The sequence below is a fragment of the Tachypleus tridentatus genome, chromosome 7 (genome assembly GCF_004210375.1).
Source record: "Tachypleus tridentatus isolate NWPU-2018 chromosome 7, ASM421037v1, whole genome shotgun sequence".
NCBI classification, from domain to species: Eukaryota; Metazoa; Arthropoda; class Merostomata; order Xiphosura; family Limulidae; genus Tachypleus; species Tachypleus tridentatus.
In genome coordinates this window covers 68,674,194-68,787,079 of record NC_134831.1, presented here as the reverse complement: position 1 = coordinate 68,787,079, position 112,886 = coordinate 68,674,194, and the positions used below count along the sequence as shown (strand labels likewise).

Sequence of the window (112,886 nt, the reverse complement as noted above, 5' to 3'; positions counted from 1 at the left end):
AAGCGCCCGAAAGTATTATAATAATGGGGTTGAATTGCAAAGAACACTATGATTATAGGGACAGTTTTTCCAGTATCATACTAATTAATACAGGTAGAATTGGCAACACTATTCTAACACAGATAGATTTAATAGTACTTGATTAGTGCGGAGAGATTTGACACTATTGAATTAATGCACACAGAATTAACATCACTATACTAATATAGTTAGATTCCATACTAAGACAAATATTTGACAACACTAGATTAACACTATAACATTAATGTAGGCAAATCTAACTGCGCTATACTAACGGAGATAAATATGACCGCATTAGACTAAAACAGACATAGAATATTGACGACGACAGAAGTAACAACACCGGACAATTATAGATAGATTTGATTAATACAGACAGAACTAATAACTATATTAATACAGATATATTTGAGTTTGATAAATATATACACGCAGACAAATATGACTGATATAAATAGATAGATAGGTTTGATACTATTACAGTAATGAAGGTGGAATTGACAGAAAGATACCAATACCATTAGAATAAAACGTGGTTCCCAACATTTTTTATGCCCCGCACCCCTAAACAATTTTAATATGTTCTCGCACCCCTCACAGTAATTATTTATTTAAGAATAGAGATGAAGGTGGCCAAAACAAATTTTTATAATTAGTTTTTAATGATATATAACCAAAAACGAAACATTTGGAAAGGAAAAATATTACAACAAACTAAAAGTTGCATAAACCCTACATGACCTACAAAAAAAAAAAATTTGTGTCGAGTACTTAGGTCACGATTACGTTTCGTGTTTTGTTTGTTTACAGTTGTACATTAAGATTTCGGTCTGCGCCAGTGTCGGTAGAAACGATAGTTTATCGTAACAAGGTAAAAAGCTACGTCTGTAACAAGAAAAATAAGAAATAAAAATCGAACGTAATTTTTGAATATATAGGACAGTACCGTTAATATAAACAAAAAAAAAAACAAAACTGAAATGTTATCTCGCACTCCCTGGAACGCTGTCTCGCACCCCTGGTTGGGAACCACTGGACTACATGTTATTATATTAATACAGACTAGCATAGATAGTTATCACGCTATTGCAGTAACTCACAGAGTTTACAGCACTATATTAATACAAATAGATTACAGGTTATTATATTAACGCAGACGGGTGTGTAGAAAAAAGACTAATATAAATATATTTGACACAGCTACACTAACGTAGACAGATTTGACAGCACTATGCTAACACATATTAAGTTAACGTATTGATTAATACAGGTAGGTCTGACAGAACTATATTAACATAGGTTTATTTAACACTATTATACTAATGCTGAGAGATTTTACAGTACTATATTAATAGACGTAGATTTCATGTTACTATATACGAATTCAGACGGATTTGTCAGAACTATATTAACATAGTTTGATCTGACACTATTATACTAATGCTGAGATTTTACAGTACTATATTAATACAAGTAGATTTCATGTTATTATATATGAACTCAGAATAGGACTTGTCAGACCTATTCTAACATAGATTGATCTGACACTATTTTACTAATGCAGAGAGATTAGACAGCCCTAGACTAATATATCACAACGATCAACCTGGCGGTTATTAAATAACTTGATTCAATTAGTTTGAGTCTCGTAGCTCGAGCATCAAATGGAGAGACCAAGTACGCTGGAATCTCTTGTCACCCAAATTTATTGCTCTGTTACACAGAGGTTGTAGCTCCGGCTACATTATATCTATGGTTATGTGTCTCAAAACATTTCCAGGATCTTGTCTTCTGTTAGTTCAGAGGTTGTGATAATGTTGCTGTTCTCACTATCAGTTTGTAGGTAGAATAACAGTCACTCTGGTATATTACGAGAGATTTGAAGGGTGTGTAGTTGATTTGTGTAATAATGCTACACGTAAGAGTAGCGTACCTCATGGTTCAATTCTTGATTACATGACAGGAAGGGCTGTGTGCTACGGCACGCAAAAGATGTTTACAACGCCGAGATCTAAGCAAAGTAATTATATAGACAGTGATGGACAGAAGGATGGCCAGTTGTTTAGTGATAATGAATGTAATAAAGCCTTGCGTGTGTGTTGTAATCAGAAATTTTTGTTGCGAGTTGGATTAGTTTAAGCAAAATGACGGTAGCACTAAAACACGACCTAATTCAAACGCTTGTTGTGCAACGCCACATTTATATAAAGTTGAACTGGCTGTCTGTCTGTTTCGAATCACAAAATATTGTGAGAAACTGGCTGTTACAATTTGAATGTAATCTGAGAGAAAACTCCGGATGAATGTTCTGAAGATCAAGTTTAAATGAACGATTCGACTTTGCAGCCAATAAATTTGACATGCTTAATACTGCATCGGTAGCGAAATATGTGAAACCGACGCGAAACGAAAAGGTCGTTTAATGTGGTGCGTAGCGCGGTTACCTTTGCATCAGAAGAACAGTTCATGTTATAGCTCGAAATTGTGAAAGGGGTTGGAGGGCATATACTTCATTTATACATTCATTTTCAAGCCCGGCATTGCCGATTTCTCTTATGGCATATACACTTAGACTTACTGGTACTTTGCATGTAAATAACAAAGATGTTGATTTAGATTTCTTTCTCTATTAACAGTAAGAGTTAGAGAAAACAAAACATACTTCTCAAGTTTCACGATGAAAAAAGAACAGTACAATAAAGTTCTCGTTTCTTCATCTGTACTTGTGTACTATAGTTAAGAAAGATGCAATAAAACTCAATCGCATCGAGATAAACGTTGTACTGCCACTACACAATGTTGTGGTAATATGTGGGCCGTTGTTCCACTTAATTAATTCCATCCGTATCTGAGAGAAATTGTCGGATTCATCTAAAGACACAAGTCTAATATTACAAGCTGTTATTGTTTGTTTATTTTTATTTTTAATTCAAAAGTTGTAGAGGCGAATACAGACACATTAATGTTTTAGACTTTGAAAGTTCATAAATATTAACGCTGTAAAGCTGCATCGCAAGGGGCGTGGTTATATCATTTATTTCCAGTCAGATTGTTTACGTTGACTTGCATGTATTTTGTTTTCCTTAACTAACGTTGGATATCTCTGAGATGTAGTTTAAGTCAAAGCACATTCAAACTATATAACATGTAATGTAGGTCAGTAAGAAGTATTATCTCAGGGCCGTAAAGTTTCTTTTATGGCGTTTTACAGCTAGCTCATCACAACTTTGGTGATAGCTCCGCCCTTTTTCTACGTCAGCTGTACTGATGGAACGTGGTCACTTTCAACAGAAACTGACAACTAAACATTTTGTGGTGTAGAACTGTCTTCTAGCGAGGAAGCTTGACGCAGTACTTATAAAAGTTTTTGTGAACAAGGTTTGAGCTTTGTGTTTAGCCCGTATCTCATAGTGTGTGTCCTGCAGTTTTTCAAAATGTCTGCCAACAGATTTTCACGAAAGGCATATGCAACTATATAGCCTACACATATGTATATTTTTCGTGCATATTTCAACTACACGTAACGTTGCAGGAGACTACTAAGTGAATCTCTGTCACAAAAAAATATTGCCTATGATCTACCGCAGATGTCACTTCTATGTGCACATCACAATATAACACAAATACAGACGCAACTACCACAGCTGTTTTTACAATAAGTACTCGTGTGACTCTACTGTTGTACTATAGATGTATAATTATTATCTAGCGATGTATTTTGGTAATAAATACACGTCACTTTACTGTTGTCAAACATTCCTCTACCACAGGGAGAGGTACCATTATTACGTCGTGATAATTTTTTACAATAAGATATGTGTTTCCATTCTTGTCAAACATATTTTTACCATAAAGGGAAGTATCACTATATGTAGCGACACATTTTTACAGTAAACACACTCGTAACTCAAGTAATGTCAAACTTACCTCTTCCGCATACTAAGTATGATCAAGAAATAAATATGAATTAGACTAGTTTCATATCTTTTTATTTCAACTAAACATGGTTTGTTTGTTTTGTTTTGAATTTCGCGCATAGCTACACGAGGGCTACCTGCGCTAGCCGTCCCTAATTTAGCAGTGCAAGACTAAAGGGAAGGCAGCTAGTCATCATCATCCACCGCCAACTCTTTTACCAACGAATAGTGGGATTGGCCGTCACATATAACGCCCCCACGGCTGAAAGGGCGAACATGTTTGGTGCCACTTGGGCTCGAACCGCGACCCTCAGATTGCGAGTTGAGTGCCTTAACAACTAAACATGGTATATGAGTTTTGTTTATGAATATATGCATTAATGTTTTTTATAATTAAAATGAACTGAATGATAATGGGACTAGGCATATTTTGTTGTAATTTGTAAAGTATGCAGGCTTTCAAATATTAATATTTTTTTAATGGCAAAGAATAGCTTATTAACTTTTAGAGGGTTTTAACGCAATGTAAGAAGATTCCATTTTGGTCTTCATTTTCCAGCTTGATCAGTGCATATATTTTCGATATCTTAAAGGTATCATATGGCTAGTACTTCTTCCCCTAGAATATACCGCACGAGCAAATGTAAATAGGCCTAACATTAGTTAATTTTCTAACACGATTTGTTGTTCCGATGGTTTTTGTTTGTTTGTTTTTCGCCAACTAGGAAACATTTCTTATCGTAAAACATTTGCAGAAACAAGAGCTAATCAGTTTTATTATTCTGCAATTGCAATGAGCACATCAGAATGAACAGTTTTCAGTGGTACACAAACCTTAACGGAAAGTATATACTGTAGCATGAAACATTAAAATAATTGTGTTATGGTATCCTAAATAGGCTACAAAAACGAATATTTTTCATTAATTTCAGCCTTTAGCGATAACATTGGCAACGAGTTAAAAGTAACGTAATTTTACGTATTGTTGTCTCCATCTATGTAGTATCTAAAACAGTTTCTTTTCAGGCACATTGTACTGCTATATTGAAGGGAAAAAAGCACAAAAACTGACGCTTTTTGACACAATGAAAGGTAAAACATTAATTATTTTTATATCCTTCTATTTTCTGCAACATAGTTCCCATCATTAGGGTTAATATCAGATATTAACCCTGGTGATGGTAACTATGTATCAAATACTATGCGATTATAATATTATGATAACAGATTTTTAGAAGTAATGAAAAGGGCTGGCATGACTGTGTTGTTAGGGCATTCGATTTGCAGTATACTGATCGCGAGTTCCAAATCTATCATCGAACATGCTCGTACTTTCAGTAGCGAGAGAGTTATACAGTGACGGTTAATTCCACTCTTCAAATACGGTAGCCCAAACGTTGGCGCTGATTGATGTTGACTAGCTGCTTTTTAAATTAAGTATGGCGAGTGCAGAAAGCTCTCGAGTAGCTTTGCGTAAAATTAAAAAGACAAAAAAAAAAACAGCATCGTCATTTAATTGGACCCGGCATGACCAGGTGGTTAAGGTACTTGACTCGTAATCCGAGGGTGCGGGTTTGAATCTCCGTCACACCAAACATGCTCACACTTTCAGTCATGGGGGCGTTATAATCTGACGGTCAATCTCACTATTCGTTGGAAAAAGAGTAGCCCGAGAGTTGGCGGTGACTGATGATGACAAGCTAGCTGTCTTCTCTCTATTTTACACTGCTAAATTAGGGACGGCTAGCGTAGATAGCCCTCGTGTAGCTTTGCGCGAAATTCAAAACAAACCAAAACAATCAATGAATTATACTAAGAACCATTTATAACAGTATTGTAATTTTCTCTTTTAAAGAAGTACTCTAAAATATCTTTATTATAAACAACGTAAAATTTAAATAACTAGTTGAATCTACTGCTGTATAATTTATCTACTGAACACAGTTTACTTAACGTTTATTTGTGTAGAACATTAGTTAAACAAATGTTCAATGAGTAGTTCTAAGGGTAGTAAAAAAACAGCTCTTACGCAGGCTGTTTGCCCCATTATAGCATGACGATGGCGTTTTCTTAGCTTCCGAGTAAAGGATGTGAAACTTTACTCAAGAAAACAGTGTCATAAGCACTAAACGATTACCACAGCAGGAGGTGGTGCCGCTTGGTTTGACCTATGACTTTTAAAATCGTTGATCTTAACGTTCTGCAAATTTTCTTTATCTTTATACCATAAAGACATTGCATGAAAGGAATAATTTGACCAAACAGTGCTTTAATGTTCGTCGGAGTGTCGTATTGGGTTTTAATGACTTATTTCGAGATGTCGCAAGAATCTGGTACCGCGAATATTTTTGGTTAAGTAAAACACAGTTTCGCGTCACTTGAAAAACTAAGAGATTAATTAACCATAAGAAACAGTGACATTTAGAACACACACATATATATATATCGAAGCAATAAGATATAATCCGTAATACTGAGGAATTGAATTAGTAACGATTAGCAATAATCATATGAAAGGTTACCGAGTCGGGAAAGGACTATACGTGTTTATCGTAGAAATCATTAATTAATCAACGTCTCTAACGACCTTAAAAACCTCATAGAAAAGAAATAAAAGAAAAGTATAGTGAATGATAACGTACCAGGAACTTGGTGGCTACAGAAAACAAAAAGTACAATTAAACACAAGTTAATGGTAATTATGAAAAGGAACAATTTTAAATATGAGGAACAGCAATAGGAAGGGAGAAAGTCTACACAGCATATGTTTTGTTTTTGTGTGGTGTTGAATGAACTCTCTATGTATTTCATAATATTTGGTACAAAAGTAAACTACAATTATTGTATGCTTCGTAAAATGAACACCCACTTAAATTTATATGTATTTTCTGATGTAGGTTGTTATTTGAAGTTTAACGCAAAGCTACACAAAGGGCTATCTGTGCTCTGCCCACCACCAGTATGGAAACCCGGTCTTTAGCGTTATAAGTCCACCGACATACCGCTGTGCCACTGAAAAGCTTTCCAAGGAACCACTGTTTCCGATATTTTACTGTTTTATATTTTAGCACAAAGCTACCCAGTGAACTATTAGCGATATGTCCACCGCGGGAGATAGAGTTTCTGATTTTAGCCTTGTAAGTGCTCAAACTTACCGCTGACCCACCGAAAAACACATAGTAAAAATAGTTTAAAACTTTCATAATACATTTAAGGTGTTACATATAAGAATGTTTCTTATGGCAGATGTCAATAAGTGCCTTCTTGGCTGAATATGCTCAGTACAGTGAATAAGTGTTTCTGTATAAGGTTCTTCTTTCTGATGCTACTTAAAGTATCGGATCTTTTGAGTGTCCAAACGGTTTTCTGAACGAAACAAACACAAAAGGAATACAAAGTTGGAGAAATAATCAAGTACAACAAAAACCAATAGCGTAAAAGTTAAGCACGTGTTTTTAAGGCTACGAAGTTCTAACTTCTAACAACAATTTTAACGTCGTTAAACACTGATTTTTCCTAGCAGTTCCTATCGTTATTCTAGCGACAAAGTTCTGTGTTTCGAATGTTTCTTAACAGAATTTCTGAAGAAACGATATTTTTGTGATTTACTTTACAGTTATTTTGCTATTAAACTTACTTAATTTTGAATGAAGGCGATAATTTCTCTAATTAAGCAAACTTGATTATAAAAGATGTATATTTTCTTGTTTTCACTCAGCAAGTTTAAGATTAAAATAAAGTTAGTTCTTTGGCTTTGCCTTTATTACAGTTCTACATGGCATTTCCAATGAATTATTTCTTTTAACCCTAGTTATAAATGTTTTGTAAGTCTTGTTGGATCTTAAAAACTCTGTGTGTGGCTGCTTAGTATAACAACGTAACATCCGTAGTTTTATTGAGAAAGTTATTTTACATATCAAGAACAACGTGGTAAGGTGAAGAGTTAAAGTGCTCAAACTCCAGGTTCGATCCCTACGAGGACACTTCTGTCCTAAAAATCAAAGAAACAAACAATGAAGAAAAGCTGTTATTAGTATTACTACTCATTTAAAATATGCTATAAAAATGTTTTGTAACATTGTCAAACATTCTATAGGCCAGTTATAAATGTGGGTAATACGTTTTAAATTTATTTACAACTAAACTGTCCACGAATTGTTTTTGCCATGCTTTTACACAAAAATTACGTAGGAAGACTTTTACCAAATATGACGAAATAATTATTGTGGACAAAATATTATGTTAATTTGTTGCACTATCTCTTTAGCATTAAATAAAAACATATGCTGGTTAGAAAATATAATTTTAATAATTACATTCGATGGTTTTAGAACTCGAATATGATTTTCCTTGTAGTTGTTAATCAAATCTTTTTCCTTAACGTCGAGGGCCCTGTATGATCAGGTGGTTAGGGCGCGCGACTCGTAATATGAGAGTTATGGGTTCGAATTCTCGTCACACGAAACATGTGGCCGTTTTGCTGTGGGGTCGTTATAATGTTACGGTCAATCTCACTATTCGTTGGTAACAGAATAGCCGAAGAGTTGATGGTGGGTGGTGATGACTAGCTGCCTTCTCTTTAGTCTTACACTGCTAAATTATGGACAGCTAGTGCAGATAGCCCTAGTGTAGATTTGCGCGAAATTCAAAAACAAACAAACAAACTCTACATTCAGTCAACAATGATCAGATGTGATGAGGCTTGGTGGACATATGTCGAATATTATTCCTCTTTGCCGTACTGTAAATGTTCCGTGTGCGTTGACAGACGTACGGACATGTACGAGGTCTGTTCAAAAAATACGCGGACTGTTTGAATTGCGCGGCTCCAGTTGGTTCCAGGGAAATCCGCTTGGTGTCGCTAAGTTTGCACAGATCAGCTGATTACGACGCCATTTCCCGATTGCAGATATCTTCATTTGCGTATGAGCTACGCGGTTTTAAGTGAAGTGCGATTTTTTCGTTTGGCGGATTTCAGAATGAATGACCTAAAGGAGCAACGACTTGCTGTGAAATTTTGTGTTAAACTTGGAAAATCTGCGACTGAAACTTTTGCTATGCTTCACACGGCTTATGATGATGTTGCTATGAAGCGTACGGCATGTTTCAAGTGGCATGAACGCTTTAAGGATGGTCGACAGTCCATTGAAGATTATGAGCGTCCTGAACGTCCTTCCACGTCAACTGACGACCCACACGTCGACAAAATCAACATTCTGGTGCGGGCAAATCGACGTCTGACTGTCAGGGAGCTTGCTGAAGAGTGTGGGATATCAGTTGGATCTTGTTACGAGGTTTTGACCGAAAAATTGCAGATGCACCGCGTTGCTGCGAAATTCAGCCCTCAGAACTCGTGAGTTTTTGGCCAAACACTCGATCACTGTTCTTCCCCTACTCACCTAACCTTGCTCCTTGCGATTTTTTCTTGTTTCCCAAACTCAAAAGACCCTTGAAAGAAAGATGATTTGAGACGATTCCCGAGATTAAGGCAAATGCGAAGAAGGAGCTGGAGGACATTACAAAAGAAGCGTACCAGGACTGTTTCAACAAGTGGAAACACCGTTGGGATAAGTGTGTATGTTGGGGAGGAGAGTACTTTGAAGGGATCCAAGACCTGTAACTTCTAAATAAAGTACATTTTGTTTTATGACGTTAGTCCGCGTATTTTTTGAACAGCCCTCGTATTCTTCAGGAGTCAAATATAATGAACGACGCGCGGCTGTGGAATACACTCGAGATTTTGTGTGTTTTACCATACATGTATGTACACTCTACCTCATGATAAGATAATGCATATGTTATTAGATAATGTGAATTACTAAACTGTTTGGTTTATCTCAATTATACATTCGATAAAGTGCTTTATTTATTTATTTTTATTCAAAAATGCCAATTTTGTAGCCTTAACTCTATTGTTCATTAATTGGATATAACAAGAAACATAACTTGGTGTTAAAATATCCACTAAGTTACCTAAACTAACCAATTCACTTATTTTTGTTCAACATAAATTACAGTGTGACAATTTTAACTTTCCAATGACCTTGAAGTTAGACGTGTTCGCCACTGTACGAAGTAAAATTCCCCTGTCTTAACTCGATTCGGTATTACTGTTATTATAAATAGTGTGTCTGCGTAGTTACATACATACAGACATAAATAATAAAACACTACCCCCTCGTAAGTCTCCCGGCAATAAAACAAGATATATAAACTGTAGATTGCTTTGACATTTATTCTTAATAATTCTGAAGTAACTTATGCGTAGAGAAGATTAGCATTGACCGCCAGGTGTCTTTAGAAAGTAATATAGTAGATAGTTTAATTACTAAAACTTCGGTACTGAAAATGACACGAAGTCGGATATTAGATTACAGGAAACTTTCAGAAGATAAATTACTGAATTTAATAAGCTGCTTAGCGTTCTCGTCTGGAGAGATAATCAACAGTTATGTAATGAAACATATTATCTTTAATATGTCCGGATTTAAATCTTTGGTAAATCACTACCGTATTCTACGCTATGCATTTTACGATGAAGTTAACAAAGCTATAGCAAGCTTGAAAAGAGTAGAGATACGTCGAAATATTATGTGTTACTTTTGTGCAATAGGTTTAAACTGATTTGCTAAAGTTAAGGGAGTGCGGTAGTTTGGCTAGCATTTGATATAATAAAGACAGTTCCACAGTTTTATAGTTTTGTTTGTGATAACGTTTCGTAAAAGTTGAAGTAATTTGTTTGGTTTCTTTCGAATTTCGCCCAAAGCTCCACAAGGGCTATCTGTGCTAACCGTCCCTAACTGAACAGTGTAAGACTACAGGGAAGGCAGCTAGTTATCATTATCTACCACCAACTGTTAGGCCACTCTTTTACCAACAAATATTGGGATTGACGGTTACATTATAACCATGGCTGAAATAGCGAGCTTGTTTGATGCGATGGGGATTAGAACCCACGACCGTCAGATTACGAGTCGAGTGCCTTAACCCACCTGGCCTTGCCGGACCGTTGAGATAATAGTGTAGTGTCATGTAGGACGTTTTAGGTATTGTTTAGAATATCAATTTTAAGTTTTAATTTTTTGTATCTCGCTCAAAACTACTCGAGGGCTATTTGCACTAACCGTCTCTAACGTTGAAGTGATAGACTAGAGTCAACACAACTCACCGTCAACTCTTATCCAATAAATAGTGGCATTAGCCGTCACATCATAACTTCCTCACAGCTAAAAGAGCGAGCATATTCGGGGCGGAATTCGAAATCGCGACACTCAGATTTGAAGTCGAGTGATCTAACCACCAGGCCATATTTGTTTTGTTAGGGTAAAGTTAGTACTGTAAATTCAGCTAAGTATTATTAGGGTTAAGAAAGCTTTATAGTTGAAGTTAGTTTAGTAGAGTTAATATGGATTTTTGTGTATACGTTTTAATTTTTTATATCTAGTAGCTGATTATGTTATTAGGCATATAATAAGATATACTATATTAATTCCAACTATGCTTGTTTCTATTTTCAACTTGATTTGTAAATATTTATATATAATTGCTATTGACTTTACTCGGGTCTAAAACACATATTTGTAAAAAAAATCTATTTATTTTTACATGCAAGATAAATAGACTGGCCAGTTTGATGTTTTAAGTAATTCTTTTAGTCCTATAAAAGCCACTATGATTGCCTGTAAACAGGAAATGTAAAACCTACTTATATCATATACAAACAGGAACGTTTCAAGTTAGTGGTGGTTAGAGTATAAACAGTAGATTATAAATAATTAATTTTCTTAACTGGTGGTACAGTAAACATATGGCATGAGACCTCTGAACTTGCTTGTTCTATTTCAAAATGAAACTGTTAGAGGTGGTGTAAAGGTGTGGTGACGTGTTCGTGGCAAAGTTTGGACCATTTACTTCCTTTAGGTGAATATATGGCATGCAATGTATGTCTGAACGTTGTTTATGAACTTACATACACCATGATGTTGCACTTCCATGTTGCAGATGGACAACGGCTCTTGCGTTATCAGAAATGAGCCTTTAGAACTGGAAGCTCTCTTACTTGTCCAGCACATTCACGGATCTCAGTTTGAGTAAGTATCCTTAGGAATAACTTGAACGTCACATTCGTCCATTATTCGTCTTCCCACATCTGTGAGTTATTACTGGAGGTGATTTCTACTGACAACGAGGGGAGTATATACCACGTAGAGTCCAGCCTCCATGATGTGTAACCCTCTGTACTTAAAAAACTAGATAATATTTGGAAATATTTGCTTTCAGATATAAGTAAACTACACACAATAACTTAAAATCATTTTATTTTTATCTTTCTGCTTGCATCTGCATTGATTGACTATTTATATAGAGAATTTGTTAATAATTTTTGAGATTTTGATAGAGTAAAAATATATTTTTAGATAGGTTATTTCAGAGTTAATGAAACGCTTCAGCCTGTGTTTATTAGGGTTAGAGTAGTGCCACAGAAATTAATTGGGTTTTATTGGGTTGAGGGAATATCATAGATTTTATTAAGGACAGGGATGTATTACAAGGTTAAAGTAGTATTATATAGACTTAACTCAATTTTGTGAAAGTTTAATAAACTACCATGCTGTCAAATAAAATTTGATAGGATTATGGGAATAATAAAAATATTTGGTAGGATTTATTACGGTTTAAGAAACACTGTATTTAATTCCAAGTTATTTTAGGGTTAAAAACTGTTTTAGCCTGATTATGTTGGGGTCTATCATATAGCTGTTTAACTAAGTATTTTTGACAGGATATTATTTACGCGAAATTTTACTAAACTTATGATTATTAATAAGAATATTTGAGTGAAATAAAAGAAGAATGCAAAATAATACAGTTAACCATATCATATCTATTATGCCCTCTGCTAGTACAGCGGTAAGTCTACAGATTTACAACGCTAAAATCAGGGGCTCGATTCCCCTCGGTAGGCTCACCAGATAGCCCGATGAGGCTTTCCTATAAGAAAAACACACACACTATATCTATTATATCCAGTGCTGGTGAGGGCTTTAACTGGGAACGACAAAGTAGTGATTATAACGTCGAAAAACAAACAAACAAGAGTGACTAATGCAATATTTCCGAGGGTTAAGTTGTGAACAAATGCAAATAACATAGTAATTCATCTTTCTTTTTGGGTACAGAAGTAAAAGTGTTTTGTACTTATCCTGTTAGTTTAAAGTTATTTTTTATACGTTGTTGAGCTGATGATTATGTGAAGTTTGTTTGTTTTGAATTTCACGCAAAGCTACTCAAGAACTGTCCGCGTTAGCCGTCCCTAATTTAGCAGTGTAAGACTAGAGGGAAGGCAGTGAGTCATCACCACTCAACGCCAACTCTTGGGCTACTATTTTACCAACGAATAATGGGATTGACTGTGACATTATAACGCCCCTACGGCTGAAAGGGCAAGCATGTTTGGTGCGTCGGGGATTCGAACCCGCGACTCTCGGATCGGATTACGACTCGAGTGCCTTAACTCACCTGGCCATACCGGGCCGGCTACTCTTTTACCAACAAATATTGAAATTGGTCGTTACATTACAACGCCTCCTACGGCTGAAAGTCCGAGCATCTTTGTTGGGGTGGTGATTCGAACTTGCGACCCTCAGATTGCAAATCAAGCGCCTTGACCACTGGCGAAGGCTTTTACCTATGATAGAGACTTGAATGATATATACAAGGTTTCGGATCTTTTAACAGATTTAAGCATGTATCCCAGAACGGCTGGTATGGGTTATTGATAAGCAGAGAACAACGTTTCTACCTTCAGGTTAACCTGTTCTCTGCTTTATTAGTAAAAGTGTTAATACCCATACCAGCCGTTCTGAGACACATTTTATTTCAAGTTGGTGATGTCGAGAAAACCCACTTGTAGAGAAAAATATATATGTAAAAACGGCTCGTTTGAGTTGAGAAAATTTTTTACGTAGAGTTTATTTCAAGTTGGTTTCTCCTCAGTAAGATTCAAACACGAACAATTTTGTGTTTAAGGAAAGAACACTGTTTAATGTATAGGTCTAAAAATGATAAAAAAAAACATCATAAGTTCGTTCATGATTAACTTAGTGCGTTTTTGATTTTTAACCTAATACTATAAAATAAAATAGTTGTTTGTAACATTGGCTCCAGTTATACATTATACAAACCTTAACGGAAAAATATGATTTGTTATAGTACAGAGGACTGTGTAACATTCTATAGTGGAAACATGGGGAGTATTATTAAAACATACGAGAAATGTTCCAATTAAGTCTTTTGAGAGTCCACTGTCTAGTCTTAGTATCACACAGACTGTGTTATATATTTTTTCCTTAATCTAGGTGATCAGCTCCCCGATCAAATGGTCTTCTCCGTGGAGTCATAGACACGTTGTCATGTTTGGGTAATATTCATTCGCTAATTCTCGGACGGGTTTCATTGCAGTCCAACATATATACATGTTTCAAGGACGACGGGTATGTTTTACTCGTTTTGCACGATGCTTTACTCGTTTTGCACGATATACAACATTGTATTTAGGCGTCACCGTCTGCTCGTGTTTCTGCAAATTAAAACCAGACAAGCATACCACCCGACGAGAAATAACCAAATGTACTGTCATATATCATATAAGCATATTCATATCAATAGCTGAGTGTGGGAAGATATGAATCACACATACACTGCTGGCCAAAATCTTAAGGCCCATAAACATAAAGAAAAAATATGCATTTTGCGTTGTTAGACACAACCACTTATTTTAGTATAGCTTCGAAAGATGAAAATAAGACAGGAGAAACGAAAAATAAAAAAAACTTTTCTAGCATTTAATAGGGAAAATGTGAACACTATGAAATTAGCCGAAATACTAGCTGGTCAAAAGTTTAAGACCATACTGAAACGAAGCGTTAATCGGTAAACACGTAACGAAATTTAGTCATTTGTGTTCAAGCATTAGCGTTGTCAACATCTCCCACTGACATCTCCTGTGTTACATTGGGTAAAAACATGGTAAAGGCTCAAAAGTTGACAGAGTTTGAACGTGGCAGGAATTGTGGAACTGCAAAAGCAAGGTCTCTCTCAACGTGCCATTGCTGGTGAGATTGGGCGAAGTAAAATTTCAAGTGGTTGGCCCAAGAAAATTTTGCCGGCGTTGAGCAGGAGGATTCGACAGGTTGTTCGGCAAGATACCAGCCGATCGCCGAACCAGGTTAAGGCCCTTACGGACGCAGAATGAAACTCAAGAACGTTAAGACGGCATCTACGAGAGAAAGGTTTTAAAAACCGTTAACGTCTTCAAAGGCCACACCTTCTTCCACACCACAAAACAACTCGATTAAACTTTGCTGAGAAGCACCAAACATGGGACGTAGAAAAGTGGACGAAGATTTTGTTTTCTGATGAGAAAAAATTAACCTGTATGGTCCAGTTGGCTTTCAACGTTACTGACACGTTAAGGATATCCCACCGGAGACATTTTCTACACGACACAGTGGAGAAGGTTCCATCATGATCTGGGGTGCTTTCTCCTTCTATGGAACAATGGAACTTCAGTTATACAGGGGCGTCAAACAGCAGCTGGCTACATTGGTATGTTGGAGAGAGGATCCTTAATGAAGGCCCTTGCTTGTGTGTAAATGACCAGATTTTTCAGCAGGACAACGCTGCAATTCACTATGCCCGCAGGACAAAGGACTTTTTCATGGCGAATAACGCGATTCTTTTGGACCAACTAGCGTGTTCGCCCGAATTGAACCCAATTGAAACTGTTTGGGGGTGGATGGCAAGGAAAGTCTATAGAAATTGACGTCAGTTTCAAACAGTGCATGATCTCCATAAAGCCATCTTTACCACTGGGAATAACATTCCAGCCAGTCTTCTGCAAACGCTTATATCAACCATGCTAAAGCGAATGTTTGAAGTTATTCTCAATGACGGCCATGCAACTCACTACTGAGAACTCTTGTTGGGCATTTCCTACCCTGTTTAGGACTTTTTTTTTGTATGGTCTTAAACTTTTGACCAGCTAGTATTTAGGCTAATTTCATAGTGTTCACATTTTCCCTATTAAGTGCTAAAACGTTTTTTTATTTTTATTTCCCCTTTTCTTATTTTCATCTTTCGAAGCTCTACTCAAATAAGTAGTTGAGTCTAACAACGCAAAATGCATATTTTTCTTTATGTTCATAGGTCTTAAGATTTTGGTCAGCAGTGTACATGCACGTGCACGTATATTACTCACTTCTTTTATCAGTTGATTTGTACGTTTTATATTAATTTCTAAGAAGGTATGCTGTGAACGGTTTGACAATAAAATAATAGCCAAAAGAAAATATGTGTTTAGTAAGTTTGATATCTATCAGGTTGAAGTCGTAACTGTTTTTCAAATATGCATAATACATTCGAGTGTTATGTAGTAACAAAAGTGTATATGTTATATATTCTCGTTACAAAGATAATTATTAAACACTATGGATTTGGTCTTGCTTGTTTATATGCTAAGGTGCAAAATGAACAATTTGGGCTGTGACCATCGAATGCTCGAGTTCCAAACTCTTGCACTGTAGCCCTTCAGATTATTTCATGGATTACAAAGAGTGAAATTAGTTCACACAGATTGTTTGTTTGATAGATATTGTTGAAATCCGCTAAGAAACAAAGACTGAGTCACTAAGAGTGACATAAGACAGTTCACAGATTGGTTTGTCGATAGATGTTGAAATACCGATAAGAAACAAAGGGGAATTACTAAGAATGATACAAGTTAGTTCATAGATTGGTTTGTTATTAGATATTGTTGAATCTGCAAATAAACAAAGGTGAATCACTAAGAATGACATAAATTAGTTCATAGATTGGTTTGTCATTAGATGTTGTTGAATGTGCATATAAACAAAGGCTGAGTCACTAAAAGTAACATAAATTAGTTCACAGATTGGTTTGTCGATAGATACTGATTCTGATATCAAGATTATTCTCATTACAACTCAACAATAACCTACAATATTCTGATATTAACAGTACCCTGGTTACCATATAACTATAACCTACAGTGTGTTTTGGTATCAACAGTAATACGGTTCCCATATTATTATAATCTACAGAATTTCTTGTATCAACAGTATTCTCGTTACTATATTACTATAATATACAGATATTTTGATATTAACAATACTCCAGTTACCATATTACTATAACCTACAGAGTTTCTGGTATCAACAATATTCTGGTTACCACACTGCTATAACCTATAAAGTTTTTGATGTCAATATTTTGCTTACCATGTAACTATAACCTACAATGTTTCTGGTGTCAACAGTATTCTCGTTACCATATTCCTATAATCGACAGAGATTTTGGTATTAACAATATTCTGGTTACAATATTACCAAAACCTACAAAGTTTCTGGTGTCAGTATCCTAGTTACCATGTAACTATGACCTACAGTGTTTTTGGTATTAACAGTATTGTGGTAACCATATTACTATAATCTACAGTGTTTCTGGTGTCAGTATCCTGGTTACCCTGTAACTATAACCTACAGAGTTTCTGGTATCAACAGTGTTCTGGTCACCATATTACTATAACCTACAAAGTTTCTGGTGTCAGCATTCTGGTTACAATGTAACTATAACTTACAGTGTTTCAATTCTATCACCCTTCCTACACAACTAAGATCTGTATTGTTACTGGTGTGTTATAATAAGTTCCAGTAAACCAACTTGCACATGAAATCTTCTTGAAAGCGCGCAAGAGCGCGTGCCGAATGAATCTTCCTGAGCCAATAAGATAACACCATGTCGTTCTTATCATTTCCACTCGAAAGGTACAGTATTCTTAGTCTTTTGACATGTTGCCATGGTAACGGCTGGAAGGCTTCTGAGGCAACGCGCCCCTTAGGACGGATCAAGTAATCTTATTACTTTTGTTTTGCTTGGAAAATTGGAAGAACCGAATATATTTATACAGAATAAAGGGCTTCAAAATTGCTTTTTGTGATGACATATGTGGAAGAAGGGAACAGAAATCGCACGAAAATGATACCCATCAGAGAAAAACATCACCGGGAAACATGATAGCACTGTGTTAAAGACCCCGCCTGCAGAGACGGAGACTTCCAGAGGTTATTTTCTTCGTTAATTAATCAAAGGCACTGAGATATATAACAAAAGCTTGCAAAGTGGTTGATAAAGATATAGTAAGAATTCCTTTTCACTTAAAACGTGAATTAGTTATGAACATGAAAACTTGCGAGTTATATCAAAAGTGGTATGACTTTTCCTTAAAATGGATATCGCATAATGGCTACTCCCACGTGTAGTAAACTTTATCTAAACTGGATTGCCATCTATAGGCAATTTTATTTCCAGAATATCTAACCTTTGGAACACGTTTAATACATTTGTATTTTAAATGCAATTAAACAACTCGTGCATATTCTAACCGTCTTTATTTGTTTTCACATATTGCATATATATTGTTAATGTAGTGCTTGTCAGTTAATTAGAAATTATGAAGAAATATAAGCAAAAACTCTTTAAACTTACTTCATAACGTCATATATTAGAGTTCGATACCTTTGTTTGGTACAGCTGAGATTGCATGCAACCTTGTATTTATTTAAAATATCACTGAGTAGTTTAATTAAGTGATATTTTCATTAGAATAGTTTGTTTTCATTCGTCGTTGTTTCTTAGGTATGAAAAGTTTACATTCAATTGAAATAAGCAGCTAAATAGTTGAAGTTTAATCACTCGAGGTCTGATTTGATAAGCTACTAAAGTTACGACGTAGGATGCAGTCTGTTAGAACTTTTCACGACAGATCGTGAGCGAGAAAAAAACACCTAGGTATATACAGGAAATGAAGTGTGTTTATTGTAGAAGGTTAAAGTGTCACGCAAAAATAAAAATTAAATTTTCCTTTGTGCGTGTTCATAGCAGATTTTGCCGATCTTTGACTTCTTTTAAAGTTGAACAAACTTTTCTGTTCTTTGTTTGTCGAAACGAAACCAAAACCTAAACCACGACCAGTTGAAGCTTGCAGCTTCGAGCAATTTCGTACTGATACTAAACGAAACTTTCTGTGATTTTAGTTTTGAAAAAAATATACACAAAACGTTTCATGTTGTTTTGTTTCAATCAAATAAACAACAAAAAAGGAGATATACAATTTTCCGGTATAAAGTTAACAACTAAGTTTTTCACACCTCGATAAGAAGAACTATGGAAGGAAATAGTTTCACACTTATATTAGGCAGTTATATCAAAGCCAAGAACAAAGGAAAGCACGAGTTTAAAATAGTGTTATATTTTATTCACTTACCAGAGCTGATAACACTGACTGTCTGTAATGGAGCTTCATGCAGTTTATATGATTGGGGTGGTTTTGAATTACAATTAACAAATAAAGATATTTTAAAGGTAAATATTAAATTGCCTTCCTTTTTTTTGTAAATAAAAATAATCTCAATGCAATAGCATAATTTTCCTTTTTGCCCTATTTGTTATAATTCCTATTTTTATAAAGTTTCATTTACACCTCTCGCTAGGAGTATCATGTATAAATTACTGAAGCAGCCGATTCCCTATTTTCTTTGTCTATTTGGTGATATCATTCATACGGTTACCATGGTAAAATTTTCGGTTGACTGTTAAAAATCGTGTGCAAAACTTCTGTTTATCATATCATCTGCCGAAGGGTGATTTTTGTATTAAGGCAAACTCTCAGTGATTTTTTTAGGGTTTATGGCTACTGGAATAATAATTATATTTAGGGAAATAGAAAACATGTTAATAAACATTTTGGTAAAAGTAAACTACTTTTCTTTATTTATTACATCATTATTAGTTGTTTGTTAACTTTTTTTTTTATAACGCAAAACTACACGTTTGAAGGTGCTGTTTTTTCCACGAGAAGGGAACTCAAGTTTTCAGAGCTGAGTCGCCAGGGTAGCTTTATTATTAACACACAAATATTGTTTGTTTGTTTTGAATTTCGCGCAAAGCTACTCGAGGGCTATCTGTGCTAGCCGTCCCTAATTTAACAGTGTAAGACTAGAAGGAAGACAGATAATCATCAGCACACACCATCAACTCTTGGGTTACTATTTTACCAACGAATAGTGGGATTGACCGTCACATTATACGCCCCCACGGCTGGGAGGGCGAGCATGTTTGGTGCGACCGGGATTCGAACCAGCGACCCTCGGATTACCAGTCGAACGCCTTAACACACTTGGCCTTGCCGGGCCTAACACACAAATGTGGTTCGGTCTTTGAATTTCGCGCAAAACTGCACGAGGGCTATCTACGCTAGCCGTCCCTAATGTAACAGCGAAGGACTAGAGGAATGGCAGGTAGTTCTCACCACACGCCGCCAGCGAATAGTGGGACTGACCGTAATGTTCTAACACTCCCACGGCTGAAAGTACAAACATGTTTGGTGGGACAGGGATTCAAACCCGCACCCCTCAGATTGCGAGTTACGTGCCTTAAACACTTGACCAATAATGCATAAAGATGTTAGCAAACCAACCAAAACCTCGCATAAAATTTATCCATTATTTATTTATTTGTTCTTAAGCATCAAGTTACACAATGAACGTATCTTTGCTTTATCCATAGCCCGACTTTTAGCGTTATCAGCCCTCAGACTTGGGGCTGAGTCACCACCAGGAAGCGGGTAATTTCACTCTATATTTTTGTTTAAAATATTTTGTCGAGATTTTTCCTTCTATACTTCATTATAATAATTAATCAAAGGATTTCAACTTCGAACTGCTTGCGTCGCGCTAAACATGCTCGCCCTCCCAGCCGTGGGGGTGTATAATGTGACGGTCAATCCCACTATTCGTTGGTAAAAGAGTAGCCCAAGAGTTGGCGGTGGGTGGTGATGACTAGCTGCCTTCCCTCTAGTCTTACACTGCTAAATTAGGGACGGCTAGCACAGATAGCCCTCGAGTAGCTTTGTGCGAAATTCCAAAACAAATGCTTTCGTATTGAGATAATTCTGTGTGAAAGTTTTCTGAGCAAATGTTTTTCTCATAAATAATTTATCAGAGGAAAACTAACACCTGCAGTAGCGTTAACGACGAGTTTCTTTAAGGTTTATTGTTTGTAAATTTTAAAACAAAAATTGGGAACCAGGATTTACATTTCATACAGATCTAAATTTGCATGAGATAGACTACCGAAGCGTACAATTTACCGATATAAAAAATATAGGATTTTAACATGGTCGACCGTTTGGGGTTTTTCTTCTGTCAGTTAATGAGACTGGACATAGGTCAAAGCACTAGGAAAGCCCAGCTCCTACTGTTTTAGGCGTTCAACTACTTTTATTTATAGATTACAGATATTTTATATTACCAGAACAGATTAGTTGGGGCAAAATCCTAGTGGGGAAAAAAGAAACCTAGACTTTGAAGCATAATCATTACTAAAAGGGAAATAAAACAACTCCCGTAAGATTACCAATAACGTATGATTTTTCTTCTAAACACTTATAAAGTGTTCCAATACTATAGTCTAAGCGTGGTTTAGTAAGCTGCGGATCTAAAGATCTACCCTTCGAGTCGTGATATGCCATTGAACATCTCTATACTTTCAACTATTGTAAATTATATGTAAGACACTGAATTATACTATTTTATTAAGGAAGTCACAAAATAGGTGACAAATATTACTGACTGGTTATTGTTCCTTTGGTCAAAAGTTCCATCACGGATGACCGTGCCTGAACCTTGACGGTAAAAGTCTGATCTGATTGTTTGGTCCACGTGCCTCACAAAATGCAGTTTAAGGTGGAAGGCACCAATACCATAGTTTGACAGTTAATAACAGGATATATTTAATTTGTTTTAAAACTTAGGTAACAGCCGCTAAAACGTTTTTTTTTAATAAAATCGCAAATCCATTTTAACTAGTCAAACTGATGAAAGCTTTCAGAAATGATGTGTATAATAAACGTAAACAATACATACAAAATAGTATTAGTTCAGCTAGACTTGTGACAGATAATATTGATATTACTTGTGATATCCGAAAAGTACGTTTTCATATTATCTTGATATTGCTGGCCAGGTGGTTATTACGTCTCGTAATCCGAGGGTCGCGGGTTCGCGCCCGCGTCGCGCTAAACATGCTCGCCCTCCCAGCCGTGGGGGCGTTATAATGTGACGGTCAATCCCACTATTCGTTGGTAAAAGAGTAGCCCAAGAGTTGGCGGTGGGTGGTGATGACTAGATGCCTTCCCTCTGGTCTTACACTGCTAAATTAGGGACGGCTAGCACAGATAGCCCTCGAGTAGCTTTGTGCGAAATTCCAAAAAACAAACAAACACACAAACAAAAAAGTTATTACGTTCTGAGGATCGCGGGTTCGAATTCCAGTCGCACCAAACACGTTGGCCCTTTCAGCCGTGGGGCGTTATAATGTGACGGTTAATCCCGCTATTCGTTCGTAAAAGAATAGCCCAAGAGTTGGCGGTGGGTGATGATTACTAGCTGCCTTCCCTCTAGTATTACACTGCCAAATTAGGGACGGCTAACGCAGATTGTCCTCGTGTAGCTTTGCGTGCATGGCCTAGCGCGTTAAGGCGTGCGCTTCGTAATCTGAGGGTCGCGGGTTCGCGCCCGAGTCGCGCCAAACATGCTCGCCCTCCCAGCCGTGGGGGCGTTATAATGTGACGGTCAATCCCACTATTCGTTGGTAAAAGAGTAGCCCAAGAGTTGGCGGTGGGTGGTGATGACTAGCTGCCTTCCCTCTAGTCTTACACTGCTAAATTAGGGACGGCTAGCACAGATAGCCCTCGAGTAGCTTTGTGCAAAAAACAAACAAAACAGCTTTGCGTGCATTAAAAAAACACAAAAAATAAAACTGTCTTTAAAAAACAAAAAAGCTGAACTATGGGATTGGAAAATTTTAGAAATTAATAGAGTTTCTTTCTTTTTCTGTATTACGGAAGCGCTTAGAGAAGATACGTATCGAAAGATGTATTATTTGCGTAATGCACTGCTGGCCAATATCTTAAGGCCAATGATCATAAAAAAGATTGCATTTTGCGTTTTTAGACTCAACCACTTATTTGAGTAGAGCTTCGAAAGATGAAAATAAGAAAAGGGAAAATAAAAATAAAACCTTCTTTAGCATTTAGTAGGGAAAATGTGAACACTATGAAATTAGCCATACTGAAACGAAGCGTTAATCGGTAAACACGTAACGAAATTTAGTTACTTGTGTTCAAGCATTAGCGTTGTCAACATCTCCCACTGACATCTCCTGTGTTACATTGGGTAAAAACGTGGCAAAGGCTCAAAAGTTGACAGAGTTTGAACGTGGCAGAATTGTCGAACTGCAAAAGCAAGGTCTCTCTCAACGTGCCATTGCTGATGAGATTGGGCGAAGTAAAATTTCACGTGGTTGGCCCAAGAAAATTTCGCCGGCGTTGAGCAGGAGGATTCGAAGGTTGTCCGGCAAGACACCAACTCATCGTCGAACCAAGTTAAGGCACTTACGGACGCAGAATGAAACTCAAGGACAATAAGACGGCATCTACGCAAGAAAGGCTTTAAAACCGTTAACGTCTTCAAAGGCCACACCTTCTACCGCACCACGAAACAGCTCGGTTAAACTTTGCTGAGAAGCACCGAACATGGGACGTAGAAAAGTGGACGAAGATTTTGTTTTCTGATGAGAAACAATTTAACCTGGATGGTCCAGTTGGCTTCCAACGTTACTGGCACGATAAGGATATCCCATCGGAGACATTTTCTACACGACACAGTGGAGGAGGTACCATCATGATCTGGGGTGCTTCTTCTTCTATGGAACAATGGAGCTTCAGTTATACAGGGGCGTCAAACAGCAGCTGGCTACATTGGTATGTAGAGAGAATCTTTAATGACTGAAGGCCCTTGCTTGTGTGTAAATGACTAGATCTTTCAGCAGGACAACGCTGCAATCCACAATGCCCGCAGGACAAAGGATTTTTTTCATGGCGAATAACGTGATTTTTTTGGAAATTTGCCAAATTATTTATTAATATTCGTCTTTTTCATATCGAAGCCACGTCCTGCTAGCTGCTGTGTCCACCAAAAGGAATCAAACCTCAAATCTTAGCGGTGTAAATCAGTAGACTTACAGGTGTCCCAGCAGAGGACTCATTAACAAGGTCAGTAACGAGTCTCATTTCTAGTGAGGGGTTTTAAATTTTATTTAGATATTTGGACAGTTCAGGGTGTTTAATATAAAAGAGAAACAATGTATGAGGACTGCAATATTTACGAACACTTAATTGTTCATGTTGTTTGCTTTTGGTATGTGTTTCTAGTCTGTAGGAACTGATGACATAGAGCTTAGTGTTAAAGTGTGGTTATCGATTGTTTTTACGCAAAACAAAAGATATTTGGGTTCGCTCTCTCTCTTACTCTTAGTGTTTGGGTATATAAATTTGTATACCCAAGAGGGTCAGGTACACTAGATCTCTTCTTTCTTTCTTTTCATTGTTAGAGTGGACTTATTAATATATTTAAAGCAAATACATGATGACAAGAGTGATTATCATAATTCAGACCCTTTTCTGGGCAATGTCCATGTATATTATACTATCAGATTTTTTAAGTCTAGAACATAGGTAGCCTGTTTTATTTTAGCACTAGTATTTTTTGTTTATATTTATTTTTATATTGCTTTTTTATTATAATTATTATTTTTTAATACTTAATTTTAGCTTAATGACCTAATGTATAAGTTATAATGTATAAGGGAGAGGTGTTTAGGACTTTCTTCATTATATATGCAATATCCGTCTAGTTCGCATAACAGCTCATGTTTTCTCCAATTTTTATCGGAATATTTTATTGTACTATATAGAAGTCAATGTGGTATTGTTTGTGTATTTGTGCACGAACTTTGAGGAAGTGGTTTTTGGTACTCTGTATGCTGTTGTAATTAATGTATTCTGTAACGATTGTAGTTTGGTTTGCAGTTGTTTTTTACTTACATTAGTCCATGCAGGAGCTGCATAGTCTACTACTGGTCTTATATATGTTTTGTATATTTTAAGGATGTTTTCAGGTGTTGTTCCATAATTGTTACCAGTTAGACTCCTAGCATAGTTTTAGCTTTTATGCTATTTACATGTTTTGTCCAGGTAAGTTTAGAATTATATGCTAATCCTAAAAATTTTGTAGATATAGCACTCTGGAGAAGCTCTCCATTCATGTAAATCTGTGGTTGTATTTTTTGATGTTTCGTTGATTTTGAGATATGTGGGTGTTTAATTTCTTAGAAGTATTTGAATTTCGCGTAAAACTACACGAGGGCTACATGTGCTAGCCGTCCCTAATTTAGCAGTATAAAACTAGAGGAAGGGCAGCTAGTCATCACTACCCACCGTCAACCTTTGAGCTACTCTTGGCCAACGAAAAGTGGGATTGATCGTAAAATTATAATGTCCACACGGTTGAAAGGGTTAGCATATTTGGTGTGACAAGGAGTCGAACCCACGACCCTCAGATTACGAGTAGAGCGCTCTAACCACCTGGCCATGCCAGGCCCGACTCTAAATATATTTAGTTCTTTACTAATCTTACTATAATGGACGCAGTGTGTATATCACTATCTATGTAGGTAACTAAAACTCCTACACCATTTATTAAATGGCACCAGAAAAAAAAATTCTTAAAAATTTCACACTTTGGATATTTAAGATTCAGACAATTAGAAAAATAACTGTGGCACGTGCAACAACCATTTCTTTAAATCAAAAAGAGTGTGATTTCATTAGAATTATATGGGAGGGTTTGATTAGATCTTTATTGTTGTAATTGTTAAATGTAGTAATGAGAAAATGGGGTTCTTAAAAAACTTTTTTTTCAATAAAAGCACCGCTTTCAATTTATAAAACTTTGCAATTTATATTATCAAAAGTTATGAATATTTTGAGGTCTGTACATTGAATGTTTTCGATACATAAATTGCATATGACCAAAGAGCATAATCTGAGCATTTTCCCATGCATTCCTTTCCACAAAAAATTATTTCTTTGAAAATGTTCGTTTTTTCTCATTTTGTTTTTCATGTAATGCTACGATTGGTAATAACAGTACAACAGACGTTTCTGCTAGTCTCTGATAATGTTTAAAATAAGCAAACTATTGTTTCATGAGATCTTTAGTAGGTAAAGTATAATTTTAAAAGCGATTATTTCAACGTATAGTACTTCAGTGTCTCGCTGGTGTTTGTCTTCGTAAATACGCTAGTTTATTAGGTTTTGATCTTCCGTTAATAAATATTCCAAATGTGTATTAAGCCTGAAATTTTCGAGATGCTTTCGTAATACTTTAAGCCTGAAGGAACATATTAAATAAATTCAAAGGAATTTGACGTGAATGAGGTAAAAATATTGCGCTCGCACACTTTACATGGAACTTGTAAACGTTTTGAGTTATATTTCATTGGTGCATAAACATCTTCATAATATTTTACCTCATTTGATGTAATAAAGCTAATAATTCACACACATTACCAATAAAATGTGCCTTCATGTTTCTTGAACATACTGGTAAATGATATGCTTCATATTTTGTTTGTTCTTAGTTAAGCACAGAGGTTTATCTGTGCTCTGCCCATCACAGGTATCGAAATCCGGCTTCTATCGTTTAAGTCCGCTGACATACCACTCTGCCACTAGTGGGGCATACTCTTCTTATTTTAGGACTATAGATGCCTTGCTTATCTAGATAGTTAAGCATAGTTGTTCGCAGAGAGAGACGGGGTACATACCCCCTGGAAAATGAGAAACATAATTGTTTTTTCGTTCAACAGATGTACAAGACTTTCTTTTTATTATTCAATTCACAATTTTTCACTACTTTGCCCGTACCCGGAAAAATTTCTGCGGACGACAATTGGGTTAAGAACAATTTTTCTTCTAAGCGACTTTCGAAGTATTTGAGATAATAAAGACAATACCGGACACACCACTGTCACAAAGCACCCACAAAGAAATCTATTGGTTATAATCAAAACAAAAGGTGCTTCATTTTTGGATAAAAATTTTATTCCGTAATTATTAAAATATATTACTTTTTTATTTATTTATAATCCAAACATTAAAATAATTGTTTAAAGTGAATTTAGACTTGTGTCTTTATTTGTATTTATTATTATTTTTAGTATTTTCCTTGAATTTACAAGGGTGAAATAAAATTTACTGGAATGTTGAAACATAGTAACATTTCTTTGGGAATTGTTGTAGGGCAGCTGTTACTACTGTGTCAGTTATAATATTCATAGTTTCGTAAAGATTCTTCAAAATACGATGAAAATAAAGTTGATTATATAGAATTGAGGAGGAAAAAATATATACAGGAATTACACAAGCAGTTAGCGAACTTGGATTCATAGACAGCTCCATGGGTATTAATGTACCGTTTACTTGTGCAGTTTTTGATTAATATTCTTTAAGGACCATGCGTGGGATAGTGTTTAGCCTGACAGGGTTGCAAATAGGAAGGGTCTAAGCTTGTAGCCCATTGTATGTTGTTGAATGCTTTCATGCTTATAACCGCAGGAGGGCTATCCAGTCACATCCAATCCCGTCTTAAGAGTTGCCATAAGGCGGTGGGTATTATTTGCTGGTTTTCCTTCATCTGCTCGAGAGTTGAAAACTAAGAACGGCTATGCCTGAGACTTAGGGTCTTTGACCTGGCAGTATAGTCCACGAGTTGCATATGGTACTTTCAGGTTGTAAACACCAAATAACTTAAAAACGAACATACAGAATGCATTTATTTTATATAGAGGTATTTACGCTTCTTGAATTGTTCTAATATGGTTATATTATCACTATTATGTTGTCTAGAAGAGACACTTTGGAACTTCATACAGTTCAGAAATACAATAATAAAACGATCAGTTTATTTTTCTATTTTAATTTTCAACACATACATATAACGTACAGTGACAAGAGCTTTGTTTGGTGTAAATAAAGTTAGACTAATGTCGACATGTTGCGAGATTCATCTTCTAATGTTTGGGTACAATATGACACTTAGAGTAACTTCTGCTCGATTTCATACAAGGTAACAGAAGACACTCGAAATGTCCTTCTATACCACAGACGAGACATCTGAAACCACAAAAACTGTTGTATACTGTTTCATTGATGTAATCGCTGAATCTATAATTTCAGATTTGTAACATATATAACAAAATTTCACTATTGACTAAAAGCACGTTATAACCATATGTTTGTTAAGATCTTAAAATTACCCCTGACGCAAAGTGTCATAATTAATAGCTCATATTGAATAAATTAAATACTAACAACTGATGATTAAGTACTATTTGTAATTAGAAAGTACGTTATTTGCCAAAATTGATGAACCTATAAATAATAAAAAAAGATTATGAAACGCCAGAACCGTAAACAAAAAGGCCAATGTTGTATTTTTTTATGTTAAAAAATAATCTTTATTATAAACTTAATCATATACGTAAGAAGTTTGAAAAGAACGAAAAAATAAACGTTTCTTTTAAAGGAACACCATTAACTGAAATATAAACTTTGATAAAGTAGCATACAATAAACAAATGTAACTAGTTTTAGATTTGCCGGGAATGAAATATTAACGTGTGACTTAACGTTGATTTTATAAAGCTCCATCTAATCAACTAAAGATTTTTTCTTTGAAACGATTTACCATTTATCAAGAAGGTCTAGCTAGTAACAGAGGTTACAGCAAATCAAGGGGAAACTCCAGCGTATGTGACAAACAACTGAAACAATCCGATACCAAATTGTCCTTGATGTTTTAATTTGGTCTTAAAACAGGCATCAAATAAAGGTATGTACTTATAATAAATTTGTATTACAAATTGTACATTTTTAGGCATCTTAAAAAAACTACGATAAATATATATACACACACACACTCATAAACAGATGGCAGGCATACAGAGTTAAAAATAAAATAATGATAAAACTTTATCAGAACATCCAGTAAAATAAACAGTTTAAACTGATACCTAAAATTCACTTAATCGATTATTATTCAGATTTTGCTTAAAATAAAATGTTGATTTTTATTATTTAAAAAATACATCATTACGTAAAGTAATTTTTTCTTCTGCCTTCTTTTGTACAACAATTATATTCTTCAAAGAAGGCTTAACTACTATGCTATTTCTAAAAAATGAAAAATAAGGAATGTATCACATTTACAAAAATATAAATACTTCATCTATAATCTCTAAACATAGAATATATAGGGCTTTGTTTAAAGTTTCAGTATGTTAGAACAATAGGTTTCATTTGTCACTAAATAAATAACCACTGCCTGGAACAAAAACATGTGCTGTTCGGTTTAAACTCCATTCGCACGCATGCCTTCTTTAGGCCTCCAGAATATTAAACCAATAAATATCAGATTTTCCTAATTAGGATTTTTGTTAGCTATTTGTTAACATCTGCCTATTATATCACAAGGATGTAACAAGACGATAGATAGAAAATCGAATTTCAATGCTAGAATTATGCAAAAACAGTCTAAAGTGACTTTAAAACATAAATTATAGAGTCTTCAAAAACACACTTTACGAATTATTGAAGAAAAGGTTGTATATTTCTACAACATTGACTACAAACTACACATTTACATTTACAAATGGAAGACTAGATTTCACCTTAATGCTTCTCTCTCTGGCGTCTACACTTTAATATTTTTCTACGTTTCGTAATTTTAGTTTGATCGAATTCATTTTCTTCACAACACGTGTGATAATTCATTTTATTTGCAGTTCAAATATAATGGTTTCGGGCAAACGAGAATAATATTAAAACGCCATTACATTCAAAAGAAATTAAATACTTAAAAAGTAAATATATTGTAATCTTATAATTTATTTCAAAGTTAAAAATAAATACAGGTAATTTCAAAAAAGAATGCGATATTGTTGTTTTTTTTAATAAGAATCAATTGGTTTGAAATACTGCCGTTTTAAAGACCAACAAGAATTATCGTGAAGATTTTTTTTACTTTGTTTAAAATAAAATATTCTCCGAACCAGTTTATGAAAAACAAAACAAACAATAACATATATTTCAGATCAGTAGAGTTTGACATTATTTAAATCATTCATAAATGCAAGAATGAAAAGAAATAAACCTGGGTTTCAATGAACGTCACTTTGATACAGCTTTAGTAATTGTTTTCAATTTCATTTTTCTTGTTTATTTCCGCATGTGAATATTCGGAACTATCAGAGGTTCGAGGAGGATGTTTAGCTTTCTTCTTCAGTTGGTGACGCTTAAGCTCTTCTTGGAACGCTAAGAGACCTAGCTGAGCGTGAGATGCCTCATTAAGAGCACGAGATCGTAAACATGCCCTGTACTGTTCCACTGCAAGATTTGGATCACAAGATTTTTCGTGCCAGATGTGAAAAATTCCCGGATCAGTTGCGCGGATCACAGTCAAAGAACTTCTGACATACTTCCGGTAGAGCATGACGTCTTCACCACCCCAACCAATTATCTCTTCGTCGAAGCCTTTAATATTTATGAAATCACTTCGATATTGACACGTCATTCCAAAGCCAAAGTCTCGCCAAAATCCCGTATCACGTGAGATTACTAACTGGTCATTTTCCGGAGGAATATCTTTGCCTTGCAAGGAATAGACAATATTAGGATTATACAAGCTAAAGACAATTGGATAATAAACCTTTTTACCTGGAGATGTGTTAAGTCTACAACGTTCTAGAAACTTATCCGAAAAAACAACATCTACATCACACATGAATAGAATGACGTCATCTCGGTTCCAGTAATGTGCCCCTACTTGAAGCCCTTTGCCTCTAGAAAATGTTTCATTTAAAGTTAGTAATTTGATATTTCGAAAGTGATTCTCCCGTGATACTTTGGTGAGAATTATCCTCACGTCTTGAAGACCAGCGTCTCCGAAGTAAACAACAGTTAAAAAAACTCGCTTGTCTAACTGTATTCCTACCTTCACAAACTTCTCCATAAAACTACGAAACGTATCGATTCTTCCCGACAATGGTAATATCAAGTTGACCATCTCTTTGGAGGTGTGGATCAATTCTTTTGAAATCATCTGCACTGGACCAAATGGACGCATCAACGTGACTTTGCGATAGGAACGGGTGCTATTTTTCTCCTTGAAATACAGCTCGTACTGCGAACCAGTGGTAGGTTCATTCATGAACATACCCTCTACAAAATCATCCACCGTGGAGCGATCTTTCCCACGTCGTTCCTTGTTTATATTCTCTAAAGAACGGACAAATATTTCCAACAGATCTTTCCTCCTGGACCCTATCGGCTTCTCCACAACGCGCTTACCTAGCCCCAATTCCACTGGATAAACTCGGCTAAAAGTAAAATGATTAAATGGAACAACTTCGTATTCGTTATTCAATGGAATGCCATACTTAAGTTCAGCATTGTTCAGCTGCTTTTGAATGTAATCGACGCATCGTTTTTCTTGAATATTAGGATCTTTGGTTGACTTGCTAATCACAATAACTGGGTTTACACCGCCTTCAAATTCAGCCAATTTCCTTTGGAGATCTTGGATTTTTTTCTGCAGTTCTCCTATCTCTCGTTCATGATCTTCCTTCTGTTGGCGTAACAAATCTAGGTACTGACCCGAGAAACCCATTCCAGATTCTTGAGAAGGTATCAAACCTATATTTTCTGCTGCATCAAACTCCTCTTCCAGTTTCAATCCACATCGACTGATAAACACCAAGGATGCTAAGGACAAACCAAACAGAAGCAGCAGAATCCTTTTCAACATTCTCATCATGAATGATGTTGATACGTTTCACGATATAAAAGTAAAGTGAATGATTCGACATGATTTAGAACGTTTTTCTTCTCTCTTTCTAAAATATTTAACGCCATCACTTCAATTTTTGTTCACGTCTTTAGTAGAAAAGTTGTTCAAGATGAAGGAATACCATTGAATCTGAAAATAAAGCACATAGTTTTATTGTAATATTCAGCACCAACTTAAGCATCAGTTGTTAGAATACTTTTATAAAATTTAAAATGCTAATGAAAGGTATAAATCATTGTAAGAATTCCTACACAAATGTTTTTCCTGAAAATATTTAATTATATACATCTTACGATTAATTTAAATGCACTAGGAAAAAAACAAAAATAAATAAAACAATGGAATATTTAGAAAAATAAGGACAAAAGCGCAGTATTTCCTATCGTTGCATTTTTACATTATAAAGTTTGCTTACTGAGATCTCACGAGAAAACTCCATTAAGTGATTAAAATAGTTTTACACTCTTTTCGCGCGATCGTGGTTATACGCAGCGGGTGTTTGAGAGTAGAGTTGTTTGGTATTCGCGCTTCGCATTTTCTTAGCTTCTACTTTCCAAATATCGATCCGGCTGATGCCTTGAGGTTCAAAAGCACGTGTTTAATGAAAGTGCATGCTTGAGTGGCAGGCAAAAATGATAAAACTCGCACATCCACCTTACATTTCTAGGATACAAACACTTTGCTGCAGATCCTTTTAGCGCCTCAAGAAGTATATTGGGACCAAAATTTAGGAATGACGTTATTTAATCAGAATAAGAAATTTAAACTTTAATGAATAAATCATAACGGTTGTTATTGTAGCTAAGCAACGAGTCGTTCACAAAACGTGTAAACCTTAAACAAATATTTTGTTCTTTTCGCCATTTTTTTAAATTGCGTAAGCTATATTTAAAAATACATATATTTAAATATCTTGAATATTTCTTTATGTAATAATAGGAATTCTGGCGCTTCCAAACACTGCGTAAAATTCTATAAAACAAACTTCTATTTCTTGGAAAATACATAAAAGTGCAAATTTTCATAACTTTTATATGATTTAGTGGAAACAGTTTGAAAAGGAAAATGTAACCATATTTACTTAACAAATCTTTAAATCGCAAAAACTAACTTATTTTTGATCAAAAGATTCTAAATAATTATTTCAAAATTTCATCGATCCAAACGAAAACCTTGGGAAGGGAATAACTAAGCCCTGTCTAGATTAATAATATAGGGAAGGGAATAACTAAACCCTGTCTAGATTAATAATATATGGAAGGGAATAACTAAGCCCTGTCTAGATTAATAATATAGGGAAGGGAATAACTAAGCCCTGTCTAGATTAATAATATAGGGAAGGGAATAACTAAGCCCTGTCTAGATTAATAATATAGGGAAGGGAATAACTAAACCCTGTCTAGATTAATAATATATGGAAGGGAATAACTAAGCCCTGTCTCGATTAATAATATAGCCTCAATCACTTAATTGGAAAAATTTAAGATAAAAGTAGAAAACTCAGTTGGAGAAAAAAAATAGAATAGTAATGTGCTTTCTGCAATGTGTTCTGTTGGAATTGAATCTCGAGTTTTAAAGTTATAAGCCGTAAATCTTTCCTCTAAACCACCGGGAACAAGTAATAAAGAATTCTTTGATAGATTGTTTAGGCAGAGTATTCATGACACCGTTCATTCTACAAAGTTTCATCAAGTAATCAAGAAATTTGCTTAGAGCATTCTCTACCGTTAAAACAGCCATATTACTTAATTTGTTTCTTCATGAAAATGAAACCATTAGTAGTTTTAGTTGTGTTTTGTAAATAGTGATTTCATAATTACCGTGCTTTACAGCTAGTCCGCGATTTATAAATGTTCTTTCTGTGGTATATAAATATTTTATTGTCTTTAAAACAGTTATGATCATAGATACTTCTTTTGGTGATACCGATAAAAAATCTAATAAATACTTTTAGTGGTTCTTAACCCATCTAAGTAGATGCTTAGTCATGGTGTCAGAAAAACTCGTAGGTTTAAGAAGTCTTGACATACAATGATAAAAACCTTATAACCCCAGCGATTTCGAAAGGTAGACCTTTCTTCTTCAGGGGCAAACTGGAAATGTAGATGCTTATGATATTTTTAGTGGCCCTGAACCCGTATTAGTAGATGTTTATAATAATTTTAGTGGTCCTAAACTCGTATTAGTAGATGTTTATAATAATTTTAGTGGTCCTGAACTCGTATTAGTAGATGTTTATAATAATTTTAGTGGTCCTGAACTCGTATTAGTAGATGTTTATAATAATTTTAGTGGTCCTGAACTCGTATTAGTAGATCTCCTTTTTAGTTTTCCTGTATATAAAATGTGATAATTTTTAGAACCTCATACTTTGATCAGGATTCGATAACACAAACCCCCGCTAGTAACTACTGGAAAAAGCCATTGATGAACCAACAATAAGTGTTGTTTGGGAGACTGATTAAAATTGAGCATGACCAAAATATTGTATCTGCTTGCACGTGTAAGTTTAATTTTAAAAGGCTATTAAGCTCAACTGTAGCGATGAGTTCGTGGTAGTATGGTTTTTACAATGTTGTACTATTTAAACCCTAATAAGGAGGATTTGAACAGCTTAGTTGACAAACACACATACTTCTATAATGCAGGATTTACTTTAATATGCAAAGAAAAGAAGGTTGTGAAAAGTATTTATCTTATTACAATTATTTCTCCATTATTTGTTAAGAAGGAACAGGGAAGACACTGGACCTTGTATGTTTTTTAGGCTAAACTACTCAGTTAGGAAATAATTTCACACCCACATTTGTATGAATTATTAAAACTTAGATTTACTAGTAAGAAGCTTATAATTAGTAGAAAAATATCCTGTAATTCAGCCACCAGTAGTTTGCGGTTAACATTTCGATGGACATGTATAAATCCGGTACTTAAAGTAGGTTTTATAGTTTTTAAGATATAGTATAGAGTTCGTTATTCTGACATTTTGTATAAAATATGACATTCTCAGAAAAGGGCCAATACTGGGAGTATTAGGAGTATTTCATAATAGAATATTTAAGGTGGTTATTATTTTACTTCATGAATTTTTAGAACTTTAAGATGGTAGATAACATTCAGTAGAAATATTTTAATGGTGGCTTTATTTTTCTTTACTTTAATGTTTCTCTTGAACGGTAATTGCCTTCCCACAATTGGCTGCAGACAGTGAAAGGTAGTAAGAGTTGATAAATTGTGGGTAAAAGCCTCAACTCTGCATCCATCCTTAATTAATTTTCCACGACTGATAATTGGTTTCTCATCTGGTTTTTGGATGTTGTCTGATAGATAGGATATCCCCAAATTTTGTTTTTTTACCACAGACAAATTCAGTCATAACCTTTGAGTTGCGACTGGAACATGCCATGAATTTTTATAGAAAGTTTGAATATTTCTTTCACACAATATTTCAAGCTTTGAAAGCAATATACGTAGTATTATTCCGCAGTGAATATATATTTATATACAAAATTCTTTTTAATACATCTGTTTTTCAGCTAAACTAAACCTGTAGATTAAAGAAAGAAGGGAAATCACAGAATAATCCGGTAATCTTAACTTACTGAAACTAGTAAGTCTTTCTTATGAACCTAGAACAATATTTACCATAAACTACCCTTGCTTCTAGCTTATAAAGATGGTATGGATGACCTCTTTGAGATCTGTTATTAAGTTCCTAACCAGAAGTAAAATTTTTATTCATGTTAAAAAGATAACTTTAATAGGATTTTGAAATGACTGTTCGTAACCATGGTGGTTTATGTACTTGGTAATTTAAAATTCCACGTTTTACTTTAAGTAATTCACGTTTTACGTAAGTGTAAGTTATATGTAGTTATTAATATTATATATTTTACTATCTATGTTCGTTTTACTTTAATGTATATTTAGAAATGCACGTGTGTATTGAGAAAGCCACCCGTTCTCTAAATTTGTGGAATATTCTCGAGAGTAAGAATCAACAATGTACAAATGTATGAATGTAAAATACTAGTGATTGTCAGTACTGTTGTCAAGTTAACTTTCGAGAACGTCGCCTTAAAATGTAGAAATCAACACGCGGGAAAACAGTTTCATGTTGTGGGGTCGCTACAGTCAGTATACTATAAGCCTTGAAAGCAATAATTATGACAAACGCTTATTAATCATAAAATTATATATTTGACTAGAAACGTTTATAGATTTCTAACATTATAAACTTCAATGAATTAGCTTGAGGCGTTAGTATTTCTACATTATAAATTAGAAATTAGGCATCAGACATTTTCGTCGGGAAAAACTCAGCTAACTTTCCTATCAAGTAAAATGTATATGTTTTTGAACATAAAAATAATTTGCGCCTCGTGAACCGTCTACCAAAGTATTCAGTTTCAGACCAGATAGAAGACTCAGTACTGTTTGTAAGTTTTCAAAATGTTTGTATTTTAATCAGTGTTTGTAATAACGTTATAAAATGTATATTGAAAAATACTGGTGTTAAGAAATAAAATTTTGTGTATCAATCTTATTGACAAATATTATAAATTTGATACATTTCAACATTCAATTAATTTCTAAATTCATATTAAAATTTCCAGCTATTTAAAATCGTCATATGTAACGTAAGTAATATAATAAATCGGAGACTCGTCCGAGATAAATACATAACTTTTGATTGTCTATAGATGTATGTAACGCGTCAACTCAACCTCACAAATTACATTATTTTTCGAAGTAAGGCAGTAAACGCTATCGTTTTCTGGAAAATAAAATCAATCTCACCAGCCTACATGCTTTCAACGGATTTTTTTAAAAATTCTGAACATTCTTCACGTAACATCGAAAGTTTTATTACTTAGCGGAAACTCGATTTACAACACAACAAACACCCTTTAATTTAGTTTCTATATAGATTTATAACCTATCATTTTAAGATGTTGTACTATTTCTAAACAAACATTAGTTTAATAAAGGTTTGAAGATTTTTACATCAAAATAATACCTCGTATTGTTTGTGTATTAAATGAGGCTTTCTGTATATGGCTAGGATATAGTTTCGAAATTCTTCCAGGAAACCTTTATTTTTTAATCATATTAAAAACCCATCCTTATTCTCCTGTTAGGCAATATTTCTCTTCGTAACATTAAAAATGTGTTTATATTCTATTAATAAAGATATATTAGCTTATATTATGGGAAATCTTGCACCTTGATCCACTGAAAACTACATTTTCTAGCAGTTTTAACTGAAGTTAAAATAGCCTAAAGTATCTTTTGGAAAGATATAATATGCACTTGTTCGTTTAACAACCAAATAATACTTTTTCCTTAACATCAAATCATAGTTTTATAGGGAGCAGTCAGTATACAAATAAAGCATACGTATGATACCCTTAAAACTTGTTTTCATATTCACTGTCCTATGTCATACTGTTTGCAAGATATTACTTGCTTAGATGCAACACTTTATGTGTAAGCGTTTTATAAACAGAATCAGCAGCAACAAACTGGAAGATCCGATATGACTTTCAATCATTATTATTCGAAAAGTGTATAACGGTATTATACTTGCGGTTATATTTATTTGTTTGTTTTTGAATTTCGCGCAAAGCTACTTGAGGGTTATCTGCGCTAGCCATCCCTAATTTAGCAGTGAAAGACTAGAGGAAAGGCAGCTACTCATCACCACCCACCGCCAACTCTTGGGCTACTCTTTTATCAACGAATAGTGGGATTGACCGTCACATTATAACGCCCCTACGGCTAAAAGGGCGAGCATGTTTGGTGTGACGGGGATTCGAACCCGCGACCCTCGAGCTAAGAGTCAAACGCCTTAACACGCTTGGCCATGCCGGGCTGATTGCGATTATGAGGCTTAGTTGTTAAGAATGAATGACAGCGGCGTACTACCAGAGCTGTTTCTTATAAGAAATAAAGTAGTCATATATATATTGGATTTACCATGGTTCATCAAGAAAAAATAAGGATATATTGTGTGGGCTAAAAATTAGCTGACTTTAACCGAACGTGCAAGAATATAAACATACGAGTGAAAAAACATGCTTTGCTCAAAATAATGTAATAATATCGGATAATAAAGCATCTTACAATATTATGGGAGGTAAAACGGTAATACTAGCAGATAATGCACTGAATTATCATGCTTTAAAATAATATAACGAAAGACTGGAAAATATAAATTATCCCACAATCAATAAATGGAAATTACCAGTTTATATTTAATATGCAACATCTATCTGAAACATTATTATATTGAATGAATTTATTATATTATAATTAAAATTAATATTTTCTGAGATAGATACATCACAAAAACCTGTGTAATTCCAAATGACACCAATCAACGCTTATTCAATAATGCTGAATTTCTCCAGTGTACAATGGTATACGGAAGACATTAATACTAGATATAAAACACTTAATATCACCAAAATTTTGCTATTTTAGACACCGAACATTTCGCTTTACTAAAAACAAATCGAAACTCGCAGTACAAAGATGTATTTCAGTCTTTTCCTGGTCATTCAGGAAAATAAAAAAATAACTGAAAACATTCACATAAAAATTAGGTTGTATGAAAGACAGACTTGCTTTGGTAAGTTATATTAAGACGTGTGTAACATTTACCGTTCTTTTTGGTCAAAAAGTTATTCCTCAGTACAGAGCTTCCAACGAACCACAAAACTTCATGTGTGCCAAGCATTGCTTAAGATTCACAATTTTCTTTTCACACTTTGCAGAATAATGGTCATTTTCTGCGGGTTTACAACATAAGCAATTAAGAAATAACATATTCTATCCATGATCAAAATTTGTGTTATGTAGTGTAATTTAATTCTGAAAAAAAGTTTATTAGTTATGAAATAACCCTACAATGTACCTGAAACGAAAGTATCAAGTTGTTAATCACATTATAACATTTTTCAAGATGCTGTACAAATTAAGTTTTATTTGTAGTCAAAGCAGCGAACACTTGTTTATTTCGTTCTTACTGCAATCTCACCTAAGTTCTCTACCGTATCGCAAACGCGATTAAGTTATGATGAAAGGTATAAAATTGCAAATTTATCCTCGTCTCTCATACGTGCCCGGAACATATGTTATCTACATACAACATTTACTAACACAGACGTTTGGCAGGAATCACTTGCGAACCTTAAAATACTATTTAAAATGCTGGTCGGATTCTCTAAAACCCACGCATAGTAATAATAAAAAAAATAGTTATAGAATTCTGTTTGTGATTTCTGTGCTGAAGAGAATCAGGTGGAAAAATTCAGCGAAACGAGGAGAATGAAAGTTCTGGTGTTATGTATCATTCGATAATTCCCTTTGTGATGGTCTAGGATAAAGTATCTTCGAAAAGTTATTCTGGTTCGTGAAAGCCAGACGAGCAGGTTTTGTTGGCCATCTATAAAAGCACTAAATTGTGAACCTGATTTTGAAGACAAAATAGCAGATTGACTAATGGTACTACAGCAAATTCAATCATTTTTCTATGCGATTATTGAAAACAAAATACGGGCAAAACCTTTTTCTCGAAATGTAAGATATTACAACCACGTGTTAAGTTCATTTAAGCTCAGTGGAGTCCTCTATTTTAACTTTTACTTAGCAGCAAATCTGGAGATGCTACTTCGATTCTGTCATTCCTAGGGCTCGTTACAAAGAATGGACGATTAGAAGCAAACTCTTCCTATAATGTGACGACATTTAAAATATGAGATTTTATGTCGTAGTTCTCATAAAATGAGAAAGATTTAAATTAGATAATTTGCTGCGTAAATAAACTTCTCTTTGTGTAATTAGCGCATACACTTATCTCATAAATCAGAGAGGCTTATACAAATAAATACCTTATGTGTTCAGCTTTTGTCCTAACTGATTACATACAAAACATATTTAAGTCCCTACATCACAAATAACAGATTATGACAATCTCTAAGTGCTTTGTTATCGTGTAAATGTTCCTTTCATTCTGTCTTGAAACGCTGTAAACAGCGTGACTAATATACAGATATACACGACATCATAAAATTACTACACAATCTTTTCATTTCATAAAGTAAGTCACTTTCTTCCAAGCTTAAACTATTTATCTTCTTGATCTCATGATAAAAGGAAGAAAAGGTGGAATAAAATCGGATTAATTCTTTCGTCGTTGATAAATTTAGGATTCTGAGCAGCTAACTATTCTTTTGTTTTGCAAGTATGTGTGCGTTTTCTTATAGCAAAGCCACATCGGGCTATCTGCGGAGTCCACCGAGGGGAATCGAACCCATGATTTTAGCGTTGTAAATCCGTAGACTTATCGCTGTACCAGCGGGAGACCTTGTAATTATGAAAAAAACGTATTAACTTATATTAAATGACAAACTTATACTATGTTCGACTGAGAACCAAAATTTCAAGCAATTTTAGTTCAACTGGATCAGAACAGCCTAAAAATGTGTTTCGGAATGAAAACATGTATTCAATATAATTGTTTTGGAATCAAACCCCTGATTTTAGCGTTGTAAATCCGTAGACTTACCGCTGTACTAGCGGGGAGCACTGTTATCATTCATTTTACACATGTACTGATTCAGTTATATTACTACTATAACAAAGCAAACATAGGTAAAATTGGATCATACACTTATGGGTGTACTTTTCTCAGAGTTAGTTTTAATATGTTCAGTGACCGTTTTTTATAAACATGGATATTATGTTATAAAATCATCCGCTCCTGCGTTTGTATCTCCATTTAACCATTTTTTTTCCAATAACTTTATCGTTATGGGTCCTTTACTATTATTACCAAAACGGACAATTTTTTATGAGAAATACTACAATTTATAACTTTGGCACTGAATTGTATGACTTATGGTCCAGAAGAATCATTAATAGGAGAATTAATTGTTCCTCATACCTCATATTTTATTTTATTATAAGACATTTAACCAAACCACAAAAAAACTCCAGCTAGTTTAAACAAACTTGCTAGATGAATCATTCAAGACATCAGTAACAGACTGTTTATATCCCGAGTTCCTAATGGCGCATCTGTAACTATGTTGTTTTTTTTTAACCAAGTGAAAGAAGATACTTAACAGCTTGTTTTGAGAGAGCTGACAATCTCGTAACTTCATTCAGCCTTGCCTGTTTCGGCTGTGATCTACATCCGGTCTTTTAAAATTGATAAATTGGGTTAGCACAAAATTAGTGTGGATCTAAACGGTGGGAGAAACTCACAATCTACACTTTTGTCAATTTGTGCAGGCGCGAAAAAAATATAGGCGGAACACGTTGATTAAATAAGTGACCACAAGTGGCGCTGCAAGGGGATTTTGATTCTTGCTTACCACGTAACACCATTAAGAAATGTAGGGAAAGTGCGAGTTTAACGTTTCATCCCATTTATTCACTGATCCATTAATGGAACTGTTACAATCACTCAATGTTAACAAATAGGCAAAAAAAAAAAAGCATACTCAAATGTATATGGTCATGTTGCTTCTGATAGAATCCTGTTGTTGAAATAGATGAAGAGCATTTAAATAGTTAAACTGACTTGCACTGATGATGTATAATATTTAAAATAAAAAATTAGTGTTTCAAGGTCAATTTGAAAAGCACACATGATCTTTCTTTTACAAATGTGCTCATCATATGTTTTTATATACCTTTACCAACATTGCATTGTTTTTCTTACTGCTCATACGTTCTTACATAAACGTATTTTGCGTCGATCCTGGATATATGTATATGTTATGACGGGTATTTTTCTCAATGTGGATTCAAAAATATCTGATTAATATACATATCTTAACTCACCAAGAGATCAAGACTGAAGGGAAACGCAGTTATTTAAAATTACAGAACTGATTAAAAAAAACACAAACAACGCAAATGGTCAAAGCTGTCCGATTTATTGTTACTAAAGAGTGTACAGATCTCAGGCCCGACATGGCTAGGTGGTTAAGGCGCTCGTCTCGTAATATAAGGGTTGCGGGTTCGAATCCTCGTCACATGAAACATGCTCGTCTTTTTTAGCCGTGGGGGCGTTATAATGTGACGGTCAATCCCATTATTCGTTGGTTAAAGAGTAGCCCAAGAGTTTGCGGTGGGTGATGATGACTAGCTGCCTTCCCTCAAGCCTGACACTGTTAAATTAGGGACGGCTGGCGCAGATAGCCCTCGTGTAGCTTTGCGCGAAATTCAAAACAAACGAAACCAAACTCAACTACTAGAATTCATTCGTTAGCTTTAAAACACTAATTTCGCCAAAAGATACAATTCTCACTTGTAATTCTTCATAAACGTGAAGTAAACCTTAATTTTTTATAGACCAGTAGAGGGGATCGTGACGAATCTAGTTCGAACGTTGAGAATTCAAGACTACGTTCACTGAGGGACTTTCAGAGTTAGCGAACGATTATTCTTAAAAGTTTAAATATATTGTTAATATAGCGATATCTTTCTTTATTTCTACTTTACCTAAACTCCGTTATTTTGCCATAAATTCTCATATACTTTTAAAGAGAAACATTTTTTCCAAAGAATTATGATTTTATTGAAAACATGGTCACACTACAAAAAAGCAAAAGTCACTTAGCAGCTCAAACAAGCACAATTATTTAATCAAATATTTTCTACTTTCCCATTTTATTTAGTTTCAATAGTGAAATTATCGTAACACTTATGCTAGAGTGTTAAAATCACTAAATAACCCTTGAAATAAGTAACACTTATGCTAGAGTGCTAAGATCACTAAATAACCCTTGAAATAAGTAACACTTATGCTAGAGTGTTAAGATCACTAAATAACCCTTAAAATAAGCGTCAACTTATCAGTATAATTACATGTATTTTACATACCTCAAATACCAGGGCATTTAATGGGGATTGTGAGAACCAGAAAACATTATTTATCACCGAAACTGTTTCACTGAAATTACGATGGGGAATATTTGCAAACAAACTTGTCATTGACACATTCTATTCCCCCTCTCCCATGTGCAATGAACAAAATGTAATCTCACTTGTTAAATGTTGCTAACATTAAGGCAAGTTTTCTTCCTATTAATACATTTTTGTGGCGTTTGATGCCTATGAACAAAGGTACAAATACTTTAACGCGCAGCTTTGAACGTACAACAAATAAAAACACATTATTTTAGTATTTATAACATGAGCACCATTTTTAAGTAACTTCAGTCTGCTGTATAATCTTTGAAGTTATAAGATGTAATAAATACTAAAATAACACTGGATATGTTACCATAAAACCTTAAATTTATTTTAGAGTCAAGATCCGTTTTTGTAACGATCGGAAGTGTTAAATTTTATTTTGGGAATTAAATGAGTTACAAAAAAGAAGTAACTAACGAACAAAAAAAATCTGTTGGAACATCACGAGTATCAGCCACAGACAAAATAGTGTTTAGTAGAAGCCAGTCGCATACAATTTGCACATTATAAATTACATTTTCCAATGAAATTTAAACGATTTTTATAGTAACGGGACCAATTATGTCTTGCCATATTGCGTATTGAATGGTTCACAATGGTTCACGCATTGAAATAGATATAAACTCTTTCACGTGAATTGTAGACCTAAAGGTAGATGGCATATTCCATCCCGGGTACATCGTTCGGGCGAATCATATTTACAAGCCTTATGCTTTTAAAACCGAATGTGTTATGTTCCCATTATTGTACTTAGGCATTTGTTATGAGATTTAAATCGCTGTTGTAGTCCTGCTGCAAAAAGAAGTTCGTATCCAAATCGTGGAAGGGTTAGAGGCAAAAATTAAAAAAACTCATACCAATTGCAACAATGCCATTATTATTCTACAGAACACGTGTTGGAGTTGATAGGTCATTCATTAATGGTGAACATCTTAATCTGACTAAACTGACCAAGTCTCAGTTTAATGACCCGCCTGTCTTCCATAATTCTACCGTTGAGAAATGAATACAATTGTACGATATGTGCGAAACTATTTGGAGATTCTCGCTAAACTCCATGCTGATTTATCTACCAAAATTCTGTCGGTTTTGGAAAATACTTTTGGTTTCAAAAGAGCAACACAGTCGGCCCGTACGGATTTGGCGAGAACTTTCATTCTTCTTAGATTTAGTCATGCCAACCAATAAGAATTGTTATCTAACCATATCAGTTTTCTAACACGTGATCTTTTGACAGAATGAAAAATGGGAATTTCATCATAGTTTAGATGAAATATAAATGTACAGTAAAGAGCTAAGAAAGCATTCTACCTGCATAATCGAAGCATATCTAGGCTGTAGTCAACTGACAAATCAATGATGACTATATTATAACATAACATGGTGGGACAACATGGGACCTTTTGGTTCATCTCGGTTGTTCCATCCTCTAAAATAAAACCATTAATAAATAAGTTAAAAATAATAATACCATCCCTTATCATTCATAAACGTATCAAACTTTCTCTTAAATGTACTTAAATTTGCTGCCTACACAGTATCCGAATGCAATCCATTCCAAAGGCCAATAACCCCTGTTAGAAAAAAACTGTCTTAGCTGATGATTCTTACCCTGCCAATATTTGTGTGTTCCCTAGTCCTATTTTTTTCACTGTTAAGTACAAAAAAGATCACAACAGCACTATCAATCCCCTTTACAATCTCAAACACCTCAATCAGAGCCCCATTTCTTACATTTTCAGTAGAAAATAATATGATTGATTGTCAGCCCCTTCATTTCAGAAACCATTCTAATAAACTTTTACTGAACCCTTTCAAACAATTCAACCATTTTCTAAGGTAAGGATCCCACGACTCAACATAATATTCCAAATGTGGCATAACCAGTGACCTATACAATAGACTTCCATTCATTATTTCTGTAGGTGAAACCTTAAGTCTTATTTGCGCTACCACTCGAAAAAGTACACTGACTGAATGGCTTTAGACTGATCAACAATTATACCAAGATCCCTTTTTTCAGTGACACGGTTATTATATAGGTTTGGTACATAAATTTGCTGATAGGAGGATTAATGCTGCAGCAACTATTCATCGCACAATACAAATTGGTATTGAAAACTCTCACGTCTGAAACATACCACATGATAGGAATGTCATGGAATAACGATGTAGTGATGTGTTGAATCAGTTTTTACGAAGCAAGTGTGAAAATCATTTCTGTTGTCAATACTAGTGCAGCAAACAGAACTGCAAACTGTTCCTTAAAACAGTTTAAGCTACTGAACTTGGTGTTTCCTAACCTATTAGGGAATTTTAAGCGCTCTTTGTAACTGTTAACCACCTATTCTCATAAAGATCAAACCTGAAGGTGCTGTCACACAATATATTTTTGAAACCAGCAAAATAAACCACTGTAGAGTCTGACTGTTTAGCAGAAGTAAGTGTACCATACAAACACAGTCGTGTGTCTCAAGATGAAGTTCACGCGAGCAGAGTCAGAAATGCGGCTCTTGGGATCATAGTGAAACAAGATACACAGACAAATACACCTGGATCGTTAAACACGTTCGTAGATGAGCTATGGATAACTGATAAACTCACACGCCACCTCTTATAGGATAGTTTGTTTTTTTAGTTGTTACAATTGTTAGTTTGTTTTGGAATTTCGCACAAAGCTACTCGAGGGCTATCTGTGCTAGCCGTCCCTAATTTAGGAATGTAAGACTAGAGGGAAGGCAGCTAGTCATCACCACCCACAGCCAACTCTTGGGCTACTCTTTTACCAACGAATAGTGGGATTGACCGTCATATTATAACGCCCCCACGGCTGGGAGGGCGAGCATGCTTGGTGTGACGGGGATTCGAACCCGCGACCCTCAGATTACGAGTTGCACGCCTTAACACGCTTGGCCATGCCGGGCCAGTTGTTACAAAGAAAGTGGTTGAAATCACTAATATACACTGTAAAAACATAGCAGTGGTGATTAATGGGAATAAATGTTATGTTATACTAAATCTAGGAGTGATTACTTGGATTAAATATTATGCTGATGGTATTTTTTTATAGGTTTTGCGCAACTCCTGTTCATATGGATTCCACCGTTAATTTTATGTTTAAATAATTTACTTTTGTCAAAATAAACTGGCAAACAAATTGCAGTTAAAGTAAAGAGATAAAGATTGGCCTTCAAATATCCTACTTATCAGAATCCGGAACCAGTTTCCAGTTTCTTATACAAAAAGGCAACGACAAGGAAATAAAAAAAATCCTGTTTTTAAACAAACATTCTTATAAATAACGTTATACGTAATTTATTTTTCAAAACATGATCACCGTATTTATATTTATTGTTTCCTAGGAACGAAGTTACCAGCAATCCATACTCATCAACTAGAAATATAAAACTTAAATTTCCACTGCTGTGACCTTATGTTTTTAGAACCAAGTAATATGCCCTTCCTTGAGAAACAAAATATTAACGTTTTAAGAATTTCTGAAGCAAATAGGATTACAAGTTTTAATAAGATTCCAGTAGAATCTATATCTCATACATACATAAAATGACCAATTATTTAGTCAGTTCACTCTAGAATTAGATATATACTAATTCAGTAATTATTTTGATTTTCATGTTTTTCACTTTTAGCTGCAGCAACTAAAGAACGCAAACACATTTACAGCTACGTAGGACGAAGCCAGTGACCTCGAACTTACGGTAGAGTTACGTTATCCAGTATATCTACCCATCTGATCTAAATGTGACTAAACACCACAAGAGGAAGTCTTGCAGTCGTTTAAGTCTTGGTGTTTTGTCTGCTCTTTACTAAACCTTAGCTTCATATCAGTTTACTAAGAATACACGTTTTTCGTGTCTTTAAATTAGTTTTGAAATTAAAACAAACGTGGACAAAATCGACACATTATATTTTCAAATGGTACTGTAAACGTGCAAATATCTCGGAATTTAAATCAAGTCACTCCGGTTGGATTCGGAAGAATGTAATGTATCTCCATTCTTTTAAACTAAATGCCAGAAACGCTATAATTTCAGAACGAATGCGCGTGAGTTAATTCCGGCAGACTTTATAACGTGCAGTTACATACAGACAAGAGCCCCGTAATTTCTTTAACATATGTACGCAGGCGCTCGCACTAGCACACACACACACACAGTGGTTGTACATATTATGAGGGAGGAAATATATACAAGGGAACTGCATGGATTACAAAACCTACGCAATTTCTCGCGGGTGAGAAAGTTGTTTGTCTGTGCTAGACAAAATGTTGAAATGCTACCGTCGTGTTAAACAAGAGAGAATCCTCAATACTTGAAATTCTTTCAGGCAGTATTAAATTCATCGAAAAGACCTTTGCTTCCGTTTCTTTCAGTTATATTTTTGTACGCTAACAAAATCAAGCGAGAGAAGCGCATATACCAACCTACCCTCAAATCAAAATTATTTTAGGCAGAACATAAATAAATTACACTGAGACCTTGGGCATGGTCAATTACATCAAACGAAGGGACTTGACGTTCTCGAAAGTCGAAAACTGTAGTTAGCTCATCAGTCGGATAAGGGATGACATAGCTAAGAGCTAAAAGTTGGCACTTGAAAAAAATGCAAACAACTCAAAACCATTCTACGAGCCGTTATGCCGCAACTAAAAAAAACGTTAATTCAAACCTTTATATGCATGTTACAAAGAAAGATATATATATACTAATGATAAATATCCTTTTATTGTAACGGAAAAAACATTAGATTGATAAAGCTGTTGTTACCCTAACTAATCTAACCATTATTAATGTAATATCTTAAGAGTGTAAAAGGCGTTATTAAAGATGGAAACTTTAAAATGTTTATTCAAAGAATAAGAATGCGCCAGAAGTCGAAAGTTATCGTAAACATGTGTTCGCTGTTAGGCGGAAGTACAACAAAAGTGTTGTTTTGTTCTGATTAAAATGTATATTTATCATGTTTTTTTTTTTAAAACAAATATCAGGAAAATCTAAGTCTATAATAATCAAAGTAAAGATAATATATTCAAACTATACGAACAATGTTTCGCTTGGGAAAAGATGTGTTGGGAGAAATTATAACTCAACATATTCTGAAATTTAAATACGTTTCTATTACTGATCAAATTAAAATGTTTTTATGTTACAATTATATAATTACACAAATAAGTGTATATACATGCATTTCCTCAATTATTTGCTACTTATTCCTAAAAATAAAATATAGCGTGAAGGATTATATGCAACGTGCAAAACGACTATTTTTATGTCGTAAACCAAAATACAAGTCTTTTACAAAACAGCAATCCGAGATGGAAACTTCTAACTTAAAACTAATGTACATGGCAGTTTTGTTTTATTTCTACGTTTCAAACCGCTTATGTTTTTACCTTTTCATAACTTCATTAGAATCGGTGAGTTTGAATATTAAGTGTGTTTTATATACACGTAATTTAGTTACAAATTGCAATATTTCGACATTTATTAGCGTAAATTAATTACTTAATGATGAATGATGACACGTTTATATAAACGTAATTCATTCACAATATTTGACATTTATTAGTGTAAATTATTAATTACTTAATGATGAAACGTTTATATAAAGGTAATTTATTCACAAATTATAATATTTTGACATTTATTAATGTAAATTATTAATTACTTAATGATGACACACGGCATTATCCATTTACTGAGGAATCAAAATGACATCTAACGAGATTCGAACCCATGTTCTTTAATCAAGAAGAGCATTTTAATAAACACTAACCTATTGTACTCGAAAGTCTAAGTTCATCTGTTTGCTTCATTCTTTTGTGTGTGTGAGTGTGTGGATATCAGTTGGAAGTATTTAAGTCATGTCAATTGAAAATCTACCCTTCCAATTAACTAAAACGCTATCATCCTAAACTTGTATTATTTGACCTTTTTCAGTAAAATACAGAGTCATCAGTAAACACAGCTAAATGGTTATAATACATTGTTTAACTGTAGCTTCCTCGAATGGGTATTTGCATATTTGAAGGCATACCAAAGGAAAGGATAATATAATATCCATCCATGACAGGTTAATATAAGATAAAAAAAAAGACATTTAATGCAATAGAACAGATCGTATAACTTACGAAATTTATACACAAAATGCCTTTTTACCAAACAAATGAGGCTGAGAACATTTGTTTATAGCTGACCTTACGAGATTTCGTTGATTGTAATGCCATATATTTGTTTCGAGACGCGCAGAAATCAACGTATCAAACGTCTCAGACAAGTCACATTCTGGAACATGTCACCAGTTGAGCGGAGAAACAGTGTCGTTGTCAGCAAACATGTGCCATGTTGATTAAATGATATATTATAATAACACTTCAACGCTGCTGCTTTTGTCAGCGTCTGTGCTTTACAAAACTGACGTTGAAAGTCAAATATGCAGCACCGAAAATCTAAACTTTATAGTTATACGCAGGTCTGCAGATCCGGGTTTTTGTGTAGTTGACGTCACAGAATATTGAGACTATTTCTAAAACTTGTCGAAAGCTTAAAAATGTACAACTCAAAAGCACAAAAAAGCTTCGGAAAGCTAAAAAGGAAAAAGACAGTTGGGAATTTATACAGATCAAACGAGTGAGTTTTTGCCACTGAAAACAAATCTTTTAAGCAGAAAGAAAGACATATTAAACATGTTAATTATTCGTTACTCATGCGGGAAGTTTCGTTTCAGTTATTGATATAATAGTTGTTCAGTTATTGACATTAACCGTGATACAGGGAAGATGGACAGAAATGTTCCTTGAAAATGTTGTTAACTTGTTATATCTCATATTAGATTACAGAATAATATGTAAAACTGTACGTTTCTGGAACGTACTCGACGAGATCTGTGCAAATGTGATTTCAAATCTTAACTTTAACACTGGCTTTTGTGAATACCCGAACTTTTCAGTTTCCTGTTTGCATCTATAATGCAACTTATGTCTTTTGCACGGGACTTGAACCCTAACCACTATTGAAAATAGGGCAAATTGTTACACATTTCAACGCCTTCTGCACTTTATATGGATGCGTAATGGATTTTTCCCCTTCAGATAGTCACAAGCAAATTATAGTGGGTTGTTTAATTCCACATTAATTTAGGTAGCATCACAAACACTTAGCACTGGGACTAACACGAGTTGTCGTTCGTACTCAGTAGCTAATGATAATAATTTAACAAGAAGTGTTTTTTGTTCTCTTAACATTATTTAATAATCACTCCTACTTACACACTAATATTCTCTTCCTAAACTTTAGATCACGTTTAGACAGCTTTATTTATCACTCATGAAACCATTGACGGCTAGCTACTACACTACCACATTACCCAGTTTTTTGTTGTTTTTTTTTTATCCATAACAAGCATATTTGGCTTATCAGTTATGTGAATCACATCAAACGTGCGTCAGTCAGTATCGGCAAATTATTCCTCACAGAGGTAACAGATCTTTTATATTTATCAGTTATGTTGATCACATCGTGGACATGTCAGTTACTATCGTCAAATTATTCCCTACGGAGGTACTAGATCTCTTAAGGTCTGACAACTTACTCTGGAAACGTACGATTATAAACTATACAATACTGGAGGTTTCGCAGAAGTTTCATTAACACGTAAACAGAAACCTGTCTTTGAAAACCACTGACTAATAGAGGCGAAAATAACTTAAAAACTTAAACTAAAATCAAAAGTTTTTTTCTTCTTAGGGTCTATTGTCAACAGCAAAAAAAAAGGAAGAGAAAAATAAAGTTCCTTGTTTTCTGATAAAAACAATAAAAGCGCTAACAGACCTACAGAAATATCTTAATCACTTCTAATGTACAATAGCCTATAAACTCTTTTATTCGAAAACCTTAATTATTCAGTAAGTACTCGTGTATTATATAATACTGACACTTACATTCCTTCTTTTTGAACATCAAAATAAAGCTTGACATGATCTAGTGATTAGTTTACCAGATTGTGGGATCCAAGGTTCAAGCCTTGATGGATATGAAGCTATGCTGTTTCTGTTATGGGAGTGATAAAAAAAAAGTGACCGGAAGTTCCCTAATCCGGTTCTAATAACAAAAACAGCCAATCCTTGTGGCGGTGAGTACTGCTTAATGGAGTATCCGGATAAAAAATGGAGACGAAATATACATGAATTCTAAATATCACTGATTTGACTTTTTGGGCAAACTGACCACTTACCAGAAAAGATGGTATTCAGACTGTAAATTTCATTTTTTTTTTTTTTAAATTTCGAGCAAAGCTACACGAGTAGAAACTGACACTAGAGTGAAGACGGCTAGTCCTCACCATCCACCCCTTAACTCTGGGACTACTATTTTTTACCAACGAATAGGCATTATTAACCGTCACATAATAACGCCCCCCCGGCTGAAAGGGCGAGCATGTTTGGTGTGACGGGGATTCGAATCAGTAACCCTTAGATTATGATTTGAGCGCCCTAACCATCTGACCATGCTGGGCCAATTTCTGTTTGAATTTTGTCTAAGTACGTATGCTAGTGTTGCTAACGGGTACTTTCAGAAACCTCGTGATATAACTTCTTCTGAACTTGAAAACATGATCAATAAACTTGAAAATATCTATCCTAGTCACAATACAATTTGTAATAAATTTATTAGGCCCGGCATAGCCAAGCGTGTTAAGGCGTGCGACTCGTAATCTGAGGGTCGCGGGTTCGCATCCCCGTCGCGCCAAACATGCTCGCTCCTCCCAGCCGTGGGAGCGTTATAAGGTGACGGTCAATCCCACTATTCGCTGGTAAAAGAGTAGCCCAAGAGTTGGCGGTGGGTGGTGATGACTAGCTGCCTTCCCTCTAGTCTTACACTGCTAAATTAGGGATGGCTAGCACAGATAGCCCTCGAGTAGCTTTGTGCGAAATTCAAAAACAAGCAATAAATTTATTAAACATTTAATTTTACCTTTCCACTTCATTTAACGTCCCTTTTTACATTATCTTTGCGTGATAGTTATTTTCCTCAAATGTTGAAAGGCGGCTATATAATTATCATAGAAAAAACTAAAAAATAACGAGGAAAAACAATAGCTCAGACCAATTAGTCTGGCAAAGTACTGAAGCCTCAGTAAAACCCGCTTTTACTGATATTATTACTTGATTTGAGAGTTTTTTTCCCTCGACACGAAATAGACTATCTATGCTGTACCCGTCACAGACGTCGAAACCCGATTTTTAGCGTTAAGTCTACAGATATACTCCTGAGCATAACCATCTCTGAATTTTATCTGATAGGTTAGAAAAAAGGCAATTAGTAAACAGCACCCACTACCAACTCTCTGGATAATTTTATCTGACAGAACAGTGGAATGTGATTGTCACTCTTTAGCGCATTCACCACTCACAAATCAATAAAACACGAAACACCTTAGCGCTTTTGACGGGTCATCCTCTATGTCGAATACCTAGAGACATTATTACGATAATGGAAAGGAACACAGCCGTAAAATTTATAAATTTAAAGAAGGTATTTGTAAACACGGGTTTGTACTTAACCGAGAAGCCCGGCATGGCCTGATTGTTAGGGCAGTCGATTCGTAATCTGAGGATTGCGGGATAAAATCCCCGAAAACTCGAACATATTTGTCTTTTAAGCAGTGAGCGAATTATAATTTTGAGAGTCAATCCAATTACTCGTTGATAAAAGAGTAGACCAAAAATTGGCGGTAGCTTTGGGTAAAATTCAAAACAAAATTAACCGAGATGAGAGATCCCCCCAGACCTTGGGTACGCGGCATGCATTGAAATAGCTTTGCGAATCAAACAGTCACAATGGAAACATTCAAAACAAAATCTATATTTTGTACTAATACTTCCAAAGCATTTCTAAAAAGAATTAAAATAATTTATTGACGTTACAAGCCTGTTGTTAAGTCTCAAAGTATACCTTCTAAAATCGTTAATGATTTACCAAATGTAACAAGTCTTCTAGAAATATAGAGGGTGCAAATAGAAACAGTAACAAAAAAACGCCAATGAGAATGTGGGGTGTATCAATGTTATAAGCACCTTGCCAATTGTTTGAGCTATTTTCCCATTGCTTCACTCAATGAAAGCCACATTTAATTTGTGTCCTCAAGAACTGCTGTGAAGAAACGAAAATGAAAGATAATAAAGCACAGTATGTTTGTGTGCAAAATGTATTTTTGTATTTCGAATCTTAATGCAGTTTTCATGTCACGATAAAACTGTAAATTCATTAACATCGGTGGCATAAAAATCAATTAAAACCTTTAAATGCTTCAAAACTAGACAAAACCTTTTGACCTTCTGCCATTACATACTTTTTATTAATAACAGCTCTGGTTATCTTCAAGATTATCAAACTGTGGTCTCACCTGAATGATTTATAAAGTACCTTAAAGATCCAACGCATTTAACTTAACCCCTTCTCCTAATCTTCTATGACATGTTGGTAACTAATAATCTAAGAGTAATAAAACATAATCCCACTTAAATACGCTTCACACAACTGATTAGATTCTGGCCTTAAACCGAATTATCTTTGAATAATTAATTTACGCTTCTGATTTTGGCTGATAGAATTGCAAGTGACACCAGTGACGATGAAGGCTAATTTTTCCAAAACTGATTTCGTTATAATAAAGACATACTTACAATAATGAAGGAACAATAGCTTGTACTTTACTTGTGTAGGGAAGCACATTACGCTAATACAGTAGTAAAACAACTAATAACAATTTGTAAGAACAATATGTATTGTAGAAGACAATGCATCTTTCGACAGGTATTTGAAAAAAACAGGCTAATGTACTGTCGAAACGCAGTATGTTCTATGTAAACATAGCTGTACTTTCTTACTGTTATTTGTTAATTTACTACCGTAGGTTGTTCTTATTTTGTTATTTGTATGTAGGAGATTTTGTGTTCAACACTGAATAACTACACTAAATTTAGACTTTATAGTAGTTAGTTTAGGAGAAAGGTATGATATAACGACACTAAAGTAAACGAGTACCATATTAAAAATAATATCCAATCTGTACCAGATCTTTTAAGACATTTAAATTTCGATGAAAAGTGATGAATTTTTGCCACAAGTTTTTATCATCGAGAAATATTTGCCATAGGTTTCTTTCACCGGTAAACAATTTGCCACAAGTTTTTATAATCGGTAAATATTTACTATAAGTTTTTGTAACACGTTTACCTTAAATATATGGAACGTTCGCAATGTAAAGGAACGAAAATTCGGTGGATAGTTTGGTTTGTTTTGAATTTCGCGCAAAGCTACTTGAGGGATATCTGCGCTAGTCATCCCTAATTTAGGATTGTGAGACTAGAGGGAAGGCAGCTTGTCATAACCACCCACCACCAACTCTTGGGCTATTCTTTTACCAACGAATAGTGGGATTGACCGTTATATTATAACGCCTCCACAGCTGAAAGGGCAGCATATTTGGTGTGACGGGGATTCGAACCCGTGACCCTCAGTTTACGTGTCGAGTGCTTTAACCACCTGGCCATGCTGAACTTCAGTGGATAGAAAAGGTGGTACTTTATTTTATAGGTTTCATTCACATAACTGTTCTAGTTGAAATCACGATCGATTTATAAGGTAAAGCATTTTTTTTCAAATGCATTAACTGATTAGTTTACCTTTAATGATGCTAATTTTTCTAATTTTATTGTTTGTTTAAGGATGAAAGTAAGGCATAATTGTTCGCATAATTGACTCGACATAATTATTTTTACGTCATGAAACACAAGATTTTTGTTTATCAATTGACCAGTTGAAGAAATTGATAATCACTGGGCTTCAATATAGTTTTATGGGATTTACTCACGCGGTGGCTACAGACCTATGTAGACTAACATTGATATATGAAAGTATTTATCAGATCAAATATACTGGAATACGTCTCAGGTTATTACGTGACATAACTGTCATTCAAATTATTTTAAGTCAACTAAGTAAAATGATGATTGGAATTTCCGTTTTGAAAAAGAACTGGAGAACTTACCAATAGACTGAAGCCACAGCTCAAAAACTAATATATTTCTAAATTATATGTAATTACAGTATTCGTTTTTATTCTGGTTTTTTTTACAAGCTCCTCGATGATTGTTTTTGGTTTCAATTTACCGCAAGGGGCTGTCTGCACTAGTCGTCCCTTATTTAGTAGTGAAAGACTAAAGGGTAGGTAACTAGCCATCGCTACCCACCGCCAATTCTTGGGCTACTCTTTCACCCACGAATAGTGTCACTGGCTGTAGACTATAGCGCTTTCACAGTTGAGAGGGTGAGCATATTTGGTAGGACTGGCCCCTCGATGATTTAGCAGTAGTTTTTAAAGCTTTAACACTAAAACTCGGGTATCGGTACCTGCGGCAGGCACAGCCCAGCAGCCCATTTCTCAGCTTCATTCTTAGTAACGACAACAAATATTTTTTCCCTAAATTTACAAGATACTCTGTAAAAACAAACAAAGAAAAACAAGGAAAATTATAATTGAAAACTTTTAGTAACATTTTATGTCTTTCAAATAAAAAGACGAGTCTTTCAGTGCAATATCAAATAGCTAGAAAAAGTTGTTTTTTGCAATTCTGATTGATGTCTTCAAAGTGTTTCAGAACTGGGATTTTCTTTGGGGTTGGCTTTGAAAACCCCGTTTCCTTAAATGCAAGTGTATCTCAACCATAGTTTATAAACATACAAATTTATTTTTTCCAGACTTGCCTAAAATAAAGGGAACAGACCGTATTTGGTGTAATAGCTGCACCTTAAGGAAAGTACTATTTGTTTTCTGTTCAAAGTTAAACATTTCATAAGTAAGTCGATACAAGAAACTTGAGCTACTACTATATAGTATCTTGTTAAATAATTAACGAACAGCTTTGTAAAGTTTTCAACCGGTCCTAAACGGATAATTAATTCTATGTTTTTGCGGCGTTTTCATATAATTTGGCTGCATTTCTTTTGGAAACCTATCAGAAAGTCTCGAGGTTGTATTTTAATCTACACATGGCAGTAATCTATTTTTATAAATCCTCTGTTGAACACTGTTTGTCAAATAACACTGGTATTTGTAAGTAAATTTTCTTGAGTCAGTTTTAGGTTTTCATCTGGAGTTGCCGGCGTTGCTTCGTATTCAGTTTGTTTGTTTGTTTGTTTTGGAATTTCGCACAAAGCTACTCGAGGGCTATCTGTGCTAGCCGTCCCTAATTTAGCAGTGTAAGACTAGAGGGAAGGCAGCTAGTCATCACCACCCACCGCCAACTCTTGGGCTACTCTTTTACCAACGAATAGTGGGATTGACCGTCACATTATAACGCCCCCACGGCTGGGAGGGCGAGCATGTTTAGCGCGACGGGGGTGCGAACCCGCGACCCTCGGATTAGGAGATGCACGCCTTACGCGCTTGGCCATGCCAGGCCTAACTTCGTATTCAGAGCAGAGACACTGGAATGTTAATGAACGTTCGATTTTCTACATAGTAGCTAATCTAACAATGTATGTCAAACAAGTAAAATCATTAGCAAATTGAAGACACTTAAGTGACACGTGGTGTATTCACATGGAACGATTTAAATTTATTGATTTCTCATTTCCTCATAATAAACTTGTGCCAGTTGTAAGTCAGTTTACTCGCAGTAATATTTATTTAAAAACAAACTGTGATGAGCTTTGTAGCTAGTTCTGTTTGTTTACTTTTTCTATGCGTTCACCGAGCAGTTACATCTGTTAACTAATTAGCGTTATTAAATTCTACATTTAACCAGTTATAAACATTTAATTTTGACAACCATTGAAGAATGACTCAATGAGGCCCGGCATGGCCAAGGGTGTTAAGGCGTGCGATTCGTAATCTGAGGGTCGTGGGTTCGCATCCCCGTCGCCTTGGATGTGTGCCAAAACCTTAAAATTACCTCAAAGTCAGGTTAGAGGAAGCAAAATCACGATACAGTGGTGTTTAGATGCACAAGCTGGCTATTATTTTACTTTCAATCTTTTTACGAGATTTAAGAATAAAGATGAGACAAAGGAAATAATAGGAAATGAAAACGTGTAAAAGTTGTATATAAATTGAATGGCTTATCTTCATTTAATAAAATAAGGAATTGTTTCTGTAAAGAAAGGTATTACAGTGAGGTATGGTTAAACTGAACTTTATGTTTCTCACAAGTGAAATCACTGATAACAGTATTAATCCTGGGCTGTTTACATTTAGGTTACTTGAAAAATTTACCTGATATAACATTATATAAAGAAATACCATATTAAATAAAGTAATGGTAAAAAAGGCTCGGTATGGCCAGGTGGGTTAAGGTGTGCGACTCGTAATCTGAGGGTCGAGGGTTAGAATCCCCGTCACACCAAACATGTTTACCCTTTTAGCCATGGTGTGTTATTATGTTAAGGTCAATCTGACTATCTGTTGGAAAAAAAGAGTACCCCAGGAGTTGGTGGTGGGTGGTGATGATTAGCTGCCTTCCCTCTAGTCTTACGCTGCTAAATTAGGGACGGCTAGCACAGATAGCTCTCGTGTAGCTTTGTGCGAAATTCAAAAACAAACAAACAAACAATGACTCAATGTTTCTAGTTTTAAAGTATTTCTCGCTGAATCACAAACTGGCTTCGTTTTCATTAAAATACCACACATTAAGCTTCTTTTATATTCTGAAAAGGTTATTAACTGGTCTTGGTCATGAAACTTATGCAGTATGAAAATCTTTTGGTTAATAAACGCCCTTCAGAGAGAATATCCGTTCTTGGAGGATGAACTTCACATGAAAGTTCTGAGTGTACATTTTACTTCATCAGGAATCCAAACAGCTATCCATTTTGTGTGTGTGCGATTCTCGTGAAAATGATCCTGTTACGTAAGACCTTATATTATGACATTCCTTGTATATTTCAACTGCCAATGACTTGGTTATTTTTGTTAACTGTTATTTCTCAAAAACTCTATTCATGATCATGCCTGAAGTGACAGGATAAAAGTAATTAGACTTCATCACAATATTGAATATCATCTCATATGCCGAGGCAAGCATATTTGTGACACCAGTATTGGAACAGAGTTGTGTTTCACCTATTGCAGTCCACCATTTCGGCTGGGTACAAACATCTATCTCTGCACTAAAATCTAAGGCTCTATTTGCTACAATAATAAACTGTTAAGTTTGGAGACATGTCTGATGGAATACCTCAATGTTAGTATTTGGGTATATATACAATAAAACAGCATGATTTCACTAAATTTTGGTATATCTCTGATGAAAGAACAATATTAATAAGCTCAGGTACAGACCACACAAAGCCAGTCCCATTATGTATGTTCTTGTTAAAACTGATGTTTCTGTCTTCTGATTACTCTTTCTTATGTTTGTTTTAAGACGGTCATTATGTACACCTGTCAATAAGTAGGCACATTCAGCGATTACAGTGAAACAAGCGTAAATGATAGAGAGCAAAAAAGACCGTACGTAATCTCTAACAAATTAGGGAGGAATAATTTATTTTTTGGAAAGCTTATCATTGTACTGTATCAGAGTTTGAAAATACCGCTTGTGAATTATTCAGAAATGAAAATATTGTGAAACTCTTTAACAATGCACATTAATAAAACGTTATTTTGAGAAACACCCGACAATAACACAGATAATAGCGTACATAAAAATTAAATGTAAAGAGAAATATTAATTTTTTCATACTTTTTGAGATTGATAAATTGAAGCGCGACAGGAACTAGATTGATATTTTTGCTCAAGTACAAGTAAAATAAATTTACTACAGATGGCGGTGTAACTCTGGAACCAAAATCTGTATTCTTTGTAATATTTCACCGTTTTGGGAACGTAATAACTAGTTTTATTTCCGTACGCTCGGAAGTGGCAATTTATTTAACAAAGGTTTGATATGTGCAGAAATTAGATGTAATTTTGTTGATAAAGGAGTTACGGTTTCTGTGTTGTTGTTGTAGTTTTTTTCTAATTTACGTTGAGGACAAAGTTATTAGAAAATATATTAAAGTTTCCTCTAGTTGAGTGGCAAAGTTAGAAATGAAAAGAGAAAATGTAAAGCAATTTTATAATGCAGATATGCGTATCTTTGTTTTTGCCCATATACATTTTTAATTTATTAAAATAAATGCCTTATTCGTTGCGAGAGAAATAATCCCTTCTGAAAAACAGATTTACGTGTTTCAAGTACTTACAAGATAGTGAAATGTTCTTCACCAAATGTTGCCCCTCAAGACTCAAATGTGCTGAAAACTCGGACAAAGAAACTACAGTTTTTATGTTTTCCATCAAGCTATCAGTACACAAAAACATGACATTTCGTTCACCACATCTTCGGGAAAAAAACACACAACAAAAACTAATCCATTAACCTCCTTTCTTTAGTTTTTTGTCCTGAATGAACGGGATAGAAACTACTAACCCTAGTGTCCAGGATCATTAAGCACACATGGTGACTAGATGGACATTCCACAATACCTTAACTGCCGCATTGGAAAATCGAAAACATCTATGATCACTGTGTTCAACCCAAAGGTGCTATAAAAGTTATTTGTTTTGAACAAATCTTTAGAATAAGCACACCGAAAACGAATCTTTACAGGACATTTGTCACACTTTACAGAAGCGAAATAAGCTTTGTAATTGAATGCTTCGACATTTTTTTTCAAGACGTCTTCCAAAAATAACTAGTTTATTCAGACTTGCACATTATACCCGGCCTCAGACAGTCAAATAACTGAGCATGTAGTCTAATCCATTTTATTTTTTCAACTTTAAAGTTTGTCAATAAAAACAAATTCAGTTACTTCTAAGAAATTTAAACACAAGTTCCGACAACAGTTAGAAATAACAAGTAGTTATATTTATGACAAAGTTACTAAGATTATTTGCCCTCATTCCTGATTCTGGACTATCACTCTTATAAAACACCCTTGCCTTAGAATGCAGGGAATATTTAACGGTATTGCACGGATTCGAACTCGGTTCGCCACATTAAAAATTCACAACTTTCCTTCATGGCCAATGCAAGTCCTTAGCTGTAATAAATATGGTCACATGGAAAGAAGTAAAAACAACTTGAGATACTTTATGGTTGCTTAGTCCGTTTTGTTTTTTTAACCTCTATAATCTACAAAATCACAGGAAACGTCTCAGTTGATGTAATCTAGGTTGTATTTTTCGTGGATAGAGAAATAAAATTAATTTTTTAACCGTAAATACTTTTTAAACAAAAGAAATAAAAACGAAAAAATTCGTCCATTTAAGTGTATGCTTATTCTCTATGTATTCCTTTATCTATTCTACCACTTCTCACGTGTATATTTCCGGTAGCAACCAGAACCAGTGAACCCAATAAACGAAGCAACTACCGAAATCTGTAGTTTCGAAAATAAGAACGTGTAAATTATATAAACGAATGCAAAGTTTAACTTAAGAACCCCGTTCTCAAGCGAAACACAAACATACGAGACGCTGCACATTTATTGATGTGCATTCGCAGTGTTTCACAACAGAAAATCTCACATATACATCGATTGGTACACCTTTGACAAACATAATCAATTACGTTTAGCTAACTTGGAGAGTTAACGAGTTTTTTTTGCGATGAAATGCTTAACTCTGTAGCTGCTATGCTTCAAGTGAATTAATGCTAAGAAACACCGTAATCAATTTATAACTTACTGGGTGAAGAAAGAAAGAAAAAAGAACAAGTTAAAGGAAGTGTTTGACTAAAAACAACAACCTAGACATGCTGTTGAAAGTTCATTGTCTCCCACTTCAAAAACTTTTATACCCAAGAGTTTCTGTTTTTTTGATTCAAAAGGACACAAAAAAGACCCAGTCAATGAAAAAGTTTCAAATTTTGCGATTAATTAATGGTATCTTGACTACCCGATGATCATGGTGAAATATTCGAGTTTTCACTAATAATTCAGAACATACTGTTCGTAAGTCATACTTTTTCATGTTCGCTGATTAAGTACAACATTTTGCGAACTAGCGCGTTAAGGCGTGCGCTTCGTAATCTGAGGGTCGCGGGTTCGCGGCCGAGTCGCGCCAAACATGCTCGCCCTCCCAGCCGTGGGGGCGTTATAATTTGACGGTCAATCCCACTATTCGTTGGTAAAAGAGTAGCCCAAGAGTTGGCGGTGGGTGGTGATGACTAGCTGCCTTCCCTCTAGCCTTACACTGCTAAATTAGGGACGGCTAGCACAGATATCGAGTAGCTTTGTGCGAAATTCCAAAACAATCAAGGTTCCAAAAATAAATACGCCCAGCGGAAATAGACACAACTTTTGCAGTTAACCATTTTTATAAATAGGCGTAATACCGTAAAATTATCACACGATGCTTGTTAAACTGTAGTTATAAGGCTGTAGAAATGCTGAATGAGATCTTAGCGTAGTTACATAAACACCTTAGTTGTAAAAAACGAAAAGGTGCGGCCAAAAAGAATTCAGAGTGTAACTTAAAGGAATGAAATAAAAACTGGTAGCCTAACTGGTAACTACACTTACAGCATTGATAAAATTTGTACAGCAAATGGTAGCCTAGCTGGTAACTACACTTACAGCATTGATAAAATTTGTACAGCAAATGGTAGCCTAGCTGGTAACTACACTTACAGCATTGATAAAATTTGTACAGCAAATGGTAGCCTAGCTGGTAACTACACAAGCATTGATAAAATTTGTACAGCAAATGGTAGCCTAGCTGGTAACTACACTTACAGCATTGATAAAATTTGTACAGCAAATGGTAGCCTAGCTGGTAACTACACTTACAGCATTGATAAAATTTGTACAGCAAATGGTAGCCTAGCTGGTAACTACACTTAGAGCATTGATAAAATTTGTACAGCAAATATTCATTCATTCGTCAGCTGTACCAACATTATGTCCTAAGTCGAAGATTTTTTTGTTAAATTTGATTGATTTTTGTTAAATGACTTTGCACACAATACTTCTAATTATTGATTAAGAAGATCTATTATTGTACTAAATTTTAAGAAAAAATACATAAAAGGTAAGTATGTTTTTCTATCAAATTCCGTACTTTTGAAGCGAAGAAAATCAAAATTCAAGTTGTTATACCTCAGGTATTTCTCAACGGACTAATCTCGAAATTTGGTACATGAAATAAGAGTCTTGATGCACATCCACAGAAAATATGTGCTAGTTTGGATTAGCACAGATCGAGGTACTGATGGTGGCACTGATAAATTATCCTTCCGGTTAATAACATTGTTCTCCAGTTGGTTGTGTTGGCCACTCGACGCACTACCGACTGTGTGTGTGTGTGTGTGTGTGTGTGTGTGTGTGTGTGTGTGTGTGTGTGGACTGTTTGCAACTTTGGTTGTAGCCTGAAAATTAAACCACGAAATACTGAACAATGATTATTGAACGAAGTGTTGGAGATGCATGTTTCTTTAATTCAGTGCGCCTGTATCCAGCGCTTTGTAAAACAGTGTCGCATCCTGTTTCATACAAATAGTTCCCCGTTGGTACAGCGGTAAGTCTAAGAATTTATAACGCTAAAATGAGGGGTTCGATTCTCCTCGGTGAACTCAGCAGATAGCTTGATGTGGCTTTGTTATAACAACACACACGCACAAACACAAACAGAAGCAACCTTTAAAATCAATTTATCAAAATAGATAGTCTATATAATTAACTTATTGTACAGAATTTCATCCAGTGAACAAAAGGAGCAAAATTAATTTATTATATAGAATATCTTCCAGTGAACAAAATGAACAGAATGATTTCGGGTTTGAAAGTAGCTATAGGATAAGTTTGAACTAAACTTTTACCAATATTTAAGGGTTAGCTAAACTAATATATATTTTGTTTAAGTATATAGCATCCATGGCGGTTAATTCAATTGGATGAATACGTTTAGCAAGATTGTCGTGTTTTCTAACTTTGCTAAGAACTGGAAATTAAGAAATCCACAGGAAGCCCTGAAAACAAAAAGAACAAACAAGAAAGAAACAAATAATTGGCTACCAAATTTTATTACACTCATAGAAGTAAAAAAATAATTTACAGGAGAGCCTATAGTAACTGCAATTAGGTATTTCGTAGATGATGTTTTAGTTATTAGAATCACGAAACAAGAGTGCAATACTTTATTTGATTAAAAAAACAACTTTCCCCAAAACATATGATTTACGTTTTATTAAAGAAACACTTTAAACGAATTAGCGTATGAAAACGTGATGCAATGTTGAAGAGTACGTGGTCTAGTAATTACTGTAACGGACTACGAATTCTAGTGCCATGTTCACGTTCGTTGCCACAAAATTGCGTCCGCAATTTGCGACTGTAGGTACATTAGAATGTCACTAAAAATCCCATTATTCGATTATACTCCAAGAGTTGGCGGCTAGTGCTGTTCACCAGCTACTTTCCTCCTAATCTACCAGTTCAAAAGTAGGGGGGGGCAGCGAATATCTATAACACAGAACACGGATACGTTGTCGTACATTTGAATATATGCTATATCTTTCTATAAAATAAACAACTTGGTAAATAAAAACAAACAAAATACTGATACTGAATAAAGTTCGGAGTAAGAAGCGTCGAATCACACCTGGTTTTATTATGGTTCTTCCAATCAAAGCCAGTAAGTTAAGTATTCTCTGAAAACATTGGACGTGATAAGTTCCATACAAGCGTTCTTCTGCATAGGGAAACACAAGTGATACAAAAAGGTTTATGACAAAGATAAGAACAAATGTTCACTCTGACATTTTTCTCAAGTAGCTGGAGGTTAAAAGAACTAACTCAGTAGTTGTTTCTTATCAACATTGTAAAGTGATTTCAGGGGCACAGTTATCAGAGTTTTTGGTGTGGGATGGAACTGTGGTAAACGGAAAACTGAAGTACGCATGCTTTGGTTTTCAGTTGTATATGTGATATTTATATAAACACTGACTAAAGAGAATCACTGGTATGTACTCAGCTAGGCGCTTCAACCGGAACCATGGTAACTTTTCCAATAAAAAGTCTGGCGAATATTCTAGAAGATAAACTAGCTTCCTGAATTACAAGTGTTTACAATATATATTTGCTCCAAGCACCCTGTTCATTGTGTGTGTGTGTGTGTGTGTGTGTGTGTGTGTATCTAATTAAGAGTTTTGTAAATATGACAATTACGAAACCACTATAAGAGCTGTAATTCCAGTGCGTACACCTGTACATGTTTGACTCAAACCGAATACACTGTGTTTTAGATGAAATACACAAATATATATCTGTGACGTAGGAAGCGCATCTTTAAGTAAAAACATCAAAATTGGGAAATTACTTTAAGGAAAAGCTTAATCCAGAACCCAAAAGATTCAAGGGCCCAAAAAGGACCCTGGTCCCTGGCCGCAATGGATGCGTCTGTGAAGCACATTCCCTCGCTTCGCCTACAAAAACCACCTTGTCCCCACTTTCAGTTTGCCCTTTACACCTCTATTATTTATGTATATCCGCAATTAGAAGTTTTCGTTTAGAAGGAAAACATATGAAGATGACCTAAAAAGGACGAAACGTTGTTCTGTACTTTATTTTATGTAGTTTTAATACCCATACCAGACAGACGTCTTGAGAACACTTTTACTTCAAGTGGGTTTCTAGTCATCACGAATATATTAAACAGTTGTCATGCCGTTCTTTATAGACTGATGACGAGAGAAAGAGGATTGGCAGCTAAAAACAGAAAAGTAGATTATTCCTTTATTTTTTTAATTTTGCGCAAAGCTACACGAGGGCTATCTGCGCTATCAGCACCTAATTCAGCAATGTATGAATAGGGGTAAGGCAGCTAGTCACCACCACCAACTTTTGGGCTACTCTTTAACCAAAGATTAGTGGGATTAACAGTCATAATATAACGCCCAAACCATGCGTGTTTGGATGGGATTCAAACCCGCGACTCTCAGATTACTAGTCTAGCGCCCTAACCACCTGGTCAAAGAAAAAAGAGAAATTAATGTATTCTCTACACGGCTGGTATGGGTATTAAAACTTTAATTAAAATAAAGTACAGAAAAACTTTTCGACCCTCTTAAGCCATCTTCAGGCTGACAAAACCTGATACAACCTCTTGGTGAACCTCAAGATGGCCGAAGAATATCGAAACGCTGTTCTGTATTTTAAAGTTTTAATACCCATACCAGCCGTTTTGAGAATACGTTTTTACTTCGAATGGGTTCCTCGTCATGACGAAGAGAAACTAATGGATGTGTGTCCTTGAAAAATATTTTAATAATGGTTACTACCAAAGTTCGGTGCTTTGTTCTTGTGTAACACTAAGTAAGTAGACTTTCTCTTGTGATGTTACATACAGAAGAGATGCCACTCAAATGTCACTTTCTTCACTTTACCTCACCATCTTGACATCAGGAAGCTTCCTGATGTTCTGCTAGTATCCCGGTGCCCGATACAATACACTGTCATCATTGTTATTTACAGTCTAGGAACTAATTAAAACATTACAATAGAGCCATTGTTATCTGATTACATTCTCGAAATTAATTAAATAAGAAAATAACGAACTTATAGTGGCGAGGAGCATTATATAGCCCCTTGATGGACTAATGATGATGGATTTTACCTTTCAACTTGCCGCTAAAAGCCGTGTTGTGCTGAAAGTGTAGAGAACAAGATTACAACTTAGGCATCGCTGGACAATGTCTGAGGCTATAGTGTTTTCTACTCTTCATCGGTAATTAATAATTGGCATATCTATCATGACCGCTGTTATGAATTTCTGATTTAGTACGCACTGGCTTCACTACAGCAAAAAAACGTGACATATTTAACGGTTATTTTTTAATAGCGGTTTCAAACTATTTTTGGATAATTTTCTGTCAACCAAAAGTTATATTGTGATCCATTTTGTTTTCATTCCATTTCAGTGTTTTCTCGGTTTTTCTTTTGTTTACAGTTTTGTTATTATGATTTCATTTATTTTTTATTCTTCACTATATCGTGTTCTATACGATTTCTTCCTTTTCGCCCTTGTATAAATAATTTTGTAACTTTCATTGCTAATGTGTTAATTCTTCATTGACTCAGTCATTGTAACTCTGATGAGTTACTGAACTGCCAACATTATAGTAATACAGCCGCATTACTAGTTCACTGATTGTTAACACTTGCCTGTGATTGACTTCTGCTTTCATTCGAAACTCAAGTTTTTCAGCAGCCTTTCTTGTCATTCTAACTGACTAATGTCAAACAGCTTTATCAACATTAGCGCTCATACTGTTACAGTGTTTAACCAAAATTAACATTCTAACCAACCTACTCACTCATTGTTTAACAGTTTTTCGTGCACTGTCAATTTGAATTAGTTTAGTCATTAACTGTACGACAACTTCACACGAGGTAGAGGGATCCACTAGTATTCTGACTAGTACTGGGACTGGTATAGATCCAGAACCGCGACTGACTATTCAAGAGCATTACTAACTAAACGCTGTTTTCTGATTTTTACTCTCTTGAATCAGTCATGGATTTTCTGAGTGCAATTTGTTTTCTACTGAAGATTTCGTTAAATGAATTGACATTTCAACAGTCTAGACTCTAGATAGAGACTAGTTGTTTGTCCATATAACAACTTTGTTTACGACTTACGAACGCTCTGATCAGTTGAGTTTTTAACAAGTTAGATACAGACTAAACGTTCTTTCATGAGACAATCAGTTGTCTGCTTTCGATTGCTTGTCTATGATTCATACAACTGACTGGCTGATACGTCAACTGTCAGGCCCAGCATGGCCAGGTGATTAAGGCACTCGACTCCTAATCCGAGGGTTGCGGGTTCAATTCCTCTTCTCACCAAACATGCTTGTCCTTTCAGCCGTGGGGGCGTCATAATGTGACTATCAATCCCACTATTCGTTGATAAAAGAGTAGTCCAAAAGTTGGCGGTGGGTGGTGGTGACTTGCCGCCTTCCCTCTAGTCTTACATTGCTAAATTAGGGACGGCTCGGTGCAGATAGTCCTCGAATAGCTTTGCGCGAAATTCAAAAACAAACAAACAAACAAACTGCACCATTTTGGCTGAATTCACCGTTAATCATATTAATAGTGGCCAATTTACCACGTTGTTAGATATATCTTGCCTGTTTTAAATATAGCTATCTTTTCAGTTTAATTCTTGTCGTGTGGTTCTTGAATCAACCTCAGATTTTCTGATAACAAAAATAAAATAATAAAAGCCTAATTCACCGTTAATCCAGTCCAAGGTACGCAGATATATCTTGCCTGTAGTCTCTCCCGTTTTGCCTCAAGCGCGAAAACTAACATATTACGATCATAATTTCTCAAAACAAAGCTACCAACAAGGCATCAACTATACTACTACACTGTAAAATCACACAAAGCTACCAACAAGGCATCAAGTACACTACTACACTGTAAAATCATACAAAGCTATCAACAAGGCATCAAATACACTATACTATAAACTGATACAAAGTTACTAACAATGCATCAAGTACACTACTACACTGTAAAATCATACAAAGCTATCAACAAGGCATCAAATACACTATACTATAAACTGATACAAAGTTACTAACAATGCATCAAGTACACTACTACACTGTAAAATCATACAAAGCTATCAACAAGGCATCAAATACACTATACTATAAACTGATACAAAGTTACTAACAATGCATCAACTACACTATACTGTAAACTGATACAAAGCAACTAACAAGGTATTAATTACACTATACTGTAAAATCATATCTTGAAAATAAGCAGTTTGGGTGGTAAGAAAAACTACGATCTTTTAATTAGTTTGTCCTATATAACATGAAAGAATTCGGCAAAAATACGACTCGTAAATGACTTAAATAAAGTTAATAATAATTACATTTCATTCACTTAATCTAGTTCACACCTTAATAACACTCGCTCTTCGTTACTGTTGATGACAAATAACCTCAAAGCTACTAGTACGTCTATCGTATATCATCCGGCCTGACGAACCCTCGCACTGGGCGGAAGATCTCGTCGGCAAGAGTGTCAGTGCCAGTACGGGCCTTCTTTCTCTCTCGTTTTTCAACATTTTAAAGAACTGATTAAAAAGAATATCCTAAATTAGGACAATAACAAACTCGCAAACAAGACAAAGTCATAACAGCAGCAAATTTTAGTTGGCAATGTAAGTGTAAAAATATTAATAAAGAGCAAATATATTAATTCTATAATGTAACAAATATATATATATATATATATAAATTATTACTCTGATTGTTATTTCAATGATTCCTAATATATAAAGTGATTATATGTAAGTAAAAGTCAAATCTGCGCTTTTTATTATTAAAAGAAGACGTAGACTAAAGGTTATTTGAGGGCTTTGGGGTATAATAGGTTTAAATTGGTACCTGAGCAATTGGCATTTTTGGCCCCTCTACTGTCAGTGAGGCTGCTCGTTAGCACTGGATAAGACAATTGTAGTATGGTTCACCCATAAAGTTCTTGGAATTACCTATTTTCCTAAAGCTAACACTAATGTATTTACTGGTTATGTGAAAATGACAAGCACTCGCACACAGATTAACACAGCTTTCAAACCATTACAATAACTAGATAATTATTACTTATGTATTTATTGATCAGCTTTATTTCAACTGTGCTTCAACTAACATTTTTCACTAAACGACAGTTGAACTCGAGCAAGTAACTTCTCATCGTATGGAATCAATACATTATACGTTTTATTTGGAGACGAGGACATTAGTATGTAAAAATATCACAAAAGAACAATTGTATATCTTGAGAATTCTTAATACAATACATATTTGTTTATCCTGAGTATGTCTTACACAATTGAAATTGTATAATGTGATCAGGTTTCGAAATTCGTTATAAGGGGTGCTAACGTCAGGTAGAGCATTGTACACAAATCTCTCTGATTTGCCGTATGTGTTTGCATTTATATCTATAAAACACTTAATAAACAACATTTTGCACATCATTGTCAAAAATGAAACATAATTTCGTCGATATTTCGTCGCTCAAATACTTCACTCCTTTGAAATTTATAATTTTTAATAATAACTTACATTATATTTGCATACCACGTTATTTTTATATTAATTTAGAACAGATTCGTTCTCACGTGCAATATTTACGCAAGGCAATTAAACACAGTGTACTGAAACAAAGTAAAATATATCTAAGAGTGAAGAAATACGTTACGTTTTAAACTACTACAAAAAACATGATCGATGAATTTCAACTACAGATCAGATACGTTGTTTAGGCTTATTTTTGTGTCTAAATTTTACAATACAACGATTTAGGTTTGCGTTTTTAGAAATTGTAATTGGGTCGGTTGTTGAAGAAACTTAAGTAGCATACACACAAAAAAATAAGGGCTAGTTATTATGAAAATCTAAGGAGTCATGCTTTTGAGTTAAAAAAAGGAGAGAAGAAAAAAGCAAAATGATGTCTCCCCAAGCTCAGAAAAATACGATCCAGTTTCCAAAATTTGAATTAAAAATGTGACTGTTAGAAAATTAAGTGGACTGCAGTATCATAACTTTGATATATTGATTTAACATTAAAGTCTCGTTTGTTTCTGTTCAATATCACGTGTCAACTGAAGCTTTATGTTCGAAAGCTGCATAATATCATTCCACGCTCGAATTCGTCTTCTAATATTTGAAATTCTTTTGGTTGTGACGAACAGAGAGGAGGCAAGATCTTCTGAAGAAAATGTTGTGTTGCTAGCGTTAGAGGTGAAAGAGTTTTTAATTCGATGAAATTTAGTTTCAGTCAGTAAGAAAGCAAAAGTTGAAAATATATGAAATTTTGTGATTAGCAAAATTATAAGAATATTTTTCTTCATAGCTGTTTTTATTGGGACAGAAAGTTAAAGAAGAATGCATTAATCGCAAACCTTTTTACGTCAGTTAGTTAATGGATTAAAACTGAAAAATAGGGGAAGTCGATATATTTTAGGAAGGGACAGAATCTCTTTCATAAATTAGTTTCACGTAATTTGTCAAAGAGTACGACATACAACTGTTTAACAAAACGTAAGTAACGATACGAGCCTGCTAATTTATCACATTAATTATCACTTAATAGGTTTTGTTCATGCGATTTTGAGTACAATCTGAACCGAGGTTGCAGTTAAATTTTAAAGTACAAAATCTGACAGGCCCTCTTTAGTTTCTGACCAAAGCAAGTTCCGAGCACTACCTCCCTAGACGTTATACGGCGTCGCAAGTTCTAAAGCTTTTATCAATTACAGTCCGAGAAATGTTTAATTAATAATTGGTTCTAATTTAATACAAAGTCTGTAAGGAAGAAAGGTTTGTTTAAGGATGTAATAGGAATCTTATGCGCTGTATAATATATTATCAATTACTACTTGTTATAGTTAACCAATACTAACTTGAATACAAATGTAACGTCGCTGGTGAAACATAAACAAGTATTAAAGACTACATACAAATCTCAAAGCGATAGGAAAAACTAAAGACATTCTTTGGAAGCATGTGTACTTACCGTGTTGGGAAAGCAACAGATTAGGAAAGCTAAAAGTATTTGTAATGCAATCTGTTGAAGCTAGGGTAGCAAAGTCGCCCCCGCCATCAGTCAGCACGTGCATGTTACGCCAGTCAACAACTATCGAATGCCGCCGCAAAAATCACGCCACCAGGCCTCCCTCTACACTGACAGAGACCAAGAATAAGGAAAACATATTCGGGTCAGGGGACTTGAGGCGCTTTTTCCAGCCCACACGACACACTGCAATGCCTTTTCTGTATAGCCCGTCTACATGACTGGTGTGAGAGTGAGATACGAAGCCTATACATTCTTGTCGACTTTAGATTCTACATAAGCCGCAAGAGAGCGCTACTGCATTGCTGAGACGTGATAGTATATCTAGCATAAAAGCTCCTAAAATATACTTATAACGACATCGATCCGGCACTACACAAGAAACTAACTGAACAATAGCATCAAATAGAAGCTTCGAGGCTTCACTGGTGACTCCACGTGTCCTGATAGATAATCATCATAAAAGAAAAAAATCCTTCCATTTTTTTTTTTATACATTGAGATTGTAGTTGTTTTATTGGCTGTTATATGACATTGTATCATGATATATAAAGCGATCTGGTCACTAGTATTATTTTCTTTGTGGTAAAACAGCGGGTTTTAAATATATTTACAGAAGAGGATGAAGAAGTCAATTCACATGTGATTCCAAACATGATGGGTATGTTTCTTTCACAAGTATTTCTCACAGTGGGTTAAAATTATTAAATCGCAATTTCTTATAAGGCTGTTTACGTCATTCTCAACTTGTGAAAAAAAAAGTCCTTTTGTGGTTAAAAATAGATAAACAAACATTTTCCCCTCTAGCAGAAAGAAAATTCATTTTATTTTGTAATTTCGCGCAAAGCTCCACGAGAGCTATCTGCGATAGCCGACCCTAATTTTAAAGTGAAAGAAGGTAGCTAGTCATCACCACTCACCGCCAACGCTTGGGTTACTCTTTTACCAACGAATACTAGGATTGACCATCACATTATAACACATCCACACCTGAAATGGCAAGCATGTTTGGTGCTGGAGGAATTCGAACCCGTGACCCTCGGATTACGAGACGAAGGCCTTAACCCACTTGGCCATCGCGGTCACGAAGTGAAAGCTAACTGTTAGAGTTGTGTCAATATGTAGTAAGACTATGGATAAAATATTTTTTCTCACAAATTATCGTGAAATATGTAAACTTATTTGTGGCATGTGATATTCACTGAATGTTTTGTAGGTACTAGCATTTGCTATAAATAAATAACAAAAACACAATAAAAACAAAGATTTTTTAGTTTTCTATAAGTTGACGAAGATCGAAATAAATACAGAGTATAGAAACCTCCATTTCATTAGTTTTATATCAGGAATGAAGATAACTGATAGATCTTTAGCTATTTCGTATGGCTGTTTCGATAGCAGGATTTCCAACACAAGCATAGTAAAGTAGTTTCATACACACTAAAATAAAGAGTTGAACTTCAATAAAGTTGTCTAATAACACGCAGTAAAGGACCGGCATGGACAGGTTGGTTAAGGCGTGCGACTTGCAATCTGAGCGCCGCGGGTTTGCATCCCGGTCGCACCAAACATGCTCGCCCTTTCAGCCGTGGTGGCGTTATAATGTAATGATCAATCCCACTATTCGTTGGTTAAAGAGTAGCCCAAGAGTTGGTGGTGGGTGGTGATGACTAGCTGCCTTCCCTTTATTCTTACACTACTAAATTAAGGATGCCTAGCGCAAATAGCCTTCGTGTAGCTTTGCGCGAAATTAAAAAAAAACCACAACAAACACGCACTAAGAGGAAGAGTTGAACTTCAATAAAGTTGTCTAAAATGCACTAAAAGGAAAATTTCAGGTTCTTATTTTTAGGTACAAATGACTAGATGGGTAATTTGTTTGTTTGTGAATTTCGCACAAAGCCGTCCCTAATTTAGCAGTGTAAGACTAGAGGGAAGGCAACTAGTCATCACCACCCACCGCCATCTCTTGGGCTACTCTTTTATCAACGAATAGTGGGATTAACCGTCACATTATAACGCTCCCACGGCTGAAAGGGCGAGCATGTTTGGGGCGACGGGGATGCGAAAGCACGACTCTCAGATTACAAGTCGTAAGCCTTAACACGCTTGGCCATGCCGGGCTATCTAGATGGGTGATTAAAAGACATTTTGATTGTATAGACACTTAAATGTATTTTTTGTATTGATTATCGATAACGGCACCGTGAAAGTTTTAATGTTACAAATTAGTTTTATCAGACACTTTAATACGTTATTATTCAAACTATTTGTTCTCCTCTGACAGTAATGATGCATACACAAAGGGAATAAAGCGAATACGTTACTTTAATTTCATTAAAAATAAATTAAAAAATATTTGAGTATTTCTTAGTGGCTAGTGTACCTGAATTAAGAATCCGTAAATTTATGTCTCGTACTCTTATTATCACAAAACATGCTCTGCACTTTGGAATTATGGGTATATTATAAGAATCACGGTCAACTCACAATATTCGTCCGCACTTTGGAATTATGGTTTGATTGTCAAATCCCAATGTTCGTAAAGATAAGAGAGTAGCGCAACAGCTGTTAGTGAGTGTTGTTGACTAGTTCTTTCTTCTACCCTATCGGTTCGAAATTAAAAGGGCTGTGCGCAGATAGTCTTTTGTGTGATCTCTGCGCGAAAATTCTGAAACAGACAAATCTGAAAACCTTTACTCGCAAATATAGCATTTAAGAGTAGTTTTGATGCAAATAATAGTCAAGATAATTACTCCTGAGCTTAATCTAAGATTTATCACTGAAAGTTTATTTATTTGTCGTAATTTAACACGTATATCAACTATATAATAACGCTTCACATACGCAGATTTTTTTCTTGCATTTGGAAAAAAAAAAAATTTGTAATTTCTTACTCAGTATTTTTGATAGATTTCCGAGTCTGTTTTTTTTTTCTGAAGCGTTAATTTATTTTTACAAGATACACTTTTATCTTTACAGAGTTTTACTTGTAAACAGGATATGCAATAAAGAAACGTCGAAACAAACTAATAGTTACGTTTACAATTTACAACTCTTGCAGTCACTGAGATTAGATTTAGAACAAGCACGATGTTTAGATCACTAGTTCAATTATTATTAGAAAAACTTTTGTACTCGATAATGATCGCACCAGTGATCGAAATGTCGTACATAATCTAAAATCAATCTTACTGAGTGTGAAAGTTGCAAATTGTAATAAAAAGAAGAAAAAAACTGACTTACAATTAGAAAAACATCGTCAAATTATTCACAAAAAACGAATGTATAAAAATATTAAATTTTCTGGCAAAAATGTTTTGTTTTGTTTTGGTGGAAATATAAATTGAGATAAATTAGTTAAATAACTTGATTACTTTGAAACTGGATAATCGAACTGTCCATATAATAGAGTTGTTGTTGCTGTTGTTGCTTTGAATTAAGCACAAAGCTACTCAATGGGCTATCTGTGCTCTGCCCACCACGGGAATCGAAACCCGGTTTTTAGCTTTGTAAGTCCGCAGACATACCATATAATAGAGACTATTGTATGAAAAAATAAAGTACCCCGAATCAAGTGACCAAGATTAGGGGTACCAAGTAAACAGACCAAGGGTACCAATTACAGGACAGCACGACATGGCCAGGTCATTAGAACTCTTAACTCGCAATTTGAGGGTTGCGGATTCAAATCTCCATCACTGAACAGTCTCGCCTTTCCAGCCCTGGGGACGTTATAATGTTACACTCAATCTCACTATTCGTTGGTAAAAGAGTAGCCCAAAAAGATGGCAATGGCTAATGTTGACTAGCTGCCTTCCCTCTAGTCTTTCACTATTAAATTAGGGACAGCTAGTTTAGATAGCTCTCTTGTCCCTCTAGTCTTTCACTATTAAAGTAGAGACAACTAGTTTAGATAGCTCTCATGTCCCTCTAGTCTTTCACTATTACGTTAGGGACAACTAGTTTAGATAGCTCTCGTGTAGCTTTGTGCGAAGTTTATACCAATCATCAGCGTGTTTTATCTCTTTTTTTGAATGCAAACAAAGAAGATACATTTTTAGAATTAGATTAGGTTTGCAAGTGGTTTCCGAATGTATAACTGCCAATAAATTAATGTGGTTAGAAGCAGTGGCTTGGTGTGAACTTCATATTCAAAACAAACAAAATTAAACTAACTAACAGATCAAATGCACCTGATCCTCTCAGGTCTTCCACGACCAAATCCCGACGCAAAGAGAGAGACTATAAGACCCAACGTGTGCAGCCTCTGTTCAAAAGAGTTTCTTTTGCGATAAACTGATGAAACTTTGCACAGTGAGATAACATGAAGTTGCAAATTAAGGAATAAGTAGCGACACTTGTAACTTCTCTCCATCCACTTCTTGATATCATGACCCAGCATGACCAGGTGGTTAAGGCGTGCGACTTGTAATCTGAGGGTCACGGGTTCGCATCCTCGTCGCACCAAACATGCTCGTCCTTTCAGCCGTGGGGGCGTTATAACGTGACGATCAATCCCACTATTCGTTGGTAAAATAGTAGTCCAAGAATTGGCGATGGGTGGGGATGACTAGCTGCCTTCCCTCTAGTCTTACACTGCTAAATTAGGGACAGCTAGCGCAGATAGCCCTCGAGTAGCTTTGCGCGAAATTCAAAATCAAACAAACTCTCAATCCACTTCTTGATATCATGACCCAGCTTGACCAGGTGGTTAAGGCACTCAACTCGCAATCCGAGGGTTGCGGGTTTGAATCCCCATCACACCAAACATGCTCGCTCTTTCAGCCGTGAAGACGTCATAATGTGACGGTCATTCCCACTATTTGTTGGTAAAAGAGCAGCCCAAGAGTTGGCGGTGGGTGGTAATGAGTAGCTGCCTTTCCTCTAGTCTTACACTGCTAAATTAGACATGGCTAGCGCAGAAGATAAACCTCGTGTAGTTTTGCGCGAAATTCAAAACAACAAACAAATCATGATATCATCAGAACGTTCCCTTATCTTCTTTTCTTTTTTCATCGCTAACTGTTGCAGAAAAATTAGAATTCCTAACTTTATCTAAATAAGGTCCAAATGTGTGTCCTTTTTTAGCTTGCACAATCAGCAATTAGAGACACCATTTTTTTTTCGGTCGTATTAGTGCGTATGAATTTTTTGGCTCATTAACTATCAAAATAATCGCCCAGGTAATGTGTGCCTATAAAAACGCATTTTTTTTCTTGTCTGCTTCTATAGGAACTATTAATGGTTTGAAATGTATCGATCCGCGTAATGAGAAGTTTGAAAAAAAGTATCTCGTTGTTTATTTCTGTTTATCTTCACAGAAACTTAAAGATATCTTGGTAACTAATTAAATACTTTAGCCATGCAAAGCAGAATGATAACTTATAAAATATGTTAAGCTAAATTTAAGAATTTGATTTCTTTTTGAGTACCAGATTTTTTATTTCACTGTATAGCAAGTTTTAGTTGATTCTTTTCAAAATATTCAACAGTATCTGCTGCCAATTTGTGAGCTACTTTAATCAAATAGTTGGATTTAAGTGTCACTTTTGTTGCGTTCCAAAGAACAGAACCCGAAGTGTTGGTTTTATTGCAGCAACAGGACGCAGACCATAAATCCTGGGTTCCACATTGCGGAACGTAAACACGCGGCCACGCGCTGCTCAACTTTCAAATAATGGCGTAGTGAGGGAAGTGCAGGACATTTGCCCCAGATGCCAGGCTCGGGGCACCAAATTAACAAACGATTTATTCATAAATTATCTGTTCCCAAAAGACATTAACATGTTTTTGTTATGCTTGACATAAATATTAGTACATAATAAGAAATATCATGCTTATTCAATACAAAATCCCTCTCCATAGGAGTTAGTGCTTTCCTGTACTGTGTATTTATTGTACCAGTAGTTGTCTTCCAAAGATTAGATAATCATGACAATGTGGTGAGATACAGAACAATGATAAGTAGAGTTGCCATATAAGGTTAGGAGTTAAAAAGTAAAAATGGAAAGGGAGGGTAGGGATGGGGTTTTCTGGGGTAAGAATTGTCAAATTGTTGTACTCAGGGGCGCCAGACACTCTCACTCACTACACCACTGCTCTTAGAAAACTATCCTGTTTTTTTTCTGCCCCTAAGTTAGAGAACTACACATTCTTTACTTTAAAAAGTAAAATGTTTGGATCTATTTTCGAGTTCGTCAACAAAAACGCTAAAATAATTTCAAGCGATACAACTTATATCAAATAATAAAGAAAATGGCAACAATTTTATGGTAAAAATACTTCATATTTGGCGATGAAAAATATTTATCCCGGAATGGCCATATAATTAGAAGTCTCTACTCGTAGTCTGAGTGTCGCGGGTTCGAATCCCCACCCTACCAAACATGCTCGTCCGTTCAGCTGTGGGGGCGTTATAATGTAACTGTCAATCCCACTATTCTTTGTGATGACTAGCTGCGTTCCCTCTAGTCTTACACTGCTAAATTATGGACGGCTAGCGCAGATAGCTCTCGTGTAGCTTTACGCGAAATGCAAAACAAAACAAACCTACCAAGCATGCTCACCCTTTCAGCCGTGGGGACGTTATAACAGTCAATTTCAGCATTCTTTAGTAAAAGAGTAGCCCAAGAACCGGCGGGGGATGGTGATGACCAACTATCTTCCCTCTAGTCTTACATTACTAAATTAGGGACGTCTAGCTCAGATAGTTCTCATGTAGCTTTGCGTGAAATTCACAAAACAAGCAAACAAGCAAACTTAATGGGCCAGTAAAGACATCTTATTATATTTTTTTAAATACATATTTTTAGATTATTTATCCTCCTAGCTGGTTATATAGCTACGATTTCCTTGTCTAGAAATTTGGATTCCTTACAATAATATGAGTCAAGCAAAAATATAAACAAAAATAGGACCAGTATTGCTATCAAGCTCACTATATTTGTTCACATGGAAATTGAGTAATTTTACATTACGTTTTTTTATCAGTTCTTCACAATGAGTGGTTTAAGTGGTTGATAAAATGGATTAACTCAATGTGATGCAGTATGTAAATCCTACTGGTACTGAAACTGAAATCGATTATTTAAGAGTCAAGGGTTAGATCTTGATACATTAATCTCGGTCTATCTACGATAATGGACCCCCCTCTCAATGGTACAGCGGTATGTGTGCGGATTTACAACGCTAAAAACCGGGTTTCGATATCCATGGTTCGCAGAGCATTGTGTAGCTTTGCGCTTAATGAGAAACAAATATGCAATATTAATTTTTTTTTTAAATTCTCTAACTTTTTTTCGGATAATGATAAGTCTACATTATAACATGTCGTGTTTTTGGTTTTTAATTACAGATTAGATATTTACAAGTACATGTAAGTTTCATATTTCTAACAAGTAAAACAGTTTAGTTTTGGGTTTATTTCTTTCTACGCGGTATCATTTTTGTTATTCCTGAAAGAGAGAGAGTTAAGGAGGATACACAGGTGGGTACGATTCCTCATTCAGCAAGCAAGTTGTAACATGACTTACAAACTTATCAACATGTTTATTTCCACCATAAGATTCTCCTTACTTTGTGCTGTAGTAATATCGGAAAAGATTATATCATTCTGATAAAATTTTATAACATGTGACTGAACTGAGTTAATATATATCATATTGACTTGGAATAGCGTGGCTCTAGGGGTTATGCAAAGTGAAGATTAATGTTCCACGCACATAAAATGTGCTTTTTTGGCTAACGGCATTGGCTTTTTTCGTCCTGAACATCAACAGTTGCATTTTTCTCGAGGGGTAGAAGTTGCTTATGGATGGGAACATATTCCTGGTTTTAACCTCACATCAGTACACGAAGCTAAGAAGTTACATATTTTACGTTTCGTATAGAATTCCATATTGTTAAACAACACCTTAAGTTATATGAAATAGTGAGCTAACATATGCGACTTTGATTTGACACTTTAATTATAATTTTGTTTTCTTATGCGGCCAATGATTTGCATAATCTTTGACTTCTCCTTCTCAAAAATCTAAATAAGACAAAACACAAGACCGAGTTCGCGTTGTCATCAGTACAATTAACTTAGTGTTCAGAAACATCATGAAATGTCCAGCACCGTATATTGAATTGACAATATTATCTTATCTTATACAAAGTTCTTGCAATTTTAAAGGTAATAACACTGATCATTATTGTATTCTTAAATAGTTCTTTAATTTTTTCAGGTTTGTTTGTTTGGCATCGAAATCCTGTATCTAACAGACATGTCGCTGCGCCACTTGTGGAATTTTTTCAGATATATTGATTTACCATATTTAAACGGTAATTTTTTCCCACCCTTTTCCCAGAGGCTATAAAGCTAAAACTTAAGTTTTAATACCCGTGATGGGCACAATACAGATAGCTCACTTTTTTGTTTAACAATAACCAAATAAAACAATTCTTGTGGTGTGCACGGAACAGATAACCCATCGGTATAGCTTTACACTTAACAAAAACAAACTTAAACACTAAATTTCATGTTTTACAGAAATGAAAATGACATTGAATGTTTCGTACACGTAAAACGTACTTAATGATATGTTTTAACCAAACAAGTAAAATATACGATTATGTACTGCTGTTGTCCACCTCTGGTACAGCGGAAATTCTACGGATTTACAAAGCTGGACTCAGCAGATTGTTTGTTTTTAATTTCTCGCAAAGCTACTCAAGGGCTATCTGTGCTAGCCGGTCGCTAATTTAACAATATAAGATGGAGGGAAGGCAGCTAATCACCACCACCAACTCTTGGGCTACTCTTTTACCAACGAAGAATGGGACTGACCGTTACATGATAATGCCCCCACGGCTGAAAGGACGAGCAAGGACGGGGATTCGAACCCACAATCCTCAGATTAGGAATCGAATGATTTAATCCACCGGGCCATGCTGAGACGACTCAATACGTAGCCTGATGTGGTTTTGTTATACGAAAACACACTCGCTCTACTGCTATTCTAAAACTGTGTTTTTCTGAAATCCCCAATTTGCTCTTCAGCGCTTTTCAAACAATAAATAATAAACCACTTTTCCAAACACCCTTGGAATTATATGAATGCAGTCTTTGTTATTCAATTCGTCGCACGTTCACTGATCGATATAAACTATATATATCTTTTCTACCTATAGAACTAAGTTGTTGTTTTTTTTCTATCGCGTAACAGAAAGCGCTAATGAAACAGGGCTAAAGTTGTTGTGTATATAAAATGTTACTGACAGGAAACATCCGATTAGGGCGCTCACAAATTGTGAGGCTATTCCGAAGAGGACCCCTGGCAAGAGTTGGGTGGCTATTATGAGGATTATAATTACTGAAAACTCACCGTTTCTGTTATTTATTTTACCAAAACTATTAGTTTATCACTTTGTGTTTCGTTAGGTCCTAAACTAGTAATATGATTTAAAAAATAAAAAAATGGAAATGTTACGCGCCCGAACACTTAAGCATCGTAATTAATATAAAGTTGAGAATGTCATGGCATTTCTAATGTGTGAAAAAGAAATAAATTAAATGTTATTAAAACATTTCTTTTATATTACATTCCGCTGTCAATCTCGAATTTTTGTTTTGCTTTTTTTCGTTAATGGTTTCTTCCATTTCTCGTTCGTTAAAATATTATTGCAACGAAACATTGTTTGAAATTATTACATAACTTAAGACATATCCATATAAAATAAAACAGCAGATTGTTCTAAGTGATTAATAAAGAAACATTTCGCCTATGCCTCTCGAATGTCAGATTTCTCAAGCTAAAAGAAAAATTATTTGTTTGTTTGTGTTTGAATTTCGTGCAAAGCTACACGTGGGCTATCTGCGCTAGCCTTCCCTAATTTAGCAGTGTAAGATTAAAGGAAAGGTAAGTAGTCATTATCACCCACCGCCAACTCTTCGGCTACTCTTTTACCAACGAATAGTGGGATTGACCGTCACATTATAACGGACCCACGGATGAAAGAGCGGGTATGTCTGATGTGACGGGAATTCGAACCCGGGACTTTTAAATTACTATTTGAGCGTCCTAATCACCTGGCCATGCCGGGCCGCTAAAAGAAAATGAATGTTCATACGTCTCCATATATCCTATTATGAAGAACGTCATTCGTCGATAGTTTATAACTACTCATATTTAAAACGTAAAGCATTATCAATTTAAAAAGCCTTATTGTTCTCAACATCAGCTTAAAAAGCACATAACCTGAATAAAGAAACCTAGAACACTATTAGTATTGAATATCAAAGCGATTGTTAACGATATTAATAGATTAGGGACAATTGGTTAGGCGTCACGTGACTTGCAGTTTGACTAATCAAGACCCAGTAAAATATGGTGGCAAATGAGAAAATAATGTCTGATGCTAAAATATCATATTCTATGCGTACTCTACACTAAATAGAAGGTTTGTATTTCATTATTTAGAAAAAAAAAAGTGTTTAAAATATGTACGATATATGGAATAGGTAGGAAACCAGAGAGTAATATTTGATCAAATAGTGCCCTAATACTATAATAGCCGGGAGTACAACTATTCTAGATAACCTCATATAGTTAGGCAAAGTTAAAATAAAACAAAATGTGGATTAGAAGTAATTTATTTTACAAGTAGACTTCGTTAAAATAAAATGGGAAACTCTTATACATTAACTTAAGAACAATTCGCAAGTGAGAACTGTAACCAAGAATGGAGAAATAGGTTGACCACCAGAAAGAGCATCTCCCTTTGAAGGTAGATCGAACTTAATTAATAAAGCTTGGTTACAAAGGCCAAAAGTAGTATTAGCATAAAAAACAAAAACAAAACAAAAATGCCAAGTGAAATTAAAGGTGTGGTATTTTCGAATGAAACCCGATTTCCAGACAAGAATCAGAAACGTAAATACCAATAATAGGAGATTAGATCAGGAAATAGGAACGGATTATATTGGTAATTACTTGATTAAACTTAATGTTGCTTGAGAAGCAAACAGATTAAATACATTTAAGTAACAGTGACGTAATGCTCAGTTAAACAAATCTGTATAATTATAGAAAATGCATGATGTACCTACATATCACAATAGCAGAGATCATAACTGCAAAAATAACTTGCTTATATCACATATAGAAATTCAAATGACTCTGTATGAGAACTTTGAGCTGTATGAGTCAAGAAGACCCTTGTACATAATTGATGACGCACATGGTCGAACAGTTTTAATCAAATGTCCTTACAGAGTTATAGAACAAAATCCACAATAAATATAACCTAAAAAAATAGACCTACTTCTTAAGGCATAAAAGATGAAGATTCCATGGGTTGTTTAAGAACATTTAACTACAGCTGTTTGATTTGATTAATAGAAGCTGACTTACTGTCAAAATGGCACTCAATCATTTTCTTTCTGCAACCATGGGTATCAAAGCGTTACCAAATTAAAAGTTTTGGCTTCTACTGTAAATATCACTGGCAGGAATATCTTTGCAAATTGTTTTGGATGTTTAAGATTTGTTAAAACATAAGCGACAGATCAGCATTACTCTTAGTAAAGAAACTAGTAGCTGTTTACAACAGAAATAAGAAATTATTTCATTATTTGATGGGAAAAATATTGCACTCAAAGATACAGTCTTCAAGAGTACTAAAGGTTTGTGTGCAGAGTCCTAAAATTGTCATTCCAAGAGAATGAGAATTATCTATTTGCTAAAATGTTTTGGATTAAAATGGGTAAACAAACGTGCATTCAAGAGGAATAGTTTGGAGAACTATAATATTAAGAAAATCATTGGTTTCATAGCAGAATGGAGTCCACCAGGATCGAAGGTAAAATAATTTTATGTTGAAGATTTAGGTATAGAATGCATGGACAGTATTTGAAGTGATGGTATCAACAACATATTAAAAGAGTAGTAAACGTTAGCCAGTTATTCTCCTTCCATTCTGGAAATAGCACATGAATTGGATGACACTAATTGCTTTCATGTTATCAAAAAACAAAAGGGAAGTTATCATCGCCATGTTGCTTGCTGCTCACCATTTATGGCAAAGTGAACAGATGGCTAGGACAATTACAGTAAAAGCCTAAATTCGGGTGCAGAAATATGTTTTGGTACAAGAATCTAGGATCGTAGTCTAAAAGGAGCTCTCCATGGATCTATCCTTATTTTATAGATTGACACAATCTGAAACTTTTCTGTTGCCTTTAAAGTCTTCAAAGATAGCAAAGGTAGATGGCAATTGTATGGCGCCCAAGTGTGAGATACAGAAAGTAAACTATGATCACATAACCAGTGAGACATAGGTGGAATTGACTTCCAGTGGTGTATAAAGTGCCATGAACAGAGTAAAATGGCTTACAAACATTGCCACATTCTCATGGCTTTGTCAATCACAGATTCTCTTTTTCCCACACCAGTGAAATATGGTGAACATAACATATATTGTCTGTTTTATGGTGAACATAACATATATTGTCTGTTTTTTTTAGAAGTTTTCTTGACGAAAAGATATAAGAGGATTAGTAAGAAAGGTCCGATTCACTAAGATTAGAATAAAAACCTCAACAATTTCACTAAATTAGAGTGTCACCTATCAAGTATAGAACTTAGTGGATTCAGATAGCACATCCTTGGAACTTCTATAAGTTGACAGAACGTTTTTTTGTGATGTTTTATTTATTTGTATAACATATCAAATTTCACAAAACAAGTTCTAGAATGTCAAGATATAATACTTCTAATCAATAAACAATTCCAGAGAGGGAAATGAAGACCACACAGTGGCGCTGGTCCTACCCAGCAATGCTGAATGCTTTTAGGCAAACAAGGATTGAAATGGCATTAAGAGGTAAATGAATTTCTCGAGCTAAGAAAGCTTTTAAGTGGATGAAGAGGTCCATATAGCTGCGAAAAGAATTTGTTATTAATGGAGCTCTTCACAAATTAAAAGGCCTTTGTATGACATGGTCCTTAAGGGTGGCGGTGAATCTAAAAATCTAATGCATAGAATTAAATATGTGTGTGTGTGGGGGGGTATTTCTAGAGAAAACTCATTTTCACTTATCAGGCGACAAAAAGTCTACCTGACCAGTACCCGGGTTTTGAAAGATGTTAAGAATATAATAAATTTTAGTATCATTGTAGTATGGGAAGGAAGGGGAATTATGAAATGGTTTCAACAAGGTTTAAATACTACGGTATTCTCGTCTGAAACGGTCGACGGCTGAAGGAATGAGGTTTACTTAGACAAAATTAATGATTTTTGGCAAAATTTGGTGTATCTTTGTCATCGCTGGAGGAAGGACGACGGAAGAAAGAGCGGCTGATTTTAGTATTGTCGATACCTCTGTAAAGCCAGGGCTTTTACGGGAGGCAATTGTGTATGAGAATCGTGTCATTGTGGAAATCAGACATGATAGATCGATTGAATCGAAAGGAAATTAAATCGAAAGGAATCTGTAGAATGTTGGTCATTAGGGAGAGTAAGCGGTATAGGACCAAAACACACTGACTGGGCTTTTATACGTCTTTAAAAGTTGATTAGTCAGTGGAGGGGTATGTGACTATTTTTTCCAAAGATAATGTTCATAAAGAAAATGTTTTATACACATGGGGCTGGACGGTTATAAAAAAGAAAAACCTTTGTATATAAGATTATTCGTCTAATGAGATTAGTGTAGATTCAAAGAAATTTAATTTCAAAGAAGGAAGCCTTCAATGTTTTCCATATAAACGGAAAAAAAAAATGGACATCAAAGTATTTAGAATAGCAACGAGTTTCGAAACAATACCCAGGGCCAATATGGACCGGACTCTTGTCCGTATGTTACGGTTGTCAAGGAAAATACTTCAACTGAACAAGGTATTGCTACGAATAGGGGGGGATACCATTAGGTAATTTTTACTGAAATTGTGAACAATGATTTTAAGACAATGAAGGCTCACGTTCGTAATAAAAGCTGTCTTTAAAAATTGTTGATCAAACTCGACCCAAGGCAATTCAATTCAACCAATACTGGTCAATTTTCCTGATCTAGTTCCAAATTACTGCTGTACCACTGATGTGTTTAATAATTGCTCTTGGGAATCGTGACGACATGAATTAGCTGGCTTATGAAAACTGTAACAGGGAATGTGTTCTTACTAAAATACTACTGCAACGCCACATAGTGGAAATATGATTTTAATACTGGTATGTGGAATGTAACCATCCTTTCGAAAAAGTGAAAACATTTGTGTTAGTCGTACGATATAAAGTATTTATATATACATTTTATGTTCGAGGTGAAACAATGAAACATTTGGCAAAATGTTGGAGCCCATAAATAACTAATTATGTAATGTAATTTTCCCAACCAACACGTAAAATTTTCACTTTGTAGCATACGTGAAAAGAAAAAAAAACAACATGTAATTATGCAATTTCATAATGTAGGCTTGCTAGCACAGTGCACAGATTGATAAGTCTTGAATATAGCGTTATAGTTTGCAATAAACGTTTTTAAGTTAAACAAAATATTGAATGCAAGGTTGATTGATTGATTGATTTAGTGTTTTATGGCACAAAGCAACGAGGCTATCTGCGCCAGAACTACGTCTTTATTCAGTGTAGACCAAAATGCCAGCACATGATTTCCATTACTTCCAATAAAGAGAGCCACATCAGACCCTTTCTCTATGAATGAAAGTGTTCAGGTTGAAAGATAACCCATGATACGTAATTTAGAATAACAAGTGAACTGAAACATTTTGAAGCAGTTCCATCAACAAAGTCTCTTTTTTCTTGCTCGCTTATTTCATGCATTGCTTACTTCTGTCTGTATATCATACGATAAAATTGGTTGTATTAAGATTCGAACGCTACCTCGTGTTAAGACTGTCTTTTCGTCTATAGCATGTTATTAACGTCAAACATATGTATGTAAATATTTGTTATGAATCTCATTCTTAAGCACAACGAAACCTTAATGATGTCGGAATTTACAGTCTTGTTTGAAATGACATTCCAACAACAAATAGAGTTTGTATTTGTTAATATTTATAATAATGTACAGGGTGCGACATAATTTTGTAACCGTTCGTAATATTGTCCCACTTAGACAATATGAACTTGTTACCAATACGGGTATACAAATGCAAGCTACCATCTGTAATGGAATATTGTCACCACCGGTGGGTACAATTTGTAGAGGGAAGCGTCTTCAGAATGTTTCCTGCACCTTGATAGCAGTTAGACAAGAGGGACGAAATTTCTTTTTAGCTTTAGGTCAATTTTCGTAAGTCTAATTGTTCGTGAATACACAAAATACTAGAATTAAAAAAATGCCCATGACACATATTTGTTTGCTTGTAGAAGTAACATGTCCAAATGTCGTACAGGTGGGTGTTCCACCATATTTAATATAACTAAGAGCATAAGAAGGTTCTCAACTAAACCAACCTTCTTGTGGAGGAACCGCAACTACAAGTAAATAGATATAAGTAACAGTAAACCATAATTGGTTTACGCCAATCCAACAACTACATAAAACCTTCTATGAAATGTCACTCTTTGCATAGTAATTTAATGTTCAATTCCCACATAATGTTCATTTGACATATTAATATGCAATAACAATCGAATTAAAAATGTTTACAAATAGATGGTAGTACTGAACCCAGATTTTGGAGTGCAAATATAAAACGCCATCCCACAACAACTGTTGCATGGTATACTAAAATAAACAGGCTAAATAATTTTAAATGTTTACTGTGATGCATTAATCTATAACTCATTCAGTGAGAAATTGTTATTGAAATTGTTAATCCAATGTAAGTAGTGTTTACTTGTATACACAAACGGAAAAAAATTCATTTTTACATTAGAAAGAAATTACTGTAAGAAATATAAATTATTTACGTGGCCTTCTACTTATAAGGACCCGGCGTGGCCAGGTGGTTAAGGCACTCGATTCGTAATCCGAAGGTCACGGATTCGAATCTCTGTCACACCAAACATGCTCGTCCTTTCAGCCGTGGGGTCGTTATAATGTTACAGTCAATCTCACTATTCGTTGGTAAAAGAGTAGCCCAAGAGTTGGCGGTGGGTGGTGATGACTAGCTGCCTTTCTTCTAGTCTTACGCTGCAAAATTAGGGACGGCTAGCGCAGATAGCCCTCGTGTAACTTTGCGCAACATTAAAAAAACAAGTAAATAAGCAATCTACTTACAAAAAATAACTGATACAACAGCTAATATCTGCATGATATTAAATCGTTTCAAAAAAGAAGTTTATCCTAACATGATTCGACATGTTTCAAGTACACTAGGATATCAACATTCTAGTATAAAACCCACTTATGAAAGTAATATTGACTCTGATGCATCATTGTCAATAACGTTAGTTATTAAAAAATACTATATTTAGTTCAGATACAGAAGATATAATATATATGTTGGCTCGCTATCATAGCATCAACAACTGAATAAGTAATATCTACGTTAGCACTCTACCATCATTCCAACAACTGACTACGTAATATCTACGTTATCATACTACCATAATACCAACAACTGAAGAAGTAATATCTACTTTAGCACTCTACCATAATACCAACAACACGATAAACCTTAACTTTGACGCAATCTCATAACACTATTTACTTTCAAAATACTCATTTTCTTTCAGAAAAATAAAATTGTATCACATGAGAAATCCCTTTTCTTTATTTACTAGCATTAAATGGATCAAGGAAAAAAGTTCACTTCAGCAAGATAACACGACATTAATCTGGCACAAAATGTTTCGTCCGGTGTACAAGCGTAAAATCAACTTCACAAAGCATACCGAACAACTTCCTAAGAAATATTTCTTTTGCTATGACATCCTACATGCCAGAGGTAATATTTACATATCATGATACTATTCTACACTACCATGGACACGTGCAAATGGAAAATTGGAAAATCGCTAGATTAATTTTGTATAATTCAGTTTACGATCAAGTACAATTCAAATAATAAATGTCCAGTTGAATGTGTTCCCGCACGTTCTTAATCAGGTTCGTTACGATGAGCTTAACTAAAAGTTAACCCAGAAACAAAACTACTTTCAGCGAGGGTTTGAACTGACGAAACAAGAAAACCCTCAAAACACAGTTGCCACTTTCTTTACTAACGTCATTGGCACAACAAATGTTCAGGTATATTGTTTTAGTCCAATGTATCCAAGAATTGGTCCAACACTAAAAGAGTACGAAAACAGTGTATTAACTTAAAATTCGTGATAGTTCGTAAGCTATACAAACACAGGAGTTAGACGAATTTTGAACACAATTAAACAAATCGTGACATCATGTCGCTAAATTCGGTCAGTTAAATATCGTAGTTCTACTTTAATTTGATAGAAAACAAGATAAGAAATAATAAGTAATTATTGACCTTTTAATTCCAACCTGCAGATGTTGTTTTGTTGAGATTTACTGTTTGTTTGCTGGAAGTTAATGACCTAATAATACTATCTCTGCCCGTCACTGCTAGTGGTATCTGGTTACGTTATAAAACCATCACATTTATCGCTGAGCCACTAGGAGGCAACATATTAAGTAACAATGTGAATGAAAGTTTGCTTGTATTTTTACATAGATATATAGATGCAGAAATAAATATCTATGCATGTTCTTCTAAGCGCTAGGCAGATGCTTTAAATGCACAGTCATTCCTGCAAGAAATGAAACCATATACTTACTGAAAATATAACGAATTCGCTAAAGTGGATGACACTGAGTAGATTTGGTTTGTTTTGAATTTCGCACAAAACTACACGAGGGCTATCTGTGCTAGCCGTCCCTAATTTAGCAGTGTAAGACTAGAGGGAAGGCAGCTAGTGTAACGGGGATTCGAACCTGCGACACTGACTAGACGTAGAATGAATATCGGAATAAGTTTACGAAGAGTATTCGAACCGAATTATTAAGTATTTGCTTGACAGCGCTTTTATTTATATGTCATGTTTTCGACGTTTTTTCTCGCTCTTTAAATAACCCCTAAGTCCGTTTGATTCCAGAACGCAGTGCACAAGCATATTTCACAACTTAGACCTTCTGAATACATACCTTAATGTCCGCTTATCCATCATCATAACGTTAAACTGCATGTTAGTCTACAATGGCTACTCATTATCAATATCGACTGCAGTTTATATAATGTTTATAACACCTCAGAATGTTACGGTTACACTGACTGAAATTGAACCATCTTCTCCCATGGTCCATTACGCTCTTCCCAATGTAATGAGCATCTGGAGCAGTGTGAACTCTGGGATAATGAAATCGGAAGTAAAACGTTTAGGTAAAGCAACTTGGATCACGTTATAGATAAGAATGTTAGCGGTGTTGTAATAAATATTGGCATTACACACCTAAACGGAGAAAATAGTGATACTAAATATTAATAAATATAAATGTGAAGACGACTGGTAGCAAATGATACTAAAAGCATTAAAATTTGGAGGAGATGGTAATTTAAAAATAATTATTAATTAGTGCCTTGTGTGACATAGCAGTATTGAATGAAATACATTCAGATGTTTATATTATATAGACGGGATAAGTTTTCAGCGATATCTGTACAGTGCTGAAAGTAAGTTTGTCGGTGAAGCCAATACTAAATACCTAGTTATCTTTGAAAACTCTCTTGTGCTCATCTCGGAAATTATATTGCTGATATTAGGGATAAATGCTTCAAACTTATGAAAACAAGGAACAACAAACTTACGAGAAGCCTCGTAATGTTTTCGTTTTCTTTATTGTCGAGTATTTGAATACAGGTAACGAATATTCGAATGGCGAAATCCACTATTTATTTTAGCTCTAATACGGATATGGACTGATATTGTTTCGGGAAGAAATTTATAATAGTATAGTTGCTAAAGTTTATCCACGTGTTGTATTTCTCAATGGAAGTCTTCGAGGTTACTTTCTGGGAAACTATTCCATAAGGGCCCGGCATGGCCAGATGGATTAAGGTGTTCCACTCGTAATCTGAGGGTCGCAGGTTCGAATACCCGTCGCACCAAACATGATCACACTTTTAGCCGTGGGGGCGTTATAATATGGAGTTCAATCCCACTATTCGTTGGTAAAAGAGTAGCCCAAGAGTTGGCAGTAAGTAACGATGACTAGATGCCTTCCCTCTAGTCTTACACTGCTAAATTAGGAACGGCTAGCGCAGATAGCCCTCGAGTAGCTTTGTCAAAATTCCAAAACAAACAAACAAACTACACCCTAATGAGACCGTATTTCAAGTGATAATGAAAGTTTGACAGACGAACGTCTAGATGACATCGAGGTTAATCATTTTAAAACACTTTTTATTTTTTCTGTTAATCAAATACTACCAAAAGATATCGTGCTAAGTAAACATGTAATAGAGAAAATACTTAGTATCAAGAGAAAAAACAGATTATTATCCTGAAGCTGATCTAGTCTTCTAAACGAAAATTTCCTACTCACGAAATCTTCACTTCTGCATCGTTGCGTTTCTTTGGTTCGTCTCTTCGAACGTTTTTCCAAAGTCTCTACCTCCTAAAATCATCTTAACTAAACTAATGGTACCCTGTAGAGACATTTCCTCATGTCTTTATCCATTCCACGTAATCCATAAGATTCCATATATTACATGTTTTGTCTCATGGAAGAGCAGTATGTTTTTAGTGATAGTTATTCTTTTCTACCTTGGATTTTTGAGTCTAAAAATTGCCAAACTCCCATGGTAGCCATGAAGAGTTGATGTAAGTGATGTAGATAGCGTGTTTTTTGACAGTTCTACTTTTGTTATGAGGTTATACTGCAGGAAGAGAATATATGTATATAACACTAGCTTAACAACTCTCCCTTAACTGCTCTGTCTAAAAAAAAAATTCGGAACATTATCTTGTTTGCTATTTTCGTATCTGTTTATGAATCATGCAAAACCATCAGCTTTGAAACACTAGAATATGACAAGTTTTTATCGCTTAAACTAAAAATATACGTAGTCGACATTTATTTAGGCGTTATTATTTCTTCATTGGAGACACGTCTATCGCTCGCGTGTGTTCGTGTATACTTTGAAAACAAAAATATCGAAACTGAAACATGTTTTGTAATAGGAACTGCAAGCGAGGTAATCAAGGATTCTTTTAAACATTAATCTTAGCAGTTCCTTAAAAGTGAACGTGTGTGGAAAAGATGGAAACGTTTTTTACTGAGTGTAACAGGAAGCAAACTTCCTATTAATTGTTATTATATTTAAGTTTCATTAATTAATAAAATTAGTTATTTTATAATGTTTTGATTTTCACTTTAATGCTTTTTCAAAGTAAAGATGTTCGTATTCAGTTAAACAATTGTACCCATGACGCGGATTTAAAAGCATTGTTTTATTTGGTTTTTGAATTTTGCGCAAAGCTACACGAGGGTTAATCTGCGCTAGCCGTCCTAATTTACCAGTGTAAGACTAGAGGGAAGGCAGCTAGTTATCTCCACCCACCGCCAACTCTTGAGCTAATCTGTTACCAACGAATAGTGGAATTAACCGTCACATTTTAACAGCCTCACGGCTGAAAAGGCGAGCATGTTTGGTGTGACGGGGATTTGAACCCGCGACCCTCGGATACGACTCGAACGTCTTCACCAACCTGGCCATGCCGAGCCATAATTTATAAGTAGCGACAGGTACACACACACACACACATATATATGAAACACACACACACAAAATATATATTTATTGTATTTTGCTATACACGTAAATACTTTCTTTGGGTTCTCACGCAAATATATTCCTTTACACAACTTCTTAAGTAATTGAAAAACTAAGATTGGGGTGGAGAGATGGTGATGTAAAGCTGGTTTATTTTTACCGCTTTCATGTTATTCCTAAGTTTTATGGTAACTCAATTTATGTACCCAAAGTGTTTTGTGAAACTCATTTGAAAAGAGCTTAAATATAACGCCAAATGCATGATCATACAATAATGTTTTACAGAGAAAACCCAGTTTATCGTGTGTCGACCCAGAAGATCCTGAACATGCTAAATTTTAACCCATCTTCACATTAGTTGTAATTGCCTAAACAAGTATTTAGGTCTAAGAAATTATCAAAATTTTATGAATTAAGAACTGTGTGTTATTTCTCTAATAAATTAATCAGATCTTTGTTATTAAGATGTTGTTATTTGTATTTTTTTAAATAAACCACACTAGCTATATTAAATTCGACGCCATAAGAAAAAGGTGTAAAATAACATTTCCAGACCTCTGATAAATTTTAATATAAATCTAATGATCAGATCAAGAACAGATGGAATGGTGTAATGTGTTAAGAGTAAGAGAGTCCCAGCAATCGGAGAAACACGTAGCTGCTAACAAAAAATGGTACAGTTTCAAATCAAACAATGAAAATAAGAACATCCACAGTTGTTCCTAATTTGTATTTCGTATGTGAAGCTTGTGAATGAAGGTTACATCTTAGAGACAGTTTCGTCCTCGCCAGTGCTGGGTCCTCTTCACCAAGACACGTTTCACTGTTGCCGCCTTTGATCTGGATGTTGAATTTGATATAAAAAAAAAACTGTTGTTCTCAAAATATTTGCTGTCAATGCACCACAAAACTCTTATTTCAAGTTCAAAATAAAAATAAACCTCTAGCTCTCTTTTCCAATATATATATATTCACAAACACAATTGCGTAGACAGACAAAGATAACACAGTAGAAATACATATTTATATATACTGGCAACTGAAATACTGTTCTCTAAGCAACGTACAATAAACGTGATGATACGAAGACCTTTTCAAGCTAGCAAAATGTGATTATAAGTACTTTTCTTGCCATTATAGATCAGTATTAGACCTATTATATTTTGAACACTGCATCGTATACCTAGCTTCTCAGGGATTTTCAAGAATTAGAAGAGTGTACAAGAATAGCATCCTAACCACACTCTATAGTGTTAAAAGTATACTAGGACTAATAATTATATCTAATAACAAATAAAATAATGTACATCAAAGCTTGTTTTTGCATAATATAAAAATATTGAATAGGTTTTGTTTTTTTAGTATAATTATTCTGTATCTTATTTGTAAGAAATTGGTTAACTTGTAGGGTATGATAGATAAACAATAATATATGAATATTCCTTCAAGGACACTCTGTTATTATGCTGATGTCAACCTGTGTAATATTATTTCTATTTGGGATCCTTCTGGTGCGATTGCATTGTCTTAATGACGAGCAGGGTAAATTCCCCCAAAATTCTCGCAGAAATATAATTGTTAAAAATGAATTCAGTAGCATTTTGGTGGAAATCCATATATATGCAACTTTTTTTTTTTTTTTCGGAAAAGAGAACGTCATTTAATAACCTACTTTCTGTGTTTGCTGAAAACATCGATATGTTAACCCTAAAGTATTGTGTTTTAGGTGATAGTATCCTGTCTTTGTAATTACTACTCAACAGAAGCCTAATAACGGAGAGAAGGCACAAACGTTTTTTTTTATATAAAACGGGCTTTTCTGGTGTGATTGATTTGCTAGTTCATTTAACAGAAGTAATTGACGTTACCAATCAACGTAAGGTCAGAGATAACTAGTCTTAACGACCGTAACGTGGCTAAGATGCTTATCCCTAATCCCCTACACTTCACACTTGACTATCAAGGGATCCGTTAGTTCTACCTTATTCGTTTCCTCCAGCTCGTGAATCAATAGCAAGAAGTTTGTCCTGCTTTGTAAGTAAGTTTTATTTCCTCAAAAGCAAGTATACGGAAAAGTTGCCAATATATTTATTTCCATGTGCACTTTTAGATTTCATTCTTATCGCAAAACCTATTTCAATATGAAAAACAATTTGGGTCTTTGTATAAAACGTTTTCTGATTCTCCAAAACTACCAGTATTTTCTATGATATGACAACATTATCTTTCAATGATGTCTTGATTGCAGAAAATGGTGGTTGTAGTTCTACAAAGAATACAAATCGATTGAAATCAATCTTGGTAGATAAGCTACATTTTAACGATTTACGGCTTTCTCTTTCACGAATTTTTTTCTCTATCTATTCTTTGCGATATCTGTAGTTTTGTTAGAGTTTTTTATTTTTCTTTGAAATTAGCAATTATAGTCTAAGCTACGTTTTTTTTTTCTTAATGATTGTTCAGATTATAAATACCAGTTATTCAACAGCGAACAACGGGTTAATTTTGAAATAGGAAAAACAAAATCATAATATAATCGTTTTCATTTTACCGCTTAAAAATCACTAATTTTTGCAACTATATAATACTTTAGCTTTATGATGATGAAAAATATGTTAGACATTCTAGTATATTAAAAAAAACTTTCTAAATAAGTTTAGATAAAGGATTTCACTAGTAGCGGCATCTTTGTTTAATTAGAAAAACTACTAATCAGCAAAAACCGCACTGGGATCTCATTTAACGTGGAGAAAGCTATCTTTAATTTGATTAAATAAAATCTAACTTTCTGATGATACATTTTAAATAGAGAGCACTTTGTTGATAGTTTTTATGCTACTAGTTTCCATTACAACACTGTATTTAATTTGTGTTCTGTGTTAGTATATCTTTATGAAAGAAATTTAAGATTAAACTTTATAGTTTTTTCTTGTTAAATTGGTTAACAGCATTCTATCCACTGCAAGAAATCGAACCCTGAATTTTAGTCTTGCGTTGCATGTTTTATAAGTAAACAAAAGTTTTAACTTTGGTGTAAGGCTCACCTGGCATTTACCAGAGAGCAAAATCATAAAATAGGCTTAAGGTATCATTATTGAATTCTTTCCTGTAATGATGACCTTTGACATACTTTGAACTTTGTAGTAAATTTGATGGAATGTTTGCAAAACAAACAAGTGAACTAAATATTATGAAACAAAAATCAAATACTAATATTAATTCCAATATAACATTGAAAATAAATTTCCGTAAAAATATATATATATATTTCGGTATAAATGTTTTTTGCTATTTTTCTTTTCACTGATAGGAAAAGGTGTGATTCTACACCTTCCTGTATTCAAAAGCTTTTTTTGGTTTTGTCTGTTACTTTATCCAATATATCATGCAAAATGTGTGTGTGTGTGGATAAAAACCTTTTTGTTCTCAATCAACTTACATGATTCAGCACACGACGTTTCCCCCTCTAAAGGTATAACATTAAAAACATGAAAAACGGAAAAGTAGATAGGACGGGTAAAGTTGACGATTTTTTTCGTTTAAAATTTTCCTTTTAATTAATTTTAGTAAGTTTATTGGAAATGCCATTAATGTTTTATTTGAAGCTTTTGTCATTTCATATTTTCTGTCAGTGAGCGGCCTATTTGGATTTCATTGTGAATATAACCACTGATGATAGATAAATGTATTCACTAACACAAAAATAGAAACTCTACACCTTTATCGATTTCTATTCCGCTTTTAATAGAGTTTTATTTGAACAGAATGCGATACTTAACATTTAGAATAAGTGATAATTAACATAAGCGTAATGATAATTTGTTCAAGTGAGTTCCATAAAATTCTCCTTAACCAATGAATACCAAGGACAATCCACGTTAGTATCTACCAGATTATTAGCTGTTTAATATCCTCGAGTATAAAAGACATTTAATAGAAACTAAGTTTTATATCATATTACCCGTTTCGTATCATTTTTTGACTTTTTCAGTTACTGGGCTTAATAGTGATATTTTTACAAATATTAAAGTTTGTTTTGTTGTTTTTTTTCACGTGAAGCTACACGAGGGTTATTTGCGCTAGCCGTCCCTAATTTGGGAGTGTAGGACTAGAGGGAAGACAGCTAGTCATCACCACCCACCACCAACTCTTGGGCTACTCTTTTACCAACGAATAGTGGGATTGACCGTCACATTATTACGTCCCTACAGCTGAAAGGGGGAGCATGCTTGGTGTGACAGGGATTCGAACCCGCGACCCTCAGATTACGAGTCGAACGTCTTTACCCACCTGGCCATATCGGGCCCTCTACTGGTATTAAGCAGATATTCAAACCCATTTAACAGGTCGTTTTAACATGTTTGAAATGTGTATTAAAAGTGTTAAGAGAAAGTACTCGAACATCCCACGTAAATAGTTAGAAATGTTTTAATTCTACAGAGACGTTTTTGGATGTAAATACTCTTTTTGTAGATATTAAATCTGAAGTTACTCCACGTAATATATACTATCCTAAACCTGAATCCGTTTAGAGTTTCCTGATTAAATCTACGAATAAGTGAGAAATCTCTTCGAGCTCTTTTCAATTAAAATGACAAATAGAGTGAACGTGAAGGGAGATTTATTGTGGTCTCGATGGGTCACATTTCTTCGGTTCTCTTTTATTTCTCTCACGATTCTTATAACGTATAAGTATGCATATGTCTTTCACACATTAGCTTTCAGAAAGATACATAGAATTGTGAATTATATTCAAGACACGTTTGCGTTAATAAATAGAGAAAGCACATTCTTCTCGATAAAAAATGTTTGTAACTTCGATTTTTTAGTGTTTCGTAATGTATGTAAAGAGCGTTAGAAGGCGAAACAAGCATTTATGTCTGAATATTTTCTAATACGGGTTGTACACACTAAAGGAAACATGAACTGTGTGTTTGTTACGTATATTAGTTACACACGTTAAGCTTTTGTAAAATATTTTTGAAGTCATTTTCCAAAATTTTTGAACATCTAGATATTTGATTTTAACAAAGGACGTTCATCAGAGAAACAGTTAGAATTCCTTTGGCTCTAGTCGTCAAATGAACAGGGTCAATTACTTATGTTATCACGCGTTCCTTCTTATGGGAAAGATTTCTGTAAAGTTGCACGTAATATATGATTGTTTTTTTGCTTTTTTTTAATTTTTGCGCAAAGCTACACGAGGGTTAACTGCGCTAGCCGTCCCTAATTTAGAAGTGTAGGACTAGAGGGAAGACAGCTAGTCATCACCACCCACCACCAACTCTTGGGCTACTATTTTACCAACGAATAGTGGGATTGACCGTCACATTATAACGTCCCCACAGCTGAAAGGGCGAGCATGCTTGGTGGGACGGGGATTCGAACCCGCGACCCTCAGATTACGAGTCGAACGCTTTAACTACCTAGCCATGCTGGGCCTGCTATGTGATAATACACAACAATATTTTCTACTGGCGAGTCAGGTGATAATACCTTGACAATACAATATCTTTGATATTTTCTATGGAAATTACTAGCAGTGACATCTGTAGCGTTTGCATACCGAGAAAGAATAGCGTTGCTATTATACATATATGATGTCATTTTTTCCTCATTATGGAACGAAAACTTCAAGTAGATATTGCTTAGAACTCTCCAAGCCTCCCAATCAGTGCCTTTATTTCGTCTTTTGATAAAGACTGTTTCGTTTATTTTTTTCGTCTTTAGTCTTTTTTTTCTCTGCTAAAGTCACTCAATAGTCACAGAATTACTCAGATTTACCTACGCAAAATATATCTGCCGTTAAAATCTCCTGTTATCCCAATTGCTCTAAAAGAATATCAATACAACTGAAAATTAAACGACATTATAGCTGATAAAGAAATGTTTTCAGTACTTTTGATACAAACTCTATCTTTAATCAACTGATCAATACGTATTGTTGATTTTTTTAAGAATTTGCTCCTTCACAGAACATTTCACTTTGCTCTTGAAGCAGTTCATACAGCAGCAACTAATAATACATCGAGAAGTCCAAATGTTTAGGATGTTAATCTGCCTGTTTGTGTCGCCACTTTCCGAAAGTAAACCAAAATGTCATTTCCACTCCTTTCAGTTGAACGAATATGTTTAACAGTAATTGGTAAAATGGCGGCAGGACGTTGTCTTTGATAATTCTGTTTAACTACTTGCTATTTCGGTAAACTTAACGTACAAAGATTGTTTTCAGAAGCATATAGTTTCGTCGTAAAATAGAACAAAAATAAAGGATTCGTCAGAAGAAGCGAGAATATCGCTATTGGTCTTCTGCGATGCCATTCGTTTTTCTCTTATTTGTGAGTGAAATATTGCCTGCTACACCAACCTGCGTATTTGTTTGGTGTGTATCATTTCTCATAATAAGTTCGATGGTATAGACCAATGTATAGATCAATGAATGTGCAGTATACACGTCCAAAAGAGGAAAACAAGAAGAAAAAACTGGGTCTTCGCTGCCAACATAATGAATATAAATAAAAAATAATATTGACAGTGAGCCTACCTAGATGACATTTTATGTAACAATGTCATTTTTCATAAACATTGTATGCGCGCACTCTATCGACTCCTTCATAAATTATACTTCTTTTGTGAAAATAACTGCACTTCGAATGACGATATAATCACCACTGAAGGAAACAAATCTTGTTCCAGAAACAGCGGTAAGCTTTCGGGCGAAGAAATATTTGGTTATCTGCTGTGTCTTCCGTGAAGAATCGAATTCAAATTTTAGCTTTGTAAGTCCGTAAACTTACCGCTGTCCATAGGGAGAACCATGGCGGTAAGTCTGCGCACTTATAACACTAAAACCAGGTTTCGATACGCGAGTTGACACAACACAGGTAGTCTACTGTATAGCATTGAGCTATATTTTTTTCCGAGCCCACCTTTTTATTACACTTAATGTTTGTTTTTGAATTTTGCGCAAAGCTATTCGAGGGCTATCTGCGCTATCCTTTCGTAATTTAGCAGTTTTACACTACAGGGAATGCAGTTAGTCATCGCCACCCACCGCCAACTCTTGGGCTACTCTTTTATCAACGAATAGTGGGATTGACCGTCACATTATAACGCCCCTTTCGGCTGAAAGGACAAGCATGTTTGGTGCGATGGGGATTCGAACCCGCGACCCTCAGATTACGAGTCGAGTGCCTTAACCACCTGGCTATACCGAGCCTATACTTAATGTTAAAGATTAATTCACTTATAGAAAAATCTGTAAAAAATAAAAAATTAGGGATAATTTAAACATCCATAAACAAATTTAAATAGTTTGTCAGTGTTTCAGTTCCATAATGTTTTACAAAGCTTACGAACTGTTATTTATGATGTTGAATCAGTCTTAGAAATGTTAGTTTAATTAAGACAGTTTCTTCATTATTGCTCACGCTTGGAGTGTTTCATAATTTTTCATTCTTAGAGGAAATCTAGATTTATCATTGATGCATCGCTTAAACTGTATGTTATGGATGTATTTATTTGGGAAGTTTTCATTTTTTTACATCATCTTTATGGTTAATTTGTGGGATTGTTATTAACCAACCTTGGTTAAAAAATACATTCAGTTATGATATCACTTGTACAACTTTTTGTATGAATAAGCCTGGTTTTAAAAGTTGAGAAATTACACATGAACTCTTTAACCGCATACACTTGTGTTATGGCAAACGTTTCATTTCCTTACGTGTATACTGGTAACACAGCAATAATATCTGAAGATAACACAATATTCTGAGCCAAAAAATAGGTCTTGTGCTAACAGACCTTGCAAAGCTGTAATATCAAAACGTTGACTAAAATAAAAATGTTTATCCATTATTATCTGGAGAGTACAGGTAGTTTTTTACTAACTTTATTGCTTAAACTCCAGATCAAAGATCAGTGACTAAACCTGTTCTTACCTGTGTTTCTTAATTAATTTCGCGTCAAGAAAATATCTCATCTACGTCACTTATGACCAAACAAGATTAATATGGAATATTTAGGTTATGTTGGCTATGGAATGTCACAAGATTGGAAACACAACGTCAGGTAATCAACAACGTTAAAGAATGGGAGAGAAGCGATCGACCATACTACGTAATGCAGTTCCTAGTTTCCTACACTTTCAGCTAAATAATTTTTAGACCCTGCACGACCAAACAGATAAATCCATCACACTACCGAAGTTTGAATAACACACCATACAGTGAAAAAGAGGTCGTAACAAACCAGTATGAAAGGCCATGATCTCCCCATACTACAAAAACTACTACCATGTAATGAACCATATTACAAAAACTACTACCATGTAATGAACAACAAGCTCGAGCACAGCAGATGGTGACGACGTCACTGTTTTTACCGATGAGACCGGGTTTTATATTTACTTCCATGATATATGGAGAGTGGAATAGTGACTAAACTGTTGTTAAACCCATCAAACTGGTTGTATATTACGATGGAAGAACTTGCCATTAAGAAACCATTGGACCTGATTTCATTTTAATGGTTGATATCAGTACCATCGGATCTGATTTAATTTTAAAAGTTGATAATGCCAGTCACCCAAGAGCTGGAGGTGGGTGGTGATGACTAGTTGCCATCCCTCTTGTCTTACGCTGCTAAATTAGGGACGGCTAGCTCAGATAGCCCTTGTGTAGTTTTGTGCGAAATTAAAAAAACAACAACAATTCTAGTCACCACAGAGCTAGTACTGTCACTGCTTTCCTGTTGTAAGAAAGCACTGACTGGAATTTTTTGCAGACCTCAGCTCCACAGAGTACATTTCAGATAAAATAAATTAATGTATTTAACACTTACCTTTCCGACCAGACAATATGGATTAGCTGGAAAGTGGGCCTGGCATGGCCTGGTGGTTAGATTAGTGCGTTTGACTCACAATCTGAGAGTCGTGAGTTTGAATTCCTGTCCTACCAAACATGCGCACTTTTCAGCTGTGGGGGCGTTATAATGTGAGGGTCAACCCCACTATTCGTTGGTAAAAAAGTAACTCAAGAGTTGGCGGTGGGTGATGTTGACTAGCTGTCTTCACTATAGTTTTTAATTGCTAAGTTAATGGAAAGCTAGCGCAAATATCCCTCGTGTAGCTTTGTGGTAAATTCAAAAGAAATCAAACGAAGCTAGGAAAGATTTGGTATGAGAAGGTGGAACACCTCTCAGACCTTCTTCCAGATTAATACAGTGTGAACAAACACGCATTAAGGCATACAACAGTCTAAGAACTTGATGGTTGTGGATAATTCCAAACTAAACCTTGTACACAGTTCCTTAGAGACAGCTGAGTCGTGATTCATGACTCAGAAGACAAACAATGTCACTTTCATAAATAGTTAAAGAGTTGTAATTAAACTACTTACAAAATATATGTCAATAATTAATTACTTGTTCCTTTGTTTTATGAAGGTATCACAACTCAAGACGTTTTTCATATCTACTGCTAGGTTATATAATTCCATTTTCACAGAAACTGAGTAAAACAGTTAATTTAACTTACTGGTTTAAAGATTTATTAATCTACCTTCTGATTTCTTGATCTTTTTGCTGCTAATAATAATTATTATTAATTAAAGGCCAGATTAACATTATTGCTTGAATTCTTAGATGGCCTTGCTGGGTTAGAACATTTTTCCCCGTTATTTCCATTTATTTAAGCCTTGCGTGGCCCAGGGTTAGGATATCCTTTGACGCAGGAGAGTAGTGTACAATAGTAATGGTCAAATCCTACGGTTCGGTCAAATAGGAGTAGCACAAAAGCTTGTCATGACAGTTGCTGATTAGTTGAGTACTCTCTAGGCTGTTAACTCAAGAAGCGATATTCATCTATCGGTTGAACTGTAAATGAACGAATTAGATTGGTGCCTTACTTTAAAAACTTTTCAGTTTGCTCCTTAATGTATAGTTTATAATTAATGACAGAACTGTTAAAGTGCTCATTTAAAGTACATTTATTTGATTTTTAGTTCTCAATGTTTAGTTTATAGTAAGTGACAGAACTGTTAAACCGCTGATTTGAAAACATTTACCTGATTTTTAGTGAACTGTCTTCTAATAACATTAGACTACCTTCGAAAGTATTATTGTATTAGATACTGAGACAAAACACAATTCCATAAAGCAAGATATATGTAACTTAAATATTACGGAATCTTTCACTACGCCAAACATTTTAGTCCTTCGAATCTCTGTCGGTGTTTGGGTGAGAAAAGTTCATACCCTGGAGGGTCAGGTTCTCTACGACCTCTTCCTCCCCCCCGTACTTATGTTCTTGTCGGATTGGTATTTATAATTGTAGAACTGAATATTATTTTGATCCTTTTCGGGGCAATGTCCATGTATTGTGGCTCATATGTAGTGATTATTTTATTCTATCAGCAGAATGTCAAGTTTGTTGGTGGCATTAGTTTTTTTATTGTTTAATATATATATATTTATTATTTTTTATTATTATTATTTTTATTATTTTTATATATATATTTTTATATTTAAAATATAAATTAACTGGGGAGAGATATTTAGGACTAACTTCATCGTGTATGAGGTACCTGTCTAGTTCGCATAGTAATTCGTTTTTCATCCAATTCATATTAAAGTACATTATTGTACTATGTAGGAGTCTATTTGGTATGGTTGGTATGTTCGAATATTTGTGAATGAACTGAGATGATACAGTTCTTGGAACTCTGTATGCAGTTGTGAGGAGTGTGTTTTGGATTGTTTGTAGTTTGGTTTCAATTATTTTATTGCTTACAGTTATCCATGCTGGAGTTGTATAATCTATTACAGGTCTAATATATGTTTTATAGATTTTTAGTATGTTATTTGTAGATGTTCCGCTGTTTTTACCAGTTAGATTCCTAGCATAGTTAGTTCTTCGCCAGACTTTATTTTTAATTTCGTCAACATGATTGATCCAAGTTAGTTTTGAATCATAGGTCAGACCTAAAAATTTTGCCGATGGGGCAGTCTGGAGTAGTGTGCCATTCATATACAATTCTGGCTGTTGTTTTTTGTGTTTTGTCAATTTTGTAAATACTACGAGTTGTGTTTTTGCTGTGTTTATTTTTATTCTATATTTTTGACAGTATTCACTTATTCTATTTAGTTGCGGTTGTATGTTCGTGGCTGCTATCGTGGGTGTTGCGGCACTTTTCCAGACTGCCACATCATCTGCGAACTGTGAAGAGAATCCATGATTCGGATCCCTCAGTGACATATTGTTTACATACATGATGTATAGGGCTAACCACCCCTCCCTGAGGGACACCAGCTTCAGGAGTAAATTATTCAGAAAAAGTTCCTTCAACATTTACTCTACATTTTCTGTTTTCCAAAAAGTTAGATAACCAGCGAATAATTCCTCGTGGTAGTTCCATTTCATTCATTCGGAACCTTAGACCATCGTGCCATGCAGTGTCGAATGCTTTCTCGATATCAAGGAAGCAAGCGACAGTACTTTCTTTTTTCATTAAAACTATCTATTATGGTTTCGGTTAATCTGATTAGGTGGTATGTCGTTTGTCTAAATTTCCTGAATCCATTTTGTTCTATTTGTAATTTTGATGTTATCTTCAAGAATGTGGAGAGTCTATTACTGATTATTCATTCAAGAATTTTGCCTACACAGCTGGTCAGGCTGATTGGTTGGTAGCTATTAGGTTTATTTGCTGGCTTTCCTTCCTTATGGAACATTAATATATTTGCAAGCTTCCAAGAAACTGGGATGTATCCTGAGGATAGAGATAGGTTAAAAAGTGAATTTAGGTGGTCAAACAATTTCGGAGTGCCCTTTTTTAGAAGGATAGCTTGTATTTCATCTTCATCTGGTGCTTTGTTTTATTGTTTTTTATTGCTTCGAGTAGTTCTTGAAGAGATATTTCATTTGTTAGTAACGTGCTTGTATAATCGGTGTTGGAACTTGTATTTGTATCAGTTATGTTTATTGGAAAAATTGGTTCAAATTGATATTTATCGTTTAATATGTGATAAGTGACTTTATCTGGATCATTGTAAGTTTTAAAAGTATTTTGAAGTTGATTTTGCCCCCCGCTAGTACAGCGGTATGTCTCCGGATTTACAATGCTAAAATCAGGGGTTCGATTCCCCTCGGTGGGCTGAGCAGATAGCCCTTTGTGGCTTTGCTATATGAAAAACAACAAACAAACGAAGTTGATTTTTGAAAGCTTCGGCTATTTCTTTATTTGTGTGTGCTATAGTATTATTATGTTCGAGTGCAGGATATTTCTTTATGGCTGTATCTTCATTGGTGAGTCTTTTAAGATGTGAACAAAATTTTTTCGGGTCAGTTTTATCATTTAGTTTTAAGCAGTAGTTGTCCCATTTATCTTGTTTTTGTTGTTTTATTTGTGTTCTGATGTGATTTCTAATATTGTTTATTTGCGTTTTGGTTTCTCTGTCTCTTGTTATTATGTAATGTCTTCTTAATTGTCTTCGTTTTTTATTAGATTGATTATTTCTGTGGTGGGTTTCCATGTGTTGTTTGTTGTTTTATGGTGTTGTTTTGGTATTGTTAACTTGGCTGCTTTCTGAACGCACTTTGTAATTGTTTGACAGTAGTTATCCATTTCAATATGGGTTTTAACTTCTTTTATAACTTTATTAGGTAATAGGTTGTCTAATTCCTGTTTGTAATTTTCCAATCTGCTTTTCTGTAATTAAATTCTTCTTTCCTAAGTGTTATATTTTTATGGGGGGCGAGATCGAAGACACAATATGTTGGAAGGTGATCACTGTCAACATCTTTTCTCACTTGAAATTTTATTATTTTTTGGCTCAGATTATATGTACACATGCACAGGTCTAGTATGTCACTGGAGTTAGTGGCATACGCTGTATGTGTAGGGGTGGTATTATTTAATAAAACTATATTGTTATCAGTTTAGTTTATTCAGTTAGAGTTTTGCTTACTATTATAATGTGGGGGTTAGTTTCTTGTATTAGGTCTTCGATCTCATGTTTCTTGGAAGCTATTGCACCTTGGATGTTGATATATACTACTGTGAACATTATGCTGTGAGCATGTAACCAGTAAGTGTTGATATTATGTAGGGTATGTATGGTGTGATGTGTTTTTGGAGATATTAATCAGTAATTCGAAGCAGTTGGTTATTTTCGTCCTTATGCTTGTTTGTTTCTTTGTTTTGAATTTCGCGCAAAGCTACTCGAGTGCTATTTGCGCTAGCCGTCCCTAATTTAGCAGTGTAAGACTAGAGGGAAGGCAGCTACTCATCACCACCCACCGCCAACTCTTGAGCTACTCTTTTATCAACGAATAGTGGGCTTGATCGTCACATTATAACGCCCCAACGACTGAAAGACCGATCATGTTTGGTGCGACCGGGATTCGAACCCGCGACCCTCGGCTTAGGAGTTGAACGACTTAACACACTTGGCCATATCCGGGCCCGAGTCCTTATGCAGTCCTTGCCACTCGTGTATACTCTCTTAAGATACTGTGTTGCTAGCAGCATTTGTTGTGGAATTTTACTTCTATATCGTTACGGCTGTCAGTATTACATAGTCTTATTTCACTGGAGACCGGTGTATCATATGTCTCATAACGTTACATATCGTACATTTAAATTAATACGTTTAACGTAAAAACCGCTAGGTTTAGTACATTTCTGAATATATTAATTATACGTATGTATGTGTGTTTGTTATGATTAACATCTGAATTCTCAGCTCTCACTGGGGGAGAGGGTGTCATGTTCGTTTGCTTTTTTAATCTTTTATAACAAAATTACTAGACACTATACAATAAGGTTTAATGCGGAAATAAAAGAAAATGGTTTTCAATATTTTAAACATCGGCTCACGTGGTAAATATGACAGGGAATAGTGATATACATTCCTTTATCAAGTAGTACTTAATACCGTTTTAAAATATAACATAAGTTACCTTATGTTTGAAAATAGTAAATAAATTGTTATTTAACACACTTCAAAGCACGAAGCAAATGTATCTTTGAGAATATTTATTTGTGATATGTCAGTTAAAAGAAGGATAAGACGTGGCGGTGAATAATGAGAGTCAGTTCAGACAAGATAGATCCGTAACAGCAAACTATTTTGGAAAAGATTGCAGTAAGATAATGTGAAGAAATATGCAGTTTATTTTTAAATAAAAATACTCGAAAAAACAATGGAATATATTGATTGAAGTTGTTTAGTGCAGTAGTCGACTGTGTTTTTTAGTTTTTCCAAATTTGTTTAGTTAAATTGACTGTAATTATGTTCTCCAAGTGGTTAAGATTTTGTAGTCGAAAGCTTTTTGTTCACGTGATTTTGCTTTTGTTTGTTTGATTGTTTTGAATTTCGCGCAAAGCTACACGAGGTCTATCTGCGCTAGCCGTCCCTAATTTAGCAGTGTAAGACTAGTGGGAAGTCAGCTAGTCATCGCCACCCACCACCAACTCTTGGGCTACTCTTTTACCAACGTTTAGTGAGATTGACCGTTACATTGTGACGCCCCATGACTGAAAGGGCGAGGATGTGTGGTGTCAGAGTATAGGTTGATATAAGGTAAAGTTTGTCATGAAAGTTCAGTGGTTAAACACATTTTCAATTAGCTTGATAATATTGTTAGAATAAGAAAAAAGAACAAATAATTATATTACTTCTGTTTTATTAAAAATCGTGCCTGACATTGCGAGACAAGGCATTTCTAAAACAAATATGTAAGTAATATCTTGTAATACGTTTTTTACATTTGAAGAAAACATCAAAGCGTTGTGTAAAGACAAAGAAAATATTCCACTTTCGTTTCGTTCTGATCATAACCTTTGGCAAGATTGGTTATTTTTTATCCGTTTGTTGTTGACTTCCATAACAAAGACTATAGTGTCTGATCAACTAAACTGCTCTTTCCTATATGTTCTACATTGCACCAACGGAGATACGAAGGGAAATTAAATTCTTTTGCTAACAGTTTATGCTTACGTAGGACTCATAAGACAAAAAATTTCGACCATGTTTCTTTTATAAGAAAGCAATGCGATATGATTGTAAACAGTAATAAATTTTCGTGAGAAAAAGTAAAAGGTAATATCTCCCTTTGGAATAGTTTGCTGTTTTCGTGTCTAGATGAAAGTGTCTCTTCCTCGCTGTTATTTTCTTCAGTGAAAATGACTTCTTTTGTACATCTCTAGACTTATCAATAAATACTTAGGTAAAGATATAACATATACGTATAAAATATCTTGATAATGGCAAAGTTTTCTTTTATTATCAATAAAACGTTTTTTTATATTAATTCATTGAATATTCACTATGCCACTGAACGTGTTTGATAGATTTATACTTTCTAGGTCAACTGAACTTCATAACTTCATTTATCTTGTTACAAATAAACCTGATATCTATTTTCAGTCACAAAATATATTAAATTATTTTTACTTGCTTGTAAATAATACTGCATACCTCTTCTTAGTTATATATACTACCCTATTTTAGTTCATATCAGGCAATCTTTTACAGTTTACTTAAAAATAAGTTTCAATTAGATTAAGTGTTTTTCCCTCTAACTTCGTTAATTTCACCAAATGTTTCTCTTGTACATTAAACTAAGAACGTAATGTTTTCCAACGTCTGAGTTTCTCCTTGATATTATCTTACAATTAAATTCAGGTCGTAACGTTCAAAGCACATGATTCTCTCCTTTATATTACATTAATTATTTACTCAAAGCGCATGTATTTTTAAACTATACAGGATATCTTCTTTCAATTACATTACATATATATGTATATACACTAGCTGGAATATCCTTCCCCTGGACAGAAGTTATGCAAATTAATGATAGGTTATCTTAGGACATGAAAAGCTGCTTCCCATAAAAACTGCAAAACATAAAAGTTGGTGAAAATCCAGTAACGGTAGAAACCTCAAAACGGAAAACTTGCATGTATATCTGTATGGACTTAATAAATCTTCATACCAATTTGAAGTAGTTATATGAACATATAACAGAAAGTGCTATTTTAATTATATATCCCTTATATTACATTAATTATTTAATCAAGTAAACAACACATGATATTTTATTATACTATTACATTAGGTACTGTGTGTGTATATGTTAATTATTTATACAGTATGAATGATAACAGCTTGAGTTTAGAATTCATTCACTATTTCGCTCGAGATTTTTCAATATACTATATTTTTTACTTTGCGACGGTTTATTGCATCACCGTCAGCTAAATAAATATTTAATACCAGAAGGAACAAAGATAAAATCGGTTGGGGTTTTTTGGAAGATATTTTGAAGAAAAAAACGTAAATAAAATATTGTGGGATAAAACGGGGGATTTCTACAAAGCAGACGTTAGAGAAACTATCTAGAAATTATTAGTTTTGTGTCAAACAAACGGCGTTGTATTTCACTTAGATCGATTTTATGCAGTTCGCAGAACACGTCAGGACCTTTAAACGAACTTCGAGGTGCTAACCTCCAGAATAACGCTACCAGAGATGTGAAGCAAATAGCTCCATCGGGACTTCTGATTCCTGCACGTTAAAGTTTATATGAGGAATCACGTGTGTTATAGATTCCCTGAAGACGTGTCTGTCTGTATCAAGCGGATGCAAACGCCATAACAAAGTCTTGAAACAAGCCAACATTCTGTGAGAGAGTGTATTAAAATCTTGTCATATTCTTGGAACCTGCTTAACATATCACACATTTTATGGCGTTGACTGACAGATATTTCACTTCTTTTTTAAGGTTTCTTCTTGTTTTTTTTATGTTTACATCAAATCTAGAAAAAAAAAGTTTAATTTCTCTGAATTTAAAACTGGAAACTATTTATCTGCCATGTTTGCTGTTTCTTAATGCGATTGTATGTTTACGGACTTACAACGTTCACATTTACGGTTCAATTATCTGCGGTGGATACAGCAGGTTGCTTAGCGTGGTTTTGTTTTAATATTGTTTGTTTCTTCAGTTGACATAGTTTCTTTTAATATAATGAAGTTTTGATATATAACTAGCAACGGTAATATAGACAAGGGTAAAAAGACGATGGAAAAATAACCAATCGGAAAAAAACAAAGATAATTACCTAAAGAAGTGAAAAGGTAAAAAAGGCCTATGTTTTAGGAATGGTATAAAACTACAAATTTACAAATAAACATTTTACGTTTTTGCAATCACATACATGTATAAGCCCTGCTATAAATTAATGGTTTGGTTTGTTTTGAACTTCGCGCAAAGCTATTCGAGGGTTATCTGTGTTAGCCGTGCCTAATTGAACAGTGTAAGACTAGAGGGAAGGCAGCTAGTCATCACCACTCACCGCCAACTCTTAGGCTACTCTTTTACTAACAAATAGTGGATTGACCATAACATTATAACGCCCCCACGGTTGAAATATCGAACATGTTTGCTGTGACGGGGATTCAAACCCGCGACTTTCGGACTACGAGAATTAATAGTTATTAGCTCTGTTTTTCAAAATGCTTTTGACTTGGCTAGGCATGGCCAGGTGTGTCAAGCTTAATGTTCGACTCGTAATCTGAAGGTTCGAATCCTCGTCACACCAAACATCCTTGTCCTTTCAGCCACGGGGGCGTTATAATTTAACGGTCAATCCACTATTCGTTGGTAAAGAGTAGCTCAAGAGTTGGCGGTGGATCGTGATGACTAGCTGCCATCTCTCTAGTCTAGCACTGCTAAATTAGGCACGGCTAACTCATATAGCCCTCGAGTAGCTTTGCGCGAAATTCTAAAGACAAAACAAACAAACCTTTGACTTTTTTATCACCCCGTCATATACAGTTTTAGCGCATTTATTATATTTATATTTTCAGGTCCAATGTTAACAGGCATTAAAGTAACAGTTTTACTCAGTCAAACAATATTCAGTACAATTAGTTTACTGAATTAAAAAGTTGGATAACTTTAATTAATATAAAACTCCCAGCGTTAAATCCATCTTCGTTTTATTTGTTTTGTTTAATGCCTTACAAATACAGAACCGTCTTACATCACTGTCGTTATAAATACGAACGTTTATGTATTTAATTACATATGGTGTCCAGAAATGAATATACCAAAAATAGAGTTAAATATATTTATTGTTATTTGAGATAACAACAAAGATTTATTATAAAGACAAGTATTAGGTTTGTAATATTAGTTTTAATTATTAATGGACTTGTACATGCCTTCTATTATTTTATATAACTAATATAATTCTAAGTTCAACTTCTGAGAAAACATTTTCCAATCCATCGACAGAGATGGATAAGATAGATTCACGAATCTGATGTTTTAGTTCTTGAAGATATTTTGGTGTGTTATGGTAGACTTTTGTTTTCAAAAATCCCTTGAGGAGAAAATCTAAAGGAGTCAAATCGAGCGAAAGAGTAAATCGTTTTACAGGTGTTCCCCCACCAATCCAACGCTCTGGAAAAGTTTGGCTTAAAAATACTTTAACAATTCGAGCAAAGTGAGGTGGTACTCCATCCTGTTGGAAGATAGCTCTTTTCTAACAAGCTAGATTTTCTTCGAGTTGTGGAATGGAGAACTCTTGTAGCACGTGTAGATACGAATTACCAGTTACAGAAACAAGATTTTGTTTGTTTGTTTTTTGGAATTTCGCACAAAGCTACACGAGGGCTATCTGTGCTAGCCGTTCCTAATTTAGCAGTGTAAGACTAGAGGGAAGGCAGCTAGTCATCACCACCCACCGCCAACTCTTGGGCTACTCTTTTACCAACGAATAGTGGGATTGACCGTCACATTATACACCCCGACGGCTGAGAGGGCGAGCATGTTTAGCGCGACGCGGGCGCGAACCCGCGACCCCCGGATTACGAGTCGCACGCCTTCCGCGCTTGGCCATGCCAGACCAATACAGAAACAAGAACAAAACAAAAATCAATACAACAAAACTAAAGTGTTCAAGTCTGTTACTTATTTTTATATTCATTTTTTTGTTATATCAAATACGAATAAAGTTATTAAACTTTATTTTTCAGTGGTGTCGAGAAAACCCACTTGTAGAGAAATATATATGTAAAAACGGCTCGTTTGGGTTGAGAAAAATTTTTTACGTAGAGGAGTGAACAACGTTTCGACCTTCTTCGGTCATCGTCAGGCTCCTCTACGTAAAAAAAAATTCTCAACCCAAACGAGCCGTTTTTACATATATATTATAAACTTTAATTTTGGTATATTTATTTTCAGACACCTTGTAAATTGCCTGCACCTTAAAATCAAGCTTTGGTACCACATGATAGATGCTCATTGTACAACTATGTGTAACTATGTGCTTAACAAACACAGAAACAATTTTATAATTTATTGATTCTTCGCTTCCTTCTTTTCTGCAAACAAGAAACACTCAGGATGGTGGTACTTGCCCGGCATGGCCAGTGGGTTAAGGCACTCGACTCTTACTCTGAGAGTCGCGGGTTCGAATCCCCGTCACACTAAACATGATCTCTCTTTTAGTCGTGGGGATGTTATGATGTTATGGTTAGTCCTACTATTCGTTGTAAAAGAGCTGGTGGTGGGTGCTCTAGTCTTACACTGCTAAAGGACGGCTAGCACAGATAGCCCTTGTGTAGCTTTATGCGAAATTCAAACAACAACAAAAATACTATAATTTTTTTCTCAACAAAAGGTTTTGTATCTCTTACGATTGGTGTACATTCGAGTGTGTTTTTTCTTACAGCAAAGCCACATTGGGCTATCTGTGGAGCCCACCGAGAGGAATCGAACCGCTGATTTTAGTGTTGTAAATTCGGAGACTTACCGCTGTACTAGCGGGGGGGGGGCTGTACATTCGATGTTTGTTATTTGATGTGCTTAGCCACGAAAATAAAATCCCGTTTTTACTATCTCACGAAAGCATGCTTAGCACTATAGTATGTTTGTGAAAATTGCGCTATCGTTACAATTCGCATATTAATTATTCTAAAATTTTGTTATTAATTGGACGATCATATTGAAGCAAACGGATTATTTTCAAATACATAAAAACAGGGACATTTAGATTATTGTATTGTCTATAAGGATATAGAAGATTGTACAGAGGTGTATTCCCTCACATTTATCATATTGTCCAGACATATAGCACAGAGGTATAGTCTCTTACATTTATCATATTATACAGTGTGTTTTTCTTATAGTAAAGCCACATCGGGCTATTTGCTGTGTTTTCCGAAGGGAATCGAGCCCCTGATTTTAGCGTTGTGAATTCGAAGACTTACCGCTGCCTTAGCGGGGGACCATATTGTACAGGGGTATAGTACCTTATATTTATCAACGATGATGAAAGGTATCCAACACAGATGCTCATTCTAAACATTCTTACCATTATTCTGTAAATGCACATGAGAGCAATTCATGTTAGTTTCTAGTAAGACATATTTTGTTGCCACCTCCATTCTCTACATTTAGCCTATACCACAGATGTTATCTTTTAAATAACTATAGAGTCAAATCTCGAAATTTTAGGACGTATTATGGCTTATAGTTATGTCTCGGCATCCTCTTTTCCTGTTTTTCTTCTTGTTGTCAATTTATTAATTCTTCTTCCAAACACTTTTCAACCGACTTTCATTTTTTCCTTTCTTGACTTGAAACTTAGTATGATTGTAATTACTATCACAGGTGTAAAAAAAAACACCACAATAACTAATAGAGATCTTAAAAATATCTTAATGATTATAACAGATCTGAATAACCCTAATAATTATCACAGACCTAAACAACCTTAATGAATACCACAGGTCTGAACAACTCTAATAATCATCATAGGCCTGAACAGCCCTAATAAATATCATAGACCTAAACAACCCTAATAAATATTACAGACCTAAACAACCCTAATAATCATTACAGGTCTGAACAGCCCTAATAATTATCACAGAGCTGAACAACCCTAATAATTTTCACAGTCTTGAACAACCCTAAAAATTATCACAAGTCTGAACAACCCTAATAATTATCACAGGTCTAAACAACCCTAATATTATCACCTCACCCAAAAGTTTTTTTTTTTTATAGCATGGGGAAACTTCTTGAGAAGATTGTAGCTTCTAGTCTTATGTGGTTCCTTGAAGCCAATATGTTAAATATGCTATTTAACATATAAAATACTTCTTGCAAGTAAAGACAGACCTCTAGCTGTCTTGTATGATTTAAGAGTATATTTTTCTATGTCATATATGCATTTCATATAGCACAGCACAATTAGCTACGATTTAAACCGTTGAAATTAAACTTTTCTCTCTTCCTAATCCACTGGATTTCTGGTTTCCTATCCAACTGTTCTGCAAAGATAAATATTCACAACATGTTGTCGAACCCTCTCCCTCTACAAGCAGGAGTGCCAAAAGACTCCGTTCTAAGCCATCTGTTGACATTACCTTTATTAAGGATGTTCCATTTCTATTTTATCTCATGCGTCTCAGTATTATGATGACATGGCTATTTGGAGTACGTCACGAAACCTCCACGGTTGCTACATCGAAAGTTCAGACTTCGTTTAACCACGTTACCACCTGGTGTGACGCGTATGGTTTAACTATGACGAAACACAAGTAATCGTTTTCTAAGAATGCATAAATGAAAGATACAA

General features: G+C 34.9%; 2 pseudogenes across 8 annotated transcripts; one reads left to right on the top strand and one right to left on the bottom strand.

The window, feature by feature from the left end:
• Positions 1 to 3,719: 3,719 nt before the first annotated feature.
• LOC143255901 (protein GVQW3 pseudogene) lies at positions 3,720 to 14,663 on the top strand (annotated as a pseudogene). Of its 4 annotated transcripts, none has more exons than XR_013030919.1 (3): positions 3,720 to 4,285; positions 4,965 to 5,030; positions 14,297 to 14,663. The product of XR_013030919.1 is annotated as a protein GVQW3 pseudogene, transcript variant X4 (transcript). The 4 variants fall into 4 exon arrangements; XR_013030917.1 differs by lacking the exon at positions 14,297 to 14,663 and adding an exon at positions 11,940 to 14,238; XR_013030918.1 differs by having other exon boundaries at positions 3,720 to 5,030.
• Positions 14,664 to 27,862: 13,199 nt separating this feature from the next.
• LOC143255899 (chondroitin sulfate N-acetylgalactosaminyltransferase 2 pseudogene) lies at positions 27,863 to 70,738 on the bottom strand (annotated as a pseudogene). Of its 4 annotated transcripts, none has more exons than XR_013030912.1 (3): positions 70,430 to 70,738; positions 67,806 to 67,982; positions 27,863 to 31,954 (listed from the first exon to the last, which is right to left on the bottom strand). The product of XR_013030912.1 is annotated as a chondroitin sulfate N-acetylgalactosaminyltransferase 2 pseudogene, transcript variant X1 (transcript). The 4 variants fall into 4 exon arrangements; XR_013030915.1 differs by lacking the exon at positions 27,863 to 31,954 and adding an exon at positions 62,599 to 62,856 and having other exon boundaries at positions 70,430 to 70,733; XR_013030914.1 differs by lacking the exon at positions 27,863 to 31,954 and adding an exon at positions 62,892 to 63,349 and having other exon boundaries at positions 70,430 to 70,733.
• Between the last annotated feature and the right edge of the window lie 42,148 nt (positions 70,739 to 112,886).